Here is a 121,921-nt window from a genome sequence, read left to right on the forward strand (position 1 = left end):
ATTATCTCTTATTAATCCTCACAACAACACTGGGAGATAGATGCTGATATCATTCCCATGTTACAGATGAGGAAACTGAGGCAAAGAGGTTAAATGACAGGTACACGGTCACATAGCTAGTAAGTATCCGAAGCATTGGTCTTTCGCTCCCCACAGCAGCTGCAAGCCATACTGTTGTTACACTTGGCAAGTCATGTAACCCTGTTTGTCTCAGTTTCCTCACTTTTAAAATGAGCCTGAGAAGGAAATGGCAAACCACTCCAGTATCTTTGCCAAGAAATTCCCAAATGGGGCCACAGAGTCAGACACGACTAGAAAACGACTAAGCAACAGTTATTTTTCTCAATGACTATGGAGCTTTCCTCTTTCCACCTTAACTAGGTATACCTGTTTGGGACCATTTCATACCCTATCTAGAGCACCAGGTCCTGGAGGACAAACCCTAGGAGGCAGGCTGTTTTATACATGTCCTGGGTCTGACTAGGGCAAGCCTCCATGCCGGCGTGCTGGGTGGCAAGTACAAGCCCATTCCATCATGAACTACACTGCCTGTCGTCTTTCACCTTTGTACTTCCAACAAGCACAGCAACATAAACTGAGTCAGGAAAACCTGGCTTCAAATCCTGCGTCTGGAACTTAGTAGCCTTGTGACCTTAGGCTTCCATTTCCTTCTTTATCTGAAAAATTGGGATAAAGTCCTATCCTATCTCACAGGTCTGTTGTAAGGCTCAAATGCCATAACGTAAGTAAAACCCTTTGCGAAACTTAACGTGATCCATGTGTAACCTAGATCATGGGGACGGTGGAGGGGAAAGAGGAAGTGGGAAAAATTTGGAACTCAAAATCTGTCAAAAAAAATGAATGTTGAAAATTGTCTTTAAATGTGATTGGAAAAAATAAAATACTATAATAAAAAAAAACATCCTGATGGGGGGAAATGTGATGTCAGCGTAGTAGGCATTTAATAATTTTAATAGGGCAGCTATATGGTGCAGTGGATAGAGTGCTGGGCCTGAAGTTAGAAGACCTGGGTTTAAATTTGGCTTCAGACACTTACTAGCTGTGTGACCCTGGCAAGTCACTTAACCCTACTTCCCTCAGTTTCCTCATCTGTAAGGATGAGCTGGAGAAGGAAGTGGCGAACCACTCCTTTGCCAAGAAAATCCCCCAAAAGGGGTCACTAAGAGTCAGACATGACTAAAAGGCATTTAATAAAGGCCTGTAGCATTGATTGAAATAAGGTCCCTTCAGCTCTGCCATTCTAGATCTATATATATAGCTGATACGACGTGTTGTTAAATAAAGGAGGCTAGAAGAAATGAGGCGCAGGCTGGCTGAGTCTGCAGGTTTCCAAGTAATTACTTTTTATTCTGAAACTTGTCAGATTGCTCACACCACGTGGCAAGACTGTATAGGATTAATAAGAAGCAGCAGCACATGGAACACTGGAGGTGAAAGGGTCCTCAATCTCCGGAGAGAGTTGACATCCCTTTCACAGTGAAGATCTTATCTTCATTAAAAACAAACAAACAAAAAACCCCACACACACCCTCACACACGCACACGCACACACATACACACACAAGGAACAGACAGAAGCTAGAAAAGCCCCTCGAGGGAAAAGCCACCACAGTGGAACAGCAAAATCCACGTGGCATGGGGTGGTTTTTTTGGTCCTTTGTCCGAAACAGCATGCAAATTTGAGGCTTCCTTGAGGGGGGCAAGAATTTAAAGATAAAGAGTAGAAACAAGCTTCTAGAGCAAGGGGGTAGTTTGCCTTGAGGGAATTAGCGGGGGTCCTACTAAGCAGAAGCAGAAGAAACAGCCCAATGTTGGAGGAATGGGACAGAAATAATAGTGGGGAGCATTTTCTCAGATTTTTTTTGTGGGGTGAGGGGGAGGGAGGGCCTGGGTGTGTGTGATGGTTTCTGAATGTACAGTCTCTGCTTTTCTTTCTCTTTCTTTTTCTCTTCTTGTGTTTTGACAAATTATTGTTCAATTGAAGTACTTCTGGATTTTTTTTTCTTTTTTTTTGCTTTCCTTTATACTCGTTTCTCCTTCTCTGGGGAAGACCCCAGGAAATCTTCACCCAGGACCATTCCACTACTTTCTTAAATTCACCACCATTCCCAACGTCCTTTGCTCATCCCCTTCCTCTCCCTCGCCCATGGGCCAGGGGCTGATGCCCTGGAGTTAAAAGAGCTGCAGAACCTGACTGTGAGTTATTCAGTTTTAAAAATAAGAGTGTGGATCTGAACCAAAAAGGAGGGCCGCTGTGTAGGATGGGTCAAAGTGGACTGGAGTTGCTCCCCATACACCATGGAATCAGTAAGCATTGCTGCAGAAGAATGAAGAAGAGGAAGAAGAGTGGCAGAAGTAATTGAGTGAGTGAGCGGCCCTCAGAAAGGGTAGGTTAGACAGCCAGAAAGTCACGGCTTCATTTTCCGTTTGGTTTTTAGCACCGTTAATACACACATCTTAGACCTATATTAGCACCTCATCCCCAGGGAAAAAGAACAAACCAACCACACACATTAATTATAAAAGAAAATAGGAAGTCAGGAGGTAAGGAAAGAAAACTTGGGCCACCAGGAAGGGGGCTTCTGGCTTAGATCACCAGGTCCTTGTCGATATCCTCTGCAAGGGGAGAAAAAAAGAGGGACAGAGTTATAGACAAAACTTGGCATTGACATGTCCCCTTTCTTCCCAAGAACATGTTTGGGGTGAAGCAGCTAAGCTAGGTAACCTAAAAGACCCTCATCAGTGCACTGAATTTGAAGTTAGGGACCTAGGTTCATACCCCAGCTCTGCTATTTAGCACCTGTGGGACCTTTGGCAAGTTGCTTGACCTTTTAGGGGCTCAGGTTCTCTACCTGGGTAATGGGAAGGACTAGACAATCTCTAAGGTTCACTGTAGCACTAAATCTATGATCCTAGGATTTTAAATCAGGTGACAAAGTCCAAGAGAGTTTGAGATCAGCCCAAGGTTACAGTGGAAGGACGAGGGCAGACACAATGGCCTTGGAACAAAACAGCATCTGCCGTTCAGCTATCTCACAGATTAAGGTTCAGGAGGAAGGTTCCAAATCTGAAGGGTTTTGGATGATTTCTCAGAAAGCTCCATCAGTGCCTGATGAACATTCACAGGATGAGGTGTTTGGGGCTCTATGATAAAAACTGTAGAACAGAATTCTGAATGCTTTAGGGGTTCTGATGATGCTTAAGCATGACACTGGCCACATGCATTACTGGGCTTGGTACTTGGGAAAGCTCCTATGCCCTTCCATCCACCCCAAAAGGCTGTTACGGTGCAAGAAATTCTAAAATAGAAAGTGAGGGCTATTCATCTAGTTCAACTCCTTCCTTTTAAAGATAAGGGAATTGAGGTGCAGGTGAGGAAAGTAACTTTCTCAAGGTCACAAAGAGCCAAGGGCAGAGACAGGAAGAGAACAGGGGTCTCCTGACCTCCAAACCAAAGCTTTTCCCTCTAATCTATTTCTGCCTCAAGGCAGGTCTTCCATGGAGTGCTGGATGCAGCTGTCTTCCTCTTCAACCTCGCAGGTTTCCCCAGGGGTGTAAGGTGAGCTGGGGGAAATCTATGTGAAGTCGAATGTGGTCCCAAGGCACTCTCTGTGATGGGTGTGGGGGAAAGGGGCCGGTGGCCCAGTAACACTCACGGTCCTTGATGCCAAAACAGCCGGCCCATTCATCCAGGGCAATGTACTTGTCATTGTCCAGGTCACAGGTTTCAAAGAAGCGGGTGGTGCAATGCTCCATGGGAATGAGAGGGGCCCGGAGAGGGGCCAGCTCAGTGTGGGAGAGGTACCTAGCAGGGAATTGGGAAGGAGGGGAGTCAGATGCTGAGGTCCTTTGACCCCTGGAAAAGCCAGGAAGTGACTTGTTCTTTAAAGCAGAAAATCATTTATTCCCCATATCATATCCTGAGTCCTATGACTAGGTTTCACTCCCAATCTCCCAACCTATAGACCCAAGCTGTCCAGCTCCGCTTTCCTGGAGAATACAGATAACTGAACTCCACAGAGAGCTCATAAGTCTCACTTTAGCCAACAGTTCCTCAGCTTGGGACTGTGGGATTTGGAGATGACTAGAGGACTCTCAGCCAAACTAAGAAATGAATTCTAGAAAGCCCTGAGGGAAAGGGACCTTAGAACTGAAAACAAAGGACTCCAGAGCTGGAAGGACATCTTAATGAATCCTTTATTTTACAAAGCGGGACACTGAAGCCCAGAGAGAAGGGAAAATGATGTTCTCTGACTCCAAATCCAGGGCTCTGTCCACTGCACTAGATTGTCTTTGGTCTGCTGGCAAGGGGGCCAGCTATAGATGAGCAACTTACCCATCAATGGGGTGCTGGTCCAGCTGGCCAAACTGCCAGTGCACAGGGAAGATGTACATTTGGTAGTTCTTCTCAAAGTCCCGGGCTAACAGCTCCACGGGGTGGTCACCAGCTTCCAGGCGCTTCTCATTCTCATGGATCTTCTTCACCTGTGGAAGCAGGGCCAGGCAGAGGCCTGGGGCTTAGTTGGGGTCATAGTAAGTGCTATTATCCCCATATTAAAAATGAGGAAACTGAGGTTAAGTATGAGATTTGAACCCAGGTCGCTCTTGACTCCAGGCCCAATGTTTTTTCCCCTGATGCTCTGGTTTTCTCTCCAAAGAAGTTTGATAGTTTGGGAAGTCAGGGGGACCATCCTGTGTGTGGGGTTGGGGGTGGGGGTGTGTCCCTGGGTTCCAGTGCGTGTTGGGGGGGGGAGGGGCATTGGTAGAAAGAGGCCATTCCCTTGCACATGCACTGAAGCCTGAGCAGAGGGCACTGGGAGCTGGGGCATTTTCATGCCCTCCCACACCCACATTCTGGAGGGTCACTCACTTTGAGTTTCTGCTTCTCGGTCAGCAGGTTGTTGTCTTCATCGCGCTCATAAAGGGTGACCAAGACGTTCTTCAGCCAGTCACGCATGCGCAGAGGAAACTCACTCAGCTCAGAGTCCAAGCATGGGGCAATGTCTAGAGTTCAAAAGCAGGGTCATCAGCCCACAGCCCAGTTCTCCTCAGGTGGCTGGGGGTCATGGATGTCTGAACACCAGACTCCAGAGCCACTGGTGCCCTCTTCCATCGCTAACTGGCCCTGTATGACTTGAGCAAGGAGCTTCCTCCTCTATCCAATGTGCTCTAACCCACAGGATTCCCATAAGTAACTTTACTTAAAGAACCCAGAAAGTCCTATCCAAATACCCTCTCCTAAAGTCTGCACTGCACTTCCCAGGGGAGAATGGTTGGTCCCTTAGAATGTAGTCTGCACGCTGTGTATGCCCTGAAAAAGCAGAAAGCAGGCATGGGCTTGGCTAAGGGTTCACCAGCTGGGAAACTTAGTGACTTCTGTGTATGAAACAGGGAGAGAAGACTGAAATTAGAAAGTGGGAGCTGGAGGGACACAATTCTTCAAGGGGATCAGAAGTACCTGGGTACTATCCTGAGTCTCTATGTGGCATAAAAGAACCCAATGCCATTCTGTGACTGGTCCTTGGGGTTGGTTCCCTACTGCAGATCTCAGCTTTGTTGCCATAGAATCACAGACCCCAGAGGTCCCCTAATCCAAGAATGCAAAAATCCTTCCTACAGCATTCTTCCCCACCCAAAGGAGTCATTCAGTCTCTGCTTAGAACCTCCAGGGATAGGGGCTCACTGCCAGTCAAGGCAGCAGCCCACCTCTGGGGAGCTCTAATTCTTACAAGTTTCACTTCACATCAAACTGAAATCTGCCTCTTTAGAACCCCCCTGATGGCTCCCAGCTCTGTCCCCTGGGGCCAAGCTGAAAAACGCTTATCCCTTCTCCACAGGCTGGCCCTTCAAATACTGGAAGAGAGCTACTATAAGTCTCCTACACGTCTTTTTTTCTCCAAGATACTCATTCCCTTGATGGGAATGATTCCTATGACATGGTTTCCATCTCCTCCTCCTTGTGGTCAGGCTCCATTGCTGGTGCCCATGAGTGGACATAAACCTCTAGATAGGGTCAACCGAGGCAAAGCAGAACAGAGCTATCATCCCTCACTCTGAACACTCCACTGCTATCAGTGCTCCCTAAGAACTTGTTAGCTGCTTCTTTCTGGAGCCTGCAGTCACTAAAACTTCTCGGTCTGTTCACAAGGCCTAGGCAAGCTTCCCTATCCTGAGTATTTGGGCCAGGTTGGGTGGAAATTCAATTCTCTTGCTCATCCCTTACCATGGACCAGAAGTGGAATTCTTAATGGTTTTTGTCATAGACCCCTTTAGCAATCAGGGGAAATCTATGGTCCCCTTCTAACAATTTTTAAATGCATAAAATAAAATATATAGGATTACAGAAGAAATAGATTAGAGTGAAATATAATGATCAAAACATTAAAAACCCAACAGCAGCAAGTCCATGGACTATAGGTTAAGGACCCCTAGAGTAGGGAGCTCCCTTAGGGCAGATCTTCCTCAGAGCAGATGCCTTCCTTAGCTCCCACCCCAGTTTTCATTTCACGTTCTGCACCCCTATAGCCAGATTCAGGGAAAGAGAATGGCCTTGTCTTCCCTGATACCACTCTGACGCCAGACACGCCTGAAGCCAGTGAGAGGCAATCCCCTGGTGCCACCTGGTGCCAAGATGCCTGAGGCCTACAATGAGGCCATTATCACAAGCTGCAGAGGGGAGGGTGTGGGAAAGCAGGTTGGAACTTGAGTGTTTCAGATGATGGAGGGGCAGCCTGCCTGGACCTGAAGAGCTGAGCCAGCAGGATTTCACGGAGCTGCGTTTACTTAGGTTATCTTAAACATTAAGGAGGCCTTTGAGTATGAAATCCAGGTGTTTCTTCTCCCTGTCACCTGCCTTGCCAATATCTGAGCCACAGACATTGCCTAACGATTGGAAAGGACCTTAGAGTTCAGCTAATTCAGACTAGACCTGAAGTTTGAACCTCCCTTGACCATGGCTTTGATAAGAAGTCATCAACCTCTGCTTTAGGTCCCCCAGAGATAAAGAGCTTACAACTGCCCAAAGCTGCTGTAATTGTTTTAAAAAGAAGTTTCCCCTTATATTGAACTAAAAGCTCTCTTCCTATCACTTTTTTTAAACAATTGGGGTTAAGTGACTCGCCCAGAGTCATATAGCTAATAAGTGTCTGAGGCCAGATTTGAACTCAGGTCCTTCTAACTCTAGGACCAGTGCTCTATCCGCTGCACTACCTAGCTGCCCCTTCCCATTGCTTTCAGCCTTTTCTCCTATTCTATCCACTTATCCTTCTGTGGCTTAGGGTCTCCATCTTCTTCCACATATTGGCCTTTCAAATACCTGAAGATGCTATGATGTTCCCCTTAACCCTGATTTCCTCCAGGCTAAATCTCTCCAGCTCCTTCAAATGATCCTCTTGGGGCATAATTTCCAGTGCCCTTACTATCTGGTCACGCTCTTTTCCATCTAGTCAATGGTCTTCCTTAAATGTGATGCCCAGAAGTGAGCCTAGTACTCCAGCAGTGGACTGACCCAGGGCAGAGGACAGCAGGGCTGTACACCAGGCTTTGATTAATTAATTAGTCTAAGTTAGTTTTAGGTTTTCTTTTAGCTATCAGATGGCACTGCTGACTTATACTGAGTTTCCAGTTCACTAAGGACCCCTCCCCCCGTGATGACCTTTCCCATTATATTGAAGACTAGAAGGAGACACTTACATTTGCAGGGTCCAATGTAATCCAGGTGGAGTTTGTGCCCCTTCTTGGTTCCCTCCAGGGTGCATTTGGTGGCAAAGAAGTGGCAGGAGGAGTCAAAAGTCTTGTTGTCATTGCTACAAACCTACAGGACAGAGAAGAGCTTGGACAACTGGAATTCCAAGCACTTTCTTTCCTCCTATTTCATCTGGTCCTCATCATACGCCTGAACCAAATGAACAAGCATTACATCCTCTCCATTTTACAGATGGGAGAGCTAAGGCCCAAAGACTTGTTTAATCACAGCTTCTTAAGAGTTGGAAGTGACCTTGGAGAGAACCTAGACCAACCTCTAACTGAAACACAATCCTACCTGCAACATCCTAACACCTCCAAGGCTGGGGAATTTGTTCCCTCCCAGTGCAGTCCATTCCATTCTTGGACAGATAAACCTAAGGTTCTGCCCAAGGAAAGGCAGAGCCAGTCCCAAGGCCCGGGATCTTTCCAGAAGATTCTGCTAGCCCAGAACCTTGATTTTGTCCCTGAACCACTTAGGGACCTACATTTTTATAACCATTTCCTGTATTAGTCCTGGCTTCTCTGCAGACTTGATGCTGGTGAGGGAGGAAGCTGGTTCTAAACATAAATGGACTCTGTCCAGGAGGAAGATGACTATTCCAGCTACATCCCAACACCACCCGGGGCTCTTCCTCGTCTCTGCTTTGCTAGAACACTACTTCTTGCCCTGGAGCTAAAAGGAACCATCTTCAGACTCTCCCCTGCTCCTACCAGGCAGTATGAATGTCTCCTTCCTTTCTGAGACAAAGGGTGGGGTTTCCAAAGGATTATACTCGGTGACAGAAGGAAAGAGGGTGAAATACAAGAACCACCCAGAGAACAGGCTAACTGAGTGACAGAGCTCTGGGATCTGTTCTAGGGAGCCGTTTGCTGGCTTCATCACGCTTAGCTCCTGTCCAAAGTTGGTTCCCTCACGGCCCCTTCTACCAACCTCTAGGGCATAGACATCGATGCCATGGATATTCCGCTGAGGCTCTAGCTACTTTAAAGAGTCACAGGCTCTTATTCTCAACCTTCCCACCCCTGGCGCTTAGAACAGATTCGCATTCATCCACCCAAAGTAAGAAAAGGGATATTTATTTGACAAAGTCTTGATAATTCATTGATACCAAACTCCCTAGCTTGGAATTCAATATCCTCCACAAACTGACTCCAAATGACCTTTCCAGCCTTACGTGTCTTCAGTACTCAGCACACACTAGGTGCCTGGCACACATTAGGCATTTGAGAAATGGTACCAACCTGCGATTGATGGAGTGAATGGATACATGGATGCTGAATGATTTGATAAGAGTCTAGCCCCTTCAGAGTTCTTCCTCATATTGAACCCAGTCTGCCTCCTTGATATTTCCACTTGCCAGTCCCCTTGGGGTCAGGGTCCTGTGTGATGCCCAGGCACAGAGAAGGGTTTAGCAACTGAGCCCCAAGCTGCTGAGTTTTTCCAGTCATGTCTGACTCTTTGTGACCCCATTTGGCGTTTTCCTGGCAAAGATACTGAAGCGGTTTACCATTTCCTCCCCTAGCTCATTTTACAGATGAGACAACTGAGGCAAACAAGGTTAAGTGACTTGCCCAGGGTCACACAGATTATAAGTGTTTGAGGCCGGATTTGAACTCAGGAAGATGAGTCTTCTGGACTCCAGGTCGGGCACTTTATCCATTGCGCCACCTAGCTGCCCCAAGCTGTACCAGTAGAAAATCTGGGATGCTTTAAATCCCAGTCCCGTTGTTTTCCCTCTTTCTCATCATCCCTGGTCCCCTTACCTTCTCAAACTCTCCTACGGGGGCAGGGCAGCTGGTAGGGTCCTGGCACACGCACATGGGAGAGTTGTTCTCATCCAGCTCACAGATCTTGCCATGTTTGCAGTGGTGGTTTTGGCAGGGATCTGGAAAGGGGTGAGGATATACATTAGGGCCTCTGGACATGCCCACGGTGCTGTTTACCTGCCACCCACTGAATAAATGCTTTGAGTTATTTACACTGAGCCATCTACGTTCCCTCACCCGGGATTCCCTGGAACACTGGATCTGTGAAAGGGCTGGCAGGGGGTCGGGGCTAAGTCTGGGGCTGGGGTCAGGGCTCATATGGAACCAGTGTTAGGGCTGTGTCTTAGGGTCTGGGTTGGGACTCAGTTCATGCCAAGGAAGCAGAGGAAGGAGGAGAATAAGGGAAGACTAAAAATAAATACGCTATGCGGCCCAGGCCTAAAGGTGGAGCAGAGCAAGAACTCTAGGGGATTTCAGAAACAATGTCACTTCCTATTGTGAACTTTTCCTTCCTGCTCACTCACAGAACTGATGAGTGTCTCCGATTATAAATAGATCCTCCCAGGCCCTAGAGTGTGTCCAGGCCACCGAGCGTCAGCGCTCATTCCCAGCGCCCTGTCTGTGGATGCTAAGGCAGGGGCCTGCTTTTATCCCTCTCCAGCAGCGCACCAGGGTCTCTAGCTCCCCAAGGACTTTTGTCACAATTTCCAATGGGAAAGGATTTTACTAGGTGCTTGACCTCTCTCCATTCCCATCCCCCAGTCAGGGAAAGTCAAGGAGTCTGCCTGGGCCTCCCACTACTTACTTTCTGCTACAACTTCCTCAGTCTCCTCTACAGGTTCATCAAACTCTCCAACCTCGACCTGGACAGGGTTGGCACCCACAGAGTCCTGGCAGGGAACAAGGACTCAGTCAACCATTGATCAGGACAGGGTCTCGGGTAAGCAGAGAGGGAGAGGAGAATGATGAAAGGGATAAAAGAGGGAGAGGAGAGGAAGAAGAGAGAACAGGAGAAGGGGAAGAGAGAGGGAGAAAGAGAGGTAGGAGAAAGGGAAGGAAATGGGATGGGAAGAAGAGAAGAGGTATGGGGGAAAGGGGGAGGGAAGGATAGAAGATGAGAGAAGGGAAAGAAGGAATGGGAATAGGAGAAAGGTGAGGGAAAGAGGGAGAAGGATGGGGAAGGAAAAAGAAGCCTGGGAGAGGAAAGCAAAGAAGAGAAAGAGAGGAATGGAAAAAGGAGGATAGTGAGGGAGTGGGAATGAAGCAAGCAGGAGAAAACAGTACATGTCAGAGGAAGGATGAGAATGGGGAAGAAGAGAATTGGCTGGAAAGAAGAAAACTGGAAGTGGGGGAAAATGGAAGAGAAAAGAGGAGAAGGAGAACCCTTCAAGTAGGTATAAAACAGGGGTGGGGAACCTGTGGCCTCGAGGCCACATGTGACCCTCTAGGTCCTCAAGGCCACATGTGGCCCTCTAGGTCCTCAAGTGCAGTCCTTTGACTAAATCCAAACTTCACAGAACAAATCCCCTTAATAAAAGGATTTGTTCTATAAAACTTGGACTCAGTCAAAAGGCCACGCCCAAGGACCTAGAAGGCCACGTGTGGCCTACAGGCCACAGGTTCCCCACCCCAGTATAGAAGGTACCATGGAGAGGACTAGGAGAGACCTAAAGTTTAGAGCCAGCGCATCATTAAGCCCAGCTCTTTCCAACTTCCCGTCCTCTTTCCCCTAGTACAAGCATAAAGACCACCAAGAGCAGCCAGAAATACTATTCCTCCTGCCAAGGTTGGCTGAGGGATGTGGCAGATACATGGGGACCTGTATGGTGTTATCATTTTCCCAATCATCAAAGAGCTGCTGACATGTATAACCCATATCAAATTGCTTACCATCTCAGGGAGGGGGGAGGGGAAGAGAAGGGAGGGAGGGAAGTAGAGAATTTGGAACTCAAGATTAAAAAAAAACAAATGTTAAAAATTGTTTTTATATGTAATTGGGGTGAAAAAAATTTTTTAAAAGAATTTCTTGGCATCTGCTCTCAGGGAAGGGGCTGGGACTGATGCTACATCATAGAGAGGTCAATAAAACCCAGCTTTCCTCAGGGATCTTGTAATCTAGTTAGGGAGACTGTGCACATGTGAAAAAAAAAAACCCAACTACCAGTCAGAATGTGCTAAATGCCCAGTGAGTGGGGAAGCCAATAAGTACTGAAGATATCCAGAGAAGAGAGAGATCCCTATGTGCAGGGAGATGGGAGGTATGGAGAAGAGGGGAGAGAGGGGAGAATTCCCGGAGCTGAGTTAGATTTAAATCAGGCCTGCACAACCTCTGGCCTGTGGCCATCTGCAGCACATCAAAGGATTTCTGGAGGCCCGCGAAAAATATAGAGGATGTTTTCCTCTACATTTTTTGTGGGCTGCCTGAAATCTTTTGGCACGACACAGGCTGTACAAACTTGGTTTAAATAGTCGGGGGAGGAAGGGAAGGATATATCATTCAAGGTAGAGGGTACCAAGTTTAAGCAAAAAACCACGCATAGTTTATTCAAAGAACAAAGAGAGGAGCATTAGAGAGAGCAGCAGAGGAAGTGAAGGGGAGTGGACAGACATATAAGGCTGGAAAGACAGGGTGGGTCAGCTTGTGAAGGGCCTTGAATGCCAGGTTAAGGAATCTGGACTTGATTCCACTGGGAGAAGGCTAGGCACTGCAGGTTTCACCGTTGCCTGTGATGAGTACCTATGGTGTTGTGTGCTATATGTACAGCTATGTACCTGCATGTAGTATGTTTCTTTCTGTGTGAACAAGGGCACATGTCTCAACAACAGGAGAAAGGGCAGACATTTGGGCAACACCCCCTCTTCCTTCAAGAATAGAACCCATAGTCAACCTGGAATCCCTCATGAGATAGTAGCCAGCCAGGAAATGGGCTAAAGTCAGGCACCTGTGTGTACAACCAGTTAAATGAATCCATACCTCAGTCACTTCAGCAACCGGCTCCTCCACCACTTCCGCCTCATCAGGAAGCGCCTCCTGCTGCTGCTACAAGGGGAGGAAAATCAGGGCCCATCAATGTTCAAGTTCATAAGGGGGTTCAGTCAGCCGGCCAACAACCCTCCCCAAGGAAATCTGATACTCAGCATGAATCAAGGGCTGGCATTTCAACTGGGGGATGGTGGACTCAATTTGACCTTAAGGACATTGGGTGGAGAAATCTCTGCCCTGGTCCAAGACCCAGATAGCCCCTCCTAGGTACAGCTCAGGCTAGCCAAGTCTTCCCCCAAGGCTCCTTTGTAGTCCTTAGTCCTATCTAACCTTCTCCATACAACACCATGAATGTGTTGGGGAATGCCAAGAAGAGGATGCAGGGACATTAGTGATGCTGAATCTGCCTCTGTCCCCTCCTACCTGACTGGGGAGAGGTAAGACTCTTATGAGGAGTGTCTAGACGGTACAGTGGACAGATTACTGGACTTGGAGTCAGGAAGATGTGAGTATGAATTCTGCCTTTTACACTTAACTAGCTCTGTGATCCTGGGCAAGCCAGTTAACCACTCTCTGCCTTACTTTCTCCATCTATGAAATGAAACAAATAATAGAATCTGCTTCCCAACGTTGTTATAATGATCAAGCAATTTGCAAACCTTAAAAGTGATAAATAGATGAACGCTACTAATGAGAGAATGGATGAAAAGGGGCTTTGGAAAGTTAAAAGCACTTTATAGATGTGAAGTGTTCTTTAATGGGAATTTGTTCCTTTGTGGCATCCATATTTGTGGGAATGGGCACTTGAGTCTGACACACCCTTCCTGGGCATTTGGCTTTGAGGATGAAGATGATGATGATGAGGATATCATGACATGGTCATCTCTTGTTTAAAGGGGTGCTTCACACTCCTGGCTCAAATTTGCCTAAAATCTGAGGACAGCCCATTGAAGGAGGACAAAAATGAAGGGTTGAAAGTCTGGCCTAGAAGGTTGCTTCATTCTGGTTGGTTTACCTAGACCAGGGTGGGGAACCTGTGGGCTCGAGGCCACATATGTTCCTCTAGGTCCTCAAGTGCAGCCTTTTGTTTTGGATTCCATCAAAGGGCCATACTTGAGGACCTAGAGGACCACATGTGGCCTTGAGGCCACAGGTTTCCCACCCCTGACCTACATTATGAGCTATTTCCAACTGCCAAGTATATGACCAGGACCCCAGTCCCATGATTTCTTCTGTAGTAGTTGTAATAATTTTCATAATAAATGCTTTAAGGTTTAGTTAGTACAAGTATTATTATCTTCAATTTACAGATAAGGAAACTGAGGTCCAAAGAAGGGAAGGGATGTGTCCAGGGGTGCATAGCTAGGGAAAATCAGAGCCAGGACTGGGCCTCAGATGGTCTGCCTCCAAGTCCAGTGACGTTTCCAAATGGCCTCTCTTACACCTCCCCTGATCCCACTTCCCATTTGGCCTGTGAGCATCACTCCCCTCCCCCTCACTCCTCATTGCTGATATCTGTAGTCCTGGGTTATGGAAAGGAAATCTGGTTAATCTGCCTTCCTCAGAAGAGGACCGGTGGGTGGGAAAAGAGAGTCCTTGGAGACCCACGTACAGATGGAGAATCATTCTCACACAAGCACGCCAGGAAAAATCAATCTCACAGAGGCCACTTGAGAATCCACCCCTTAGGAAATAAACAGTCATCAGGCTGTTCCTCAGCTCCAGCTGCAGCCCCTGCTTTGGCAGGGCTCAGTCACACCAGGTGAGGGCATTCCTGCCATTAAACAGACTAGGAACCTTGGACCCAGGAAGGTTCAAGTGATTTACCTAAGGCAGGGGCTGGTTCTTAAGCAGGAACTTGTTTTATTTTTAATATTTTAAAACTGTTTTACAATGTAATTGGTTTTCTTTGCAATCCTATGTATTTTATGCATTTAAAAAGATTATTCTGAGAGGGTTTCCATAGGTTTCACCAGCCTGCCAAAGCAAACAGTGACATAAAAAAGGTTAAGAATTCCTGGTGTAAGGGGACATGGATTACTAATGACAAAGCTGAGACTTACGTTCCCTTTCTCTAGGACTCCTCCCACTACATCTCAGAGACAGAGAGGGAGGGAGGAAGGGAGAAAGGGGGAGAGAGAGAGAGGGAGGGAGGAAGGAAGAAAGGGGGAGAGAGAGAGAGAGAGAGAGAGAGAGAGAGAGAGATAGTCAGAGTCAGGAAGACATAGGTTTAAATCTAGCCCCAGATACTACACTGGCCAAGTCACATAAATGTTCTGTGCCTCAGTTTCCTCATCTGTAAAATGGGAAAGTTGGATTTTATGGCCTCTGATCCCACAATCCTTCATGGTAAGGAGGTGGCCCAGGGTTCTCCAAGGCTGTACTCAATGGAGTACAAATTCTGGTAGGTTTTTACCAAGATGGAAAAGCTTCTAAGTGTGGGCTAAGTGAAAGGCTGTCTGTCATGAATTCTGAGTTCAGAGAGTGTCATCAATAGACCGGCCACAAGGTCATGAATGTTTTGGCCACAACAATTCTCAAAGTCTTTGAGGAGCTACTACACTCAGTGGAAGGAGTGCTCAGAATGATGGAATCGCAGCTCACTGGAGGGTTGGATATATTTCTAAGGTCATACGTATGGTGGATTTGGAGTCAAACCTGGGTTTAAAATCCTGGCTCTGCCACTTGCTACCTGTGTGACCTTCGGCAAGGCAACTAAAATCTTTGTGCCTCAGTTTCTTCAACTGTAAAATGAAAGCCAGACTGTGTATCTAGTACAAGATGGTGATGGGATCCTTCTCTTCAGGGATCTTATGGAAGGGGAGTAGAGACTGGAAGCCCTAAAGCCAATGACAAAGAAAACAGTTCTGTGGCTAAGGAGATGTAATACTTACAGGTGCTGCTAGTGCCCTGCCTGCCAGGCAAAGGACAAAGAAAATCCAGGCCCTCATGGTGCTAGCGACCCTGTGTGGGAGAAAGAAAACAATAATTGAGTCAGTGGGAGACCTTGAGTTGTGTGGGGGGGTCCTCCTCATTACTGAATCTCCATTCAGGGAGCACTCAACCTGCCCCCTGCCCCCCGCCCCCCAATCACCACACACTGGAAGGCATCATCTAGGAGCTTTCAGAAGTTTTGGGAAATTCACTTTAACTCAATAATACTGTGTGGGGAATACAGGAAGGGTGGCGGCGTCTACGGCGTCTGAACTTGTCTCTAGCTTAGATTCTACAATTCATTCTTCTCTCTCTTCCCTGTCTTCCTTCCCCCCCGCCTTCCTTTCATCTTCCTTCCTTTCTTTCTTCTTTTTCTTGTTTCTCCCTCCCTTGTCTCTCTGAGTCCCTCACGATACAACCCCTACACTTTTCCCCTTCTTACTGCTGTCCCCACATACAACTCAAAACTTCTTCCTACCAAGCCTTCCTTTCTTGCTTAGGCATCCTTTTTATGTATCTCCTCACCTCTCTCACACACATTCTCTTTACCCATTTCTTGAATGCACACGGACTTCAGTTCTCCTACACTCTCCCTCTCACACGTATACTAGATTTCTCCTCCTTTTGCACATGCTCATCCTACACGTCTCCATAACATGATTCATTCTTTCCCCTTCACACACACGCTAAAATTCTCCCATCTCTTTTCTTACTCTCTTCTCTATACAAACAATCCTTGTAGTATTGCCTTTAACCGCTCCCCCCATCTCTTCTCACATATACCTGTCTTCTTTGACAATACGCAGTATATTCTCCCCCTCCCTGCTGTCTCAGGGTCTCTTTCACACACCCATTCACACACACACACACACACACACACACACACACCCACCCACCCACCCCCCTACATCATTCACCCACCCCCAACCCAAGATGATGGCCTGCACTAAATCCTGGGTTGGCCAATCTCTTCCCAGGAGGTTGTGTTAATCAGAGAAAATGAGATCCAGACCCCAAAACAATGAATGCTGGGTTCCTGAAAAATGACCCAACCTTTTTTAAGGAGGGAAAAAATGTTCTTGAACTTCCACAGAGACTCTGCCATGTGGCACATCATGCCTGAATTTAATTTTCTTTTTATCCCCCTGCCTCCCAGAAAAATGAAGCAATTGTTTCCATTTGAGACCTAGAATGTCCTTGGCCCCCACGATAATTCTGAGAGCTCACATTATGTGTCACTTTAGGGTTTTGACAAAGCACATTCCTCCTAACCATGTAAAGACTTTATTCTCTGGAACCTTGGGTTCTAGGCTACTGCACATCTTTTTGGGCTTTCTGACCACAGAACCTAGCAGAATGAGGGAGGTCACAGTCACCTCAGAACATAAACAGTGAGATATTTATTAGCCCTTCATAACTCACATTCCTTATAGTCTTTTATGATTCTTATGCTGATCCTGTGAGGGAATTGAGTATTATCCCCATCTTACAGAGGCAAAAACTGAGTCCCAGAGAAATATCTTATAGAATTTGGAGCAGGAAAGGACCTTAGAAATCACCTGGTCCAAATTCCAGTGTCATATAAACTTTTTGAGGGTAGGAACTGCACCATGACTTATCCCCAGCACCCAGCACAGTGCCTTGTATACAGTAGGCATTTAATAAATATTTGTTGAATGAATGAATTTTATGGATAAGGAAATTGAGGCCCAGAGATGTGAAGTGACTTCTCTAAACTATTAAGTATGTCATATCCCTATTAAATTGAAGAAGCAGGATTTGAACCCATGTCTTGTGACTCTAGGGCTGGTGTTCTTTTCACCACACTGTGCTGCTTCTGATCTAGCATCACACAGTCGGTATCAGAACAGGGACTCAAACCCAGGGCTTGCTACTAACTTGTGTTGCCTTTACAGTCTCTGTGTTCATGACCTGCCACATCTTCCACTCTCGCACATGGATTTAGGATCTGGGAGATGCCCTAAGTCTGTCATTGTCTGGGCCCTGATGACTTGGGATTTCTGGAACCTCTTTTCCCCCTCACACAGATCAGGGCTTGTCTAATCAGGATTCAAGATGGAAAACTTCCCTTCCTCCTGCTAGTTGGCATGTGGCTTTACGCAAACGAACCAGTGAAACTCTATCAATGAAAGGGTTGTCTGAGTTTGTTTGAAGGCAATCAGTTAGAAGCCAGACTGCAGCTGGAAAATATCATCCCTGTGCCTCCAGGAGAGGCAATTGTGTCATCAGGACGGATCCCAGCCTGGACTGGAAATTTACCATACTGCTTTGAACAAGGGCCGCCACTGGACAGAGGCTGCGTGTCTAAAATGAGATCTCTTTGAAAGGAAAAAGAAATAAATAAATAGATGGTTATGCACTGAAAAATAACAGATTATAGGTGGCAGCCAGAAGTAGGAGGTGGAGTTGGGAGGAAGTACCAGTAATAGGTTACAGGTCTGGGAGTTGGACAGAGTAAATATTTCCTGAGTCTGTTTCTGGGCAGAGGTCCTGTGTACCTCTCAGGCCACTGAAAGGGTTTATCTGTCAGCCAACAGGTTCTGTCTCAGTATCTTCCTGCCCTCCTATCTGGATGGTAGCCCTTCCTCTCTCCCCAACGTGGCCAGAAGAGAAGGGTATTCAAGGCTATATACTGGCTTCAAGGCAGAATCCTGGTCAGTGTTAAGGTACATGAGGACTTGGTTTGGGGCTGAAAGCTGAACGAGCAGGTTTATTTGCCACCTCCCCCTGAAGGAGTGCTCAGATCTGAGAGAGGATGGCTGGGGGTATGACTAGGAGCCCCTCAAGTCAGGAAGATCTGGGGGAATGGCCAGGATTACAGAGAACCAAGGTACTATACTACCCCTTTCCCGTGGAAGTAAAGTTTTGAATCCTGGGTGCCGAATTAGATTGTTGGCCCCATCTCTAAGAAACAAATAAAAATGGTTAAAAGAGAGAAACAATGTGGAATAGTTTGAAACACGATAGGCTTCAGACACTGTATGACCTTGGACCAATCCCTTCCTCTCTCTGGGCAGAAGATCCCTCTAACTATAAAAGAGGTGTCTTTGGTACATCACCTAAGGTAGCCATCAAAATTCCCTGGTGGGTTGGGTGAGGCGTTTTTGTATCTTGTTATGGCCTAAATGTTGATCTCTGTCCACTTATAGAAAGGTACACAGTTCTGCAAATGATCCAATGGTCCTTGCCCAAAAATAGGGAACTATGAAAGGACCTTTCAAAACCAACCAAAGTGTCAATATACGCAGAAGGCAGTCTGCACCAATGCAAATGTTAACTTACCTCTGCTGCAGGCCAAGGAGAATAAACAAAGCAAGGGATGGTGAGAGGGAAGCTTATGAAACAAGCTGTCCTTGTAGGACAAGCAAGCTTTGAGAAGTGTCAGTGCCCTTTCCATCAACTGGGACCAGAGAGCAAAGCTAACTTCTTGTTTCACAGAGTATTTTCCTGGGTGCATAGCTACAACCCCTTTCTCTTCCTTCCCTCCTCCCACAACTCCTCCCTGGAGGACTCTGCAGGATGCTTAGGAAACCCTCAAGAGAAAGCTCCAGAAAGGCCGAGGTGTCCTCCCAGACTCCTGTGACAGCCCAGAGGGAGAGTGGGGGCCGAATGGTAATGATGGTGCCTCTAGAGTCTGAATACAGGGGACAAAGACTCACACATCTCTCCCCACTAGGGTATAACCTGCTAAGTCCAATAGGCCCACCCAGGGCATTTTAGTTGCCCTTAAAATAGATGGTCTACATTTCTGGATATGTCTAACGTGGGAAATTTGTTGTGCATATTTGTTAAGAGTTCTGTTTTTCTTCTCTTTTTTCCTAATAAGAGAGAAAAGACTGAGGTGGGAGAGTGAGAAAATAAACTGTTGTTAACTGAAAATTTTTTTTAAAGATAGATGGTCAAATCTGACCTATCAGTTGCGCCCAACCTTATTAAATAATCCCTCTCATATTTTAAAGCCCTTTATACTTTCCAACATATATCTTCATCGTCTCATTTGTTCCTCAAATTCTGTGAGAAAAGGGATTACTCTTTCTACTTTATAGGTATGGAAATGAATGCCCAGAAAGGGGAAATTACTTTGTAGGGGTTACATGGTTACATTAAAGCTAGAACTAGAACCTAGGTCTTGTGCTTCCCAGTACAACTGGATGCTGCTTTTACATTCCTAGTTCTCTCACAGACAAGAACCCATCACAGAACTTCCAAACTGGAAGAGACCTCGGAAGCATCCAGTCCAACCTGTACCTGAACAGGAATCCTCACTTTAGCATCCTTGATAGGGATCAACCTTTTGTTTAAATAGCTCCAGTGATGGGAAACTTGCTACTTTGAAAGGAATACCATTCCACTTTTGGACAGGTCTAATTATTAGAAAGCTTTTCCTAATATGGAGTTGAAATCTGCTTCCCTGAAACCATTACCCCACTGGTCCCAGTTCTGCCTCTCAGGGCCAAGAAAAACAAGCCTAATCCCTCTTCCCCATGACAGTCCTTCAGATATCTGAAGATAAGAATCATCTCTGTGTCCTCTCCTCAAGGTTACACATCCTCTATCTCTCATGCACAAGCTGAACATTTCTTCAAGGGCAGAGAACAGTACTGCTGTGGGACCTGGTAATGTTAGATGTGGACCTATGTTGTGGTCCCGTCTCTGCCACTGATTTATCGTGTGACCTTGTACAAATCATTCCTCCTTTCTGGGTCTCTGTTCTCTACCTACTGGTGTAACATCCTTAAGGGAAGGGACTTGGTAAGTTTTGTCACCGTATCCCTTGGCTGAAATAGCACTTTGAACATAATAGATGCTCAATAAGAGCTTAGTGAATTGGACTAAACTGAATTGAACTGAGGAGCTTGACAGAGGTTAGAAGCTGATGGAAGGGAGGCATACGCTGACACACCACTGCCAGGCATTTCCCTTGGCGTGGTGGCAGCAGAAAGCAGACAGTCCTCAAAGCCAGAACCCCCACTCTCTTCCCGTCCTGTTCTGAACACCAAGTCCCTTCCTCTGGCTTTGTTTGTTCTAGAAGCTTCTGAAAGACCTTCCTTACTGCCAACAACACTGGAAACTGAGATCACTCAGTCTTCTCAGGACTGGCCTTAGGGATGGAAAAGAACGGCTAAATTGGTTGGACCTTTCTACTCTTCCACTTCACCCCTTCATAAGCAAGGAGCGGCTCTTCCCCAGACACTTGGATAGGACATGGACCAGCTCCTGGGAGAAAAGAGAAGGGGAGGTCTGGTCATCTGTCTGGTCCTCAGCACCAAGACAGAAAGAAGAAACTGTTCCTCTGGCTATGAAGGAGGTTATGGAGGCAAGGGTCTGTCTATCTCTCTAGCACAAAAGAGCGCAGTCCCAAAGGATGAGGGTCTGGGCTCCTTAGCCAAGGTCAAGTCTGTAAGCTCTAGTCATGTGGTTTGGAGGGAGACTATGGAAATTCAAATAGTTCTACCCAATAAACAAACTTTACCCCACAGAAATGGGAAAATAAATCTGAAGGGTCAACACCACCACTAAAAAAATATCAGGCCCTGCAGAAAGACCACCACTAGTCTCTTTCATTATGGGTACCATTAGGACATTGAGTCAGCTTCTCCAGGCCCCACAGGTTGTCCTATTCGAAACTGGCCCTGCAGAGTCCTTACAGGCTTGTGTCTAAGGCAGTAGGATGCCTTAAAGAATCCCAAACTGGGAATCAGGGAATCTGAGCTTGACCTACTCCCACTTGGCTACAAAACTTTAGGCAAGCCAGTTCCCTTCACTGGGGCCCAATATCCCCATCTGTCAAACAGAATAGAACCTGCCCTACTAGGGTTACTATGAGACAACAGATATGAGAGCTTCAATCAGTATAAAGGAGACATAATTGAGTATAGATCAATCAGAAACTCTTGGAAAGACCCTAGCCTATCCAGACATATTGGGGAACAATCTATTATAATTTGGGCTGGGGGGAGTATCCTATTTCTGGGAAGCAAGTAGATTTTGCATCTACCCCTAGAAAAATGAGGTTCAGTGCCTCTTGTTGGCATTACAAAGATAGTTGGGCCATCCTTGTTGTGACTTGACTTGGGTTTGGGCCAGCCATCTTGGCTGAACCATTTCATAGTTGGGCTTCTCTATAGTGGCAGAACTTCTCTCAGGGAAATCAAGGGACTAAATAGAAGCAAGTGACCCTGAAACTCAGGAACAGTGGCTCTTGGGAAGCACAGGGCCAGCTCCCCTGATGGAAGATGGAGCTGAAGCACAGAACTGAAGCTGGTTACATAAGCCTCCCCCTTCAGATGCCCCATTAGTAATGGGAGAACAGAATAGACAGGCACAGGGGAGGGGCCCATAATTATTCTCTGGCTCCCCCTGGAGGCCAGACTCAGGACAACAGCCTGAACAAAAAAGACAGCCTAGGATTCATAGGAGACCTTAGGGATCATGCAGTCCAGGCCCGTCGTTTTACAAAGGAGAAAACCGAGAGGTTTAAGAGTATTTGAAACAGGTCCTCTGCCTTCCCATGGACCCTTCCAGGCTACAGGACCATTCCTAGGTCCTTGTTTTCCGAGCCCTTCTGCTGCCTTCTTGCTCCTGTCCCCTAGCCCCCACCTTTTATACCACCTAGTGAGCTCCCTTCCTCCACTCGGTCAAAAAACAAAATAGTTCCCACTAACATGTGAATTTGGGTGGCTTACCTAAAGGAACTGTAGGAATTTTAGGCAGGCTAGGCATGGGGAGATATGTTAGGCAGTAATGTATTTGGGGACCTCTTAATGATAAGTCCTAGTTCTATAGCACTTAAAGCTTTACAAAGCGATTTCCCCACAATGATAGAAAATGAAATTGAAGCTCAGAGAAGATGTGACTTGCCCAAGGCCACGTAGAACAGGTATTAAATGCTAGAGCCTTGACCCCAAATCCAGTACTCTTTGAACCATGCCAGGTGGCCAGAAGTAATATCAGCCTCAGAGTCCTATATGAGGAATCAGGAAACCCAGGTCCTAGTTCCAGCTCTATCGTTAACATACTGTATGACCTGGGACAAGTTACTTCTGCTCTTTGGGTCTATGTCCTTCTTTACAAAAAGAGGGCTTGGATTAGACTGAGCTGAAAGGTCCTTTCCAGATCTAAAACTGTTGCTTAGAAAAATCTGCTAAGTATTTATTTTCCAAATAAGCCTTTTATGTGTGTCCCAGGACAGAACTGAATGAAAATGGGGAGGGGAAGGCTGAGGAGTGGAAAAACAGCAGCCTTGGGTCAACAGCCAAAGTCACCAGAAAACCTAGGGACTAAGAAGAGCATTTAACACTATTCCCCACCCTCACTCTCCCTAAGTGAGACTGGGAGGGGACCTCCAAGGGTTCAGACCTGGACCTTTGGATTATTCCGAGAAGAAAGGTCCCAAAGATGGATCTAGCTTGCCAGAGCCAATGGGGAGGTTACTATGGATGAGACGCCCCTAAATAGGCTGGCTCCAGCCCCAGCTTCAGCAAGACCACAACACAAGCAAACAACACTTGATGGGTTTCTTTCTTTCCATCCCTGAACCAAGCCAGTCTCTCCAATAGGGCTCTCCTGGTCGCCAGGTTGTTTGTATAGAAACGGGACCAAGCTCAGTCCCAGATGTTGACATCTGTAATCGAACAGGGAGGTGAGGCATGGAGTTGGTTTCCTGTCCAGCCTGCCTCCCCTTAGAGAGTTGAGAACACTGTTTTTCTAACTAATTTCAGTTAGTTCATAGCTTGACCGGGGGCAGGAGTTCGGTGGCCCTTCTAAGCCATCTGTTATACAGTGAAGTTCCTTCATTTTCTCCTTCCAACTTCTTCCATGTTTCGAAAGAAAAGATTAGGTATTAGGAGACAAGAGGGGTATGGTGGGAAAGAGCACTATAATTAGAGTGAGGGGATTGGGGTTCAAATCCTGGTTTTGCTACTTACTACCTATGTGATTTCTGGCAAGTTACCTTTTCTCTTTGAGCCTCAGTTTCTTCACCTGTAAAATGATCAGGTTGGATTAAGTTCCTTCCACCTTTAAATCTGTGATCCTCACTAACTCTATGATGCTCACTGTCCTCCCAAACTGCTGCCCAAAGTCATGAGATCCAGGAATGGATCTACTACTTAGAAGCTGCGTGCTCCTGGATAAAGCATGTCCCCATCCTGGGCCTCAACTCTAGCTCTACCTTCCTCGAGGGCTTGTGGATATGAGGATCAAATGAAATAGTGTTAAATGACAGTCTTTATGATTATCATCATTAATGTCCTTCAGATGACCAAGAGGACAATTTACCTGAGGAATACTGTGAAAACCTATGAGAATGATTCCCCCAGAAGGCAAATGCCCCAAATAACTGGGGAATAGGTGCTTACACTTTTTTGGGGGGAGTAAAGAAAGTGGCAGGCCAGACATCATGGCGGGTGTGACTGGGCTGGAACTCAGGAAACTTGGGTTCCAGCCTGACGCTGACCTGTGATGTGGTCCTGCACAAGTCCCTTACATGCCCTGGGCCTCAGTCTCCCCTCCTGTTTTCCCATTCCAGTAGAATGTGTCTGGAGTGCAAAGACTGTTTTTCATTTTGTCTTTTTGTTGTTGTTTAGTCATTTTCAGTCATTTCTCACTCTTTGTGGCCCCATTTGGAGCTTTCTTGGCAGAGATACTGGAGCGGTTCACCATTTCCTTCTCTGGCTCAATTTACAGATGAGGAAACTGAGGCAAACAGGGTTAAGTGACTTGCCCAGGGTCACACAGCTAGTGAGTGTCTGAGGCCAGATTTGAACTCAGAAACATGAGTCTTCCTGACTTTGTCTTTATGTCTTATATAAAGCCTTCCATGTGGTAGGTGGTTTAATAAAAGAATATTGGATAGATGAATGGATGAAGGGATTAGACTAGAAATCTCTAAGGTCACTTCCAGCTCTGACGCTCCACGTTCAGACATTCTGTCTGTCCATTCTAGCCCTAATATTTTATGTTCAGTGTTCCAAGGTCTCTTCTAGCTCTAATAGTCCATGTTCTAAAGCCCAGGCCCACTCTGATATTCTATGTCCTGAGAACCCTGCCAGTTCTAATATTTTATGACCTCTGTGATGTAAGTGAATAGCTTGTTAAGTGTAAAAACCTGCCCATCCTGCTCCAAGGAGCTCCTTCAAAAATATATAGCTACAAAATATACACATGAATGCACACACTCCCCTTGTCCCAACGGGGCGTGCTTGCTAAGGGAGGACCATGCTTTCCTGTCCTGGAATCCCAGCTCCCTCTAATTCTAGTGTGCTTGGGGCCTGGAATACCACAAAGTGGTTCTTTTTATGGCCCTGCTAAAGCAAGGGCCACAAGAAACCTCAGTTCTGGGGAAAAGAACAGTTGAGTAAAAGTGTAAATCTCTGGGTCTGCCCTGCTGAGAATTCTAGAGGGGCTTTAAGCAGGGAGGGGGCTCAGCCTCTGGCCACGGGGAAAGAGCCCAAGGAGGGAAGAGGCTCTATGACTGGAGAAAAGAAAAATACCTAGGCTCTTACTCGCCCTCTTTATTTGGGATCTATTTTCTACTGAATGATATGTTAGTGTGTGATCTCTGAGTTTTTGTTTCTATGGTTCATTTCTATATGCATGGGCATCTGTATATGCATATATATGTATCTGTATGTATTTGGTTGTTGCTGTGTCTTCTTATGTCTTTGGGTGGTCTTTATATTTAGGTGTGCATGTATCTAAGACTCTTCCAAAGAGATTCCCAGACCTTCCTTTATTCTGTTCTTCAACTCCTGTTTATCCAGAATTTATTCAGGACAGGCAAACAGTTCCCACTGGGAGAAGTGCTCCCTCTCACAAATAAAGCATTTAACTACCAGGCTCTTTATTCATGTCCAGAGCGACCCATGTTTAATTTAAACCAGCTCTCCCTAACAAAGTGGGTACATGGTACTTGGGGACTAGGGTGGGAGAATTGAGGCAGAGAAAGAGAAGGGCCTGGAGGGGCAACTTGGGCCCACATCTGGAGGCTAGCCAGAGGAACAAGCCACAGAGAGCTTTGGGATGTTCTGGAAAAGAAGGGGGAGGCCCTCACAAAGTGTTCCCAACCTCCGCCTCCCTGGGAGGTCTGCCTCACACCTCCCTTAGACCAAGAGACCCTGAAAAAAGGTTACCATGGCAACATACATTCCTCTGAGCCTGAGTCATGGCGAGGAGAGATTTTTCAGTGGGTGGAAAAAGTTTCAAAAGTAGGTTCCCTCACCCCTTGGTGGCCTCCCCCCAACCACACGCAACTCCCCCTCCCCTCCAACCTCCCAGCCTCTGTCGATGTGGCAGACAATGGCGGTGGTTAACTCTTTCCACCATGAACGTTCACTTCCACCCCAAACTCCTTGGCCCTCTAGCGGTCCCTCCCTCCCTCCCTCCTCTTTTAGGAGAAGGAACAATTGGCATGGCCTTTACTCAGATACTCCCAATACTGAGAGAAAAACCAGCTCCAGAATCTGGCACCATTCCCTCCAAGGGCACCGCTGCCCATACCATTGCCCTGGGGCAGTGTTTCCGGGAGCAAGCGGTTTGTGTTTAACTGGTTCCCTCTGGCCAGTGAAATCACAGATGCGGTTTACATAAGAATAATAACAACATTTCATATTTCCTTACAGTTTCCCAAAGGGCTTTCCTCACCACAGTCCTGGGAGGCTGATCCCGCAAAGCTTCATCTCTTCATCTTGAAGGCACACAGCCTCACCATGAGTGAGGCTCATAGAGGGGAACTGACTTACCCAGAGTCATACGGCATCAGAACCAAGGTTCAAACCCAAGTCTCCTGGCTCCCTGGCCAAAGAGCTTTACATTACACAGCCTCTTCCTTACCCCAAGCCCACATTTTGTCCTCAGTCTCCTTCAAGAAGAAACTGCAGCTAAGAGGAGGCAGGTATTTGGACCCGAAAGGAACTTACAAGGTGATGGTGTAGGGTTTTACTGGGCAGAGCAAGCCTGAGAAACACCCCGGTTCAGGGCCAACCCTTAGAACAACTAAGTGGGCACTGAAGTTAAAGTAGCCAAGTCTGTCCTTGGCAACTTCCTTCCCCTTAGGAGCCCCTCCTAGACACTGTGCTCCCCTCCCCCTCCTCATTCTGCACACTCTTCTGCAAGTGAAAAGCTCTTTCAGGCCTTGGGGTTAGTGATTTAATGTGTTACCTGGGTTGGGGGTGGGGGAGAAGGGGAGCAACAGCATTTGAAGAGAAGGAAGGACCAGGCTGGTGGCCAATATTTAACCCAGGGGAATGGATCTAATAGTAGACCTTCAGGCAGTGAGAGCCTTCTATGTATATATGTATCTGTAGCTGCAAGTATCCATATATTTGTGTGTGTATATACATATATACATTTGCATATATGCATATATATTTTGGTGGGGTGTCTTCTCAGAGCCCTTCCAATCACACTCCACCTACATCTCCTCATTTGCCAAAACCCCCTTTTTTCTGAAACTGAACGGCTAACAGAAACCTCCCCCTACACAGCTTCTCTCTTATGGAACAGGCAGCTGAACCAGTTCTCTGATGCCTCTGCACATTTGTATAGAGAGATAATTCACAGCAAAAGGGAGAGTGTATGGTACCCAGCTCGTCACTCACTCGCTCTGTGACTCAGCTAAGTCCCTTCCTCTGTGAACCTCTGTTTCCAAACCCAAAATATGAGGAAGATGGATCGGCTCCCTCAAAAGTCTGCTCTCTGATCAATGATCCTACAATTTATAGGGCAGGGGCAAGGGAGATGACGGCCCTCCACAAACCAATGGGAGAATGCTGGAGAATGGGACCTTCTGACACCCCCAGCTCCCAACTTCATAAAAGCAAACTGGTATGGATGAGTGGGAGGGGAGATGAGTACTTTGTGTGTGGTTCTGAGGGCTGAAATTCATCAGGCAGATTTCCTACCCCACCAAAGTGGCCTATGTGAAAAAGGTGTACAGAGTGCAGAAGGTTCGTGGTGCACCCAGTCTCCCCAAAAAGTGAAGGGCACACGAATCCAGCAGGAGAAGGTGTGTGAGCTGGAAAGTACTGCCTATACCCTGAGTAGGAAGCATAAATTCAGTAATGAGGAGTTCCCATAGATAAAGGAAGAAATGGGGGGGGGGCATACCTCAGTGACTGGGCAGCAAGCAGTGGAGTCAGCAGAGAGCTTCGGGCAGTCTGAAGGTCTGGAGGAATCTGGAGGGTTTAGAAGCAAGCAACAGGAAACCACTTGCAGCACTGGGCTGGGTCTCTCTTACTCCCTCCTCCTCCGTCCCGCTCCCCCTCCCCCTCCCCAAATCTGTCTCTGTCTCTCAATTCTTCTCTCTCTGTGGTGGGCTGTCCTAACTAGTCTCCCCCAACTCCGCCCTCTCTCCCTCCCTTCCTCCCTGATCTATTCTGAGCCTGCTGGACTCAAAGCAAAGTTAGACAAAATGAAGGCCACACCAATGGGAAATGGGGGGGGGAGCTGTGGCTTTTGGGGGCAGTTTCTACAGGCCAAGTAGATGATTGCCTATATATGGTGGTATTATCAGATTACCTAAGGAGGACCCCATTAGCATCTCAGGCCCCAAAGTATCACTTCAAGATAGGCAGTACCCCTCCCTATAAATTATAACTAAATTCCTCAAGTCTTCAGGAGTCCCCTAGTAAATTGCAAATATCCCTAGGCAGAAGGAGGAGTCAAGAAATCTGTACTGCCGTCCTAGGTCTGACATTAACTTGATATGTGGCACTGTGCAAGTCACTGCCTTTTTCTGGGCCTCCGTTTATTTATCTGTGTAACGAAGGGGTTGGATTGGGTGCTTTCTAAGGTCTTTTGCACAGCTCTGACAGTCTGTGATTCAGCTATTGTCTGGGGGCAGGACTAGGACTCTGTCTGTGGCTTGGATTAAAGGTTCATTCTGAGACTGGGGTCAGGGTTCAGTCTAGGACCAGGGTTTAGTGTCTTTCTATGGCTAGGATTAAGGCTTGATGTGCTCCTGTGGGACAGAGTGGGTTCCCTACCTGAAGCTAATGAAGCCCTCCAGGAAGACATCATTTTCACTCTCACTCAAACTGTCCAATCAGTTGCAAGTCTTGTGGCTTCTACCTACATACCCCTCACATCCTTTCCCTTCTCCTCACACAGCCACCAAGGTCCTTGTCACCTTAGCTGGACTATTGGAATAACTTGATTGGTCTCACTGTCCCAAGTGTCTCCCTTCTCTGTCCACCCTCCACACAGCTGCCAAAGTGATTTCCCTAATGAATAGGTTTGACTGTATCACACCCCTGCTCAATAAACTCCATTGGTTCCCTTTTACCTCTAGGATCAAATGAAAATTCCTCTGTTTGGCTTCTAAAACGCTTCAGAATTTGGTTCCAATGTAAATATATAAGCTTATTATATATTAACATCTTATTACTTTTGTACTGGCTGCTTCTCTCCTGCCAGGAACATACTCCTTCTTTACCTCTGCCTCTTAGATCTCTGATTTTCTTGAAAGGTCAATGTAAGCACCACCATCTACACAAGGCCCTTCCTTATTCCCTCAGTTACAAGTACCTTCTTTCCAAAATTATCTTATATTTATGTATTTATTTCGTATACACTTAAACAAGGTGACCTAAACGTCACTTTTGGGACACCCTGTTTATGTATATGTTGTCTCCTCTGACAGAATGGAAGCCCCTTGAGGGCAGGGATGTTTTCTTTTTTGTCTTTGTCTCCCCAGCACTTGGCATAGTGCCTGGCACATTGCTATTTGTCCTTTGTTCTTGAAGAAGACCATGACATCATAGTAAAAATTTTTTTAAAATATTGTCAATTGAATCTGGTGGTCATTTGATTTGAGTGGTATATTGTAGTGAGGACTCTCTGTCCAGTAAAATGAGTACTTAGTATGTTTGCACTTAACGTCTTTCATTCTAGAGCACAGGTTAGCAAACTTGGGAGGGCTCTTAGGATATATAACATACATTCCAGGTTGGCCAGTCCTAGAAGTGACCTCAGGTGTTACCTAGTCCAACCTCCTTACTAACGTGGCAATAGCTTTCTACATCATTCCTTACAATGTTCATATAGCTTGTTTGATCACCTGTAGGGATGGGGGAGTTCATTACCTCTCAGTTGAATCCACTCCATTGTTAGATGATTCTGTCAAGAAGTTCTCTAAAGTATAATAATCTGGCCTCTAGTCTTGCTCTACAAGGACCAGAGCTGTCACTAATAAGGTGTGTGACCTTGGGCTGGTCACTCATCCTTTCTGAGAACCTCAGTTTTCTTGTCTAGACAATGAGAGAATCTAATTCGTTGATCTCTGAGGTCTCTTCTAGCCCTGATCTTGAGTCTCTACGGGTCCTAGGTGTGTCTTCCTTAGGATGTCCATACTTATGTGCCTGCCTAAAACAAATGTACTGTGCTTTCAGAACTACTCACTGAGACTCCAGGATAGTGGGGAATGGGAGCGGGCAGGAGAAGGGGCACATGGGATCAGAGAGGGTCTGAGCATTCTCAAATTACCCAGCCCTTCCCATGATGCAGCATCTTTATCCCTGCCAGCACTCACAAAGACCTCATTGTTCATGGGGCCACTTTATCCATTGCTCTTAAAGGGGCAGGCGGCCAGCACCAAAATGAAGCAGGTGAAGTTTGACTTTGGTGCCTTTTTTTACAATAGCAGCTCTCATTTCTATACTGGTCAGTGGTTAGAAAACATTTTACTTCCATTATCTTTTTTGATCCCTCAAAAGAAGTCTTGGAAGTGGGCAGGGCAGGGTTTATTGTCCTTATGTTAAAGAGGAAGAAGCTGAAACCAGAGACATGAAGTTCTTTGTTTAAAGTCACACAACTAGGAAGAAGTGGAATCCAAGTAACCCAAATGTGATGCTTTTTCTACTGCTACAGGAGAATACCTCCCTGTATCACCTTCTCCACAGCTCTCGACAACCTCCCCCTCAAGTGCTCAGGAGGTCTCCATCCCCCAGAGGATCCCACTGAGGACCAGTCTCTTGTGTCCTGCTTCCATCAAGAGTTCACCCTCCTGTGCCCCACTCCCCTAGCCTCCCTTGCTCACCACTAAATCACTAATGAGGTCAGTGTGTAATCCCTTTGGGTGACACACTTGCATTTCCACAGGGGCCTTCTAGAATGACTGTAATGGTAGGAATTCAGAGTGGCAGGGAGAGCCCCACCACTGCACATGAAATTGGGGGACCTTTCTGTCTTCCCCCTAGTTGACTTCTTTTAAATGTGGTATCTCCCCCAAGTAGAGTGTGAAATTCTTGAGGGCAGGGACTGTCTTCCTTTTTTCTATTTGTATTCCCAGTGCTTGGCACATAGGAAGAGCTTAATTTCATTCATTCATTCAAGCCATTTTGCATAGGCCCCAGATTCAGCCGTGTGAAGCATACGCCCGATCAAAGCTGGCCTCCCCAGTATGTTTGGTCTTTAGCCAGAAATGAGTTTTTAGGTCTCCGATACATTACTATCAGATTGATATTCCCTTCTCCAGGCCTCAGTTTCCCCATTTTTAAAATGGGAATACCAATCATCCCTGCCCTACTGGGGCTGTTGTGAGGATTGAATGAATGTAGTAGAAAGAAGAGCAGGGATCAACTTTTGGCTCTTTTACTGATGACCCAAGCAAAGTCACTCTCCTTAGTCTGTGGACCTTACTTTCTTCCCCTGTACAAAGAAGGAGGCTCCTCTAAGGCCCCTTCCTGCTCTGAGAGTCTATGATTCTAGGCTCTAAACCCAGACTCTTGGATGTCTCTTAGAATACTTTCCTCCACCAGACCTCCCTCATCTTGGCCTGGGTCGAACAAACTCTGGGATGGATTGGCTTTGCCTCCTCCCTCAGCCCCCTAAGTCTCAATTATTGCAGCTGTTGGTCCTCATCCTATGAACAGACACTAATGTTTTTTTCCAGAAACTCCACACATCTGGAAAAATTTTTCTAAACCAAAGGGGAGTTGCAGAGGGAGAGAAACTTAAAACCCAGTCCTGACAACGTGGCAGCTCTTACGTGTTCCCTGATGTGGCCTGAAAGCCAAACATCTTTCCAGAGCATAGCAGCTGGGAGTTGGGTGATTACTGCCACCACTACCATCAACGTGGCAGCCTCCACTGGTGACTCAGCAGGCACGACACGGAAGGAAATTAGCGGCATTTGGAGAGGTCCTCTCCTTGGGGCTGGGGCCTGGTGGATGAACTACCTCTCTGAGTGGCCCTCAAGAGTGAAACACACCAGCTTTTCCTTTCCCCCATCATCTTCTTTGTTTCCTTCCCTACCCCCATCTTCCTGCTGGGGAACGAAAACAGACCTGTCTGAAACAGGGCTAGCCCCTTGCAAGACCAAGAAGGGAAGAAAGATTCTCTTTGGTGCCTTCAGACTCCCATTTCAGGCTTTCTCCAATCTTTGGCATCTCTTTCTCTCTGAGACAGAAGTCTACAGTTTCCTATTCACAAAACGTAGAATGTCAGAACTAAAAGGGACTTCTAAGAATGGAATGTCAGAGCCAGAAGAAACCTCAGAGCACAGGTTAAACCTGCGAGGGGTCTCAGCACATAGATGCTAGTGAAAGGGATTTAGAGATGATGGAACCAGTCTCATTTAAAAGAAGAGGAAGAGTGGGCTCAGAGAGAAGCAACATGCCCACTGTTGGTCACTATGAAATTGCAAGTGTCCAGGTGAGGAGGCGGGGGAGAGTTTTTCTTTGAAGTGGCCCACGAGAAGAGTGATCAGTTCATAAAGTGGGCTGAAGGACGCTGCTAGTAGGGAAGCCTTCATATGGCGCAGGGGAGGGAGCTGGACAACTATCTGCATTTTTATACCCTGGGAATCCCAGTAAACCGCTGGACTAGGTTATGAGGTGCCATCAGCAATCAATGACATCTTCCAGCCGATGGGCTTTATTCTTCTGTCTATCAGCACCGTGTGAAGATTTGCAGTGAAAGTCCTGGGTTTGGCACCCTTCTCCCTCATCTTCCCCTTTCTGGGCCCCAATTCTGGTGACTCTCATTAGCCGCCAGACCACAGACAAGTCACTTCATCTTGATAAGCCGGATTCCTCATCTGTGGGTTGGTGTTAGGAAGATGCTGTGTTAACTGCTATAGAGCAGTCATTATTATTATCACCAGCAACTAAAGTCTTACTGCAGACTATGACAGCTAGTGGAAATGGAGGCCCAGTGCATGAAACACAGGATAGGCACCAGAATCGGGGCCCTGAGAGGGGAAGATGAGGTTGAAGAGTGCCAAAAATGAGCTTCACTGCTTTCACAAACAGCCCTGGAGATCTCAGCTCAGCAGCTGGAATTCATCTGCTTTAGGAACCTTTCTGACCCACTGTTGCCCTGATGCACAGAGTAGTAAATCTCCCTTTTCTAACGGCCCAGCTGCTGCAGCAGGGACCTGCTGTGATTACATACTCTTTTCTGGGCTCTGTAAGATGCAGCAGACCAGTTAGGAACTTGTAGGCTTCCTCTTCCCTTCTGCTTTCTCCCGTCCACCATTTCTTCTTTCCCCTCTTCTGTTCCAGCCTCTCCTCTCTCCATTCTCCCTCTTCTACATTTCTCTTCTCCCTTTGCAACCTTCCCCCCTCTCCTTCCCCTTTCTTTTTATTCTTCCTCGATCAACTCTCACCTTTTTTATACAGAGTCTCCCCATCTTGCCCAGGATGGAAGTGCAGTGGTCACTCATCCCCCAGCCCACTGTTGATCAGTCAGGGAGAGTTAACCTGTTCCCTTTTATGACTGGGTTGGTTGGCCCCCCCTTAGGCAGCCTGGTGACCCCCTGCTCCTAGGGAGGGGGGGTCACTATATTGATGCCGGACTTAGTGTGGACACCCAATAGTCTGCTGCAGAACTCCCCAGTTTAAGTGATCCACCAGCTCCAGTCTCACTAGTAACAGGAACCACCAGCCTGGGCCACCACACCCAGTCTATCACATTTTTTGGAGCAGCTGTTCCAAGCCTCCTCAAGCACCCTACCCCACCCCCTTCTCCCTCCCTCTCAACAGAGGGCCTCACCTACTTTACTGATAATATTTCAGCTGTGACCTCCCTTTTCTCTCTTACCCTACACCTCAAAACTCTTCTATAATGTTCTCTCCCCTCCACCCCCTTCCCTCTCCCTTTGCTCTAGTCTCCAGAAAGAACTGGCCTTTCTCCTACTCAAGGCAACTCCTTTACTTGTGTCCTTGATCTCATTCTCTCAGGGATCATTCTCTTCTCTCCCACACTCACACATGCACACACACACTTTCTCTTACCTCTTATCCCTCTCTCATCCGTCTTTTTCTTATCTCTCATCCCTCGCTCATGTTTATTTCTTGTCCCTCTCTCTTTTCTCTCTCATCTGTCTCTCTATTTATCTTTCTCTTATCTCATCCTTCTCTCTCTCGTGTCTATCTTTCTGTCTGGCATTTCCCCCACAAATATGCCCAGGTCTCCCCCTCTTCTGTAAACCTTCATTTAATCCTGTCATACCCAGACCCTACTGTATCATTCTAATACCTTCTCTTTTTCACAGCAAAACTCCTAGAAAAATACTGGCTACGTTTGCTGACTCTATTTCTTCACGTCCCACTCAGATCTGAATCCCTTACAACATGGCTTCTAACTCTACCCCTCAAATGAAACTGCTTTCTCTAAGGTGCTAATAAATCCAGTGGCCTTTCTTGGCCTTCATCCTACTCGACCTCAGAGGCTTTTGACAATACTAACCACCCTCTTCTTTGGGACATTCTCCTTAACTTCTCTGACAATGCTCTCTCCTGGATCTCGTATCAGTTTGACAGCTCCTCAGTCATTTTTGCTGGAATATCATCGACGCCCTGCCTCCTAAATGTGGGGGTCCTTTGAGGCTGTGTCAGGGGTCTTGCTCTTTTTTTCTCTTTATTCATCAACTCCCATGGGTTCAACCACCCTTTTGCAAATGAGCCCCAAATCTACACATCCAATTTGAATCTCTTTCCTAAGTTCTAGTCCCTACCTCTATCACCATCTATTTGGTTGGACCTCTCCATATAGATGTCCCATTGACACTGAATACTCAGCACAGGATCATTGATTTAAGAGCTGAAAGGGACTTTGGAGGTCATCTAGTACAACGTCCTCATCTCACAGATAAGAAAACTGCAACCCAGAGAGGTTATGTGTCTTACTCAAATCACACAGGTAGTAAGTAAAAGAGTTGGGATGAGAAACTAAACCTTCTGACTACCTAACAGTCAAGCAGCAACTTTATCAGGTGCCTACCACTCATCACCTTCCTCCCCAAACAACCCCTTCTCCCAACGTCCTTGTTTCTACCATCCTTCCAGTTACCCAGGCATACAAACTCTCTTCCCTCTCTCTCACCTCTGACATCAAACCAGTTGCAAAGTCTTGTCAATTTGACCCTTACAACATCTCTTACATTCACTCCCTTTTCTCCATTCACACAACTGCCACCCTAGTTCTGGCCCTCATCACCTCACACCCGGCCTAATCCTTTGATTGGCCCCCTCTGCAATCCACCTTCCACACAGCTGCCAAAGTCAGCTACCTAAGGCACAGATGTGACCATGCCACTCCCTCATCAAAAATCTTCAGTGGCTCCCTACTGCCTCTAGCCCACATTATTCACTCCCCAGCCTGGCATTTAAAGCCCTACACAGTCTGACTCTCACCTACCTTTCCAACTGTATTTCCCATCATCCCCCTTCATGCACTCAATGTTCCAGCCCAACTGGATGATTACGTGTTCCCAAACTCCACATTCCATCTCCTGTCTCCAAGCCCTCCCAGAGTCTCTCCTTCATGCCTGGAATTCATTACCTCTTCACATTTGCCTCACATTCTCCAATTTCTTTCAAGACTCAGCCGGGGAGCCGCATATACACAAAACCTTCCTCATCCGCTAGGACTCCTTCCCTACTGAAGTTACCTTGTTATCTCCGTGTTGCAGTAAAATGTAAGCTGCTTAAGGTCAGAGACTGTTTCATTTTGTCCTAGCCCCTGTATCTAGTACAGTACACTGCACGCAGTAGGTGCTTAATAAATATCTGTCGAATTGAACCGAATTTTCTCTTTCTCCCTTCCGGATGGAACAAAGAAAAGTATTGGAGGAAGGCCAGTCAGGGCAAGAATGAGGAGGGCTGCGCTATCTGAAGAGCTGGCAAGAGTGGGAGTGTCAGGGGAAGTTCTGTGTGAGGGTGGGCTAAGGAGGTCTGTAAGCACACTGGTATGTCCTGGCGGAACTGAAGGGACTAAGGGATATGCTAAAGCCGTGGGTGGATCTGTGAGCTGGTTGGTGAAGACAGACTGAGCAGGGGCTGGCTTGAGGAGAGGCCGTGCACTGGAGAGAAGATGGCTCTGGGGTCAGAGGGGCAATGTTCCAATCCTACCTCTCTCAGTTATAACCTAGGGCACCCTGGGCAAGGGCCTCAGGTTAATCATCTGTGAAATGAGGTGGTTAGAGAAGGAGAGGTCCCTTTAGCTCTGGATCTATAACCTATAAAGGGGTAAGGGGAAGCAAAGCCGTAGAAGAGGGAGTCTAAGTGATAAATGTGCTCCTGGACTATGTGAGTCACATGGCAAAGCAGAGGTCATGAGAACCTGGGGTTGTTTAGGGGTCAGATGGAGTAGAATTAAGAAAGGTGGGTCTGCAATGGGATGGGCGAGAAACATAGAGGGGCTGGTTAGCTGTAGGCTGTGGCAGGTGTGGCAAAATAAAGAAGGCACCCAGAGTGGCAGAAACAGTTGCATCCTGGGAGTCAGGGGACCTGGGTTATACGCCCAGCTGGGTCACTGATTCTTTTTGTGTCCTTGGGCAAATCCTTTCTTCTCTCACAGTCTGAGTTTCCTCTTCTAAAGTGGGAGGTGGGGGACTAAATAATCTCTACAAGTCCTTCCAGTAATATATCTGACTCTTTCCTCCTTCACAGGTAGTTCTGTTAGCTCCAAGAGACTTGATGATTCTGAGAAGAGACAACTGAAGCTGTTCCCCAACCCCACTCCCACCTTTCTGAATTCCTTTCTTCAGCTGTTGAGAATCTGAGATCTCTCCTCCCTGCCTTCTGGATGAATCACTTTTGTCTTGAAGCCCAGAGCAGGGGTCCCCTCTTATTTGATCTCTCTCCTTCATTTTCCCTGGGATGGTTCAGGACAGCTGGGGCTCTCCCACCTCTGCCCAGCTTTCCTTTTCTTCTCCCCACCCCGACTCCCAACTACTCAAATTGGCCACGTCTCAGCTCCATCTGAAGCAGTCTCATTTTCCTGAATCAGACATTTTTGTGGGATGAAATCACCCCCGGCTAAACCAGCTAAAGCTGGGATCTTGCTGTATCAGGCCCTCCCCCGTCCCTCCCTGCCTCTGCCACGTCTCCTACACCCCTGGCTCATCTCAGCTAAGCATTCCAGGTCTTTATGTGTTTTCCTATTTTTTTTAAAAGACTAATCGAGATAGAAAAGAAGTGGAGATGGAGGGCATAGGGAAGTAAAGAAAGAGAGAAGAGGGAAAGAGAAACAGGCAGATTGTGAAACATAGTAAGACAGACAGGAGAGTATAGGAAACTTGAGGGTAGGGGCAGGGGGAGTCTGATTAGACTCTGACAACCTGGAAAAGTCAGGAAAGCCTCAGATGCCAGCAAAGGGAGGGAGAAGCTTCCTAAGGCCTCTTAGCCATGTCTGACATTTCTAAACCCTCTGTCCACATTCCACTGGAGGAGGCAGGCTTCTCCCTAGAGTTCATTAACTTAACTGATACTGGTGGCTAGGGAGACCTGGTATTTAGGGGTCCTCTTGGGCAGTGAACTTTTGGAAAGCCAAGGTTTATCTCCTAAATTGGTTCCATTTGACCCTCCCAAGAACCAATAGGTACTAAAAGCAGAGGTCTTTAACCAGGGATCTGTGAACTCTTTTTTCTTTGATAACCGTATTTCAATATAATTGGTTTTCTTAGTAACCCTATGTATCTTATTTTATGCATTTAAAAACAGTATTTCTCTGAGAAAGGGTATAAAGGCTGCCAAAGGGGTCCATGGCACAGAAAAGGTTAAGAATCCTTACTAAAGAGCCACCCCTCTTTCCACTGAGCCCTGAGCAGATTCTGGCTCCAGCTAAATCTAGGACCCACAGTCTTAAAGCTACTCTTAGAATCACTGAGGGTCTGAGTTGGAATGGCATTCGACATATAGAAAAATAGCTAATAATCATTATAGCTAGCACTTATATAGCACTTTAAAGTTTGCAAGAGCTTTACAAATACCTCATTTGATTGCAACAACAAACTTGAGAAATACGTAGCATTATTATGTCTATTTTACAGATGAGTAAACTGAGGCAGAGAGAGGTTAAATGACTAGCCTACAGCTTGCACACAGTCAGTAAGTGTCTGAGGTCAGATCTGAATGCATGTCTTCTGAACTCTAAATCTAATGCTCTATACACATTGGACCACCTAGTCGCCTCACAGAACATCAGAGCTAGCAGGGACCTCAGAGCCAGCTGGAAGAGGTCCTTGGCACACCAAACAATATGACCTTTGAACAAGAGTGCAAATGGGAAGGTAGAGAAGGATAATATTAGAACCGGAAGAGACCTTGGTGATCCTGTTGTTCAACAGCTTCATTTTATGGAGGATGAAAAAGAGACTGAGAGAGGTGACGTGACTTTCCCAAGGTCACACGGTCATGGGCAAAGCCAAGACTAGAACGCTGGTCTCCTGGTTTCCAGTGACAGCTCTCTTTCTATTAAACCACACTGCTTCTCTCTAAGACACTTATGTGTTGTGTTTTCCGATTTAAGAGTGAAAGGCATAATGTTTACAAGTTCTTAGGAGATAGTTTTCATTTCAACAGCTGTCTTGATCCAGCTGGTCTGGGGAAGATCAAGGAGAGGCCCATGTCTTGGGTGGGAGGCTAGGTTTGGAGACCTTCCTAATCCATCCAAGGGGCTAAGGATGACCAAGATTATTTATTTTCTCAAGTGGCCAATGTTTATCCTTATCAAAGTATAGGATCAATCAACTCGACATTTTCTTTCTCTACGAAAGACTCTGTGGGAGATACACAAATGAATGCACCTGTGAGGTAGGAAACACTAAATGACATTCACACAGCACCTTCAAAAAAGTGTGTAAGGCTATTCCCTCACAACAACCCTGTGTGGTGAACAGCGTGATGATTATTAATATTACCCCCACTGTACAGAGGAGGAGACGGAGGCTCAGAAAGCGATTAAATGAGGTGCTCGAGGTCACACAGTTAGGAAAAGTGCTGGAGCCAGGATGTAAACCTGAGTCTTCTCCTTGTCTAGTGGCCTTTCTGCTATACCGCTTGGGAATAAGACAGTTGCTGCCACCCTTAAGAAGCTAAGACTCTAGTTAAGAAGGCAAGACTGAAAGATAAATAAAACAATACAATATGGAGCAAAATGAGTGTCCATGGTTTCCAGAGGGAGGATTCCTGTGGGCTGGAGTGACTGCGAGGCTTCTTGAAGCATGTAGGTTTAGAGTTGATCCTTGAAGTATGCCTAAATCTGGCTAAGCAACCCGATTCTACTTCCTTATTAGGACTCTTCTCCCCCACCCCCCCCACCCCCAGTGTTGACCGTGTCTTTTCACTTGCCTGTCACTTGGGTCTTAGTACCAAAGTGGGAGATGGGAAGGAGCTTGCACCTGTTCAGAATGGGGGGAGCTAATTAAAATCACCAATCACCATATGCAGCCCGGACTTCCTGAGTCTTGGAGAAAGAGATCCCTCTGAAGAACCAGCCTCCCACAGTTCCTAAAAGCAAGGACCAGGATGCTCAAAAGGGTCAGGGAGGCAGGGGTGGGGGAATGCAAAGGAGACCAGAGAAATGAATGCCTGAACAGTTATTTGTTGGTAGTGGCGGCAGCAGACCACAGGTCAGAATGTTAGCACTGGAATCCAATCCCTCCTTTTCCAGACAAGGAAACTGAGCCCTGAAGAGAGGAAGTTACTTGCTCACAGTCAGTAGCAGAGGTGGTTTTGAACCCAGGACCCCTGACTCCAAATCCAGTACTACCCCTACATTGTCCTACCTCCTCAATTCTAAATTCTCTTCCTGTTTTGACATTTTGTGCTAAGGTCCTTTCCAACTCTAATATTCTATGTCTTATGTTCCAATGTTTCTTTAGTTCCAACATTTTATGTTCTAAGGTCCCTCTTTCCAGCTCTAATGTTCTAGGTAAAGGTTCGTTCTATGATCTGCGACCTCTATGTCTGACTACCTACTGCACAGCTTCAGAGGTTTCTGTCTTGCCTAATTTACTTATTCCGAGGATGAGGTTCACTATTCAGATGCCTCTTTTCATTTGTCTCAGTCTCAGCTTGGCTTAAATTCAACCACACGCTCTGACCATACAGAATCTGACCCTTGAATCGTTATTGATGGAGACTGGTTAAGTAGAACTCCCGGTAGCTAACTAACTGGGGATATTAACTGCCTAAGAGGACCCAAAGTTTAGATCTGGAGGGCAGAGAGTTAGGAAAGAAACAAGCCTAGGGTTGCTCAAAGACCTACCCTGATCCCTCACCAGACACACCCTGTCCTTTCCCCAAGGCGATGGCAGCACTTAGTCCCAACCTGCCCCTCTCCTAGGCCTCATCTCTGAGTTAGAGGAGCAATCACAAAAATCCTCCAATGTTACAGTTGGAACGGGCCTTAGAAATCTAGTCCAATTATGGGTGTGGCATGTTACAAATACTGCCAGACTCTCTCTTGATGCGCTGGCTAGTCTTCCGAACTGCTTTTTTTCTTTCCTTTTTATTCTTTGTTAAAAAAGGAAGGCTTGGAGGGGGATGGGTGGTAAAGAATGGGGGAGGGATATATTTAGGAAAGAGAAAGAAAGAGGAATGATAGAAGGAAGGAAGGAGGAAAGAACAAGAAAGAAAAAGGGGGAAAGAAAGGAAAGAACAGAGGGAGGGAAGGAAAGAAGGAAGAAAGAAAGGAAGGATGGAGGGAGAGAGAAAGGGAAGGAAGGAAAGAAGGAAAGAGAAACGACCAAGGTTCATCTTTAGGCTCTGCTATTTACTACTTGTGTGACAGCTGTAAGATGGAGACAATATTTACAGTACCTAGTGTGGAACATTTTATACCATTTTATATAATTTTTGTAATTTTAATCAAGGGCCAGGGCCTGAATTAATGATCAGCTGGACCTGGGCTTCTTTGTTCTCTCAAGTTTGCTCAGACAGTATCTTTTCTATGTCAAAAAGGCCAGATCCGGCTGACCTAAGAACATCCTTTCCCCCGTTAACCATTAAGGGACGAGACCCTAATCCTGAGAGACTACCTCACTTAATATTCTATGGGTATATAATTCAACTAACCCTTTTCAACACTCTTATCTTATTATATTTACAAAATCTATTCCATTGAGGAAAATCCTCTTCTTGTATCATGGTTAAATATACACGGGGATCATAAAAGTGAGGTAACACAGGCTTGTTGAGTCCGCTAAAAACAATGTATATAAGTTTTCTCATTCTTTTGTTCAGCAGCCAGAGCTTATGCTCTGACTCCTTGTACGTACAAGTAAGCTAGTTTAGCTATGCTTTAAGGGAAAATAATAAACAACGTGGATTTTTCTATCACTTGGCTTGTTTGCCTCCTTTAACCAAACTTTCAGGTTTAACACTAGTTTATAGGGTTATATGTAAGGATCATATGACAGAAGGTAGGTCGAGTATTTGGTAAACCTTGTAGTCTATCTTGCTGTCAATTACGAAGATATCGATTGATTGATCAATGTATCTATCTAAACATTTGGGGCAGCTAGATGGCTCAGTGGACAGAGCACTGGCCCTGGAGTCAGGAGGACCTGAGTTCAAAGCTGAACTTAGACACTTATTAGCTGTGTGACCTTGGGCAAGTCACTTAACCCTACTGCCTCACAATAAATAAATCTTAAAGCAAATAAAAACATTTGTACTGTGATCTCCTAGAGGTGCTTTTTAAACTTGAAAGCACCTAGCAGAGGACATAGCCCAAATGCAGGCTCACTTACTGGAGGGCTCAGGACTAAAGCTTTATTTTCTTTACATCTCCACCGTCCCCTGGGGTAAGTGAGTGCCTCATGTATGAGGAAGCCAACCTTGACCACCGTAGTCTTCCTATTTCTGAGGTCCTATGGCCCAAAAGGTCTGAGCCACCCAATCCAAAGTTTGATTAAATAATTTTTGAAAGTATTCTTCAGTTATACAATGTGCAAATTGATCTAGGCAACAAAATGGCCAGTTTCTTAGAGAAAAGGCCCAGAGACTGTATAGAAAGGGGCCTGGGTCTGTCATTGATATATGTGACCTTGGGCAAACAGAATAACCTGTCTGGGCCTTAATTTCCCCACCAGGAAAATGAAGGGGTTAATATATCACCTAGAGGATGATGTCACTGAAAGGAGTCAGTAAGTCAATAAACATTTATTAAGTGCCTGCTACTATATGCCAGATACTGTCCTCAGTACCTGGGAAGCTCACAATTTAATGGAGTAAAACAACCAAAGCCATGTTCCAGGTGGCAGGAGGCTCTGCCACTGCTCCCACAGTGTGGATCTAAGCTCTTCAGCAACCCTACCAAATTCTTTTACATTTCAGGGAAATTATGATGGTGATGGATTATTGTGATAGGTCTTAAATATTTTGTTAAGGCTCAGTAATGAGTCTTTTGTATTGTAAGCATTTCTTTTTGTGGTGGAGGAAATAAATAGCTGCCTTGTGAGGGGTGATGAGGTGGGGAAATGAAGGGTTGGAACTAAATGATGTTTAGGGTCCTATGTTTTAACAGTCTAGTTATCTAGGTTCCTTTACCATTCTACTCTAACCATCTACAATTCCATGAGGGTACACAAGTAACTCACTGCTGAATGCCTGGGACAATACCTGGAAATCAGCCCACCCCGGAGCTACCTGGTGCATGTGGGTGCCAGAAGCCCACATCCAGGGTCACTTTCCTCCCACAGAGGGGGCCCAAGACTTCTCCCCCCATGTGTAAGCCCAAGGAGGGCTTCTCCCCAGGGGCTTGGCATGACCTACAAGAGGGAGAATTGTGCTCATTGTGCCTCCTGAGTCAGCAAGGTCCCAGCCAAACTGCCTGAAAAGCTCTCTGTCCATCAGTTGTTTTCTCTTAGCGTAGGTTTTCCCTAGGGGAGTATAGATTCCTCCAGTATTCCCAAACTCTGAGCTCTCAGTAGGGGTGGCCATATTGAAATGATCCAAAGAGGAGGGCAGAGTTAAGTCTAGAGACAGCCTGTCTCCCCCCACCTCCCCCTCCTGGTGCAGGGAAACTATAATCAGCTGCCCCATTCCATGGGACCCTGCACACAGCTGCAGCTCACATTCTCACTGACCTGTCCCCTGGGCAAAAGGGCTATGGAAACAAAGAGGCTGTTTGCCAAGAACATAAAGCTCTCCAGGGGAAAGACTACAAGTGGTTATTCTTGGGATGGAGCCTCAGAGTCAAGGTTGTTACTATTTTCTTGCTCTGTCTTCAGACAGCCTAAACCATGGGCTCATAAGGCCGATGGGACACAATTTCACATGATTTGAGTCAATTCCATATCAAAATGGACCTTTATTCCAGACCCCCCTGTTTTACATGGGGGAAGAACTGAGCTGCAGAGAGGACGAATGTCTTGCCCAACTGGAGTCCCAAAGACTTGACTTCTAGTTCCAAGTTCTTTCCATTGTACACAACTTCCTAAAATATCCTGCTCTACAAGGGCTGTGCCTTACACATAAAGATACATTCCCATAGGAAAGATAACAGGAAAGACATACAGACACTGCTCAGGCCTGTGATATAGATGCCATGGCACAAGGAAAACAGAACTAAAGGCTCGCCTTCATCATCATAAGAGATCTGAAATCTGGATTTGAATCCCAGCTCTTCTCATTACCAGGGTGACCTTACCTATGACACAACCTCTCTCAGCTTCAAGTTTCTTCCTTTCTTTAAACAAGTATGTTGAGCTAGATATCTCTGAATTTTAAATCCTCTATGGAACTGTAACTACAGTGGGGTGAACAGCTCAGAGTTGTAAAACATAGAGAGGTATGTTTAATCCATTAGCAGCATTTCTTCAGCCTGCTGTCCCCAAGCCTTAGTCCTCTACCCACCCCCATATGGGTCCCAACTCCCATTCTCCCTTGCCTGGGTCCCTAAGAGGTTGAGGGAGGCCACTGTAGCTGACTCTTCTTCTACTGGTATACCCTCTCTGCTTCCTCCTGGGGTTTCAGGAATCCATATTCATCAGTTGAGCCAAAGGGTACAGGCTGAGTTTCCCCTCTATAGGTAAAGTGCAAGAAACTGGGAGAGATCATGGGCTTTCATGAAAGCTACTAGTGGTACAATGAAGGTGAAAGCTAGGATATCTGAGGTGTGACCACAAAGCCTTCCCAGATCCCAAATGAGCTCCTCCTTTGCCCCAGCCCAACTTGTCTCCTTTTAGCTACCTCTCCAGCATCTGACTGAGCTGCCTTTTCTTTTGTGGTACTGATGTATTCTTTACCTTATTTTCTGGGGCCTTGCTCTCAGATGAGTGGGATCATAGGATCACGGGTCATAAGATCACAAGATCATGGTTTGAGAGATGAAAGGGACCTTAGAAGTCATCTCATCTAACCTTTTTATTTCACAGTTGAAGAAGGCTCAGAGAAATTAAGTGACTTACTACCAATGAACAAATGGGTAGTAAGTTGTAGAGTCCTCCAACTCCCAAATCCTGCATTTTTTATACTGTATAACTCTTCAGATAATAAAATGGTGCTGGTTTAAAATGCTATTTCCTAATACCTAAGGTACCTACATTTTTAATGGAAGAACTCTAGGCACCAGAAATGCTTTTAAGTCCCAACATAATGAAGCTCTAATGGTGAAATTCTAGGCAAGAGATTATATCTGTGCATGTATATGTAATGTGTATATACGCATATATGGAATATTACATATAAAATATATCACATATATCTTTTCTGTCAGCAAGAGGAGGAAGGTTTGATGGGAGGGAGGAAAGGGACAGATTTTTCTACAGAAATGTCTGGGCTGCACTTAGAACTTTAGGACAAAGAACATAAAAGGTTGGATCATTTGGTCCAATCCCCTTGTTTAAAAAATCTGCTAAATAGGCACCAATGTCGCCCCAAAGATGAAAAGGGGATTCAAGGGAGCCTGAGTGAGATGTAAAGGTTACCTTACACATAGAAGTGAATGGAAAAACCTGTGGCTAACATTACAATAGGGAAGGATACCAGAAAGGCTTAGGGGAGGAGCAGGGAGTCAGGATTTGCTGCTGGTTAAGGCCTAGCAAGAATAACCTATTTCATGTGTTTTATTCAACACTCTTCTATTCTAAGTACTTTCATATTCATTGCCTCATTTGATCCGCACTATAGAGCCAGGAAAATTTTCTCTCTTGGATGTAGAAACTGAAGTTAAATAACCTGTTAGATGTCCACTGCTAGGGAGTGGCAGTAAAGCCTAGAATCAAGCAAATATTAATAAATTATTATTAAATTTTTAATAAATTTAAATTTAACTTAGATTAATAATTAAAATTATTATTAAACACTGAGAACCTTCTGTGTGTTCTAGGCATTGCACAAAGAGAAAAGCACAACAGTCTCTGCTGTCTATTACTTTGCAAGCCAGCCTATCAGTTTCCTGCCTTTTGGTGCGGGGCTGTTTTCCACCCCATAGCTTCTGTTCTACAGAACATCCACACCAAATGGTCCTTACCCTGTTTGAGCTTCTGCCCTTTAAGAATGACTCCTGGGTCTTTCATTCGTGTCTCAGACTTCCCATCTGTAAAATGGGCATATACTGTAACACCCTCAGCCCATAGGCAGGCTCATTAAGTCAGAAATCCTATGTGACAATTGCCTCTTAGAGAAAGGAATTTAGTTTGGTGTAATAATACTTAATATCTAGTGTAGCTGTGGTTCTGTCTTACTATTTTGTGCGCTTCCATTTCCTACTCTGTAAAATGGGAGAATTAGTTGCTCTCTAAGGCCTTTTCCAGCTCTAACATTCTCTGTTCTTTGTTTTGAGGTCCCTTCTAGCTCTAACAGTCTACATTTCTTTCTTGTAGAGTTAGAGAAATAAAGATTTATTTTGCATAAGTGAGGAATAATGGGATGCTACCTTCACCAAAAGGTCAACAAGCCTTTTTCTGCCTTAGGGGCTGAGAAAAATGTTGAGATTAAACTCAACAATACCTCAGCTCCAAGTTTCCCACACCGCTGACCACTGAAAATACCGCAAGCCACAGAGGAAGGAAAGAAAAGACAATTAATAGCAGTAGGTTACTGCCTACTTATAAAGGATTAGTGGGATTGTGAGAAGGTCCCTAAACCCAAAACATCCTTCACATCCTCCCCATCCTCTCCAAGTGATGGCTGGAATGCCAACATTCCATTTTATCCCCTTAACTCAAAGCCTAGTACCTAGTACCTACTACCAGACATCTTACTCTGAATGATTTTTAGATACTTCCTGAGGATGTATCCAATAAGGATTATTATTACACTATTATAGCATTTTATGTTGTACTTTAAGATTTACAAAGCAGTTTACAAACATTATCTCACTTTATTCTCACAACCCTGGAAAGCGGGTGGTATTATCGCCATTTTACATATGAGGAAATAGGCAGAAGCCAGTAAGTGTTTGGGGCAAGATTTGTACTTAGGTCTTCCCTTCTTCACGCGCAGCTCTGGGTCCACAGAGCCACCCAGTTGTCTTGGGAACTGAAGGTTATTGAAGGAAAAAGAAAGACAAAATGGAGTGCTCTGAAGACCTGAGAGGCAGCCTAGGACAGCTGAAGAACAGAAAGGGATTAAGAAACCTAGGTGAGGCTCCACTCTGTAAAATGAATGTTGAGCCCTTAAATATCTGGCTGAACCTCTTCATCTGACAGAACTAGAAGGGGTTCCAGGTATCATTAAGTTCAACACCTTCATTTTAAATATAGGGAAACGGATGCCAAGACAGTCACAAAAGGAGTTAGTGGAAGGACCTTATCTTTCAGGAAGACTTGCATTTTAACTGGGGACAATCACAGAACCATAGGGTTTTTGAGTTGCAATGAATCTTAGAGATCATCTCAACCATTAACCTTGGGCCTGCAAACTTAAAAAAAAAACCCATACATTTTTGATAACTGTATTGCAATAGAAGCAGTTTTCTGAGTAAGCGATCCTATGTATCTGAAACATTATTCTGTGATGGCTTTACCAGCTGGCCAAAAGGGTCCATGAAATGGAAAAAAGAACCATAATCTAAACCAATGACTTTCATTATACTGATGAGGAAACTGGGCCCAGTCTAATAAATAACAGAGTAAGGATTCTAACCCAGATCTTTCGACTCCATATCTAGCTTTCTTTCCCCGTACTGCACTACCACCTAATCCAAAGGACTAAGGTTCTAGTGACAAGAATTTCAGACACTGTGAAGAGTGGAAGACTTTAGTTAAGACTTCCCAGAGTCCCTCAAGACCAAACTGCCTGTGTAAGAGTCCAGCCACTGAGATGGGCACAAAGTAAGCACTCGGTAAACTTGTTGACTGAGTGCCTAGTTGGCCAGGGAAACATCCAACACAGTCCTAGCCTGGGAAGGAAGATCTCAACTAGGCCCCAAAGGCTGGCAATGAGTTTGCTGTGCAAAAGGTATTCAAGCCAGCCAGCTACCTCCTTGCATTTATTTGGAGTTGTTTTTCTTCTCCTCCCCATCTGCTTTCAAAAAACAGCTGAATGGCTTCAGTCTTTAGACCTATTCCTGGCCAATACCTCCCCCACCCACACACCTCCCCCCTTCACTCACACTGAAGCCAAACGGAGGAAAGATGGAGAATAGAGCCATGGGGACCAGCTGTGTTTCACTCCCTCTCCGGCCCCTGACTGTTCTGACCCTTCCCTCTTCAATGATTCAGAAGGGGGAAGGGAGCGGTTGATTTGGGCCAACTGGGGTTTAGACTCACCAATCTCCCCACTCCCTACGCTAACCACACTAAAAAAATCACGGGGGTCCCCAGGTGGCATGGTGAGCAGAATATTGGCCTGGGTCAGAAGACTTAGGTGCTAATGAGTTGGACACTAGCCTCTGTGTGACTGTGCAAATCATTTCCCACTTCTCAATGTTCTCCTCTAGAAAATGAGGGAGGGCTACGCTGATGGGACTACATGAGTGCTAACATTCTGTTCCATTCTACAGTGGGGAAGAGAAAGGGGTATCGCCTAAATCTTTGTGCCCAAAATTAAAACTGTTTTGCTCAACAGTCCTAGTTCTGTAATGTTCAGAGCAACTGGACAGGTCAGAGATTGCTATCCTTACTTTACAGATGAGGTCAAAAGAGGGGGTGTGACTTGCCCAAAGAGACAGCTACTGAGAGTGGGAGTCAGTTTTCACACTAAGGTTCCCTGAATTTCTTCCTTTCCTAATCACAGGATTACAGCATTTATAGCTGAAAAGGGCATTGAAGACCATCTAAACCAGGGGTGGTGAACCTGTGGCCTCAAGGTCACATGTGGCCTTCTAGGTCCTTGGGTGTGACCTTTTGACTGAGTCCAAGTTTTACAGAACAAATCCTTTTAATAAGGTGATTTGTTGAAGTTTGGATTCAGTCAAAGGGTCACACTTGAGGGCCTGGAGGGCCACATGTGGCCTTGAGTCCACAGGTTCCCCACCCCTGATCTAGACTGACTCCTTTATCTTGCAGACAGACATGAAGAGGTCCTGAAAGGTTGAGGCTTGCCCAGGTTTACAAAGTGGTAGATCTAAGACTCAAATCCAGGGCTCATGGAGTCACAACCTTGCTGGTAAGAGGCCTGCACTACTCAGGTGGTAACCTCTCAGGACAGGCTTTAACTCTGATTCTCCCTATTCTCCCCCAAGGGCCTTTGAGTACCACCACCCTCAGTAACAGTGATCACTCTCAGGAAGCTTAATCTAGAATGCTCTTATGAAATAGAAGTACACGAGGGTCTTAACTGCTGCCTTGTCACCTACCCCAGCTTCCAACCCCTAATTAGAGAGGCCTGAGAAGCCACAGCCATGTGGACAACACATACCTCTAGTTACCTTTTTTTATCCATACTAAGCCTCCAGTATCAGAAACAGTCCAAGGTCACACTGCCTCCCATTTCCCACAAGTGGGTGGGGCACATTTCATTGGTGAAACCAACTCAGACTCCAAAGACAAGGAGCTGGGACAAGCAGCTCCAAATGGAAGGACACTCCCCAGAAATTATAGGCCCAGCATGACAGCAAGTAGTTCTAATTGGGAGAGTGGTGATGGCTGAGGGCTGAATACAGAGAACAACCTCCTTTCTTCTCCTTTTCAAAACCACTCAAGCCCAAAGTTTGTCAGCAGATGGAAGAGGAAGGATGTGCCCAAGACTAGTCTCCTTCGCGCTGTTTTCTGGAACACAGAGTAAAGAAGGTGGTTTCCTCCATTCTATATCCAGGGCAATACGGGCACACAGAGGGTCAGTCCCTGGCCAAACAGTGGCTGAGCACAGTCCAGCCAACAGCAGAGCTGGCAAGAGATTCGCCACATCACACAAGAGTGATTCTATACAAGATCCATGACAGCGAGTGCTGGACACAACTGTGTATAACTCAGATTTTGTTCTAAGCTTTGAGCCGTCAAGAGCCCACTCCCCTATCCAGAAGGAGAGGTGAAATCTTCAGACTCTTCCAGGACCAGAGATAACAGCGAACTTAAATCAACACAACCTAGACAAAAAGCACTTTTATGATGCAGTTGCACAGTAGCCAAGGATCCCATACATTTCTCCAGAAGAAAAAGGTTAAAAAGAGCTAGGGGGTTGGTTGTTGTCAAATGGAGAAAGGGAAAGACTGACAATTTGGAGGGCTTTGTGTCACAAGGTGTAGCCTAGAGAAGGTACTATAGAATGGTTAAGTTTATTTTTGTATTCTGTAGAGAGTCCAGGAAAGGGCCTCCTCATCTCTGAAGGAAGACTCCTGGAGAGTAAGGGCTATTTCATTTTTGTCTATGTCCCTAGCATCTGGCACAGCCAACTACCACTTACTAGACCACCTACTGCTTAATGAATGAATGCATGAATGAACGATCATTTTGGACAGGGTTTTTCTACTGGCGGGTTGGGGAACACCTAGATTTCAGCTAAGTCTGTCCAACATATTCTTGAGGACAAGATGGAAAGGTATGAGTTGTATGATTAAAATACAGTTGGGTGGATTAAGAACTAGCTGGATGACCACAGTTAATGAGTTATGTACTCAGCAGTGAATAGATGTTAACTTGGAGCGAGGTCTCTGGTGGAAGGCCTCAGGGACTGTCATGGGCCCCATTCTTGTCAATATTTTGGTAATTCCTGGGATGAAAACAGAGGTGGCCCACTTATTCAGTCTGCAGATGACAAAGCTGGGATGGATAGTTTAACAGGATGGATGAGTCAGGATCCAAAAATATCTGTACAGGTCAGAGCAATGAGCCAAAACTAATATGGCTCAAGTTAAAAGGGGTGATAATAACACTACCAGGTATTTATATGGCATTTTCAAGCTTGCAAAGCACTCACACATCTCATCTAAGCCTCCCAACAGCCCTATGAGGTAGGCACTTCAGGTTTTATTATCACCATTTTAATGATGAAGAGATTGTTTCAGAAAGGTAAAAGCAACTTGCCCATGGTTATAGAACTAGCATCAGAGGCAGGATTTGAACCTAAGCCTTCCTGACCGCAAGGCCAGCACTCTATCTATCCACTTCATCCTGATTACTGCAAAGTCCTACAGCTGGGTTTAAATGCCAGCTGTATAAGTACAGGATGGATCTACAACGGTGGTGTGAAGAAAAAATAAAACAGGGAAGAGGGAGTATTGGACTTCAAGCTCCCTGTGAACCAATAATGTGACAGAGTGGGCCAAAAAGCCCAAAGTAACCTCAGGCTGTGCTGAGGAGCAGTGTCCAGAGTGAGGGGGATGACCATGTCTGGAGTCTATGTTCATTATGAGGCACATGTTAGGAAAGTCATGGACAAACTGCAGCAGAGGAGTGTAAGAGGACTCAAACCATGCCAAAAGAGTTGAAGGAACCAGGAATGTTAGCCTGGAGAAGAGAAAACTTAGGAGAAACCTTACGGAGTTGGATTCAAAATGCTTTCAAGAGCTGCATTTGGAAGAAGAATGAGACTTGCTCTGCCTGGCCCCAGAAGACAGAATGGATGCAATAGGACTAAAAGGTGAAAGTTGCAGGAGATTTTAGCTTAATATAAAGGGGGAAAAAGGGTCTAAGAATTAGAGGTACCTAAAGCAGAATGCACTGCTTCAGGACAGTGAGCTCAACGGAAGACTTCAAGTAGAAACTGATTGCCATTTGTCGAGGATGCCGCAGAGAGGACTCTTGCTTATACACATATTGGTCTTTGAGTTTCCTTCTCACTGAGGTTCTGTGTGATCTTTTTTTGTATGACATGAGAGGTTAGGGAGTAGCACTCAGGGCTGTTTACAGCTGGATGAATAAATTACAAAAGATAAAATAGATAATTGGGATGACATGTAACTGAAAAGCTTCTGCACAAACAAAATGAATCTATCTAGGATAAGAATGAACATGGCCAAGGAAAAAGTTTATATCAAATTTCTTAACATAATAGTTTGGTATCTAATATAATAGTAAATAACTAACAGATATATATATATATAGTGGACCAAAAGTCTTAGTGCAGTTTCCTGAAACTGCACTAAGATTTTTGGAAGGTGCCACATTAAAGACCAAAAGCCATTTCCCAATAGATATGTGGTCAAAGGATGGGAACAAATAGTTCTCAAAAGACTCACCAGTTATTTATAGTCATATGGAAGAAGGCTTTGAAACATTAATAATATAATAAATGCAAGTCAAGCAACCCTTGATTTTACTTCACATCCAATCAATTGGCAAAGATGACAAAAGATGGAAATAGTCAATGCTGGAGAGGTTGTGGGAAGCTAAGCACACTAGTGCATTCAGTACAACCATTTTGGAAAGTATTTTGGAATTATGCAAATAAAGTGACTAAAATGTCCATTCTCTTTGACCTAGAGATGTTTCTTCTGGGAAAATACCCCAAGGAGGTCATAGATAAAAAGAAAATCTCTATATACACTAAAATATTTATAGCAGCATTTTTTGTGATTGCAAAGAACTGGAAACAAAGCAGATGTCCAATGAATGGGGAATAAACAAATTATAGTACATGAATTAATGGAATATGTCTATGTTGTAAGAAATGATGAATAAAATAAAGCATGGAAAGACTTAATTGAACTGATGCAGAATGAAATAAGCAGAGCCAAGAATATTTTATATACACCACACATAATTTCAAACTTTTTTCAACATATTGATTAGTTTTGCTGATTTTTTTCTCATTCCTCTTTTTAAAAAAAATGTACTTTTATAGCATAGCTGTATTATGGGAAGAAAGGAAGAGAGGTAGGGGGAAATTTAGGCAAGGTCAAGAAAAACTAATTTAAAAAGAGTTGGATGAATAAATTCCTAAGTTACATAACCTGAAGAGATGTCTGGTGCAGGCATGCTGACTCCCTGGGTTATATAAGGAAGCTACAAAAGGAACCACACAAGTTCTTCTAGTTAAATATGTCATTAAACACTTATCAAGAGACGGATGTAAAACAGTCACCTGTAACTGAACAATGCTTGGCTGCTTTACTTTACTAGGCCTTAGTTTTTCTACCTGTCTAGAGAGGCTGCTGCTCATAATAGGCAGAACCATGGGGAAAAAAGACACTGGCTCTGGAGTAAGGGGATCTAGGTTCAAATCCCACCTCTGACATTTATTATCTGTATGACCCTGAAGAAGACACTTAATTAAACCTCTCTGGGCCTCAGTATCTTCATCTATAAAATGTAGGATTGAACGAGATGGCCTTGGAGCTCCCTTCAAACTCTTGATCCTATGAAAAGGAGGGGGCTGAAGAAGATGAGGGTGGAAGGACCTATATACTAAGAGGAAAAGGATTGGATTAGGTTTCTGGAATCCCTTTCAGCTGTAAAGTAACACAACTGCATGATCTATTTTCTCTCTGTAGCTCAGAGCTTAGATAACCAAGCTTATGCTAGTTACAGAAATGACCATGACCCACCCAAGACCTGGGGAAGCAGAGCCAAGGGATTGTGGTAGGAAACCAGACCCTTCATGAAGGGACAGATGGGCAACAGATCAAGCAAAGAATCTCAAATGACCACCAGCTGGGGAAGCCAAGGTCAATGTCTCCTCTATCCCAGGATACCTCCTGAATGAACCAGGTACCCTAGTCAGCAAAGTGGAAAAACACCACCAGCTATGTGGATAATCCCCCAAAACAACTGTTCTGCAGGACCTCTGGGAAACTTCTCTAGGGCTAAGCTGAAGGAGCCTGCCCCCTGGTGACCAAGAGGAAGACTATTATATGGAAGAAAGATCGGACTTGTTCCACTTGATCCCAGAACGGAACTGACTAATGGTGGGGAAGTTATCTGAGGAAGACAGATTTCAGCTCCATGTAAGGAGAATTTCCTAACAATCTAAACTGTCCAACAATGGAATGAGTTCCCTCAGGAGGTAGTAAGCTCACCATCAAGGGGAATGTTCAAGCGGAGGATGAATTATTACTTGGTGGAGATGTTGTAGGAAGGAATTCTGCTTAGTTAGGGGTTACAATAGATGCCTTCTGGGTTCCCCTTTCAACTCTGGATTCTATGAACCTAAGGGCTGAGGGCTTAAGGTCCTTAGAAATAAGGCAGGAGTCAGGGAAGAACTGTACCTGTGCTTCAAGGCCCAGCTTAAACCTGACCCCAGCAGAATGCTTTCCCCAACGACCCCAGCCCACAATCTCTCACTACTCTGCACTCCTATATTTATAATCTATAATGCTCAGTGTGTACTCATTTTTTGAACATTTACCTTATTGGCTTGACTATATACCTACTTTTGCATCAAATATGACTTACATAAACTCAAATGTGATTTTTTAATCAGTAAATAACTATTCTTCTTCTTTCCAAGAGCCAAGTATAGTAGGTATTTTTTTTTCTGACTCTATATACATCTTGAGGGCAGAGATTATAATGTCTGCTTCTGTCTCTCCTCCTTACTCCGAGTGCCTAGCACAGGACTCTACACAGGTGGTGCTTAAGACAAGTTGATCTACTTGCTTTCAAATGGATGGCTCTATCCTGGATCTCGATGTATTGGCAGGAATCTCTCCTCCCCTGCTGCCTTTTACACTGGGGATATCAAAAGGGATATATTCTCTCACATTGGGGCTATCTTATCAGGGATATGAGAAGGCTCCTAAAGCCCAGTAGGGCCTGTCACCCAAGTGGAGCTTGTGGAAAGGCCTAGTTAGTTCACTAGGTTGTGGGCCCATTGGGCATGAGGGATATTTCAGAACTATCAGGAGCCAGTCTGTGGGGCCAATTTCAGGCAGCCACCAGCTACTCAAAGTAAGGTTTACAAGTGTCCCAGACAAAAACAAGAACCCAGCTCTCTGCTCCACTGTACATCCATGTTATCATATTCTCTGTGGTTTCTGGCTTCATAAGTAATCCTACTATTGGGTCTATACAATCCAGTTCAAGGCACCATTTATCACCTGGTGGCAGCTACTGGGCATACTGTTGTCATATTACTGAGAAAAATGGGGGCACCTAGGTAGTGCCGTGGATAGAACACTGGAGTCAGGAGAACCTGCGTTTAAATTTGGCTTCAGATGTGCGACTAGCTGTGTGACTCTGGGCAAGTCACTTAACCTCGATTGCCCTCCCCCGCAAAAAAATAAGGAAAAATGATTTGTTTCTTATTGACTGCTAGTTGCAATGAAGTCCTTCAAACAAGAGCAGATATCACCATCTCCACATTTCCCCAAAAATTGCTTGCTAAAGGAGCTGCTCCTTGCTATCTCCTTACTCCCTTTGTGGAGGAGTAAGCTGCCTTGATGCAGAGGCCACACGGTGGGGATTTGGTATCCTGGGATAGAGGAGACATTGACCTTGAATTCTCTCTGCCCTCTCTACTTTCTGCTTCCTCCCTCCCTCCCCCAGTCCTCTCCCCACTGCTTGTTGAATGACTGGACAGGACTGCAGTGGCAGAGTGTCGCCAGGGGCACCCTGTGGGGAACCAAAGATACAGAGAAGAACTCTTTTCCAGGAAAAACCTGCTCCGTTTTATTAGAGGGTGGCAAAGAAAGAGGGATAGTGAGCCGAAGGGCTCTCCCGGAACACTGAGGGCTCCCAGTCACTGATGCGCTCTTTCCGCTCTTTCCTTTCCACTCCCAGGTCTCCCTTCCTTCCCACATCTGGCCAGAATGGTAGTGGATCCTGGGGAGCCTGCCACTCGGGCTCCTGCAAGCAGAGGAAGGAGAGGGAAAGTTAGGCAGGACAGGGGCTCCCCCTGCTGTGGGCAAGGCGACATTACAGCGACAGCAGAATTGGCTAGTCTTCCCCCACTTGCCTCCCCCAAAAGAGGATTGCTTCGGACAGTGGTGCACTTTAATCTATACTTCTTGCACAACAAATACTTATTGAGGGTCTATGTGTACAGCACTCTCCTGGGCACCGAAGACAGGGAACCAGACACCTGTGTCTACAAACACTATATATACCTACTACCTGCAAAACACTATAAGCTTAATTCTATAACTCAGCAGAAATCTAATCCAGGCCCTTCACCTTATACTTTCTACCAGCTTATGAGGCAGCTATGTGGCCCACTGGATAAAGCGCAGGACCTGGGATCAGAAAGACATGAGTTCCCACCACAGACGCTAGCTTCGTGCAGTCGCTTAATCTTTCTCTGTTCCTCAGTTTCCCTTCTTTGTAAATGGAGATGATGACAGCTACCTGCCTCCAAGGGTTGTTGTAAGATCAAATAAGATACTGTGCAAAGCATTTTGTAAATTTTAAAGTGCCATGTAAATGTCAATGATGACGATGATGATGATGATGGTGGTGGGACGCTCCACAACCCACAGGTGTTCATCCCACCATCTTCACAGGTTAACATTAAACTAAGCAGAAGGCATAATCTCCAGGATGGGCTTTGTCTCTCTTTTTCAAGACAGATGTTGGTGGCTAATAGGGAATACGTTTTGCATGATTTCACATGTATAAATCTATATCAAATTGCTTGCCTTCTCAAGGCAGGGGAAAGGATGAAGGGAGAGAGAAAATTTGAAACTCAAAATTTAAAACAAAAATGTTAAAAAAAATTCATGTAATTGAGAAAAAAAAAAACCAAAAAGGGGCCAAGAGAAAGGAGCATGGATTAGGGCACACCTAACACCCATCTTGAAAAAGAAAGACAAAAGCCCACACTGGACATTATATTTTCTGCTTAGTTTAATGTTAGCATCTGTGAAGACAGTGGGATGGATACCTATGGGTTACAAAAGCCTTAAAGTCAGGAGGCCAGGGTTAAGTCCATGCTCCTTGTGTCACCAGCTTTACGAGCTAGGGCTAAGTCACTTGCATTTCCTTGTACCACTCACCTCACAGGACTGTTGTGAGCAAAGTATTTTTTAAACTGTGAAGCATTAGCTACTACAACTATTTCTCTCAGTCAAAATAAGGTGCTGAAAGGGTCAGAAAGGGCCAACTTGTCTTCTATCTCTAAAATTCTAGACCTCTGCCAGGGCCTGGGGAAATCCTCCCTTCTGATGCAGGGGAGGGGGAGGCAATGTTCCCAAAGCTCCGGGGCCTGACTGACCTGCCCCCTTTGGTTCATCCTGCTGGCCAGAGGGTGGAGCTTCCTGCTACTTGGTCCCAAGGTAGGTGGTGGCCTTCCCCGTTTTCTTCAGTGTCTCCAGCAGTGTTTCCACACTATGCTCTGAATCGATGCACACTTTCTTGCTGGGCAGATCGATGTCAAACTGGACCCCTGCCAAGGGGTGGGAGGGAACAACAGTAATCAGAGCTCCCATTTCTACAGTGCTGCGCAGTTTGCAAAGTACACTCTCCTTACAACTACCTTATGAGGCAGGTAAGGATAAAATTTTATTCTTACTTTATAGGTGAGGAAACTTGCGGCTCAGAGAGGGAAGTGACTTGCCCAAGGTAATACATATTATACACAAAGGCAGCATATTACAGTGAAAAAGCACTGGCCTGGGAGTCAGGAGACTGGACACCAGGACCAACTCTGATAACTTACTGTGTTATTGTGGGTAGGCCATTCCCCCTCTTTGGGACTTGCTTTTCTTTCATTATGAAATGAAGGGGTTGGAATTGATCATCTCCAATGTCTATTCCAGGTCTAAGAGTCCACCATAGCTCTAGGATGCTTTCCCAATCCAGTGCTCTCCTATTCCATTCTCCTGGTGAGAACACCACTGAAGGAAGGCTTCCAACTCTCTTTCTCTCACCTTTTAAGTCAGCATTTTATTTTCCCCTCACAGTTGACATCCTGTGATTCCCCTTTCTGTTTGTTTTTCTCCCACCCGGCATGGCCTACTATTGTGACTGCCCTAGAATACTGGAGCGGGAAGAAAGAAGACCCGTTTGGACTCTGTGTCAGATGCCCAATACGATGTGGGCAAGTCACTCAAATGTCCTCCCCTTCAGTTTCCTCATGTACAAAATAGGGCTAAAAATAGCACCCACCTCACAGGGTTGTTGTGAGATCCAATGAGGTAACCCATGTAAAGCACTGTGCAGACTCTGGAATACTGTATAAATGTTAGCTATTATTAATTTCTCTATTCCTCTCACCTGGTGCCCTGGCATCTGTTGACTCAACCTTGCCTTGGGTTGCTGATGCAAGTATGGAATTCAATTGAACACGAATTAAGAACCTGAGTGAAAGGCACTGCAGGAATCGCTGGGGCAAAAACAAAACTGGCCCTTCCCTCAAGAAGTCTACATTCTCCCAGGTGGAAGGCAGGTGAATACACAAAGAAGTAAATTCAAAGTCATTCAAAGTAATTTCAAGAGGCAGATCAGGAAAGGCCTCATGTACGAAGTGCTTTAACCACAGAATGGGATTCTAATGGGCAGAGGTAAGGAGGAAGTGCGTTGCAGATGTAAGGGACCAACTGTACAAAGGCACTCAGATGAAATGTCATGCACAGGGAATCGTTAGAAGCTCTATATTAAATCAGACTAGAAAAGTAGATGGGATTCGTATCATAGAGAGCTTTAAATGCTAGGTTGAATATTCTGTATTTTATCTTAGAGACAAAATGGATCCACTGAAGATCTTTTAAGTAAAGAAGTCACTAAGGTCATATCCATGTTTCAGGAGGTTTCAGCAACTGTCTAAGAGGGAATGTGGGCCTGAACTAGGCTAGAAGCTCTGTGAGGAGAAAGAAGGGGATGTTTGCAAAAGATGATGTGGAAGCAGAACTGATGAAACTGACAGAGCTCAGGGCGAGGTGAGGAGGGAGAGGGAAGAATCGAGAGTGATTCTGAGGCCATGAACCCAAGTGACGAGGAGGATGGTAAGAAAAGAATTCAAAAGATTTCTCTTGGTTCATGAGAAACAGAGGAAGTATGGAGACAGGGTAGAGGGGGAAAAATGGGTTCCATTTTGGATAATACTGAGTTTGAAATGCTGATGGAATATTCTGGAAATGTCAAACAGGCAGTCGGTAATTAGAAACTATATTTCAGAAGAGAGACTGGAGCAGAATATAGACATCATTTGTGTATGTACATATATGTGTATACATACATATACATACATACACACGTGTGTGTCTGTATATCTCTACATGTATAATTGAACCTAGGGAAGGTGTTGGCATCACTAAAGGCCAGAGCATATAAGGATAAGAGAAGAGTGCCCAGGACAAAGTCTTAGGAGGCCCTACACTTGGTGGGCAGGAGGAGGAAGAGGCCTAAGGAAAGGTATGGTCACACAGGTAGGATGAGAACCAAGAGGGAGGTTTCATGGAAGCTGAGGGAGGAGAGTAATCAGGGAAAGCCAAGGCAGAGGGAGAAGGTAACCAACAATTTCACAGGCTCTACCAAAAGGTCAAGCAGAATGGGGACTCGGAAAAGGTCACTGACTTTATCAGTTAATTGTTTTTCTTCTTTTAAAATCTTTGTTAAAAGGGATAGCTTTCTGGGTAGGCACGGGAATCAATGTGATGTAACAACGAAAGGCATCGGTAATTTTTAAAAAAAATAAAAACCACAAAAAAAGAAATATCACTGGTAACCTTGAAGGGAACAATTTCAGTTAAACATTGGGGCTAGATTCTAAAATAAGAGACTGAGAAGTGACTGTGCTGATTTTGCTTGGCTGGACTTTAGGCAGCTAGGTCACGTAGTATAAATGCTGGGCCCAGAGGCAGGAAGAGCTGAATTCAAATCCTGCCTTAGACACTAAACTAGCTGTGTGATCCAAAACAAATCACTTAACCTCTCGCTCTGCTTTAATTTGCTCATCTGTAAAACAGGGATAAGAACACTCATGGTTGTGAAAATCAAATGAGATAAGAAATGTAAAGCACGTTGTACTCCATATATAAATGCTACTGATTATTACTATTACACCGTTTCAAGGGAGGTCTCTATGGAGGGGAGACGGTCATTGGGAAATGACTATTTTTTAAAAGAACATTAATAAAGCATGTACTTAATGGAGGTAACAAGTGTCAATGACTCTTTCAAGAACTTTTAGGAAAACGGATATTGAACAAGAACATGAGGTGATAACAGTCAAGGGAACGTTGTTTTTTTTTTTTTTAAAGGATGGGAGAGACCTAGGAGTGTTTGTAGGTGGGGGAGAAGGAGCTAGCAGTTAAGGAGAGATTGAAGACTAGAGAAAGGGGGAACGTGCCCAGAGGAGAGATCAAGAAGGAATGAGATCAAAAGTATAAGAAGATGGGTTTGTATTGGCAAGAAGAGGGGCACCTACTCCTCAAAGACTAAAGGAGAGAATAGGGGTTAACAGAGAGGATCTCGAGGTGGAAACTAAGAAAAAAGGGGGCAGCTACAACAGCCTCTCCTATCTCAGTAAACCAGGAGTTAAAGACTCCTACTTTGAGAAGGAAGGTGATATAAAAGGTTTGGGCAGAGAGAAGTGCTGGAGTAACCACTGTAGAAACTGTTTACAGAGCAAGTCCATTAAGAATAAAAGGACGGCAGGCATAAGTGAAGGCATAATTGCAATTAAACACATTTGTAGTGAAAAGAGTATGTACAACTCTCCCCAGGAGTTGTCAACAGGACACAAACAGCAAAAGAGAAACTGGTCGGTGGGGGTAATCTAAGGCCGAGGTTCTGCAAAGCCAGACTGGCAGAAGGACAAGAGGACAAGGGCCAATCACTGGGTCAGGCTTGTGAAAGGACAGAAAGGAGACCAGAACAGGGATGATATATGAATTAAGAAGACAAAGAGACGTGGAGGAATTGAAGGTCACACTGAAGATGAAGTATAGACTTAGGAGGACTGAGGCAGAGGGAGAAATTGGAAGACAGGAGGTTATCATTAGAGAAGAGTTTTGGAGTTCTGGATCAAGCATGTTGAATAGTTATGTCAGAGGATGGAACTGCATGTAGCAGAGGTGGGAGGCCAGGGTACTTGAGGGGATATTGCCAAGTCTCCAAATATAAGCACAGGGTTCAGGGTATTGTGATCCAGCTATGGAAAAGGCTTGAGAATGACCAGGAGACTGGTAGCTGACCACCAAGGAGTTCTGATATCCCAGCAGCAGAGGAAAAATAAGGGGGTAATTAGGTCCTTGCAGGCAGGGCTGAACTTACCCACTTTGGAGTCTATCTCAAGATGGTGGGGTTAGTGCTGCTCACCCCAAAGGTATGCTGAATATGATGCAGGTACCCGGTTCCCAAACTCTGAGTTTCTGAAAGCAAATTACCTCTGCATTCTGCCTCTCCTCCCTCCCTAGCAGTAGCACCCCCATAGTCTTGATGCTCTGAGGATTTGCTACAGCTTAGCCCCGCCTCTGGAGGTTCCTGGATGCTGAGGAGGCCTAGAGTTCCTTTCAAAGGAAGCGCCCTACTTCCTCGGGCTTCCAGAGGCCAGGATCTCTTATAAAATGCTATTCAGTCGTTTCAGTTGTGTCCAACTCTTTGCGGCCCCATTTGGGGTTTTCTTGGCAAAGGTACTAAAGTAGTTTGCCATTTCCTTCTCCACCTCATTTTACAGATCAGTAAACTGGGTCAAACAGGATTAAGTCACTTGCCCAGGGTCACACAGCTACATAAATGTCTGAAGCTAGATTTGAACTCAGGAAGATGAGTCTTCCTAACTCTAGGCCCAGCATTCTATCCACTATACCACCTAGATGCCCTCTCATAGTACGGAAAACAGGACACGTCTGAGAATTGCTGAGGCAGCATCTGTTAACAGAACAAATAAATGAGATATGTTCTTTTTTTTTTAAAATGAGACATTTTCAAGTGACCTCAGAGAAGTGTTCAAACGAGGAGGGGGTAAGATCCAGGCCCCAACTAGGAAGTACACAGTTCAGGGCCTTAGAGCTGGAAGAAATCATTTCGTTGAACATTCTTACTTTTCAGAGCAGGAAAGTGAGGCCTAGAGAGAAACAGATTTGCCTAAAGTCATGCACAGAATTAGTCAGCAGAGCTAAAACTACAGGCTGCCTCCTACAGTGTGAACAGACTGGAACACTTTCTCCCAGGCAGTCTCCTCAGCCCCCTTCCCAGGTGGAAAAAAAAATTAAACATGTGGTTACTCTCTCTACCCAATAGGTTCAAAATCTGGGGTTGTAGTTTGTTTCTAAAGTGACAGGTCTGAGACTCCTCTCCTCCCCAAAACTCCTTTATGGAAACAAGGGAAGGAAGCTCTCAGAGGCTCAGATTTCCAAGCAGAGACCCTTTGGGGAAAGTAAATCCTAACTGGCTGAAGGGAATGGGACCAGCTTCAAAACTAGGGATTAATGTTTTTGCCCTTTGGGCAGTCTGGTAAAGCTTATGGACTCTTCTTAAGAATACTGCTTTTAAATACAAAGAATAAAATACATAGAATTACAAAGGAAACCAATTATATAGAAATAGTTAAACACACGTTCGAAGGCCCCAGGTTAAGAACCCCTATTTTAGAAGTAACTCAGCTTGGCTGTTCAGAGAGCCGCCATCAAGGGTTAGCAAGCTCTTTCGTCCTGAGGGTACCGTGGAAAGAAAGGCAATCCTGAGGGAAATCGGACCTCATATACAGGTAAGGGAGAGAGGAGAGGAAGAGACAGAGAGTCAGAGAAAGGAGAGATAATCATTGAGAAAAAGCAAGCTAGACACTGAGGAAAAGCAGACAAAACACCAAGAGACACAGGTCACCCTTCCTTGGGTGCAGAATGCATGTAGGGAGATGCTCTTCAGTAAGACGGAGTAAGAGCTAGTCACTCACCCGTACATAATGAGGTAGCGGGCCAGAGTGAGGGGATTGCTAGCTCCTATGAAGATGGGACCCCCACCTCTGGCCTTATTATTAGCCCCACGCTTGAACCTGGTCAGGCACGTGTCCTACCCTCTCTGGGTGTTTTCATCCTTGCCTCATGCAGGATATGGGGGTTTTCTCAAGTGCCATTTGCTACTGTAATTCACAAGTGGCAGGGTGGAAACCACTAATATATTTGCAGACACTGACATATACATACAACATCCTTGTTTTCTAAAGAACTTTTCAAATGCACATTTTATTCCTCTCCCGAAAGCTAACATTCTGAGGTTAGAATTCAAGAGGTTGGAATTCAGCTCTAACAAAGAGGGATACAGACTCACCCTCCTTCCCTCCGTAGTCACGTGTAGGCCAGCAGGGCTCCATTCTGTTTCCTGAATGCTAGCTGAGCTGCTCAAAGAACCTACAGCCTGACCCCCCTGCCCAGCCAGCTGGTAACAAAATTTAAGCCTCTATGAAAGTGTCTAGGAAAAAGGAGAGTGTCGTGTTTGTATCCCTAATGCCCAAAATAGTGTCTTGCATGCAGTTCATACTTAATAACTGCTTGTCGAACTGAAATGAAAAATTGCTTAATAAATGGTTGCTAAACAAATGAATCAATGAATTATTCAGGATCACCTATCTCCCCTACAACTCAAAGTATTTGTCACTTTGACGATGGATTAATACTGTCATCTTTGTATATGACAGAGACAGATTGGTGTGGTGCAAAGGGTACAAAATGAAGCCTTAGGAGTTCTGGGTTCTAATCCTTTCTCTGCCACTGTCTCATTATGTGACTCTGGACAAGTCACTTTTCTCTAGACCTCCATTTCTTAATCTGTAAAATTGGATCAGCTGATACTGAAGACTTATTCCATCTCATACAGTCTATGATTCCATAATAGCCCTGTATAGGAGAAGAAAAGGTACTCAACATATAGCTAAGTGGAAGAGCATGCAGAGGATGACCTACGTGAAGTGGCCTCAGCTATACCTTAATTCCCCAATCTACCCCCATTCATACTGTCCAGCCTCCTTGGTCCCACTTACCACCCAGCTTGTTGAGGACTCGGGTGACTGCATTAGAACAGCCCTCACAGGTCATGTCCACAGAGAACTCATGTTTCTGAAATCAACAAAGGACAAAAGTTACCACAAAAAGGCCCCCAGGGAAGATACCTCTCACCTGAGCAGGAAGCATTTGGGAATCAGAAAACCCAGCTTGGACAGGGGAGCAAGGAATTTTGCTTTCTATTTAAAGTCAGTCAGTTGACAAGCATTTATTAAGCACTTACTACGTGCCAGGCACTGTGCTAAGTGTTGGAAATACAAAGAAAGGCAAAAGTGGTCCCTGCTTTCCAAAAGCTCTGGGGACAACATGAAAACCAATATGCATATACAAGATAGATACAGGATAAACTGGAAATAATCAATAAAGCATTAAGGGGGATAAGGAAAGCCTTTTTATACAAGTTGGGATTTTAGCTGGGAACTAATAGAAGCTACGAGATGGAGATGAGGAAGTAAAGTATTCTAGGCATGAGAAAGAAACAGTGCAAATGCCCAGGGTCAGGAGATGGACTGTTTTGTGCGAGAACAGCAAAGAGGAAGGATACTTAAGAGTTGGGGGGAGAGGGTATGAGGTATCAGAAGACTGGGACCAGCTAGGTGGCACAGTGAGCAAAGCACCAGCCCTGGAGTCAGGAGGACCTGAATTCAAATCTGACCTCAGACACTTGACACACTTAGTAGCTGTGTGACCTTGGGCAAGTCACTTAACCCCAATTTCCCTGCCTTCCCTCCTCAAAAAAAAAAAGACTGGAAAGGTAGGACAGGGCCACAAACAGAGCATTTTATATTTGATCCTAGAAGCGATAGGGAAGCTCTGATAAGTGTGTGTATGGGGGTGGGGTGGGGGGGTGACATGGTCATATCTGAGCTTTAAGATCATTTTGACAGCTGAGTGGAGGATGGACTGGAGTAGGGACAGAAATGAGGAAGGCAGGCCCACTAGTAATCTATCACAGTAGTACAGGTGTGAGGGCCTGTACCAGGGTGACAGTAGAGCAGAGAAGAGGGCATATGCTAAGAGATGAAATCAAGGGACTTGACAATAGTTTGGATAGGGGTGTGTGTGCGTGAGGGAGAAGGAGACTGAGAAGTTAAAAATGATACCTAGGTTGCAAGCCTGGGTGACTGGAAGGATGCTCCTGGGGAGTAGGGACCATCCTTTACCATTCTTTATATCCCCAGCACTGAGCACTAGTACATGGCACATAGGAGCTTAATAAATGCTTACTGAATGACTGGTGTCTTCGACGGTAATAAGGAAGTTCTGAAGGAGTTTTGGGGGAAAGATAATGAGTCTGGAAGCCTTCCAAAGTTGCTTGTCTTTATAATATTGCTGCTATCGTACCAACTGTTCTCCTGGTTCTGCTCACTTCATTCTGCCTTGTTTCATACAATTCTTCTCATGCTTCTCTGAAACCAGCCCCTTCATCATTTCTTACAGCACAAAAGCATTCTATCACCTTCATATACCATAACTTGTTCAGCCATTTCCCCAAATGGTGGGCACCCCCTCAATTTCCAACTCTTTACCGCCACAAAAGAATTAATGAAATATTATCGAGCTGTATGAAACAATATATATAAGGAATTCAGAGAAACACGGAAAGACTTGAATAACTGACGCAAGTAAAGAAAATGATATACACGACTACAATAATATAAACAAAAAACAACAAAGCAGAGATAAATATTATTATAAGACTAACAAGATAACATAAGACTAATCTTGGTATTAGAGAAGTAATGAAAAAATGCGCTATGTATAAATACCCCATATATATACATATATATGACCAAGATCAATTACCAAATAGGCTAAGTGGACAAAGCACATGGAAAGTTTGCAGAAGCCTGCGCACTATCAACAGCTGTCTTTTCCTTTTGAAGAGGTGGGAGACTGGTTGCATAATATTACATATCTGATCACATGGTATTGCTGTGTCAACTAGTTTTAACTGTTTTTCTTTGTTACAAAGGTCGGTTTGGATGGTCTCCGATGTCTCTTTCAGTTTCATTACCCAAAATTCTATGATCTCAAGGGAAGGTTCATTCTTGGGTAGAGGAGGTGGACACTGAGTATATCTAGAAATGACTGGGATGAAGGGGTAAAAAAAAGTCATTAACAAAATGTTTTTCAAATTCTTATAAATTTAGTAACCATCGAAAACACTCAAGAAAAATATAAAACAAGAAGTAAAATCTTAAATAAATTCTTAGAATAGGGATTCCTAACCTGAGGCATATATACCTACCCCACCTCCCACAAGCATCTTTTTAAGGAGGTATAGAGACTATCTAGTAAACAACTACATTACCCTATAGAAATACTGCAAAAGAAAAAAAAATTGTGGATTGTGGATCTGTGGTGAGGATGCATAGATGAGATAGGAAAGTGTGGGAGTGTTATAATACATCTGAAAAATTTGAAAGAAACAGCTGAAGGAATAATTCCTACTGATGACAACCAAATGAATGAGATTTTAATGTGGAACCCTTTTTATAGTTAACCAAAAAAAAATCTGCAACAACCACCCACTGACAAATGAATAAACTAAACTTCAAAAGAACCAGAGACTCTGAACTGATTTCCAAACAATGAAGTCACAAGACTTTTGGTGTAGCCTTGGAGAAAACAAATCTCATTATTAACAAATGTAATCACAAGGTCTGAATCTTGTTGATAACAACTTATCTCTTTGAATCAGGATTTTCGATCCTGTTCTTAATTAAGTCCAACGCAAGAAACTGTAGGCTGAACATGATATTGGGTGTCTCTTTCAAATACTACACTAAGCATAAAACTATCTGTTGACAGGAAAGAGGAGCAAGAGTCTTGCTAATTAATATTTAACAACTTTATGATATTAATAATGTGTACCGAATAATTTTTTCTTTATGAAAAATTAATCTATTTTATTTCTTATTCAATAGGTAATGGTAAACTCTAAAACTTATTTTCCTTCACAATGAACAGGGAGTGCTGGGGGTAAGCAGGAAGAAAGGTAACAAGCATTATTAAGCACTTACTATATGCTGCCATTGGGCTAGGTGCTGGGGATAAAAATACAAGAGAAAAATACAGTCCCTTCTTTCAAACTTACATTCCTGTGGGGAAGATAATACATAAATGAGAGATGAAGAAGGTGGGAAGAAAGGCACTCATGGGATTATGGTGGTGAAATCAGAGTCAGAAGCCAAGACTGGAGGGGAATGAAGGCCTGGGTTTATCCCCAAAATGAAGGCCCCAGCAGGGTGGAGGGATGTTCCAGAGTGAGAAAAATGGTATGAAAACCAAGATATATGGGGACTGAAACAGACTGGGGAGCCCTGCCCAAACGAATTATCAAATTATAATTAGTCACCATGTTACAGTACTGGTTCTGCTGGTTTTTATTATGCATTAATATATATCTTTCCTTATTTCTTTATTTGCTTCATCCTGACTTTAAAATATCATGATTACTTCAGCCATTCACCAACTTTTGAACATTTAGGTTGCTTCCTTTTTTCTTTTGGCCTTATATCTAGGTCAGCTATGACTATTTCTATACTGATAGCTTTTTATTTCTTATGATTTTGGGGAGATGAAATCCCAATTCCTTTTTGGAATATGCAACAGAATCAAAGTATCCAAAGATACAATGTGGGGTTTTTCAAAATTGTCCAGTCTGCAAGAAAAACCACTGAGGCAGAGCTCTGAGCCAATGGCACTTTATTAAAGGGTCCATGGTCTCCTCTAAGGAAGTAACGCCAGATCTTCACAATCTGGCATGTCTCCTTCCTCCAGGGGCCTTAAGTTTACAGTGCTTGATACCCAGATAGCACAGGTGGAGCAGGCCAAAAATACAAACTTTGATTGGTGGACAGGCCTTGCCTTTGACCCTCTAGGAGGGTCTACACAAAATACAGAATCCCACTGGTTGACAAACGGGCTAGTGAGCAGACCTTAACAGACTTATCTTCATCTTCCAGGAGGTCCCACCAAGCCGAAGCAGGCTTGCAGGGTTGTGCTGATAAAGAGATATCAAAATATTTACATGAAGCCATGGGCCAGTAGAAAGGCAGCCTGCAGTCCGGCAACCAGGGTCACTAATTGGTTACATGCTCATGATCACCTCCCCATGCTGGACAATAGAGGTATGACGAGGGACAAAGGGCAACAAAAATACCTGGGGGACTTTCCATGTAATTGAGTCACCTCTGTCACGATGGGCTTGGACACCGTAACAAGGAAAAACATGGGTAGAGGGTCTCTAGTTAGCTTCCTATGATTAAGCAAGTGAACTTACAATCTGCAGTTCACAGCTCTGAGGTCTACTATCAGAACTTATAATCACTACTCTTATGGCATCGTATCAAACTGATTAATACTGAATGGAGTAATATAGGGGTCCAATAAATCATCTATCACATTAGGTATGATCATCTGTGTGCTTCTTATTACATATCATACTACTGCTCCAAAACATCTACAGCCACTGACAAGGGGCCCCACTAATGGAAGTCTATTTCCTCTTTATGAGCTTCCTAAAAACTTTTCACTACAGGGTAGGCCTCTTGACCTGAACTCAGCAGATGGTATCTATATGGTGATAGGAAGCAGGAGAGAGGGAGAAAAGAACCATCATCTGATTTAAAAAGTTCCTCCTGAGTAGCTGCCATGGGATATCAGTCAGTCAAAAATCAACAAAGCACTAAACCCTACTATGTGCCATGTACTGTACTAGCCACTGGGGACACAAGTACATAGAATGAAACAATCCCAACTCTCAATGGGTGAGTCTAATGGGAAGACAACTAGTACATAAATATATATGTATGTGTGTGTGTATATATAGAGAGGGAGCAGGTGAGACAGCACAAATATAAAGCTAATAAACACAAACACAAAACATTGTTAACTACAAGGTAGTTTGGAAAGGAGGGCACTATCAGCTGGAGGTGGAGGTGAGTGTCTTAAAATGGAAGAGAGGCCTTCTCTGAGGCAGAAGTAAGGAGAGAATGCATTTCCAGGCAGGTTTCAGGGCTATGGACAGGAGATGGAATGTTGTGAGTGAGAAATACAGAGGACAGTTTTGGCTGGGTTGAGTGAGTGAGGGGGAGTAATGCCTAATAAAGCTGGAGAGGTAAGGTGGGACTTACCTTAAAAGCTAAACAGAGGAGTTTATGTTTCATCCTACAGGCAATAGGAAGCTACTAACGTTGGTTAAGTCAGGGAGTCATATGGTCAAATCTGTGATCCAGGAAAATTACTCTGGCAGGAGGGTGTAGGATGCAGTAGAGTGGTGGGACAGACTGAAGGCAGGGAGACCAATTAGGAGGCTACTATAATAATGTAGGTGAGAGGTGACAAAGGCCTAAACTAAGGTGGTAGCTGTGTAAGTAGAGAAAAAAGGGGTTAGATATGACAGACATTGTAAAGGTAGAAATGTAAAGATCTGGCAGCTGATTGGGTACTGTGGAGTGAGGGATAGTGAGGAAATTAGGAATATTGCTGAGATATTGGAAAATGAGGGACAAACAATGACAACAGGAATAGGGAAATTTGGAAGAGATGAGGACTTAGGGCAAGGGTTCTTAAGCTGGTGTCTTTGTTAAAATTTTTTTTGATAACTTTTTAAATGGTTTACTTTATAAACCTACGTATCATTTTATGTATTCAAAAACATTCTGTGGAGTACATAGGTTTAGTTTTTTTTTTTTTAACAAAGGAATCTGTGGCACAAAAAAAAGTAAAGAACTCCTGATATAGGAGGAAAGATCATGAGTTCAGTTTCAGACAGGTTGAGCTTAAGATGTCTATGGTACCTACTGTTTGAAACATGCAAGAGTTACCTGGTGACCTAGGGCTAAAGCTTGGGAGAGAGACTGGATTAGGATATATAGATCTGGGAGGCATCTATGTTGAGATAATAGCCATGGGACCTGATGAGGGTCCCGGGAGAATGAGGATAGAGAGAGAAGAGAAGGGGATCTGGGTTAGAACTTTAAGGAAAAACCCAAATTTAGGGGGTGTGATGAACCAGCAAAGGAAATTGAGAAGGGGTCAGGCAGGTAGGAAATTAACCAGGACAGAGCAGTCAGGAAAAACTCAGAGAGGAAAAGAGTATCTAGGAAGACAGAGTGGCCAACAGTGTTAAATTCAGCAGATCAGTTGAAAGGGATTAGGATGGAAAAAGGACCACTAGATGTGGCCATTAAGGGTTTATAGGTAACTCTGCATAGAGCAGAACCAGTTGACTGGTGAGGTCAAAAGCCAGATTCCAAAGGGATGAGGAATGAGTGAAAGGAGAGCAAGTAAAGGTACTGTAGGCAGACAAATTTTTCCACCTTTAGTTTGTTTTTTGTTTTTTTTTTTTCCTGGACCAAGGTGAGATCTAATCTACCTACTGGTTTACAAACACAAATAGCTGGATGCAGGGAGAGACTATGTAAGACACACAGACAATACTTCATTTAATTGAGCTTCACAGATATTGATTTTTTAAAAAACCAACTGAAGGTTTGTGACAACTCTACATCAAGCAGGTCTATTGGTGCCATTTTTCCAACAGCGTGTGCTTACATTGTGTCCGTGTCACATTTTGGAAACGTTTTCATTATTAAAATAGTTCTTTATTCTAATTCATTCATTTGATAAATTTTTATTTGGTATCTACTATGTATGCTGGGGATTTAAAGATAAACAAATTCTTCTTTCTCATAATTCATTTCATTGGTCATAATTCTTCTCCATAACTTGACTAGTGTGTAAATTAATTCAATGCGAAGTTATATGTGGAAGTTATACGGGATTCCATGCCATCTTGGCGGGGGGGGAGGGAGGGAAGAAAATCTGGAACTCAAAATTATGTAGAACCAAGTGTTGTAAACTAAAAATAAAAAAAATTTAATTAAAACGAAACAAAACAAAAAAAAGATAAACAAAAAGCCTTTCTATTCTAACAGTTTATAATAAGTATAATCTGGAGTATGAACAAGGGATAAAAACATGTACAAAGATAAAAAAGACTATAAGCTATGAGAATATAAGGGTAGAGGGAACTCAAACAAGAGGCATCAATCAATCAACAAGCATTTATTAAGCATCTACTGTGTTCCAAGCACTGGGCTAGCTGCTGGGGCTACAAAGACAAAAGTGAAACAAATCCTACCCTTGAAAAACTCAGACTTGAGCTGAAGGAAACTAGGGCTTCTAAGAGAAGAGGCGAGGAGGAAGTGTATTTCAGCGCAGACATGGAGAAGGAAGGGAAAGGAATACGCTTTTATGGAGTGCCTCCTCTTGCCAGGCATTATTGTGCTAAGCTCTTTACAAAATTTGATCCTGGGAAGGTAGGTGCTGTCATCATTCCCATTTCAGAGATGAGGAAACTGATGCAGACAGAGGCTATGTGACTTTCCCAGGGTCACACAGTAAATGTGGGTCTAAGTTAAATAAGCTTTAAATACCATGCTGAGGAGTTTGACAACCTTTTACATACAAATTTTGTATATATTAAACTTGCAAAAATGTAAAATCATTTCAGCTTCTCTCAATCACCTTAATTCTTCCCTTTCACTCATTTCACAAGTGGAATTAGTCACCAAGTCTTACAGATTTTGTCTCTTTAATCTCTTCCCTTCAACTCACACAGCTACCACCCTAGTCCAGGTTCTCATTATGGATCACCTGGACTATCTTATCAGTCTCCTAAGAGGTCTCTCGGTCAGCTAGGTGACACAATGCATAGAGTAGTGGGCCTGGAGTTAAGAAGACTCAGCCTCCTGAGTTCAAATCTGGCCTCAGATACTTACAAGCTGCATGAACCTGTGCAAGTCACTAACCCTGTTTGCCTCAGTTTTCTCATCTGTAAAATGAGCTGGAGAAGGAAATGGCAAACCACTCCAGTATCTCTGCCAAGAAAATGGGGTCATGAAGAGTTGGACATGACTGAAAAACAACTCAACAACAAAAATGCTCTCTCTGTCTCTAGTCTCTACTCTCTTCGATAAATCAATCCTCCACACAGCCACAAGTGATTTTCATAAAGCATAGGTCTAACCATGTTACCTCCCCCTAAATAAACTGCAGCTTATTTCTAAGGTCAAATATGAAGTCCTTTGGCATTTAAAGTGCTTCATAATCCAGTTCTTTCCTATGTCTCCAGTCTCCCTACATATCACTGCCCCCCCCCATATTGTCCATCCACACTAGCTGCTACCTTGCTGTTCCTCACATCCACCTCTTATCTCTGTGGTCTTTGCAATGGCTGGTAGACTCCAGGCCTGGAATGTGCTCCTTCACGTATTCCTTCAAGTCTCAGCTCAAAGTGCTACATTCTACAGGAGGCCTTTCCAATTTTCTTCAGCTGCCAAAACCTTTCCATCTGAAGTTATCTGCTTTGTATATGTTGTCTCCCTCAATAGGATGTAAGCTCCTTGAGGACAGGGATTATTTTTTTCTCTGTGTCACCAGCACCCAACATAGTGCCTGCCATATAGTAGATGGTTAATACATGCTTCTTGATTGATTTTAATAAGTCACAACATGTAGTAAATGCCTGAAAATATTTGCTGAATGAATGTATCTAACTTCGACCAAAGTCTACATCAGTGGTTCTCAAAGTATGATCTGGGGACTCCTGGAGTCCCTAAGACTCTTTCGGGATGTCTTAGAAGTTAAAACTATTTTCATAATAATTTTTATTTCCAATATGGCAAATATCGATTTTTAAAAAACTCTTTGGGGTTCTTAGTTTTTAAGAGTAAAAAAGGATCCTATGACCCAAAAAGTTAAGAATCACTGGCTTACATCAGAGATGCCATGTGTGGCCCCCAACACTTCCCAGTAGGGCCTGAACCAGATTGAAATGTAATTGGGAAATATTTAATAAAATAAATAAAAATACTATAAAACATAGACATCAGTATATGGTTCTCTAAATCAATATACTCTCACGGGGATCCTTATGTATGGTTTTGTGGTCCTGTTTTTATCTGTGTTTAACATCCCTGGTCTACATAATACTCCTCAAAATCAGTCTTTTCTCTCTTCAATTTTTTTGAAAATATTTAATGAATACTCACTGCAGTTATTGTCCAGAACTTCTAAGTCTTCTTTCTTTAGGAAGGATTTTGAGTGAGGGCAGTATACCAATTACAAGATACATTCATCTAATGTTTTATTCACTTTACGTAGGACCTTAGAATTGTAGTCCTTCCTTACAAGTTATTTATAATAACAGAAAAATAACACTTGGAAGCTCCATTAAGTAGAAGAAAAAGCTATGTTCAGATAAAAGTACGCTCACACCATAATCTGCCCTCCACAGATTTCGAAGTCACAGGAGGGCAGATCTTGGCTCAATATAAGGAAAAAGCTACCAACCAGACAGAGCCTGACTGTGGATGAGGTTGTTTCCATAAAGAATGAGTCCCCCATTACTGGAAAAGCTAAAACAGAAGCAAAAGGATCACTTTTCAGGGAAGCTGCAGTTATAAGAATGGATTCAGATATTAGATGATCTCTAAGATTCCTTCCAGCTCTGAGATTTTATGATTTCTGGGATGGGAAAAAACAGAAGCACTCCAAACCCATACCCTGCTTATTCCAGGGATGAAGGTTAACCGTCTGTTGTGCAACGGGTATCATCCCTACCTCCCAAGACGGTCGCAAGGCTCAAAAGAATGATGATCACAGCTAACACTGAGACAGTGCTTACTAAGTATGTGCCAGGCACTGTGCTCCACAGCGATCATCATCATCTACCATTTATATAGAACTTAACTTTATGCCAAGCACCGTACTAAGCACTGAACGAGCATTATCTTGTTATTAAAAAGACTAATAAGAATGGCTAACATTTACATAGTGCTTATTATATGCCAGGCACTGTGCTAAGTGCTTTTACAATGATTATTTTATTAATAACAATAAAAACCTAACATTTACATATCTCTATGTGCCAGGTACTGTGCTTCACTGTCTTATTAATATTACTAATAATAATGCTAACATGTACATAGCAGTTACTCTATGCTGGGTACTGTGCTGAGTGCTTTACAATTACATTATTATCATTGATAATAACAACGGCTAACATTTATATGATGCTTAATAAGTGCTGGGCACTGTGCTGAGCGTTTTACTATTATTATTTCACTGGATCCTCACAACAGCCCTGAGAAGTCGGTATTATCCCCCTTTTATAGATTGGGAAGTTGAGGCAAACAGAGGTTAAGTGACTTGCCCAGGGTCATACACCCAGTGTTTCAGGCCATTTTTTAACTCAGGTCTTCCTGGCTCCAGGCTGAGCATTCTGTCCACTGTGACACCTAACAGTCCACTTTGGAAACTTTAAGCTACTTAAGCTTATCACAGAGCTTTTAAACATACCAGCTATGACTACTGCTATTGACCATGAATGTTTTCTTTTAAGCTAACATGTACCTTTCTACTTTCCCCAGCCCCTTCTCTCTTTACTGGAATTGTACAGAGGCAAAAACTATCAGAGTTGTGTGAAAGGAAGGGCAATGAACTAGGAGTCAGGTGACCACGGTTCTAAGCCCTGGTTCTGCTACTGATAATGCTATGACTACCATTCTCTTGAGCCTCGTGACCGTCTTGGGAGGTAGGGATGATACCCATTGCACAATGGATGGTTAACCTTCATCCCTGGAATAAGCAGGGTATGGGTTTGCAGTGCTTCTGGTTTTTTCTATCCCAGAAAACATAAAATCTCAGAGCTGGAAACATCACTTTCCTTGTCTGGGCTTCAGCTTCCTGCTCTGCAAAGTGAAAAGGTTGGGTAAGGTGACCTCTAAGTCTCTGTCAATGCTGTTGTCCTATGTTCTAATTTCCTTTCTAGCGTGTCTCACAAAATCCATCTTCCACATAATAATAGCAGATTGCATTTATAGAGTGCTTTAGATTTACAAAATGCTTTATCTGCACTAACTCATTTGGTAAATGACACATGGCAGTTCTTATAGATATTTGAAGGTCGTAATAATGCCAACCCCTCACAGTCCCTGTTTCTAGGCTAAAACAACTTCAGTTCCTTCAAAGGATCCTCGCCCAAGATAGATTTATTTCACCATCCTGGTTGCCCAGCTCTGGTCAATGTCCCTTCCCTAAGAAGGTTGAGGGCCAACTGCCTATGGAAGATAAGAACTCAGAAGAAGAAGGAGGCAATTCTACGCTCTTCCATGGGACCCATACATCACTGGGTGGGTTTATGTGATGCCTGTCCCAGGGAGATTAACATCACTGGGAACAGGAACATAACGCCCTGTGCTTTCTTTGGTTCTGGGGGCCTAATCTGGGTGAGAAGGAAATGGCTCTCTTTTCACAATGTTAAATGGGACTTTCTGGGGATGTGAGAGCTAATCAGTCCAGTTCTTTGGCCAGGGAGCTTTGTCTCTTTTGTTTGCAGTTTCTCTCTCAAATCCTACTTAAGCCAAGAGATAAAACACCTGGGACAGACAAAGGTCTTCCTGGAGTTCTTCCAGGTTACCCAATAACTCTCCAAAGACAGGCTGCTAGGATACAGAAAGCCTGAGGAACACCACCTGGCACAGACTACCCACTTGTGGGCAGAACACTGTCTCAGGCACTTACAGGAAGAACCGGATGTAAAATCATAACAATGAGAACTAATAGTTATATAATATTTTAATATACATTTATCTCGTTTTCTCTTCAGAAACATCCTGTGAGATAAGTACAGCAAATATTATTTTTGGGATGGAACCTGTGATTTCATTAAGGAAATTCTTTTTACTAATATAGGTCAGTGGCTGATCTGCAATTTACAATCTTATTTAATGGCCTAGGGAAGGAAACAGTTAAGTAACTCCTCCAGGGATACACAGCCAGGATGTGTGTTAGAGACATCTCTTGAACCTAAGTCTTCATGACTCTAAGGATGTCTGTCTATCCACTATGCCAGGCTGACTTAAATGCAAGTGTTGTTACCTCTTTTTGACAGATGAGGAAACAGAGGATCCATTACTTTAACCCATACCTTAGCAAGGGTAGAAGACAGGACTCACACTTAGGTCTTTTGGCTACCAACAGGCTTTCCCCTAAAAAACCAAAGACCCAAAGCCCTCTCTGGGGACCCCAAGCTCCAACTAACTGTATCCTTTAAATTAACTCTTTTGGTTACTTTTTTTTCTGGGCCTTCTATTTAAACAAGGGCATCCTTCTGTATGGATGAGATTACTAGAATGAGGCTTAGGAGTCAGGAGATGTGTGTTCTAGTCCAACCTCCGCCACTAAGCAACATAAATCAATGTTCATTTAACACCTCTCTGAGAATGAGAAAAAACAAAAAAAATCTGAAAAAATTAAAGCTTTATTACAGATGCACTGTATTAACAGTCTTTGTCTTTGTCTCAAAGTTGGTTCCTAGTCTAGGAAATTTTACCAGACCCTAGCAATGAGGAGAAATCAATAACCTCTTATGAGGTGGAAGAAGAGCAGTAAGAGGAAGCCTCTAGGTAATGCAAGACCCCAAACTCCTCAAAAAAGAAAAAAAAAGAAATGGTAAGCCAGAGATAACACAAACTTCATACCACAGCTCTCTTCAGGCCCCATGCAGTCCTAGATCAAATAAGGTAATATTTGTAAAGCACTTAGCTCAGTGCCTAGGTACACAGTGACACTTCATTTTAAATGCTAGTCCGTCCGGCGGGCCCCCCCCCCGGCCCCAATCCCCTCCACCAGGCTCCTTCTGTGGCCTCTGCATATTTTCTGAAGATCTAGGGTTCAGGGATCCCCAGCTGGCAGGAGGGCAAGGATAGCATAGGGGGGCCGGGGTTTGTGAGACCTGAGTCGGAAGAGACCAGAGGGCTGCAGGCCCAAGATCGAGAGGGGCCCAAGGCTCGGTTGGGATCTAGGGGGTTCCCCTCGCATTCTGCCATAGGTGGCAGGGTGTGGCAGGGCTGAAGGACGCAGGATCCTCGAAAAGAAGGACCCAGTTGTTTCGCATCCCCTCTTCCCGGAGCCCTTTAAATCCCCGGCTCTTTAAGCCTCTGCCCCTGCGCAGGTGTGCGGTGGGGTAGCGGGGCAGCCAGGGATGGGGGCGGGAGGATCGCGGTTTGGGCAGGGGCATGGGCAGGGGCTGGGGCAGGGGCAGGCGCCGGGCTATGCGAAGCACCCCGCTGAGCCCGCTCCTTTCATCGTCCGAGGCCGCGGCGGGTCCCTCGGGCCGAGAGGATCCTGAACAAAAGAAAAGCGTCGCAGAGCTGCGCGACTCACCGGCATGACGGCGGAGGGTGCGGCTGCGGGAGGCTGGCGGCGGGAGGTGGAGGCTCCCGCGGCGAGCACTGCGGCTTGCGGAGTCTGGAGTCCCGAGTCCCGGGCGCTTCCGGATGCGCGGCCACGAGGGCCCCAGACCCTGCCCCCTCCCGGGGCTGGGCCGCCGCCCAGCTTTCCCTGGTGCAGGGCGCAGGGAGGAGCTGCTGCGGGAAGGCGGTGCTTCCTCGGGGGGCGGGGCCTCCTCGGGGGCGGGGCGGGGTGGTGCCGTGCCGGGCGTCAGGGGTTACGGCCGTGATGCGGCTGAAGGGAGCCAAACCTCTGGATTCTGGGCAAGGGCAGTGGGGCCCAGAGATACCAGGGCTGGCGAAGAGACCGACAAGGAACGGGGCAGCAGAGGCAGGTGCAGGGATAGACCCAGGCCTGGAAGAGAGGCAGGGAACCTCTCCATCAGCCTTCGCATCCCCTCTGCTGCCTCTGACACCGAAGATGCCCCCCTGCCCCACTCTTCTGCTCTCTGTCTGTGTGCCATTACCTAAGAGCCTACAGGGAGGAGAGGAGCCCGCTAATGAGCATAGTGCTAGTCATACTGTAAGAGCTTAATAAACGTTAACTGACTGGCGCAAAACCTACGGCTCCTCCATCATGAAAGAGTGCTGGCTTTAGGCTTGGTCCTGCTAGGGGTGGGGAACCTGAGGCCTAGAGGTCACATGTGGCCCTCTGGGTCCTCAAGTGCTGTGCTTTGACTGAATCCAAACTTCACAGAACAAATCTCCTTCACAAAAATGTGTTCTGTAAAACTTGGACTCAGTCAAAGGGCTGCGCCCAAGGGCCTAGAAGGCCGCGGGTTCCCCCAACCTACCTAACCCCTTTCAAGACATGGATCGGAACACCTTCATGCCCCAGAACCCACTGCTACCCGGGAAGGAAATATCTATTCTCACTTGGGACATCAAAAAGCTCTGAGAAAACAACAGTGCCTCAGTCCTGCATTATCACCAAGTGCCCTGCAATGTTATTTATCTCCATTCTTTCATTCAGTAAAGGTGGATACATTTATTAGTTGACTTCTATTTACTAGGTACTGTGCCAGCAGGAAGAGGGGTTTCCATAGGTAAAAACGAAACAGTCCTTTTCCTCAAGGAGCTTATATTATATTGCCGGAACTAACATAAACATAAATACAAAAAATATACAAAGTAATTCTGGGGGTTACTGGCAACTGGGGCTAGGAGCGGGGCACCAGGCAGGATATCAAAGCAGACCTTTGGGGGAAGCTAGAGGCTCTTCAAAGCAGAGGTGAGGTAGGGTGCTTTCTGAAGGTGGGGGGGACAGGTCATGTGAAGGTGCAGAGACTGGAGATGGAATGCACAAGGAACAAGAAGCAGGCCCTTTCAGCTGGAATGGGGGTTGTATGGAGAGCAATGTGCAAGAATAAGGCTGGCTGGAGCTGGATTGTGATGGGAAAGGAATAAGCATTGTTATAGCTCCTACTATGTACCAGGCACTATACTAAGCAGAATATTCTCATATTACAGTTGAGGAAACTGAGGATGATAGCAGTTAAATGACTTGCCCAGAGTCACAGAGCTGGTAAGTGTCTGAGGCTAAATTTGAATTCCGGTCTTGCTGACTCCAGGCCTAGTGTACCACCTCGCTGCTTCTGTTGTAGACAGGTGAAAAAGTTTGTACTTTAGCCAAAAAGAAATAGGCAGCTTCTTGAGTTGAGCATGACATGGTCAGATCTGCTTTTTCAAATATCAACTTAGCTGCAGTGTGGAGGATGGAATTGGGAGAAGAGAGGGTGGGACAATTATTAGGCTGTTTTACTGGTCTGGGAAAAAGTGAAAAGGGTCTGAACTAGGGGAGGTCAACCTGGAAATGAAGAGAAGGGGATAGATGTTAGGGAAGTAGAATAGACATGCTTGTTGAGTGGGTAGATATGGGTTATAAAGAAGAGTGAAGAGTCTCCTCGACTGTGAACCTGGGTCATCACTAGCAGTATCGCAAAATCACAGAATTCTTGAGTTTGAAGGAACTTCAGCACCCATCTAGTCCAATCCATTCCTGAAAAGGAACCCCCACTATAACACACGCCTCTTGAAGACTTCCAATGAGGGGAAGCCATGCACTCCCCCATGCCCCTCAAGCAAGTCCCTTCCATTTCTGGATAGCTCTGATTGCTAAGATTCTTTTCCTGATAGCAAACCTCAATCTGTTTCTTATAACTTCTACCATGGTACCTGGTTCTGCCCTCTGGGGCTAAACAAAATAAGTGAAATGTTTCTCTCATGTGACATTTCTTCAAATACCTATCATGTACCCTCTAAATCTTTTCTTCTCCAGGCTAAATATCCCCAGTCACTTCAACCAATCCTCATATAATAGGACTCGAGGTCCTCTATCCAATCACATGCCCTGCTTTGGATCCTCTCCAGCATATCTATGTTCTTCTTAAACTGTAGTTCCCAGAATTGAACACAACGTTCCAGATGTGCTCTAACCTATGCAGAATATAGAGGGACTATTGCTTCTTTTTTTCTGGAAGCTATGACTGTCTGGATCCCAAAATACTTTTAGCTCTTTTTGGCTGCCATATCACACTGCTGACACATATTGAACTTTTGGGACAGTGAAATCACCAGATCTTTTTGGGATAAACTGCTGTCTAACCATGCCTACTGCCACCTTGTACTTGTGAAGTTTCTTTTTTAATCCAAGTGTAAGAATTTACATTTATCGCTATTGAGTATCATCCCAATACATTCAGCCCAAAGCTCTGGCCTGTCTAGATCTTTTTGGATCCTTACTCTGCCATCCAGTGTGTTTGTGATCATGCCTGGCTTTATGTTATTTGCAGATTGTATTGTCTTTATTCAAGTCATTGATAAAAATGTTAAGCAGCACAGAGCTAAGCATAGGTCCCTGCAGCATAGCACCCTAGACTTTCTTCCTAACCAACATAAAAATATTAACTACTTCTCTTCGTGTTCTATTATTCAACCTGTTCTTTATTTAATCACAGCTATCATCTAGTCCACATTTCTCTTATTTTTCGAAAAGGATAGTATGAGATCCCTTCTCTCTACTCACATAGTTAACTACATTAGTTCAGGCCCTAATTACTTGTCACCTGCCTCAAGTCTCTACCCACTACAATTCATCCTACCACTGCTCCCAAAGTAATTTTCTTTCAGCACAGATCTGGCCATGTCATTCCCTTAATCAATTGCATGGTTTCCTAGTGCCTCCAGAATATATATATGTGTGTGTGTGTGTGTGTGTGTGTGTGTGTGTGTGTGTGTCCACGTGGATATCTACGTGGAGATATGTATGTATGTATAAACGTGTATTCTTCTGTTTAGCTTACAAAGCCCTTCACAACCTTGCCATAACCTATCTTTCCAGGCTCATTATATATTATTTCCCTTCTTACTCTCTAAGATTTAAATTGGCCTTATCTCTGTTCTTAACACATGACATTCAATTCTCTGTCTCCATGCCTTTTCACAGGCTGTCCCCCAGGACTGGAATAAACTCTGTCCTCACCTCTGCCTCATAGAATTCCTCTTTCTTCAAGGTGTAATTCATACAGCACCTTTCATGTGAAACCTCCCACGATCCCCTCAACTGCTATTGCATTCCCTCTTAAACTATGCTGTATTTAAACACTTTGTATTTATAGTAATTCTATGATACTTATGTATGTTCTTGTCTCCCCCGCTGGAATGTTGAATTTTCTTTCAGGTAGATATTGTATCATTGATTGTATTTGCACAGTGGCTGGCACATAGTACATGTTTAATAAATTGTTATTGACTAAGTGTTTGATTACTTATGCCCTCTTCAATGTATGTGTAGATGACTCTCATACAAATTCTGTACAGCTTGCAAAGTAACCATAGATATTACTAGTTGTGGATGATACCAAAGGCAAGTGTTGTTGCTGATCAGTCATTTCAGTCATGACCCACTCTCTGTGACCCCATTTGGAGTTTTCTTGGAAAAAATACTGGAGTGGTTTGCCATTTTCTTCTCCAGCTCATTTTACGGATGAAGAACTGAAGAAAGCAGGGCTAAAAGTAACTTGCTCAGGGTCACACAGCAAGTATCTGAGAACAGATCTGAACTCAGGAAGATGAGTCTTCCTGACTCCAGGCCCAGCACGCTATCCACCGAACCACCTTGCTGTCCCTAAGGTCAAGTAGCAAAGGATAAATATTAGAGCATGGTACAACCCTTTACAAGTTGCAAATTGTGTCAAGAATAATAAAGCTCAAAATGAGCTGAGGCTGTCAAGGAAAGCTGAAGTTAACAAAAAGAATCTCATAGCAGTAACCAGTCATTCCCTGCCTATTAAAATATAATCAGCTTTATCTTTTTTTTTGTGATGGTATTCAGTGATCACCATGTTTAGCACCTATTAATTTTTTTTCTTGAAGAAAGTATTCAAAATATATAGTCTTATGTGTAGTCTATAATTCTTTGATCTCTCTCATCCTTTTTTCTTACTGATCCATGTTTTCTAGTCTTGTCATCCTCAATTAGTCCCACCTTTAAACTGAAGTTACCAGGTATTAAGCATATGTTGATTTATATTGAAGGGTCTTCAGTTTTTCATGGAATTTCTCTACCTCTTAATTCTCTGCAACAGATGTTGGATCATATGGTACAGTTATTTTTGTTACAGTCTTTTTAAAAGTAATTATCATCAGTATGACAGTATAAAATGACCACATGGCCCATGAAATAATGTCTTCTGTTGCCTTTGGGCGTTAGATGAAAAACGACTTGCAAATTCCTCTATTTGCCTCGTGAAGGAGAAACTATAATCCCTCCTTCTATTTGGCTGTAACTTCTTTTTTTTTTCATTTAATTTTGTTTACAGAAATCAATTGATGTTATTCAATTATTTCAATAAAATATCCACTTACAGGTAGTTGGTGGTGCAATGTATAGAGTCCTGAGCATGGAGTCAGGAAGACCTAGTTCAAATCTGATCTCAGACACTTACTAGCCATGTGACCCTATGCAAGTCATTAACCTCTGTTTGCTTTAGTTTCCTCAACTGTAAAATGGGGATATTAACAGCCCCTACCTAATAGGGTTGTTATAGGACTCAAATGAGATAATATTTGTAAAAGTTCCTGGTGCATGGTACACATTATAAAAGTGCTTATTCCCTTTCCCTACTCCTTGGTGACTGGACAGAGATTTTTCAGTTAGAGTACCAATAGTCATATTAAAATATATAGATGGTCTATAAACTATATGATTCTAAATATCCTACAGTTCCCTTTCTGCTACTCTGCCACTATCACTATAGAAACAGAAAGAGGAACACAGAGGACTTAGTGTTATTTATATTTTTCTTTGTTTCATAAGTTGCCATGGCCAAAGACTCCATCACCAGGCCGCCAGTCTGCTGATGATCAAGTTTTTTGTAATAACTAAGCCAGTCCTCAAAAAGTATTCTGTTGTTGGGACTATATTCGAAGCCTCTTCATTGTAATGGTGGGACCAGCCAATGAAGACCCAGTCTTTGATGAATCTACTTCCAGAAGTACAAAATGGAGAGGCCCTTTCCCTCCCTCAGTAAGAGTATGTGCAGATATCCAAGACTCTTTCTTATCAGCTCACTGTGTGGTAATGAAAAATCTTCTGAGTTGGAAATGAGTATGCATACAAAAGGTCAAATGGATGGAAGAAGAAGAAAGAAGAGGAAGAAGAAATGCTGTCAGTCTCTAGATGGGGGGTAGAAGTAGAAGCCATGATAGCAGTAGCCAGCTGCCAACTCTTCCCACATGACCATTGTCATGAAGACCTGGTGTCACCTCTGTTTCTTTCTTTTATTTATTTAATTTCTAAAAAATATTTATTTATTTTTAGTTTTCAGCATTCGCCTTTGTAAGATTTTGAGTTCTAAATTTCCCCTCCCTCCACTCCCCACTCTCCAAGATGGCATGCAAGCTGATATAGGCTATACATGTATAATCATATTAAACATACTTCCACATTAGTCATGTTGTGAAAGATGACTCAGAACAAAAAGGAAAAACCATGAGAAAGAAAACACAAAAACCAAAAAAAAAAAAAAAAACCCTGGAAATACAATGCTTTGATCTGCATTCAGACTCCATACTTCTTTGTCTGAATGTGGATAGCATTTTCCATCATGAGCCTTTTGGAATTGTCTTGGATCATTTCACTGCTCAGAAGAGCTAAGTCTAACAAAGTCAGTCATTGCATAATGTGTACAGTATTCCCCTTGTTCTGCTCTCTTCATTCAGCATCAGTTCATATAAGTCTTTCCAGGTTTTTCTAAAGTCTGCCTGCTCACTATTTCTTATGGAATAATAGTATTCCATTACATTCATGTACCACAACTTGTTTAGCCATTCCCCAATTGATGGGCATCCCCTCAATTTCCAATTCTTTGCCACCGCAAAAAGAGCTGCTATAAATATTTTTGCACGTGTGGCTCCTTTTCCCTTTTTTATGATCTCTTTGGGATGCAGACCAAGTAGTGGTATTGCTGGATCAAAGGGTATGCACAATTTTATAGCCCTTTGGGCATAGTTCTAAATTGCTCTCCAGAATGGTTAGTTCAGTTCACAATTCCACCAGCAATGCATTAGTGTTCCAATTTTCCCACATCTTCTCCAACATTTGTCATTTTCCTGTTTTGTCATGTTAGCCAATTTGATAACCACCTCTGTTTCTATTTCCATTGGGTTTATTCTCTAAAACATCTCTCACATCTGCACCCTTATTTCCACCCATACAACCACATGTCTATTTCAGACTCTTACCACCTCTTTGGAGTTCCTAGTGGCTAGTCATCTACTAGCTCCCTGGTTGTTATTATCATTATTATTATTATTATTATCTTTTCCTACTCTCCCAGCCCACCTCTCAAACAACTTTTTTTATAGTTTTTTTGGGGGGGCAGGGCAATTGGGGTTAAGTGACTTGCCCAAAGTCACACAGCTAGTACATGTATCAAGTGTCTGAGGCTGGATTTGAACTCAGGTCCTCCTTACTCCAGGGCTGGTGCTCTACTCACTGCGCCACCTAGCTGCCCCTCTCAAACAACTTTTAAAAGCACATCAAACTGAATTTTGAGTCAGTTAACCAACAAAAAGTCACAATGAGTCATTTTTTCCTGCCTGAAGACATTAGGATGGGGGCTGGATGTGAGTACAGCATGGAAGAAGTAGCACTGGCTATGGGCCTTGGAAGCAGCAGCAGCAGAGGAAGAGGCAGGGGCAGCAGCACTGGGAGCACCTAGTGTTCAGAAAGGGTAAGGGGAAACTGGTCAGAAAGAGATCCTGGGGAGACACCTGTGCTAGCACTGGGCACTATCACCTATTTCAACTGGTAAAAAGGAGCAATTGTAGTTGTGAGGGAACAGACATTATACCTGGGTAAGAACCAGAGCACAGACCAGGAGGGCAGTGTCCAGACCTCTCTCCACACCACACCACCTTGGAGACTCTGAAAACTTATAGGCCCTCAGACCTACCTATGAAAGCCTGAGGACATAAAACTCAGAAGGTCAGGCCACATATCCTCCCCATCCTGAAAGGTGAGCAGAATCCAAGCATAACATAAAGCCCCAAAGCAGGAAATGGGCTGAAAAAATTAGCAAACAAAAAAGCATCTGACCATAAAAAGCTACCATGGTGACAGGGAAGGTCTATATCCAAACTCAGAAGAAAACAATGACTTGCATTCCCCAATTGATAAATGGTTAAAGGATATGAACAGGCAGTTTGCAGATGAAGAAATTAAAGCTATGTATAGTCATATGAAAAAATGCTTCAATTCACTATTGATTAGAGAAATGCAAATCAAAATAACTCTGAGGTATCACATCATACCTATCAGATTGGCTAAAATGACAAAAAAAAAAGGAAAATGATAAATGTTGGAGAAGATGTAAGAAAATTGGAACACTACTGCATTGCTGGTGGAATTGTGAATTGATCTAACCATTCTGGAGAGCAATTTGGAATTATGCCTGAGGGCTATAAAACTGTGCATACCCTTTAATCCAGCAATACCACTACTAGGTTTGCATCCAAAAGAGATCATAAAAATGGGAAAAGGACCCACAGGTACAAAAATATTTATAGCAGCTCTTTTTGTGGTGGCAAAGAATTGGAAATTGAGGGGATGCCCATCAATTAGGGAATGGCTGAATAAGTTATGGTATATGAATGTAATGGAATACTATAGCTCTATAAGAAATGATGAGGAGGCAGATTTCAGAAAAACCTGGAAAGACAATTCTTTTTTTTTTTAGGTTATACACGTACAATCATATCAAACATATTTCCACATTAGTCATGTTGTAAAAGAAGAATCAGAACAAAAGGGAAAAAACGCAAGAAAGAAAAACAGAAAACAAAAGTGAGAATAGTATGCTTTGATCTGCATTCAGACTTTATAGTTCTTTCTCTGGATGTGGATAGCATTTTCCATCACAAGTCTTTTGGAACTGTCTTAGATCACTGTATTGCTGAGAAGAGCTAAGTCTATCATAGTTAACTATTGCACAGTGTTGCTGTTACTTTGTACATGTACTCTTGGTTCTGCTCATTTCACTCAGCATCAGTTCATATAAGTCTTTCCAGGTTTTTCTGAAATCTATATGCTCATCATTTCTTATAGAGCTGTAGTATTCCATTACATTCATATACTACAACTTGTTCAGCCATTCCCCAATTGATAGACACCCCCTCAATTTCCAATTCTTTGCCACCACAAAAAGAGCTGCTATAAATATTTTTGTACATGTGGCTGTTTTTCCCATTTTTATGATCTCTTTGGGATACAGATCTAGTAGTGGTATTGCTGGATCAAAGAGTATGCACAATTGTAGCTCTTTGGGCATAGTTCCAAATTGCTCTCCAGAATGGTTAGATCAGTTCACAACTCCACCAACAATGCATTAGTGTTTCAATTTTCCCACATCCTCTCCAACATTTGTTGTTTTCCTGTTTTCTCATATTAGCCAATCTGATAGGTGTGAGATGGTACCTCAGAGTTGTTTTAATTTGCATTTCTCTAATCAATAGTGAGTTAGAGCATTTTTTCATATGATTATAAGTAGCTTTAATTTCTTCCTCTGAAAACTGTCTGTTCATATCCTTTGACCATTTTTATCAATTGGGGAATGTCTTTTATTTTTATAAATTTGACTCAGTTCTGTATACAGGGTGTCCCTAAAGTCTGGACCATAGGAAATCTCATTAACATCTCATTAACCATTTCACTGAAGACTCTGCATTGTTCAGCAACTTCTTTTTCTGGGGTATGCTAAAGGAGAAGATATACTCTATGAAAATCACAGATGCAACACACTTGATTGAATGCATAAAGAGTGAATGTGCTAAAATTGACAGCAATGTGGAGTTATTGCATTGAGTTCAGGTTAATTTTGCAAAGCTCATCGACCTTTGCCTCACAAATGATGGAAATTATATTGAAGATGTTATTTGTTAGTATTCCAATTAAATAAAATGCTATTGAAAATTTCATTCATTTAATTTCTTGAAAATATGCATTTTTGCCTATGTGTCCAGACTTTAGGAACACCCTGTATATTTCAGAAATGAAGGCTTTATCAGAAACACTGGCTGTAAAAATTGTTCCTCAGCTTTCTACTTTCCTCCTAATCTTGGTGGCATTGGCTTTGTTTGTGCAAAACCTTTTTAATTTAATATAATCAAAATTATTCATTTTGCATTTTGTAATGTTTTCTATCTCTTATTTGGTCATAAATTCTTCCCTTCTCTGTAAATCTGACAGATAAGCTATTCCTTGCTCTCCTAACTTGCTTATGATATCTATCATCCCTTATGTCTAAATCATGTACCCATTTTGACCTTACCTTGGTATAGGGTGTGAGATGTTGGTCTATGCCTAGCTTCTGCCATACTATTTTCTAGTTTGTTCAGCAGTTTTTGTCAAATAGTGAGTTCTTATCCCAGAAGCTGAAGTCTTTGGGTTTATCAAACAGTAGATTACCATAGCCATTTACCACTGTGTCTGTGTACCTAACCTATTCCACCGATCCACCACTTTTATGTCAGCCAGTACCAAATAGTTCTGCTGATTGCCACTTATAATATAGTTTTAGATCTGGTACAGCTAGGCCACCTTCTTTTGCATTTTCCCCCATTAATTCCCTTGATTTTCTTGATCATTTATTTTTCCAGATGAATTTTCTTTTTATTTTTTCTAGCTCTATAAAATAATTTTTTTTGGTAATTTGATTGATATGGCACTGAATAAGTAAATTAATTTAGTAGAATTGTCACTTTTATCATATTAGCTTGACCTATCCATGAGTAATTGATTTTTTCCAATTTTTTAGAGTTGACTTTATTTGAGTGAAAAGTGTTTTGTAATTGTGTTCATATAGTTCTTGGGTTTGTCTTGGCAGGTAGACTTCCAAATACTTTACATTGTCTAAGTTATTTTAAATGGAATTTCTCTTTCTATCTTTTGCTGCTGGGCTTTTCTGGTAATATATAGAAATGCAGATGATTTATATGGATATATTTAATATCCTGCAACTCTGCTAAATTTTATTGATTGTTTCAAGTAGTTTTTTAGTTGATTCTCTAGGAGTCTCTAATTATACTATCATATCATTTGCAAAGAGTGACAGTTTTGTTTCCTCATTGCCTATTCTAATTCCTTCAATTTCTTTTTCTTCTCTTATTGCTAATGCTAACATTTCTAGTACAGCGTTGAATAATAGTGGTGATAATGGGCATCCTTGTTTTACCCCTGATGGGGAATGCATCCAGCTTATCCCCATTACAAATAATTCTTGCTGATGGTTTTAGATAGATACTGCTTATCCTTTTAAGAAATGCTCCATTTATTTTCTTAGGGAGTTCACTGATGGCTTGTTCAGTTTCTTTTTCTGAAATGGGGTTAAATATTTTATTTCCTCTTCTATTAATCTGGGCAATTTATATTTTTGTAAATATTCATTAATTTAACTTAGATTGTCAGATTTATTGATGTACAGTTTGGCAAAATAGCTCCTAATTATGCCTTTAATTTCCTCTTCATTGATGGTGAATTCACCCTTTTCATTTTTGATGCTGGTAATTCGGTCTTCTTTTTTTTTTTTAATCAAATTAACCAAAGGATTATCTATTTTTTTCATAAAGCCAGCTCTTAGTTTTATTTATTAGTTCAATAGTTTTCTTAATTTCAGTTTTATTAACGTGTCCTTTGATTTTCAGAATTTCTAATTTCGTATTTAATTGAGGATTTTTAATTTGTTCTTTTTCTAGCTTTTTTAGTTGCATGCCCAATTAGTTGATTTCTTCTTTCTCTATTTTATTCACTTAAGCATTTAGAGATATAAAATTTCTCCTAAGAACTGCTTTGGCTACATTCCACAAGTTTTGGTATGTTGCCTCATTGATGAAGTTATTGATTTTTTCTATGATTTGCTGTTTGACGCACTCATTCTTTAGAATTAGATTATATAGTTCCCAGTTAGTTTTTAGCCTATCTTTCCATGGCCCTTTATTACATGTAATTTTTATTGCATCATGATCTGAAATGAATGCATTTATTATTTCTACCTTTTTGTATTGGATTGTGAGGATTTTATGCCCCAATACATGGTCAATTTTTGTGTAGGTGCCATATACCACTGAGAAAAAGGCATATTCCTTTCTATTCCCATTCAATTTTCTCCAGAGGTCTATCATATCTAACTTTTCTAAAATTCTATTTACCTCCTTAACTTCTTTCTTGTTTATTTTGTGGTTAGATTTATCTAGTTCTGAGAGGGGGAGGTTGAGGTCCCCTACTAGAATAATTTGCTCTTTATTTCTTCTTGTAACTGACTGTATTAGAAAGGCCTTAATCATGATATAGAAAATAACTGTCAATATGTCTATGTGGTTCTGTATCACAAAATATAAGAGACTCTCTATATAGAAAGTAGAAGAAGTAAACCATGTATTCAGACACATAGAACAAGATCCCAGAACCAATAAGCCCAATCCATCACAGCAGCAAAGAATTCAATACACAATATCACAGTAGAGAACCACTCCATCCCATAACCATCAGCCCCCCTGCTGGGGCCTTGCCACCAACAATCACTCACAGCACAGCCACCACATCTGCTCTCTCCCTCAGTTCTAACTGCTCTCTCCACGTTTCTAACTGCTTCTCTCCACATGTGACTTAGGCTTCCTGTGATAAAAGCAGGTCACGTGGCCAATTAATAGGTGGGAAAGATCTTTAAATCTAAATTGTTATTACACTCACTTCTCTTCTAAGAATCTGGGTGCTATGTCACTTGGTGCATATATGTTTCGCATTGATATTACTTCACTGTCTATGATACCTCTCCACAAGATGTAGTTTCCTTCCTTATTTCTTTTAATTATGTCTATTTTTGCTTTTGCTTTGTCTGAGATCAGGATTGCTACCCCTGCCTTTTTTTACTTCAGCTAAAGCATAATATATTCTACTCCAGCCTTCTACCTTTACTCTGTGTATCCCTCTACTTCAAATGTGTTTCTTGTAAACAACATATTGTAGGATTATGATTTTTAATTCACTATCTGCTTCCATTTTGTGGGAGAGTTCATCCCATTCACATTCATAGTTATAATTACTAACTGTGTGTTTCCCTCCATCTTATTCCCCCCACCCCCATTTAAACTTTTCTTTCACCCTGTCTCTCTTCACTGGAGTTTTGCTTCTGACCACAACCTCTCTCAATCTGCTTTCCCTTCTATCAGTCCTGCCCCTTTTCTTTCCCTTTTCCCTCCTACTTCCCTATAGGGTAAGATAAACTTGTATACACAATTAAGTGTATATATTATTCTCTCTTTGAGTCAAATCCAATGAGAGTAAGGTGAAAACATTGCTCACCCCCTCCTTTCTTTTCCTCTACTGTAATAGGTCCTTTGTGCCTCTTCATGTGATATAATTTACCCTATTCTGCCTCTCCCTTTCCTCTTCTCTGAATACAATCATTCTTTTCACCCCTTAATTTTTTTTATGTCCTCACGGCAAAATCAAGTTATACCCATACCCTCTATCTAGGTATACTCCTAATAACTACTGTAATAGAAATATAGTTCTCAAGAGTTATAAATATCATCTTGTCATGTAGAGTAAACAATTTAAATCTTACTGAATAACGTTTTTTTTCTTTCCTGTTTACCTTTTTATGCTTCCCTTGAGTCTCATATTTGAAGACTGAATTTTCTGTTCAGCTCTGATCTTTTCATCAGGAAAGTTTGAAAGTCTCCTATTTCATTGAATGTCCATCCTTTCCCCTGAAATATTATGCTCAGTTTTGTTGGGTAGTTGATTCTTGGTTGTAATCCAAGCTCCTTGGCCTGCCAGAATATCATATTCCAGGCTCTCTGATCCCTTAATGTAGAAGCTGCTAAGTTCTATGTAATCATGACTGTGACTCCTTGATATTTAAATTGTTTCCTTCTGGCTACCTGCAGTATTTTCTCCTTGACCTGATAATTCTGGAATTTGGCTATAATATTCCTTGGAGTTTTCACTTTGGGATCTCTTTCAGGAGGCAATCAATGGATTCTTTCAATGACTATTTTACCCTTGGATCCTACAATATCAGGGCAGTTTTCCTTGATAATTTCTTGAAAGATGCTGTCCAGGCTCTTCTTTTGATCATGGCCTGAAGGCAGTACAATAATTCTTAAATTATCTCTCCTGTATCTATTTTCCAGGTCAGTTGTTTTTCCCATGAGGTATTTTACATTGTCTTCTACGTTTTCATTCTTTTGATTTTGTTTGACTGATACCTGATGTCTCATAGAGTCATTAGCTTCCACTTGCCCAATTCCAAGTTTTTAGGAATTATTTTCCTCATTTAGCTTTTGCATCTCCTTTTCCATTTACTAATTCTACTTTTAAAGGAGTTGTTTTCTTCAGTGGATTTTTTTTTTCAAATTTGACCAATTCTATTTTTTAAGGAGTTGCTTTCTTCAGTTTATTTTTGTGCTTCCTTTTCCAAGCTATTAACTTTTTTCATGTTTCTCCTTCACAACTCTCTTTTCTCAATTTTTATTCTACCTCTCTTACTTGATTTTTAAGATCCTTTTTGAGTTCTTCCAAGAGGACTTTCTGAGGTTGAGACTGATTCATATTCCCCTTTAGGGTTTCACATGTAGGCATTTTGACACTGTCCTCTTCTGAGTTTGTATTTTGATCTTCACTGTTGCTATAGTAGCTTTCTATGGTCAGGGCATTTTTCTGTTTCTTAATCATTTTCCAGATTATTTTGTGACTTTTAAAGTTGAGCTCTGCTCTTGGGGTACAGGGAACACTATCCCAAGCTCCTTATGCTGGGAGCCAGTGGCCTGATCACTGACTTTCCATGCCAGGGCCTCAGGTGCTTGCAGCTTGCCCACTGCACTGGGGGTAGCTCAGCCTAGTTGTGGCTGTTGTGTTGGGGTTCTGGGGTTTGCAATTTGCCTTCTGTGCTGATGTTGGAGGCCTCAATGCTGGCCTGCTGAGCCAGGACTGAGGGGCCTCAGTTGCTGATCTATGCTGTGGCTAAGAGTCTCCTGCTAGCTTGCCTGGATACCATCACACTGGGCTGTGCTCTCCTTTTACCCAAGTGAGACAGACCTTTCATGAAGTCCTTCTAGGTTATCTCAACCTGGAAAACTGTTTCACTCCATCTTTTTGTGGATTCTGTTGCTCCAGAACCCATTTAGAGGCTTAATTTAATGTTGTTTTCAAAGGAAACTGGGGAGAGTTCAGGCATCTTCCTGGCTCTGCCCCAATCCAAGACAATTCCAAAAGAATCATGATGGAAAATGCTAACCACACCCAGAGAAAGAACTATGGGGTTTGAATGCAGATTGAAGCATGCTATTTTCACTTTGTTTTTTGTTTTTTCTTTCTCATGGTTTTTCCCTTTTGTTCTGATTTTGCTTTCACAACATAATTAATGTGGAAATATGTTTAACATGATTGTATAACCTATGTCAGATTGTTTGCTGACTTGAGTAGAGGGGGAGAGAGGAGGGAAGGAAAAAATTTTGGAATTCAAAATCTTACAAAAATGAATGTTGAAAACTATATTTACATGTAATTGGAAAAAATACTATTAAATGTTTAAAAAAAGAAAAAACAAACAAACCCCAATGCCTTGAAAACATCTATAAGCAAAACCTCAAAGAAAAAAATGCAGGTTTGACACAAGCCCAACAAGAATTCCTAAAAGAGCTAAATAAATAGATTTTTGAAAATGTAAAAAAAAGATTTTAAAAATCAAATAAGAGTATTAGAGGGATGATTGGGGAAATGAGAGTAGTGCAAGAAAATTATGAAAAGAGAATTAACAATTTGGTAAAGGAAGCACAAAAAATGCTGAAGATAATAACTCCTTAAAAATCAGAATTGGTCAAATGTAAAAGATATACAAAACCTCACTGAAGAAAACAAATTCTTAAAATTTAGAATTGTAAAGTGGAAGCTAACAATTCTGAGACATCAAGGAGCAATAAAACAAAATCAAAAGCTTGAAAAAATGTAAGAAAATGTGAAATATCTGACAGGAAAAACAATTAACCTGGAAAATAGGTCAAGGAGAGAGAATTTAAGATTTTATTGGACTATCTGAAAGCTAGGATAAAAAAGGAGTCCAGACATCATATTTCAAAAAATTATATAGGAAAACTGCCCAGATATGTTAGAATAGTGGGTAAAGTAGAAATTGAAAGAATCCACTGATCACCTCCTAAAAGAGATTCCAAAAAGAATGGTTCAGGTAGTGGAAAAAAATTTCAGTACTCCATCCATGATGTGTCCTGCAACATCATACTTAAATCCTTTCTGAACACTAAAAAATGCATCATAGTTCTTCCAACCGATTTGAAGTCTGAAAGTTTGTTAACGAGTGCTGTTTTTAGATGAGCCACAGCCCCAAATATCAGTGAGAAACCATGCTGGACAGTGGATATTCTGCATCAGGTGTAGTCTGGATACTTCCAATATAAAAATTCTCATAAATCATTCTCTAATGGATAGGATAAAGATAGGGACTGGATCCGTGATTTAATTGGTATAGGGAGCCTCAGCTTAGGAATTTCTACCATTTTAGGTCAGTACCTTCTCTGAAGTTATAATCTTAGAGAATTGTCTAGAGCACTGAGACGTGAAATGACTTACCCACTATCATTTAACCCAGTATGTGTTAAAGATGGGGCTTGAGGTCAGTACCTTCTCTGCAAATTATGGTCTTAGAGAATTGCCTAGAGCACTGAGACATGAAATGACTTACCCATGATCATTTAACCACAGTATGTGTTAAAGATGGGGCTTAAGCCCAAGTCTTGCTGGACTCCAGCTTTCTGTATTTTTATATTTGTACTAGCTCATCAATGTGAATGTTGTCGGCTGGTGACTGAAGCTACTGAACACAAGGTCATTCACCACCTTCATGCATAAAATGGTTTTGCTATGGTCACCTGGTTTTCAGATGACAAGTCCTTTCTGGACATGTCAAACACTGATATTGCAGCCATAGGATTCTACTAAATACAAGCAGTCTGTAGGCACCTGCAACTTGTCAGCATGTCACTGATTAAGGTACATGTTGTCTGATAGCATTTTATGTGTTACATAGCTGTAGTCCCTCAATATCTCCACTGAGAGGAGGGAAGTGAGGTTTATTATCTATTCCTTAGGATCAAGATTCATCAACGTAATTATTCAGAGTCCAGTTGCTTCTATGGTATTGTTTTCATTTACATTATTTTGGTTGTTTTATATGTTTTCTCCTGTTTCTTACTTCACTATGCATCGGTTGATTCAAATCTTCCCATGTTTCTTTGAATTCTTCATGTTCAGTTTATTTTTATTTTTTGGAACAACAGCATTCTATTACATTTATATATCACAATTTTTTGTCATTTCCCAATTGATGAGAAAGAACTTTGTTTCCAATTTTTTTGCTACCACAAAAAGTACTGCTGTGAGTATTATGATATAGGTATATGGATGAGCCTTTATGACTTTGACATCCTTATAGTATGGTCCTAGCTGTAGTATCACTAGATCAACAATTTAGTGTTTTTAAAAAATAATTCCAATTGTTTTCCAGAACAGTTAGGCCAGTTCGACCAACAACGAATTGGTGTTCCACTCTTCCTGTAGCCTATCCAAGGTTGACTCCTTTATTTTTAAATCTTGGTTGTTTTAATATGCATTTCTCTTACTGGTGATTAAAGCAGACTTTCATGTGGTTGTTAATTATTTGCAATTCTTTTGAAAACTTTTTGTGTCCTTTCATCATTCATCTACTCCATACTCTTTGTACTGTGCCTTACCAAACAATCACTTGAATCCACTTGAATCCTGTTTCTTGCATTCCTTTTTAGTATGAAACATTTCAAATGAAGTGCTACCAAGTACCTCCATTTCCTTTCCACAGAATTGTACAATTTTGAAATAATGAAATAACAACAATAACAATATACTCAACAGTTGAAATTTAAATGAGAGTTTAAAACCTATAGAATTTTATTGACATAATGGCTATAGAGCACAGAAATATGTAGAGAAACATAACTACTCCCCTTTCCCACCAATGTTATTAGCTGGCTAAGTTAATAATCAAGACCAGGACAGCCACCAATATTTCAAGAACCTATGACTTCATCAGTGTACCACTCCAGAGACAGAGATCACAACCTCTCTATAATTTAGTAGATAGTTCTTGAGATTTCTTGTGACTGAAAAATTCATTATCCTGTGGCCAACCTTGTAATGAGCTTCTCTGAATTTAGCTGGGTGGTCCTTGGTCAACAGACTTGGTCTGTCATTGATCATACTAGAACCTTTTTTTGCTTGATAGGGCCTTTCAGAGCTTGTGAATCTGTCAGATCTATGGAGAAGGAAGAATTTATGACCGAACAAGAGATAGAGAACATTATGAAATGCAAAACAGATGATTTTGATTACATTAAATTGAAAAGTTTTTGCACAAACAAAGCCAATGCAACCAAGATTAGAAGGGAAGCAGAAAGCTGGAAAGCAATTTTTACAGCCAATGTCTCTGATAAAGGCGTCATTTCTAAAACATATAGAGAACTGAGTCAAATTTATAAGAATACAAGTCATTCCCCAATTGAAAATGGTCAAAGGATATGGATAGGCAGTTTTCAGAGGAAGGAATTAGAGTTATGTGTAGTCATATGAAAAAATGCTCTAAATCACTATTGTTTAGAGAAATGCAAATCAAAACAACTCTGAGGTACCATCTGACACCTATCAGATTGGCTAATATGACAAAACAGGAAAACAACAAATGTTGGAGAGGATGTGGGAAAATTGAAACACTAATGCATTGTTGGTGGAGTTGTGAACTGATCTAACCATTCTGGAGAGCAATTTGGAACTACGCCCAAAGAGCTACAAAATTGTACATACTCTTTGATCCAGCAATACCACTACTAGATCTGTATCCCAAAGAGATCATAAAAATGAGAAAAGCAGCCACATGTACAAAAATATTTATAGCAGCTCTTTTTGTGGTGGCAAAGAATTGGAAATTGAGGGGATGTCTATCAATTGGAGAATGGCTGAACAAGTTGTGGTATATGAATGTAATGGAATACTACAGCTCTATAAGAAATGATGAGCACATAGATTTCAGAAAAACCTGGAAAGACTTATATGAACTGATGCTGAGTGAAATGAGCAGAACCAAGAGTACATGTACAAAGTAACGGCAACATTGTGCAATAGTTAACTATGATAGACTTAGCTCTTCTCAGCAATACAGTGATCTAAGACAGTTCCAAAAGACTTGTGATGGAAAATGCTATCCACATCCAGAGAAAGAACTTTGGAGTCTGAATGTAGATGGAAGCATATTATTTGCTCTCCTTTTCTTTTGTTGTTTTGTTTTCTTTCTTCTTTTTCGTGGTTCCTCCCATTAGTTCTAATTCTGCTTTACATCATGACTAATGTGAAAATATGTTTAATATGAACATATAAGTAGAGCCTATATCAGATTGCACATTGTCTTGGGGAGGGAGGAGGAGAGGGCAGAGGAGAAAATTTAAAACTCGAAATCTTACGGAAGTGAATGTTGAAAACTAAAAATAAATTATAAAAAATGAAACAAAAAGAAAAAAAAAAAGAAAGTATCCCAAATACCCCTAGCTACTGTAGATTTAATGAGATATTCTGGTGCCCAGGTCAAGAAGTACAAAAGGAATCCTTAAACCAGTTTTTTTTTCTTTTTATTCCATATATTTTAAATAAATTTTTATTGGTATGTAAAAAAAAAGACTCTATCATGGCTCAACACTACAGTGTCTGACTTTAGTGGAGAACTTCCCTATTCTGTAAAAGACAACATCCTCACAGTTTCCTAAGGTCACAATCTCAGAGTCATTCTTCTCTATCAACCTCCACATCTAATCATTTTCCAAATTTCCCATTTTTTCTCTACAATATCATTAGAACCCCCCCTGTTTTTTTATATTTTATTTTTTATTATAAACTTGATAAATATTTTAAGTATGAATATTTCTATATAGAAAGAACAGAGAGGATTGTATATGCTACTGTAAATTGCTAGATTGTTTTTTAAGAGACATATACATATAACACACATATACATTAATCTCCTCCACACATATCGGAAAATGCATCAGACTGAATCCTGATAGGGAAATCCAGAAAACATCACAGTGAGTCATATGTTCAGCCCAGCTTGGCAGAGAGAGACAAACATAGAGATCTGCTGATACTGTGGCCAGGGTCAGCCCGGGAGCATATCTCATGCTGAGTACTCCAGTGCCTAGGGAGGGGCTGTGCCCCAGGGCAAGAGCAGGTTCCAGTCCCATGCTAGAACTCCACCAGGGCACTGCAATAGCAACAGGTATGAACTGGAAACTTTATGTCCTACTACCAAATTCTGGGTTCCAGTCCTACCTTGCACAAGGGGGTGGCATTCTCAGGTAGGGAATGGATGGGGTAACAAGAGAGGAGGAAGTTCAACTCTGAAGCAAATGGCAGCTGGCAGCAGCAGTGTGGCTCAGATGCCAGGTTTAGAGCAGGATATCATTTCCAGCTTCTAGCCCAGCCTGCAGCAGAATAACCAGGGCATGAATCGCAGACCAAAGGAGAGCCTATAATTTTGCCACTCTGAACCAATTGAGCTTTCCACCTAGCTGACAGGGGCTGAATCTATCAATAGTTTACTTCTGTTCAGACCCAAACCCAGGTCAGGAATCTGCAGCAACTCAGCCTGTCCCTGAGATCCTAGAATAATACAACACTCAATATCCCAAGTAAGCAACAACAGCACCAGCTCTAGAAGTGCCCTCTAGAAGTGCCACAGAGCCTTAGCCCTAACATCAACTCCAAAGTCAGGAAGTAGAGTGGAAGAATGAACAAAGAAAAAGGAGCTATTATTGTGGCAGAGAAGCTCAAAAGTCAAACCAAGGAGGAAAAATGGCTCCCAAATATCTACAGGTAAAGTCTCAGAGATAAATACTGCCTGGGCAAAAATTCACTAAAAAAGATGAAGCAAGACTTTTTAAAAAGAGTTTAAAATGTTTTTTATAAATTAAATGAAATTGCTTAGAGAAAAATGGGAGGAAAATGAGAACTATTGAAGAAAGAACTGGAAAGGGTATTAATAGCATGGCACATGAGGTACAAAACCTTACAAAAGCAACAAACTCCCTGAAAATTAGTATGAAACAAATAGAAGCCAATGAAGCAACAAGAAATATTAAAGCAAAGTCAAAATAATGCTTGCTGATGCTTTTAGGTAGATGTTATTTATAATTTTAAGGAAGGCTCCATTTATTCCTATGCTTTCTAGTGTTTTTTTTTTTTTTTTTGGGGGAGAGGGGAAGGCAGGGCAACTGGGGTTAAGTGACTTGCCCAAGGTCACACAGCTAGTAAGTGTGTCAAGTGTCTGAGGCCAGATTTGAACTCAGGTCCTTCCTGACTCCAGAGCTGGTGCTCTACTCACTGAGCCACCTGGATGCCCCATTTCTAGTGTTTTTAATAGGAATGGGTGTTGTATTTTGTCAAAGGCTTTTTCTGCATCTATTGAGATGAGCATATGGTTTCTGTTAATTTTGTTGTTGATCTAGTGTTTTTAATAGGAATGGGTGTTGTGTTTCTAAAAAGCCTTTGACAAAATACAACACCCATTCCTATTAAAAACACTAGAAAGCATAGGAATAAATGGAGCCTTCCTTAAAATTATAAATAGTATCTACCTAAAACCATCAGCAAGCATTATTTGTAATGGGGATAAGCTAGATGCATTCCCTGTAAGATCAGGGATAAAACAAAGATGTCCATTATCACCCCTATTATTCAATTTGGTACTACAAATGTTAGCTGTAGCAATAAGAGAAGAAAATTAAAGTCTTTTTCTATATCTCATGTTCTATCCACCTCTCCTTTGCCATAATTCTTTTCAGACGCCAACAACAGTGGTTAACATTTTATTCACAGATTCTTTTAGTATCCTAGGATGTTGTTTGTCTGAGGCTAACTACTTGGATTAAAGTCATGCAATAACCTCTGTGCCACCAAGTGTTGAACAGAAAACATCATTGGCCAAATTCTCTTGAGAAGAATTGTGATATGTTGCCTCATGTGGTAATTGCATCAATTTTCTAGATTTATAAAAAATTAAATACTACCTGCCCTCCAGCAATTTACATTCAACTAGGATGGATTATAGTGCAAATTTCTCCATTGGAATATAAATTCCTTAAATTCCTTGTGAGTAGGGTATTCTTTGTGTTTGTCTACTAGAGTGCTTAGCACAAAGCCAGAACTTATCAAATCCAATTCTTGTGGTGCTAGTAGATACCTACTTTGCAAAGCTGATATCAGATAATGCTGACATCAAAGTCAATGGTAATAAATTGTGATTGGTTATAGCTTTGGGCCCATAATCATACACATTGAAAGCCCACTTCATCCACCCCTTTATTGATTGTTACTCAATCAGAGTTTATTTCCACCCTTAGGTATACCCCCTTTTCCAAAAGTATTTAAACATTCAAGCAGTCTCTATGAGGAATCTTGAGTTTATGAAAGCCACCAATCTCATTTTATTAATTATTTGCCATGCATGATTAATAAAATTGATTATTAATTAACCAGAAAAAAAACAAAGTCAAAAGACTTTTGAAAAATAGAAGAAAACCTAGGGTAACCAATAGCAACAAAACAGATGTGGAAAACAGGTTAAGGAGAAAAAAATTTAAGAATCATGGTACTATTTGAATACATGAACAAAAGTGTAGAAATCATATTTCAAGAAATCTTAGGGGTAGCTAGGCAGCTCAGTGAGTAGAGCACCGGCCCTGGAATCAGGAGGACCTGAGTTCAAATTTGGCGTAAGACACTTGACATGCTTACTAGCTGTGTGACCTTGGGCAAGTCACTTAACCCCAATTGCCCTGCCTCCGCCCCTCCAAAAAAAAAAGAAATCTTAAAACTGCCAAGACTCTTATCCACTAGTCACTTCCTGAAAGAAACCCCACAAATGAAAACTCCCAGGAACATCATAACCAGATCACAGAGTTTCTAGGTAAAAGGAAAAATTGCAAGCAGCCAGAAAAAATTAGTGTACTGAGGAGCCGCAGTCAGGATCACACAAGGTTTAGCAGTTACCCTATAAAGTAGCAGAGAACTTGGAATACAATATTCCAGAAGGCAAAGGATATGGGCTCACAGCCAAGAATGATTTACCCAGCAAAACTGAGTATAATGCTATAGGGGGAAAATGAATCATTAATGAGATAGAGGACTTTCAAACATTCCTGATAAAGAAAGATCAAAGCTGTGTAGAAACTTTGAAGTTCAAACATTGGAGTGAAAAGAAACAAAAATGATCAAGGACTAAATTGCTTACATTCAAAATATAGGGAGATGATACCCTCTCCTGGTTCTCTTCCTACCTAAATGACCTTTTCTTCTCTGTCTCCTTTACCGGATCCTCATACAGATCATGCCCTCTAACCACAGGTGTCCCTCAGGGTTCTATCCTAGGCCCTCTTCTCTTCTCTCTCTATACTACTTCACTTGGTAATCTCATCAGCTCCCATAGATTTAATTACTATCTCTACGGTGATGACTCTCAAGTCTACCTTTCCTGTCCTAAACTGCTCTGCTCACCTCCAATTTCACATCTCCAACTGCCTTTCATACATCTCAAAATGGATGAACAGTAGACATTTTAAACTAAACATATTCAAAATCAAACTCATTATCTTTCTCTCTAAATCCCCCCACTCCTCCCCATTCCACCTTTCCTATTATGGTAGAGTCCCTCAGCCTTGACTCATTATCTCTCACACCCAACCCACTCCTTATATTCAAGCTGTTATCAAAGGCTATCGATTTCACTTTTGCAACATCTTTCTCATATGCCTCTTTCTCTCCTCTGACATTGCCACCACTCTGGTGCAGGCCATCATCACCTCATGCCTCGATTGCAATAACCTGCTGGTGGGTCTGCCTTAGTCAAGTCTCTTCCTACTCTAATCTACCCTCCATTTAGTCACCAAAGTGATTTTTGCAAGTGCAGGTTGGATTATTTCACCCCCTACTCAATAAACTCCAATAGGTACCTTATTGCCTCCAGGTTCAAATACAAAACCCTCTGTTTATCATTCAAAGCCCTTCATAATCTATACCCCTTCTATCTTTCAGTCTTCCTACACCTTACTCCTACTATATACTCTTTGATCCAGTGACTCTAGTCCCTTGGCTGTTCCAAAAACAAGAAATTCTATCTCTCAGCTTTGAACTTTTTCTCTGGCTGTCCTCCATGCCTAGAATATTCTCTCTCCTCAACTCCACTTACTGCTTTCCCTGGCTTCATTTAAGTCTCAACTAAAAGCTCATCATTTACAGGAAGGTTTTCCCAACTCATCTCAATTCACTAGGGCTTCCCTCTCTTAAATATTTTCTATATATTCTCTATATAGTTTTATATATCTACACCTATATCTAACTATCTATATATCTATATGGTTGGTTGTTGTCCTTCATTCTCAAAGAGGACCAAAATAACACCACTATGCTTGAGTCAAGATTCAATGTATCCAACTGTGGCTGATCAGGCCAATACAAGCTCAGAATGCTCTACCACAGATCAGGCACAAATAGTTTGTATGAACATTTGGGGCAGATACTCCAAACTTGTGCATCCTGCATTTCCTTTGAGCTGTTTCAATTCTGCTTTGCTCATAGAGCACAGCACTTTCTCTGATGTGGGAATGCCATGCTTAGCAGGCCTGTGCCAATGTCTCCCATGTCACACAATCAATTCCAAAATTCTTGAGAGAAACCTTGAGAGTGTCCTTGTATGGTTTCTTCTGACCACCAGGTGAATGCTTGCCCTGTGTGAGTTCTCCATAAAATAGTCTTTTTGGTAAGTGGACGTTTTGCATTTGAACAATGTAGCCAGCCCATCAGAGTTGCGCTCTCTGAAGCAGAGTCTAAACGCTTGGCAGTTTAGTCCAAGTAAGAACCTCAGTGTCTGGTACCTTATCCTGTCAGGTAATCTTCCGAATCTTCCTAAAACAATTCAAATGGAAGTGATTCAGTTTCCTGGCATGGCGCTGGTAGACTGTCCAGGTTTCACAAGCATACAACAATGAGGTCAGCACCACGGCTCTGTAGACCTTGTTTGGCAATCAGTCTAATACCTCTTCTGTGCCATACTTTCCTTTGAAGCCTCCTAAACACTGAGCTAGCTCTGTGTCCATCCCTAGAAAGTACACTACCAATGTAAGTGAACTTATCCACAGCATTCAAAACTTCTCCATTTGCTGTAACTGATGGCTCCATGTATGGATGGTATGGATGGTCACTGATGGAGGACCTGTGTTTTCTTGGTGTTAATTGTTAGGCCAAAATTAGCACAAGCAGCAGAGAACTGATCCATACTTCATTGTATTTCAGCTTCAGAGGCTGCATTGAGTACACAGTCATCTGCAAACAGAAAATAATGAACCAGCACTCCCTCCACTTTGGTCTTGGCTTGTAGCCTTTTCAAGTTGAAGAATTTACCATCAGTGCAGTAGCTGACCTTGATGCCATGTTCATCCTCATTTAAAGCATTTGACAGCATGGCTGAAAACATCATTTTAAAAAGCATAGGAACAAGCCCACAGCCTTATTTCACTCCATTGGTGACTGGGAAGCATTGTCCATTATCTAGAACCTGGGCAAGCATGCTGTCATGAAACTGACATACAATGCTGATGAACTTCTCTGGGCAACCAAGTTTGGACATAATTTTCCATAAGCCCTCATGACTAACAGTATCAAAGTCAGATCTACAAATGTTTTACAGGGTGTCCCTAAAGTCTTCACACATAGGAATATTGGAATATTAACAGACCTTCGCCTCCTTGACTTCTTTTTCTGGGGTATGCTAAAGGAGGTGTACTCAATGAAAATCACAGATGCAACACACTTGATTGAACACACAAAGAGTGAATGTGATAAAATTGATGGCAATGTGGAGTTATTGCATCAAGTTCACATGAATCTTGCAAAGCTCATCAACCTTTGCATCACAAATGATGGAAATCATATTGAAGATATTATTTGTTAATAGTCCAATTAAGTAAAATGCTGTTGAAAATTTCATCCATTTCATTTCTTGAAAATATGCATTTTTGCCCATGTGTCCAGACTTTAGGAAAACCCTGTATACAGACCTTTATTCTGCTCCTGGCATTTCTCCTGGAGTTGTCAGGCAGCAAACACCATATCAACTGTTCCTCGGCCTTTTCTGAAGCCACACTGGCTCTCAGGAAGATGGCCATCTTCCAGGTGAAGGATCAGCCCATTAAGGAGGACTCTGGAAAGAATCTTGCCAGCAATGACTAAGAGAGAGACCCCCTTGTGATTGTCACAGGAAAATCTATTCACTTTACCTTTATAGAGATGGATAATGGAGGCATCCTTGAACTCCTGGGGGATAACCTCCTGTTTGAACAATCTGGCTAGCAGCTTCTGTGGGGGTATAAGATTCACCCACAGCCAGCACCCAGAAAGCTGCCAACAGCACAGGTTCTTCTGATCTGCTTAATTAAGGAAATCAAGGTGAAGGGGTTGACAAGCTTACTTTTAATTCAGCATTCAAATATCATTCAGTTAGTTCAGGGGAAAAAGCCAGCATTCTGAACTTCAAAACAAAATGCAAACAAATTACAAACATCAACAGACTTTGTCTGATTCAAATCCCAACACATAGTTACCAGAGTTCAACAAAGTCTCAGCATCTGGGTTTACAAGCTGGAGGGCTCCTTAGCTACAGCTGCCCGGAGTCTCCTCATCAACACCATCTCCAGAGCCCCACACAAATGGCTCTGACCTCCCTTCTTACAGGGCTTTAGACATCAAACATCATCTGAATCACCAGAGCTCAGGCTCTGGTGATTGGTTCTTGAGTTGGCCCCTCCCCTTAGGACCCTGGAAGGTCCACATCCACATGGATTACGTTAACACCTAATGGGGTTTGGGCCTAGGGCTTAGCACCTAGTAAAGCTCACTGAGATAAATTGAGTCACTCAAAGAAAACAAAGGCCATTGTGGTTACACCTCCTGTCGTCATATAACCCAGAAATTTTCAGTCAGCTTTTGTATGAGCAATGGACCCCCTACCTTGTAAATCTCAGCTAGAATAGAATCAGAACCAGGTGCTTTGTCACATGAAAGGAGTCTAATGGCATTCGAAACCTCTTCTTCAATTGGAGCTTCAGCTAGGGAGGGATTGACTTCAACCTGAGGTAAATGGTCAATGTCTTAAGTATTGATTTATGAAGGTCTGTTGAGAACCCTATGGAAGTGTACAGCCCATCTCTCCAGGATTTTGTTCTTATCACCAATCAATGTGGCTCCATCAACACTGAGTAGTTGAGATGTACCATAGGTCTTTGGCCCATAAATAGTTTTCAGGGCATCATAACAGAACTTTGGATTATTACTATCAGCATAAAACTGAATTTCATCTGCTTTCTTACTGAGCCAAGAATCCTGCACTTCTCTAAGCTCTGCTTATACTTTACTTTTGATGGAGTTAAATACTGCCTTCTTAGAGATGGATGAGCTATCCTGCTAGTAAATCCTGTGGAGTTCCCATTTTTCATTTAGCAGCTTCTGAATTTCCCTATCATTTTCATCAAACCAGTTCTGGTATTTGGGAGTGTTCTCATTCAGATGAGCAAATGCAGTGCTATACACCAAAGCTCTGAAAGCTGCCCACTCCTTTTCTGCTCCACTATTGCCAACTGTGTGTTGGCTTAATTTTCCCTCCAAGTTAACAACAAATTGTTCCTGCTCAGAGAAGAGCTCTAATTTGTTGATGTTAGTTCTTCTGGTAGTCATTTTGCCTTCGGAGTGCCATTTTTGCTGAATATGAATATTTAGCTTGGAAAAGATAAGTCTATGATCAGTCCAGCACTCTGCACCACACATTGCCTTTATCCCTCTCACATCCTGTCTGTCACTTCTTACAATCACATAATCTATTAAATGCCAAAGTTTGCTTTGAGGGTGCATCCATGAAGTTTCATTGCTTTTAGGTAAACAGAAGACAGTGTTGACGATGAGAAGGTCATGAGACGCACAATTCTTCAGTAGTAAGCGACCGCTGCTGTTGCTGTTTCCAACTCCATTCCTCCCTAGGACTCCCTGCTAAGTCTGGTAGTCTGAGCCTGCTCTAGCATTAAAGTCAACCAGAATTATAAGATTGTCTTCTTTTGGCACACTGATGATAAGGATCTCCATGTCTTCGTAAAATTTTTCTTTGACCTCATCAGGGTTCATCATGGTGGGAGCATAGGCACTGATGATGGTGGCATGACGTTTTCCTGCAAGTGGCAATTGCATTGTCATAAACCTGTTGTTCACTCCCTTTGGCAGGCATACAAACTTATTGACTAGATTAGTTTTGATTGTAAAACCTACACCAGCCTCATGGTGCTCCCACTCTGGCCACTTCAGAAAAAACATGTATCTTGCTCCAACTTCAATAAGCTCGCCTTCATTTGACTGTCTTGTTTCTCTCAGGGCTGCTATTTGGATATGATACCTATTGAGTTCTCTTGCAACAAGAGCTTTTCATCTTTCAGGTCTACTGGATTTTGTGTTGTCTATAAGGGTGTGCACATTCCATGTGCCAATGGTGAAGGGAATCGTCTTTGCAGACATTTTTGTCCATTTCTTTGTGTTTTGACCGCAGAGTGGGATTCCCCATCTGCTGTGGTAATCAGGCCAGGGTTGGGTAAGCAGACAATTTTTTAGGGCACCTTTTCTAGTCCCTTCCTCATACCAGGAAGTAAGCAGTGCAATCCTTAAAAGGCTGGTCAGACATCTAGGTGGCTGTGTTCGATTAAGCTAAGTTAGGTTTGGATTCAGATTCACGCTGGCAATAAGGCACACTCCCAACAGAACAAAGTTTTTCATTGAAAGACAGGGGAAATACTCTATTAACCCTGCAACCACATCATTTAACAATTCCTGCTACACAGTTAATGCAGTGACAAAGACAGAGGCACAGACATACAGAGGCAACCCCTGTTCAGAGGCAAACTGCCCGCCCTAGGTTTCTCCAAGCTGGGGAATCCCTCTCTTCTCTACAAACACAGAGACACCGACAAAGGACACACGCACATAACATATAACATACATATGTTCACCACCTACACCAAGGCTTTTCCTAAGCTGGAGAGCCCCATTTTTTAGAGCCACCTTGGTGAGTCCCTTCTGAACATAGCCCCAGGTGAAGCATCCTCCCCATGGGTGAGGTTCCAATGTGCCTGTCCCACCTGGTGACTTTTATAGGGTCCTGAACAAAGAAAGTTTTTCCCCCCAGAGAGGGGAGGTACCCTCCCCCTACCTCATTCCTAAGACCTGGCCAGGTTAAAGTTTGTCCAGGGGGAGAGGAGTTATTTCCTATCCTTTGTCTTGGGAGTTCCCTGTTATCAGTCTCCAAGCAGGAGAATCTACAAAAGGGGGCAGGGAGCTTGACATATATGTGCTGAGCTTACGCTGTAATATGGAGGATCTTCTCTAATGATTTATCATTCAGGCTGCCAAATTCCACTTCTGCTTCCAGTGAGAAATGACCCAATGGCCTGGACCGCCTGTGTGCAGGATTGCAGCTACAACTCCCAGTGTATCTGCACCTGCTGCTTCATCACTTGCCTGTCACCACAGGACTTTGAGATAGGTATAATGGTAAAATGGTATGGGTGATGTCTTTTGATTCGAGCATAAATTGGATTTAAGTGAGGCAGAGTTGCACAAAGTCATCGGCCTCAGTCTCTCCTCCAGAGAAATCAAGATGCAGTGGATGACCTTGGTGTCTTTGATGTCTAACCAAGCTCTAAGCACTCCACAGCACTTCCTTCAGCTGCCTTCATGACCACTGGAACAAATTGTTCTCATCCACCCATTCCACCAGGGGAAGTCTTCACATGCTTGGGGTAGTGTTTCAACAATCTGGCTAGCAGCTTCTGTGGGGTTGTAAGATCCACTAACAACCAGCACCCAGAAAGCTGCCAACATGCTGAAAAAGCACAGGTTCTTTTGATCTGCTTTAGTAAGGAAAGCAACATTAAGGGGTTGACAAGCTTACTTTAATTCAGCATACAAATATCATTCACTTAGTTCAGGGGAAAAGACCAGCACCCTGAACTTCAGAGCAAAATACAAACAAATTACAAACATCAACAGACAGACCCAATACAATTCATAGTTACCAACATCTAGGTTCAGCCCAGGAGCTCAGAACAAGGGCTGGCCCAGAGTCATGCACACCACCACTGCTGTGGGTAAGAGCTCCAAAAAAGAGAAAGACAACCCCTGGTTTTATATCTTTTTCAGAGTCAGGGGTGAGTCATGCATGCGACTCACCCAGGTGACCTAGAATCGTCACAAAGAGGCAACTTAAATCCACATAATCTAAAAGCCTCTGCTGTCCCAGACATGTCACTCAAATTTGTGTGTAAACTAGGCCCTCCCCTGAGGCAAGGAGGCACCGAGGACACCCAAATCTAATCAAGGAAACAAAGGCCAAAATCTCCAAGGGCACTTAGTTGAACTGAGTGCTAAGAGCCCATTTTGTTTACCAACACAGGTAGACACCCCCCTAACTCACCAATGGGTTTGAGACCCCTTGGTTACCCTCAACCTGGTTCAGCCCGTCTGCTGAAACAGTTTACCAGCGTGTGTTCTCTGAGCATGCCACAGCTTCTTGGAGACACAGGTGAGAGTTGGGTGGAACAGGTGGACACCAAAGGTGGAAAGCGGCAGCCTCCAATAGAAGGTGTCCAGCTAGGAAATATCTGGAAGTGATTCTGTTGTGTTTTGATGATCCTAAGAATAGAAAGAGAGGGGAAAAGGAATACATTTGTGTGTGTAGGAAAAGTATGGTTAGAGAAAATTATCTCACATAATCAGAGTGTACAAGTACACATCTATACAAATAAGGAGAGGGGGTGGGGGGAAAGTGGCTGACACTTGAACTTCCTCTCGTCTGAACTAGTCAAAAGAAGGAAAAATATGCACACACATAAACACACATACAGAATTGGGTACAAAAATACATTTTACTCAACAGAGCAATAGGAGGCAAAGGGGAGAAGGAAGAGGAATTTGAGGGATGGTAGATTAAAGGAGGGATTAGTCCTAAGAAAAACAAGGATACACAAAAATATTTATAGCCCTTTGAGGTGGAAAGTAGGGAGAGGCTGAAAAGGTGTCTATAAATTGAGGAATGAATGAAGAAGTTAAGGTCTATAAATGTAATTTAATACTATTGTGCTGATCTCATATCAGCATGATGACCAACCATGATTCCAGAGGACTAATGATGAAACAGGCTATCTACCTCATGATAGAGAGGTAAAGGATTCAGAATGCAGAATGACACAAATATTTTTTGGACATGGCCAATGTGGAAATTTGCTTTAATTAACTATATATGCTTATAATAGGTTTTGTTTTTCTTGGGTTCTCAGTTGGGGGAGGGAGGGGTGGGACAGGAGGGTGAGAAGGCAAATTTTGACTGATTAAAACTAATAAAAAAATTTTAAAACAAAAGAAAAAAATAAAACATGTGTAGCACCATTTCTATGCTACTTTCCCAACTTCCACTCACATTGATGGGCAAGATTCCCAGAGGATAAATGACTACAACTCCCTCAAGGTTCTCAGGGTCTAGGGCTTTCTAGTATGCTAGCTTATAGGGCCCCACTGGTGTGCTCCCCACTGATTATCAGCCAGAATTAAATAGCTTTTAGAAAAGATATTTAATAGGTAAGGAAAGTTGTTGCAGAAATATACTGCCCAAATCAGGGGCATATTCTCCCTCTGTATAGTCAAGGTTCCTAGGGAGAGAAGATTCAAACCTAGAGAGGACATGTGACCAAACAGTTAATTCACAGCTTGTGGTTACTGGAAGTCCTTTTCTCCTCTCATTGAGCCTTCAGAATGTTCCCCTTTAGGTGTGGTTCTCTACTAGGCTCTGGGGGTCGGTGCCCTTGTAAAAACTTGAAGTTACCTTTACTTGGTGTGTCTAGTTTGTTTTTAATATGTCTGTTAGCTCCTGATGTAGATACTACTTCTCCAAAGTCTATTCAACTGGCTCCAGTGGACATTTCTACAAGCTCTATCATAGGTTCCCAAAGCGGATAATACCACCCTGGGGGAGGGGGGGCTGGAATGATCCACGGGGGTGGTAGCAGCCCCAGATGCAATTGGTGGGTGTTGAATAAAAATAAGGGGGTGATGTGTATTGTTGACATATTTTTGTTTAATTTGAAGATCTTTATCATCCATTAATAGGTCCATGTGACCTGCTTAAGTCACATGGAAGCCTAAGTCACATGTGGTGGGAAGAGCTTGCTGAACAGGTGGAGCAGGAAGGGTGAAGCAGAACTGAGAGGAAGTGAGGTCAGAGCAGGTTAGAGTGGTGGGAGAGAGAGGATGCAGGCAAACAGCTGGGTTGAGTGTGTTTGTGGGAAGGCTTTGTGGAGTTGTTCTCTGTAGGGACAATGTGCATTAACTTCTTTGTTGCTATGATGGATTTGGTTTACTGGTGTTGGGATTTGGCTTTTTGGTGCTTGAATAAATGTTTTGCTTCTGTATTCTATAAGGAGAGTCTGTTATATTTTGCAATTCAGAACCAGGCTGGCATATTCATAGCAATAGCAACTGCTGTGAATATTGCCTTGGCAATACATGATGGAATCATAAGGAAAAAGAGAAGGTAAGAAAAACCTAAAAAACCATTCATACATGTTTTATCTGTTGTGTAACAGAGTTAAAGTTATACTGATTACACTATTTTCTAAACAAACACACAAAATGCAAGTTATAACCAATCAGTGGTCAATCCTGCTGACAGGTCTCAACAAGCAAGTGCTGGCAGGCAAGTGTGTTATGCATCATTGGGAAGTTCAGCACGCATCGGCAGGAACATGTGTGTGTATTGACTTGTTTACAATATGATACTATATGGTTATACTACACAATATTGGGTCATCAAAATTTCAATGCAGGAAGAAAACTACAAATTTACAATAAATTATTAAATTTAAGATGTATCATTTAAAAATATATTTTATAATTTTTTGAAATGATTCAAATTTCAAAAAAAAAACCACCAAACCTGTTAAAGTAGATTTTCAAGGGGGCACTGAGTAAAAAATTTTTAAAGGGGTAGTAGGCCAAATAAGTTTGGGAACCTCTGCTCTAGATCTTTTAGATCATTATTATATTGTACAGAATATTACATTATACAGAAAAAATCAAGACCATTCACCATGAACTCCCTCTTCTCCCTTCCTCATCTCCTATCATTCAGATACCTTCTGCCACTGTCTTTTCCATTCCTCCATGAAGTAGCCTTACTCCTTACCAAGACTGTGTAATCCTAATCTGTCCCATCTCCTCCAACAGATTATCCTCACTCTTTTACTTATTTTCAATCTCTTCCTATCTACTGGTTCATTCCTTCTTATAAATATGTCCATGTCTCCTCCATTCTGGAAAAAACCCTCACTTGATCCTTCCTTCCATCCTTGCTAGCTATTGTCCTTTATCTCTTCTGCACTTCACAGCTAAATTCCTTGAAAAGGCTATCCTTTGCAAGTGCCTCCACTTTATCTCCTCTCATATTTTTTTTACAATCTAGTTTAGGACCTTATCATTTCACCAAAACTGCTCTCTCCAAAGCCTTTTCCTTAGTCCTCATTTTCCTTGATCTCTCTATGGCCTGTGATATTGTCAAAAACTCTCTCCTCCTTCATATTCTGTTCTCTCTAGATTTTCATGACCCTATTCTCTCTTGGTTTTCCTTCTTCTTATCTGACTGTTCCACCTCTGTCTCTTTTGCTGGATCTTCTTCCAGTTTATTGATTTATTGGTTGATGATTCCAACCTTTAGAAGTTCACAAGGTGGTCGGTCTGGTCAATGAGCAAAGATAATACTATCCCCCCTCTTCTTCCTTCCTCTCCCCCTCCCCACCCCATACCTCTCATCACAGAACAATACCTATTTGGAATCTTTCACTGTTGGATTCAACTACCACTGCTGAAATTTGCAATTTCAAATAGGATAGTCGTATTATTTATAGGCCCAGAGGTATATTTGATTTTTCTTATCCAGTCATAATATATTTCTTGCACGGTAACATCTACACTCATCCACTTACCGAAAGTCTTTATGATCATTTCACATTGATTAGGGAATTATTCATACCTAATTTACTTTAGATTGATTGATTCAAAAATAGATATATGGGCTTTCTGAGAGTAATTGAGGTGGGAGTGCACTTGAACCCTTACATATATTTAAATTTAATACAGTAGTTACAACACTGATCTGCATGTCTATGTCCCCTACTAAACTTCCTTCTATTCTCTTTTGTATATTTTTTAAATGTTTCATTGATACTTTTTTTTGGTGTCTATATCACTAACCCCTACTACTCCCACAACTTACCCCCTCCCCTCATAATAAGGCATCTCCTTTGCAACAAATAAACACCATCAAGCAAAACAAATTCACCCACTTGTTTCTGAGAACACACCTCTAGTTCATCACCGGCCTTCCCAGAGGCAGAAAGCATGATTAGTCATCAGTCAGTTGGTCACTGCATTGCTCTTAGTTCTTAAGTCTTTCACAGTTGTTTTCCTTTACACTGTTTTAATTATTATATAATTGTTCTCTTGCTTTTGCTCACTTTATGTTTAATCAGTTCATACAATTTTCCTTGGGTTTCTCTGAATCTATACCTTTCATCATTTCCTGCACAGTCCCATTACACGCATACCATAATTTGTCTAGTATTTCTCTAATTTGTGGTCCTTCACTTTGTCTCTAGCTCTTTTGTACTACAAAAGTACTTCTATAAATATTTTTCTTAATATGGATCTTTCTGGGCTTTGCCATCTGTCCTACCATTGTACCCTAAGAACTTCAGGCCTTTCCACATGCTCTGAAGTTGAACTTTATATATTGTTTCACACATTTAGAGTGTGATCTCATTGAAGATTTTATTTGTATTTCCATCATTTAGCACAATGCTTGGCATATAGCAAGCACTTAATAAAAATTCTTTTTCAATCATTAATTATTTGTTTGATCTCTTTAGGGTATATGCCTAGTAGCAATGCTGATGGGTCAAATGGTGTGCACAGTTTATTAATTTTGGAGGTATAGCTCTAAATTGCTTACCAAAAAATTGGATCAATTCACAACCTCACCAATAGTACATTGGTCTGTCTGTCCTCCCACATAGCCTCTCCAACAACTGTCAGTTTCCCCTTTTTTTGGTCATCTTCCAGTCTGATAGGTGTGAGGTGAAATCAGATTTGTTTTCATTTCAATTCAATAAACATTTATTAAGTGTTTATTATATGCCAGTCATTGTGCTAAGCACTGGGGATACAAATAAGAAAAGAAAGTCCCTACTCTGCAATAGGAAGCTTACAATCTAATGGAGGAAGACAACATAAAAAAGGAAGTTGGAAAAGTGAGGGGAGAGGGAATATCAGGGGCTATCTGCAGCAGGGGGCATCTTGTTCCATGGAGTTGAAACCAAACTGAGCTGCAGATGGAAAGTGGCCCGAGATGGAAACCGAATTTCTGCTCTCTATAAAGGAACGCTTTGGGAGGAGTTTAGTACTACACACTCCAGCCCTCCAATCAGAGGGGAGAGGAGGCTCAAGGCTTGAGATACCAGCATGGTGATGAGAATAGAAGTGATCAGTTTGTCCTGGGAGGGGCATCTTGTTCTGTGGAGTTAAAACTAGGGAGATATATTTCTGTATATGTCTATATATCCAAAAGTCATTCCTTAGTAAATGAGTGGTCAAAGGATATGAACAAATATTTTTCAAAAGAATTGCAAACTATTAATAACTGTATAAAAGAATGCTCCAAATCCTATTAATAAGGGAAATGCAAATCAAAACAACTTTGAAGTTTTACCTCACACCATTCTGTACTTTCTCTTCCTTTGTCTCTTTCACGTGAAGAGATGGCTCTTCTCCTTGCCAAGGCAAACCCCTCCATGTATACAAATAACCCTATTTCATCCTATCTTCTCCAATAGTTTGCCCCCTCTATCATCCCCATTCTCTCACTTAACTTCAATCTCTCCTTATCTACTACTTTCCTACTGCCTGCAAATATGCCCATGTCTCCCTCATCCTCAAAAAAACCAAAACCCTCATTTGATCTATCCATCCCTGCTAGCTATTAGCCTGTATCTTTTCTCCCCTATGTGGCTAAACTCCTTGAGAAGGCTGTCTACAATTGACACCTCCATTTCCTCTCCTTTTCTTCTCTTCTTAACTCTCCGCATTTTGTTTTCTGACCTCATCATTCAACCCAAACTGATCTCTCTGAAGTTACTAATGATCTCTTTATTGCCAAATCTAATGGTCTTTTCTCAATTCTCATCTTTTTTGACCTCTCTTCAGCCTCTGACATTGTCAAGCACCCTCTTCTTCTTTACATTCTCTTCTATTTAGTTTGTATGTGTGTTTTTTAGCAGTTCTCTTCTTGTTCTCCTTCTATCTGTCTGACCATTCCTTCTCAGTCCCCTTTGCTGGACCTTCATCCAGATCATACCCGTTAACCTTGGGTGTCCCATAAGACTCTGTCATGGATCATTTTCTCTTCTTCTATACTCTTTCACTGCATGATCTAATCACCTCCCATGGATTCAATTATCCATGGACTCTATAGAGATGATTCCTGGGCTTATTTGCCAAGCCCTAATCTCTAGTCTTGCATTTCCAAATCCCTATTGGCTATTTTGATGTAGATATCCCATAGACTTCTTAACATGTTCAAATTGAATTGATTATCTTTTCCCCAAAACCTTTGCTTTTTCCTAAGTTCCCTCTTACTGTGGAAGGTACCACCATCTTCCCAGTCACCTAGGTTCACAACCTAGGTTTCATCTTCGAATCTTCACTGTCTCACCCTCCATATCCAATCAGTTGCCAAATCTTAATGATTGAACCTTTACAACATTTCTCATATATGGCTCCTCTGGTATTGCTGTCACCTGGCTGAAAGCCCTTACCACTTCAAACCTGTACTATTTCCACAGCCTGCAGGTTGGTCTCCCTGTATCAAGTATCTCTCCACTCCAGTCCATCTTCCACTTAACTGTCAAATTGATCTTGCTAAAGTACACATCTAACCATGCACTATGCCCTGCTAACCCCCCCCCCCACTCAATATACTCCAGTGTCTCCCTTAAATCCTGTGTTTGGCTAATAAAACTGTCCATGGGGACCTGGCCCCTTCCTCTCTTTCCAGTTTTCTTACATCTTACTCCCTCTACACACTCTGGCCTCCCTTTGCTGTTCCTCAGACATGATACTCTATCTCCTGATTCCAGACGTTTTTACTGGCTGACCCCCGTGCCTGTAATTCTGTTCTTCCTCATCTCTACCTCCTGGCTTCCTTGGCCTCCTTTGAATTCCAGCTAAAATCCTACCTCCTGCAAGAAGCCTCTCCCTTAATCCTAGTGCCTTCCTTCTACTGATTTTTTTTTTCAAATTTATCCTGTATATGTCTTGTTTGTGCATAGTTCTTTGCAAGTTGTCTCTCTCATTAGGGTGTAAGCTCCTTGAGAGCAGGGACTGTCTTTTGCCTTATTTTGTATGACTAGTGCTTAGTACAGTGCTTGGCACATACTAGGCCTTTAATAAATGTTTAATGACTGACTGACCTTGTGTATTGGCAAAGATGACAAAAGATGGGAATAGTCAGAATAGTGGGAAGATAGGCACACTACTGCATTGTTGGTAGAGTTGTGAATCAGTACAATCATTTTGGCAATTAAATTCTAAAAAAGTAGGATTATGCAAATAAAATGACTGAAATGTCCATACCTTTTAACCTAGAGATTCCACTAAAAGGTTTATAACCTAAGAAGACCATTGATTAAAAGAAATTCTCCATACACACCAAAATATTCATAGAAGTACTTTTTGTTATAGCAAAGAATTGGAAACAAAGTAGATGCCCATCTATTGGGGAATGGCCAAACAAATTGGTGTACATGAACGTAATGGAATATTATTGTCTTGTAAGAAATGATGAATATGATAAATACACAGAAACATGGAAAGATTTACATGAACTGATGCAAAGTAAAGTAAGCAGAGCCAGGAAAACTTTATACACAATGACTACAACAATATAAACAGAAATAACAACTACAAAACAATCAAAAGTAAATGTCGTAAATTTACGAAGAACAAGTATAGCTCCAAAGAAGAGATATTTATTAGCTCTTTGCAGAGGCGGGAGGTCCGCAGGTGTGGTACATTGCACACATTTTCACACTTTTTTGGTACACTGATTAGTTTTGCTGATTTTTTTTTCTTTAAAAATATTATATAGTAGTATTCCACCACCTTCACACACCACAGCTTGTTCAGCCATTCCCCAATTGATGGGCATCCCCTTGACTCCCAATTCTTAGCTACCACAAAAAGAACCGCTATAAACATCTTTGTACATATGGGTCCTTTTCCTGCTTGTGTGATTTCTTTGGGATACAACCCTAGAAGTGGTACTGCTGGGTCAAAGGGTACAAACATCTCCATAGCTCCCTGGGCATAGCTCCAAACCGCTCTCCAAAATGACTGGATCAGTTCACAACTCCACTAGCAATGCAACAATGTTCCAATTTTCCCACATTCTCTCCAGCATTTATCATTTTCCTGTTTTGTTATTTTAGCCAATCTGACAGGAGAGATGTGGTATCTAAGAGTTGTTTTGATTTGCATTTCTCTAATCAGTAGTGATTTAGAGCATTTTTTCATATGCCTATAGATAGCTTTAATTTCTTCCTCTGAAAACTGCCTGTTCATATCCTTTGACCACTTCTCAATTGGGGAATGACTTATATTCCTATATATTTGGCTCAGTTCCCTGTATATTTTAGAAATGAGGCCTTTATCAGAGACACTAGTTGTAAAGATTTTCTTCCAATTTTCTGCTTCCCTCCTAATTTTTGTTGCATTGGCTTTTTTTGTACAAAAACATTTCAATTTAACATAATCAAAATTATCCATTTTGCATTTTGTAATGCTCTCTATCTCTTGTTGGGTCATGAATTCTTTTCTTTTCCATAAATCTGATAAGTAAACTATTCCTTGCTCTCCCAAATTATAGTATCAGCCTTTACTCCTAAATCATGAACCCGTTTTGACTTTATATTGGTATATGGTGTAAGATATTGGTCTATGCCCAGTTTCTGCTCTACCATTTTCCAATTTTCCCAACAGTTTTTGTGAAATAGTGAATTATTAGCCCAGAAGCTGGACTCTTTGGATTTATCAAAGAGTAGATTGCTATAGTTGTTGACTTCTCCATCTTGCGTTCCTATCCTATTCCACTGATCCACAACTCTGTTTCTTAGCCAGTACCAGGTAGTTTTGATGACTGCTGCTCTATAGTACAGTTTAATAACTGGTATGGCTAGGCCACCTTCTCTAGCATTTCTTTTCATTAATACCCTAGATATTCTAGACCCCTTGTTCTTCCAGATGAATTTTGTTATTATTTTATGCAGCTCTGTAAAATAATTTTTTGGTAGTTCAATTGGTATGGCACTGAATAGATAGGTTAATTTAGGTAAAATTGTCATTTTTATTATATTAGCTCAGCCTAACCATGAGCAACTGACATTTTTCCATTTATTTAGATCTGACTTTATTCGTGTGAAAAGTGTTTCATAATTATGTTCATATAGGCCCTGGGTTTGTCTTGGCAGATAGACTCCCAAATATTTTATAGTGTCTACAGTAATTTTGAATGGAATCTTTCTATCTCTTGCTGTTGGGCTTTGTTACTAACGTATAGGAATGCTGAGGATTTATGTGAGTTTATTTTATATCCTGCAACTTTGCTGAAGTTGTTTATTATTTCAAGTAGTTTTTTACTTGATTCTCTAAGATTCTCTAAGTAAATCATCATATCATCTGCAAAAAGTGATAATTTAGCTTCTTCTTTGCCTATTCTAATTCCTTCAATTTCTTTTTCTTCTCTTATTGCTACAGCTAATGTTTCTAGTACCAAATTGAATAGTAGGGGTGATAATGGACATCCTTGTTTTACCCCTGATCTTATTGGGAATGCATCTAGCTTATCCCCATTACAAATATTGCTTGTTGATGGTTTTAGGTAGATGTTATTTATAATTTTAAGGAAGGCTCCATTTATTCCTATGCTTTCTAGTGTTTTTAATAGGAATGGGTGTTATATTTTGTCAAAGGCTTTTTCTGTGTCTATTGAGATGATCATATGGTGATGATGCGGACTTCATGGTGACCTGGAAAAACCTACACGACATAATGCTGAGTGAGCGGAGCAGAGCCAGAACACTGTACACAACCACAGATATATGGATTCTGTGAGGACCAACCCTGGTGGACTTCGTTCTTCTCAGCAACACAAGGTGCAGAGGCAACTCCAGGGGACTCGCGATGGAGAGTGCTATCTACATCCAGAGAAGGAACTGTGGAGTGTGAATGCAGATTGAAGCACACTTCATGCTAGCCTTCCCCCCCTCTTTTTTTCTTTTTCTCTCTTTTGTCTTTGTTTTTGGGTTGTTTTTTTTTTTTGGTCCTGTTTATTCTTTCACATGATTCATTTCATTGATCACAGTTCTTCTCCATAACTTGACTAGTGTGTAGATTAGTTCAATGCGAAGTTATATGTGGAGGCTACATGGGATTCCATGCCATCTTGGGGAGGGAGACGGGGAGGGAGGGAAGAGGGTCTGGAACTCAAAATTGTGTGGAGCCGAGTGTTGTAAACTAAAAATTAAAAAAAAATGCTATAATTGAAAGACAACAACAACAGCAACAAAAATATTATATAGTACATGGGATGGATCTCTGGGAGGGGAGAAAAAGCTATCAGGGAAATTTTGATGATGTTAAAATTGAACATTATCAATAAAATATATTTAAAAGAAAAAGAAGAGAAGGAGGTACATTTGGATCATGGATTTAGATTTAGAAGTGACCATGTAGTCCAATGTTCTAATTCCACAGATGAGGAAATTTGAGATCCAGGGAGGCTAAGTGATTTGCCCAAAGTCTCACCTTTGGTATTTTACAAGCCACACAAGCATCAATCAAATCTTAAAGGTTTCCTTCTAGGATCCTGTGATTTACTCTATATCTATTATCTAGGATCCTGTGATTTACTCTATATCTATTATCTGACTAGATCCTTATAACAACCTTGTGAAGGAGTCAGGACTAGCATTATTATTATTAGTTTATTCAAACTCTTCTGTATTAAAAATCATTCTGAAGGCAACGTTATATGGTACAAAGATCATGGCACTGAGAAGTCAGCAAAACCCTGGGTTCAAGCTCAGGCTTGGCCACTTACTATTTATTTGGCCTGGGGCAGGTCACTTCCTCTCTGGTTATTAGTTTCCTCCAGTGAAATGGGATAATAATGTAAAATGAAACAATAAAATGAGGCAACTAGGTAGTAGAGTGGATAGAGTGCTGGGCCCAGAGTCAGGAAGATCTGAGTTCAAATCTAGCCTAAGACCTATGTGACCCCAGGCAAGTCACTTAACTTTGGTTTTCTTATCTGCAAAATGGGGATAATAATAGCGCCTACCTCCCAGGCCTGTCGTAAGCATCAAATACAAGTTGACCTGGAATAAGAAACAGAGACCTTTTGGGGTAATCTAAGAAGGAGTTGATCCCCTGGTTATCTGAGCTTCTCTTAGGACAGAAAGTGGGGCTGTAGGACCTAGGCGGAAAGTATCAGAAACCTGTGGAGGTTAGGAAAAAAAAAAACCCATAGCACCAACAACTGAAGCTCCACTATAATAGCTCCAGAGGCTCAAAGGCGAGACAAAGGAGAGACAAACACTATCTGCAAGAGGAGACCAAACTGTGAACTCAATAAAGGAGGCAGAGAACAGTAACAGTAGCACTCATAACACCTATTGGGAAAGGCAAGGTAAGTGGCGAATCAACACAAGAAGAGTTGCCAGTGAAAGAATACTAATGTGCAGAGAACAAATGTGGAAGAACAAACCCTCTTGTTCTCTTGCTGGGGCCTTACCCAGCATGGTCCAGTAAGTTACAGTTTTCTATAGATAACTGTGTAGAGAGGGTGGCTCTAGCTATCTATGGATTAGGATATAAGTCCTTTTCGTGTCCTTCACTATGTAAATAAAAAATGGTCTATTTTGAATCCTTGTGAGCTTGATTGCTGTAATGGAGAATTGGTGGTAACATTCGAGGAAAGTCCAAATACTCAAATTCCTGGTTTCCACCTGAGGTGGGGCAAAAAAGTCAGAGCTCCCCAAAGGTTACCCAGGCCCTTTATTTTAGTAAGGAGCCTCTAACATAAAAAGCTACATAAATGTGTGCTATTATTTATTATTAGGTAAGTATTAACCATTACGATTTTAGCGAGGCCTGGCATCCAAGTTCTTTCTCTCCAAATTAAAAACTTTTGAATGTGAAAGATAGTTCTCAAATATAAATAAGAACATCTTTATATAGTACCTTAAGGTTTACAAAGTACTTTCCTCACAACAGTTAGGTGGTGCAGCTATTATCATTCCTCTTTTATAGACTAAGCTTATAGAAAAACAACAGCAACATTTATTAAGCACTTAAATATGTGCCAAGCTCTGTACTAAGCACTGGGGATACAAACATAAGCAAACAAAAAGGTGCTTACATTCTAACTGGGGAAAGACAACACACATAGGGGAGCTGGAAGGTGGAGTGGGGGAAGGGGAAAGGTAACTATGTGGGGGCAAGGTGGCAGCCAAGGAGAAGAAATTCAGGGAGAGAGTCAGGTGTGAGTGAAGTGAAGCATGGCCAGGCCCTTCATAGTGTAAGAGTGGTGTGTTGGATGGACAATTCAATTGAATTAGTCTGCTTAAACTAAGCGACAAAATGTGCTAGTATCTTAACAGGGTAACAACAAGTCTCAATCGAAGTCAATTGTGGGCTTTAGTTTCAACCAATTAGTTAATCATGGGTTTAAGACTATACGCCCAAAGTCCTTGGAGGTGAAAAGACACTGCATAGGAATCATGTTTGGTCATGGCCTAGGGGCTGCTTATCAAGCTGGTTTAGAACAGGGGTCATTCTAGAGAGAGAAGCAAGTATAGCATTCTAGCATCCCATCCCCCACCCCACAGGAAGTGTTTGCTAAAGGAGAAGATTTGATCTAGGTCTCTGCTCCTTTACTTACCTCCCCCTTGGCCAGAGAAGGACCTTTCTATCTTTGAAAGATCTAGATGTTGAACTTTCTATCTTTCCATGGCGTCCTAGTGACATCCTCAGATCAGCCAAAAGACACTGTCTGCACTGGGAGCCAAGGACATGCTTCATGGCTGCCCAGGAGCCAACTCAGAAACTATATTATAGCTAAGGGGGACTTCTTGAACTTTCCATGAAGAGAAGAAGACTCTACTTGCCTGCTATGGTGAGTTGCTTTTTTGTGATATATGCTTGCTAAGCTTGAGGTTATGTTCCCCTAGACTTTGTATATACTTTTGGGAGAGAGTGTCACAAACTTTTGGGATGTTCTGTAACAATTGTTCTCGCTACACTATCTTAGTAAACATTCCTTCTAAAAAGCTCTTTAAATCTGGCTAACTAAATTGACAATCTTGGCAGGACGTATACTAGAATGGGGGCTTAAGTGAACAGTACTAGAAAGACATCCTCGCATCCAAATGAGGGGCCCTAAAGGAGAGATATCCCCAGCCTAGCCCTGGGTACCCAATCTGCTATTTACATATGGGGGGTTGAGAGAGTAAGTCCAGTCTTGCTATACTAAAATGGTGGTCCTGCAGAGGGGTTCACCAATCAGGAAAGCCAGACTTCAGGAAAGAGCTTTCTCCAAAGTGGCAAGGTGGCAGGCAAGAAGTCCTGAGAGGGCAGTGAGATATGGCTAGGATCCTTCCTAACATGGTGCTCCTGAGAAGAGAACAGGATATGCTGGTAAATATTTAACAACTGAAACATTTTTAGATTTAATTTGCCTTTTTAACATTTTTCCCATCACTTTCAAGCCCTGATTTATAGAAAATTTAACAATGGGCTTGTATGCCTGCCTGTTCTGGCTGGCTCTAGTACAATCCTGAATGGGAATCACCAGTCAGGAGAACAGAGTGTCACAGTGAAAGTTTCTCCAGGTTATCAGGGGAACAGAAGTGGGAGAAGTCCAGAATGAGTCTAGGCATGAGTGGAAAAACAGAGGTTAAATAAATTGCCAAAACTCCCTAAATCAGGATAAGGATTGGCACTTGAAGTTGGGTCTTTCTTGTGTACTGAATCCCATGGATAGTCTGGTGAAGCCTATGGGCTCCTTCTCAGAATAATGGTCTAAAATGCATAAAATAACAGGATTGCAAAGGAAAACAATTATGTTGAAATACATTTACCAAAATAATAGAAAAAAAAGTTTATCGACTTCAGGTTAAGAACCCCTGCTAAATACTGTGCTAGGATACAAGAAGTAAAAGCAGAACTCATGGTTGTGTGAAGGGCAGGATTCTTGCTAAGTTGGGTAGAAAAGTAGAAAGATCTCAGCAATGGGCAGAGTTCTGTTGGCACAGAGATGGCTAGATGCCAAGGAACAAATGTTCTGCCAGGCCTTTATAGAGAAAGATTGCTTGTGTGTCTAGTGTCTGGTTTACAAGAATGAAGGCACTTGTAACTAGTTTGGGGAGAGGACAGGAGTATTGGTGGCAAGTGGATCTGAAAGTGAGTGGGAATGAATCTGATTTTGTCTTTAAATCTTTTTTTTCTTTTCCAGTGCAAGAATCATGGAACTACTTTTGAACTGTGGGGTTTTCTGAAGATCCATCTCTGTGTTTGGGGTGGGAAGCAGTATTATTTTATGATCCAGAAAACTATACTAACAGGAGTAACAACTGTCCACATAAGATAGGTAATCTCTAAGTGTCAGAATTCTCGTTTTACAGATAAGGAAACTGAGGTTGCTCAGTGGTTAATTGGTTCACTCAAGTAAGAATTTAATAATTGGTTGTTGAAAGGTTGAATTAATGATTAAATGCATGCTAACTAGGAGATTTCTTTAGGGGAGTTCTGCCTTAACCAATAGATAAGAATGCCTTGAACTTTCAAAATAAGCAGTCTGTAATAATAGATAAAGCCCTAGATTTGGAGTCAGAAAAGATATGGGTTTGAATACTATCTTTGACCTTGGGCAAGTCACTGAACCTCTCAGAATTTGTTTCTTCATCTGTAAAATAGAAATAATAATACCTGTAGCACCAACTTCCTAGGACTATTGTGAGGGGATAATGTATTATAATTTGTAGAGCATCATAAAGCATTTGCAAGCATTAAAGCAATATATAAATGTCAGATATTATTAAATCAACATGTTAATTGTTCAATGGCTGTGATTGAAAACAATTACTTATATAGCTCAAACATTCTCTTTTCATCTTTTTTCATTATTCATTTGCTTAGCCATTTCTTCATCATGCTACCTTATATTTGTGTAGTACTTTATACTTCTTAAACCACTTTGAAATACATTTTTTTGCATAATGGGGTTCCTGATCATGTATGGGCCATGATCCTTCGGGGTGTAATGTATGACTTCTAACGTCTCTTCCAACTGTGAGATTCTATGACTCTAAATGTTATCTCATAAAAGCCCTGTGAAATAGGCAAGGCATCCATTATCTCCATCTTATAGACAGGGAAACTTAACTTACAGTAGTAGTTAAGTGACTTGCCCAAGTCAATACTGCTAGTGACAGAGTCAGCTCTCTTTGTTCAGTCACCTAACTCATAGGGCTGCTCTGAAGAAGTCACTTGGCAAACTATTACTAGTCCTCAGGACTTTTTTCATTATACCCAAGGTTGACTGGGCACAGGTAGAGGGGTTAGATAGGTTTGACAACTTAGTTTATCCATGGTTCTAAGGAGGTGCTTAGGAAATAGGAAATGGTCCTTTCAACAGATTCATAGATTGTTAGAACTAGAAGAAAATTTAAGAGATCATTTAGCCCAAACCCTTCATTTAGAAAATGAGGAAAGTGACCTACCCAATATCACAAAACTTGTTAGTAGCAAATCTGGGACTTAAAACCAGGTCTCCTGATGGCTAGTACTTTTGCATGTGGCTTCTTTTTGGGT

The 121,921-nt window shown here is 42.6% G+C and overlaps 1 protein-coding gene across 1 annotated transcript; it reads right to left on the minus strand.

Annotated features, from left to right (window-relative positions):
* Window positions 1–1,339: 1,339 nt before the first annotated feature.
* On the minus strand, window positions 1,340–76,390 carry SPARC (secreted protein acidic and cysteine rich). The gene is made up of 12 exons (XM_036749119.1): window positions 76,148–76,390; window positions 62,884–62,959; window positions 27,581–27,648; window positions 15,412–15,481; window positions 12,509–12,574; window positions 10,340–10,424; window positions 9,532–9,653; window positions 7,714–7,834; window positions 4,892–5,025; window positions 4,358–4,506; window positions 3,678–3,826; window positions 1,340–2,637 (listed from the first exon to the last, which is right to left on the minus strand). Exons 2-12 carry the CDS (start codon window positions 62,914–62,916, stop codon window positions 2,609–2,611), a joined length of 1,026 nt encoding a protein of 341 aa, XP_036605014.1. The 5' UTR covers window positions 62,917–62,959; window positions 76,148–76,390; the 3' UTR covers window positions 1,340–2,608.
* Window positions 76,391–121,921: the final 45,531 nt, after the last annotated feature.

This window comes from Trichosurus vulpecula, chromosome 3 (genome assembly GCF_011100635.1).
Source record: "Trichosurus vulpecula isolate mTriVul1 chromosome 3, mTriVul1.pri, whole genome shotgun sequence".
In the NCBI taxonomy this organism is placed as follows: domain Eukaryota; kingdom Metazoa; phylum Chordata; class Mammalia; order Diprotodontia; family Phalangeridae; genus Trichosurus; species Trichosurus vulpecula.

Bases quoted from the DNA above. Each gene is read 5' to 3' on its own strand.
- SPARC (XM_036749119.1), bottom strand. From the start codon at position 62,916: ATGCAGTCACCCGAGTCCTCAACAAGCTGGGTG. The intron at 10,425-12,508 runs GTATGGATTCAT...GTTCCCTGCCAG, and splicing joins CGGTTGCTGAAGTGACTGAG to GACTCTGTGGGTGCCAACCC. The intron at 2,638-3,677 runs GTGAGTGTTACT...CTCCCCTTGCAG, and splicing joins CTGTTTTGGCATCAAGGACC to AGGATATCGACAAGGACCTG.